This window comes from Rhyacophila brunnea, unplaced genomic scaffold (assembly GCF_057557595.1).
Source record: "Rhyacophila brunnea isolate RB1 unplaced genomic scaffold, BYU_Rbru_1.0 scaffold_21, whole genome shotgun sequence".
Taxonomy (NCBI): Eukaryota; Metazoa; Arthropoda; class Insecta; order Trichoptera; family Rhyacophilidae; genus Rhyacophila; species Rhyacophila brunnea.
The window spans coordinates 17,489,811-17,633,989 of NW_028232871.1; the positions used below are offsets into that span (position 1 = coordinate 17,489,811).

A 144,179-nucleotide genomic window follows, 5' to 3' on the forward strand; every position below is an offset into this window, starting at 1 on the left:
AAATTTTTATCCAGAAGGTTTTTTCATGTTCATCAATAAATATTATACTATGGATTCTATAAACTTTGCCCTATAAGCATGAACATTTATTAACCGCAAATTAATGTTAATTGAATATTATATTATAATATAATAAATTAGTTTTTAATCTGCCGATTTGGTTTAGCTGCTATGGCCTTAGTCCATTCGCGTTATGCCGTGTCACTTCCTCTTTAAGATACCAACCTCGCCACTTTTAATTTTGCTCGAAGACTACCCCACGCCGGGGGAGGGGGTTAGGTAATGGAATTACTACGCGACTATAAATTTTACGTCCCCCTGTCCTCGCTTCTTCACCAGCGGTAGTATTTTTACGCGGGACGTGTAATTTTTCGCGATAATTCTGGAACGGCGACTAAAAGACGCGGGTAAATCAATCGGTTTGAATTTCGAATAATTGTCGTAGTAATAAGAACGAAATGGGGATTCTTAAAAGATATGTTGCTAGTAATTTTTAAAAATATTCGATTTTTATTAGTATCATATTATTATTATATATATATATATATATATGAGATAATTAAAACTTATTGAAAATAGTCTGTTTTTTATCGGAATTATGTTTAATGGAATCTACATATAGTTTTGGTACCTACTAATTATTGATAATATTATTCTATACAGAATGAAATTAACAAAAAAAATATTTAACACATTGACAGTCTGGCAAATAATTACGTTTCGTAAACATACAAAATTATAAATTCTAGGTACCTATCGTTCAGGATATGTCAAGATTCTCTTGAGTACAAATTATCTAGACAAACACTAACCGAAAAAAACTTGATGAAACATTAATCTAAGTATTTTTTTTTAAATATAATAGGTAAGTACTTTAATACAAAAAAATATTCGAAAATCGCTGATTACCAAAATATTTAGGTGATAATAATTGAATTACTTAACATATTAAATTAAAAGAATTCTTGCAAAAAAATATAACTTAGAAGTTAGATTATTTTTGAATCTTTATTTTCTCTCTACAACTATCAAGAAAATCCAAGAAAGAAAACTGCAGTGGACACTTTTATAAAACTACCACCTATAAATCAATTGATTTAAGAATTTGGATTGACCACTATCAGTTTTTTATTTAATACCATAGACTACAAAAATATTAAATTACCTATAAAGATAGTAAATATATCTACGATACCTACCTACTTCTTTAAATTTAATGTTGCAATGAATATGCATAAAATCCCCCAATATTTAGTTATACCGCAATTAATTCAACTCGAATGAAATTACAATAAAAATAACAACTGGTGTTTATTTATTATTTACAACTTGTTCGAAAATGATTCCACAATAAGAAGAAAACAACAGTCCCCGCCATGTTGTAAAATGAAAAGCCTCTCAATGAATTCTAAATGTAAAAGAATTTCCCAACTCAGACGATGCCGCGAGAATAATTAATGTATAAAAAAACTTTTCAGTTAATAAAGACGGCGAGCATCTTTGAACGGAGCGCGGATTTTCTTTCCCGCGCTTTCTTTGCGCTCTGTGTTCTTATTTTAAAAATCTCGCGGTATTAATTATTTTATTATCGTTATTACGCGCCCAATTGTTGAATGTTTTCCCCCCCTACAGAATGCCGTGGCCAATAAATTGGTTAACTTTGCGACATTGTTTTTTAAGTCACTTTATTTGTCGGGTTTTTTATGGCTGTTGACTCTTATTATTGAATTTATTGATGTTTAATTAATATAGTTATGATCACATACATTTTTTGATAAATAGGTATACAAAATACCTATATCTTATATTAAAATTAGTAGGTGGTAAAACTATTAGGTACCAACATAATAACTTTATTGTAAAAATAAAAGTCAAGATTTATATATTTTTAACTTTATTGTTATAGTAATTAAGATATACCTGCCTACATAATGTTTAAATTAATATAATCGGAAAAAATGCATGTCAAACATTGTTATGAGACATCTGTCTTGGAATAGAATACTAAACACAACCCTGTCTATAAAATTAGCAACGTTATATATATATTTTTTACTTTTTTAATAAATTTTCTTAAACGTTTTCGTGTTAAAAGTTTTTGAAATTTATTTAAAGTGGTACTATATAATTATTTCATTTTTATATTTCTTTGTATGTAGGTATCCAAGAGAGAGTCAAGTGAGGCTAAATGAAATTTAAAGTTAAAGTGAAAACTGTGCGTCAAATAAATCAGTAAGAAGAAACCTTCTTTGGGATAATTGCAATAAAATTTATGTAGTGCAACACTCATTGTTGATTCAAATTCGAACGATATAAAATCATTCGAAATTTGAAACAATTTCAAATTTGCCACAACCATATCGCAGGCCGTCGCGCAATCCTCCCCCGATCTCCACAACACATGCCGTTTCGCGCGAGAACGAGACACCGCGTCCGGCTACATGTGTGCGCACGTACGTGTACCCCCGGACATCGAATACGCGAGGAAAACCGTCACTCACCCTCTCCCTCCGGCGTACCGGTCGAGAAAGAGACGCCGTTCATCCCCGGCCATACGTGTGCCACACACACACATACCATCACACATCGGAAAATCTTGAACATTACACACGGCGGGATGTCGCATACGACGTTTAAGCTTACGACTAATACAAGATGATCCTTTCACTCGCGCTGTCGCGGGTAAGTGCGTCTCGCTCTTACGTCGGAGATAGCCTCCGCGAGAGAAATAACCTTTGGCCACTCAACGGACCGCGCAGAGCCAGCGGCGGCGGAAACGCACGAGGCGGGCTCGGGACGTCGGCTAGAGGGAGACGACTACAGCGCCGGTTTGGCGGGCGAAAGAGATGCGCTGTGTGCGATCCGCGGGACGGCGAACGGACTTTTGCTCGGACAGACGGTGTAGGACAGCGGTCGTGTGTGGACGATACTACGCTGCTGCGAACCGGTGTACGACCCTTGCGAATTGAGACATCTCCGATAAAATACACCCCCGTGATAGTACGATCCGAGACTTGTAAATTCTGACCGATACACTCGCATCGTATCGCCGGTCATAACACCTTTATAAACATGCAAATTTATTCAAAGACATTAGTATAATAATAAATATTTTTTAATCGTTAAAAAAAAGTTTGTTTTTATCGAAAAAAATATTTTGACATTTGTGTAATTTTTCAAAGTGGACTTACGTGATTCTGAAAAACTTTTAAAACAATTATAAATAATCAGCTGCAAATTAATACGTGAAGTTAATAAATTATCAAAGCGAATATTACAGCTGTCAAAAGTGTCAACAAGTTACCACGGTTTTTTTTTTAAACAACTAATATTTTAAATAAAATTTAAATATAACCAATCAAATGACCGTTTTTTAAATTCTATAAAAAGGAAATAAATAATACGTCAAAGATAAAATTATAAAGATAACTCTGTTCCTTCCAGTGAGTACCTATCGTTGAACAGATAAGATAGTGAAATTGACATAGTGCCGTGTTTTGCAATATCTATAGGTATTCTGATGACCAACAAAACAAGATTAGTATAGTAAATTTTAAAAAAAAAAATGTTTTGAAAAGTTAACATAAAAATGACATGAACAAAAATTTCGACAACATGCGCCGGAAAAGTGTTAGAAAATTTTTCACGCAAAAATTTGACAAAAAATGTTTTGTCGAAAGATTTTAAAAAAGACGATGATCAAGCCGGGTAGCATCATGAGGGCGAAACGAAGAAGCCTGCTGTGCAATTTTGCTAGATAAATTATTATAATCTGTAAATTTTTGACAGTTGTCTCTCCCGTAAGAATGACAGTAAACAATATTATAATATGGTGAAGTGTATTTTAACGTGACTGCATTTGACGATAACGGGACAAAGTGTTTTGGTGGACTTTCGCAATTGTTGGGACTTTTGTGCAGATTGAAGTTTCCACGTGGTAGGCGGAGATTTGGAACGGTATTTCGCTATTTACACGGGAGCTGAGAGCACTCAACACCCGGTACAAAATGCGAATCAAAATGCCTGCAGTAAGAATAGCGCAAGGTAATACAAATAATAATTATATACATATTTACCCCATTATCCACAACATAGAAAATTTTTCATTTCATACTTGCCGTTGTTTACATTTTCATGATTTTTCTCGAATATACTAACATCACTAATATTAAACACCTAGGTTATACTATGTAATTATATATATATTTTAAACGGTTGTCATACAATAATGAATTATTATGACTAGGACAATTTCTACTACCAACATATTTTAATAAGCTTTTCGAATTCATTGAATGATCCGTTCAAAATTAAAAAATATCTAAAAAAATGGTTAAATATTTGAATGAAAAAACTAATCAATGTAAAATATTAAAAAAAGTAAGTTAAGTTTTCACTCATCTCAGTTTACCCCATATACGGGTGAATTAGTTTTATTATTAGTCCCACAAGGAACAGTTTTATTTTAATTTCAAGCGTGATTAATTGCAAAATATTGTTTTGTCAAATAGTTTTCAATACCTGTGACCTGTGAGGTAAACAACTAATTCGGCACCATTGTTAAATGTATTTATTTTTATAAATTTTCAATAAAATTAATCAAATATATACTAAACCTTTGTTGTAATTTACCCATATTTAAACTTGATATTGATTTGTTGACTATTAATTTCTTTGGCATATTTAAATACCTACTTACTTATACGTACTTACTACCATAAATTAATATTATTTATTGTGTATTTTATTACCTACCTATGTCATTATTACCTGTCAAAAGATTTTCAATAATTGCTTGGAAAATAAAATTAATAACACTTACAAAACTTTAATTAGTCCTAAAAAGTCAAAAAACATTACCTATATATTATTATCTTTGTGGATTGTTTTAAAATAAATTAATTAATCAAAACTACACGTAACATTATTTTGTTGCCATTAAATTTGGTGCAAGTTAACTTTTAAAGATTAGAAATTAAAACTTTTTGATAATGATTAGTGTTATTACTATTGTCGTCTTTTGAATATTTGTTTAAATTATTGTTTTATTTTTAGACTTTATGGGTACATCTGGATACCGCAAAAGAAAATTCTATTTTCTATCGATAATATCAAACAATTGTTATTTTAATTTTTGTATTTTTAATTATTAGTGATAAGATTAAAATAATCAATCTGATAAAGCCATATTAGTATAAACTGCTTTTTTGTAGTCATATTTACTAATCAAATTAATGAAAATCAAAAAAATGATTGATGATTGTAATAACTTAGGTAGATATCTACATATTATAACATAAACATATTTAAAAAAAAATCCATTTAAATACATTTGTGTAAACCTTGCATTAGATCGCCAACCCGTCGAAACTATTAAAAACATATCGGGTTAACTTACTTATACCTAATGGATTAAATTTCTAAAGTTATGGTGTATTATATTCTAATTACTGCACTAAGCTAAACCATCTCAGCCCTCCTTCAAGGTTTGACAGTCTGCTAATGAGTGGTGGTTTTATGTACGCAAATGTCTGAGGCGGTGACAGGTTTGGAGACCCCATACACACATTCATATATAACAAGATTGCAAAGAATACTCATTTTTGATGCCTTGATTTTTTTAATGATACTTAGTTAAAAAGCGATCGCCTCGTTTGCTTTAGGGAAGACCGCCACTGCTCTTGATGCAAATAAATCTTTTTAAAAATTACAATGTACCCATTTAATTAGATACATATTATGTAAAATATATGTATTTAATATTTCTACGTATTAGGGACCTAATAGCATCTCCAATTATAATATGATGAATTGTCATAAGTTGTCCATCCTTATATGATGCTGGGTTAAATTGAAGAACTTCTTCTTCTATCGGCCAATGCAACTTTGTCTATAAGAATTCAAAAAGTTTCCAGCGTCCTATAATAAACGAGAAGGTATCTTATTATTTAGGTTTGTCTTTAATCAATTAAATCGGAATAGAAATTACGCAGTAGGTATCTTCTGGAATATTTTAGGCACAACTTTGAAGGGCGCATAACGTTTGTTACATCGGCATAATAGATTTGAAGATGTGGCCAACAAATATATTATTATAGTAATTAGTAGGTATATAACACACTTATGCTATTTTGACTATTACGACTTTTAAAACTTGTATAATAATGATATTATCCAATAGATACGATAGTAGTATTTTGTGATGTCTTACCTATTATACAAAAACAATGTTTTTAAATATTTAAAAAAAACTTATGTTCCGACAAACAAGTTTAAATGCGATAACATGACGGTATTAATAAATATTTCACGCAAAACTTTGGATGTTTTTTGTCACATTACATCTATAAATTTTTCAATTAAGTAGTATTGAAAAATAAAATTAATTGTTTAGTTAATATTAAGACTCGTGTTTATAAATTGTAAATAGTGGTATTGATTTAAAAAAAAAAAAAAGTATTTTATAATATGTATAATAGTGATGAGCTTTGTTAATAGTAAAACAATTTATTTATCTTCCGGCTCTTGACGTTTGTTTAATTAAGAATGTATAAAAAGAATTATGTTGACTAATATATTCTGGAACCATCTACCTACACATACAAATTCCAAATAATTAAAATAATTATTACTTCAGGTACAGATAATTCAGATGTTAGATTACGATATTTTTTAAGAAATCTCGTGCACGTATTATTATTGCATTTTAAAGATTGTCTAAAACTTATATTCATACTTTGATAAGGTATGTAAATTATCAGAGTAAAAATTGTAGGTACCTACTGCAAAACGTATGTAGCCGTAAATCTTAATTAAATAAAATACATCATAATTTTTATTTTTAATAGATCTTCAACTTTTTTTTAAATTAAGAGAAGGACGGTGTAGTAATCATATTTACTAATTGTGTTGTTTTGCATTCTGCTTGCCACCCATCATTAAATTGCCACCCATCGAGTACCTAGGCGAGAATAATTTGCAAGTGTAATTAAATATTGATTCCAAAAAATGTGGAGCATGGGTCGGACCGATAGAACTGATGACTATTAATAAATCTTCAAAAAAGTCTGTTAAGCCACTTCTTCTACCTTCTTGGTGGCTGGGAATCGTGACCACGTTAAAATGCAGTCATCTTCTGAGCGACAACGACTCTTCACCCATCCCGGTTATCAACTTTTTTCGGGGTGGAGACGATAGAGTGTAGTTTGCCATGAGTAGGCTTCTTCCGCTGCTTCGCCTTTCCTAGAGGCAACCAAAACCACCAATCTTCGAATATGTTTTTAAAAAATGCGTCCCAGATATTTCCGAGACCCGTTATTTATTTAAAGTCTCTGCACGATTGACTGGTTCGTCTTATGTTCTGTCCAAAAAATATGAAGCATTCGAAGACAACATCACATTTCGAAGGCATCGATTGCCTTGCGCTTCAGGGTCCATGACTCGACACCGTACAAAAATCCACTAAACAACGTACCTCAGTAGAAATGGTGTTTTGTTTTTTAAAACAAACAATATTTACAAGCAGCTCTAAAAATTCAACAACGGGCTCGTGCGAGCCTGTTATATTGTAAGTAAGCTCATCATTACATAGGAACAAAATATGTTTACTAAAGCGACAAGTTCTTATAAATGGACATAATCTTTTAACCTCTTTCTGCACATCAAAAAACAGTTACAATATCATAAATCACGGCCGCATCTGACGTGCAAAAAATGTACCTATTCGTAAAAAAAATGCCACGGAGATGCATCAACTATGAATAGAATTAATACAGTCTCAGAATTGAAATTGTTTAATATAACCAACAGTAATAATAACATTTGTAGGTATCTCAGAGATAAAAGGTCAGATGATGTATTTTTAAAGGAAATTATAAAATTCAATTATCACATAATATGCCTGTCGTGGGTTATTTACATTATAGCCACTAAAATATACTAGTATTACTATATATTATTATATATACCAATCATCTATATCCACTGCTGGATGAAGGTATCTCCGTTGAAATACTTTTATTGGAACCTTGTAGTTTTTTTATTTATTTTGTTTCTTGTCCTTTTTTGTATAATTTAATAATCTTATGCTGTCACGTTAGTTAAGGCTTTCGAGATGTGGCTGTGTAGACGAAATTAAAAATTCCTTAGACTGACCGGGTGACAAATGTTAAAGTTCTCAATCGAATGGGAAAGGACCGAAAAGTTCTGTATAGTATCAAAACCAGAAAAGTACAGTACCTCGGTCACATTATGAGAGGACAAATATACAGCATTCCCCATTTTCGTATACAAGAAAAGATCAACGATAAGCATAGCAGAGGACGACGCCACTTTTCGGGACTTGATTCCGTGATTGATAGGAGTGCAGCTCCACTGAACTATTCCTGGTATCATATGATAATATGGCCGACCTCCGATAGAGTATGGCATGATTATATAAAGAACAATCGTATAACTGTTTATCCATAGCTATTGAACCGTATATAATTCATGAAAAATTTGCTGATAATTATTTGTAACGTTAATTGATATTGTCGTTCACAGCTTTTTTTGTTATAACAAATAATTACAAGATAAAAAGAACTTTTTATATACTTACCACGTTTTTAAATTTTCTGTTTAATCATATAAACTTGACAATTCTATCTATTAATAATTTAGGACACATAAGGCAATTGTCAACAAATCATTTTTTTGCTATTTTACAACAAACAAACAAATATCGAATACTGAAATGTCATTTTGATTTCCATAGTAACGCACGTATATATTAATAATTTAGTTGCTATGACCACCCACTTAGCAACCAATAATAATGGATTGGATTACGGATTTCTTCCAAAATAACTTTTCATACAAAACAGAATTAACTGAAAATTAATTCAATTCTACTAAAAGATGGCTAAAAGTATTGAAGGAATGCATTGGCATCGTGTTCTGATATATTCTAAAAGTTTCAAATGTCTAGCTAGTCGGGAAGTAAGTTAAAAATCGATTGCAAGATTTGTACTGGATAAAAAAACACCGGACAAACATGAATATGAGTTAAGAAAAACGTGGTAACGTGGCAAAAATGGACATACGATCTTTCACCTCCGTGGTGACAAATATCATATTAGATTTATTTGAAGAGAGTGGGCGTTTCGGGCTTTATAAATCGCTGAAATTTTGGTCACTCGATTCTCACGATTCGGGCAGGCCGGGCCCAAAATCCTATGACAAGAAGACGAGATAATATTAATGACCCAGTCGAAAAAAACCGTCACTTTTTACTCCATCTTTTGACGGTGTATTTGTCAAGTTTGTCGGACACTCTTCCACGCGATACAAATTACCTTGGTATATTATAGTATTATCACATTGTGTCCCGTACAATGAGGCTGATTTGCGAGTAGACGTAGACGGATCACGCTCAGCGGCGATTTTCTTTGACGCAAATGGCGCAATCGATTCGTTGGAAGATTTAAAAGGTGCCTTGAAAGGGCTCAAACCAAACAACCAATTTAAATATTTTTTCAAAAAAATAATCATACAGGCGTTTGTTCTCAACGTCTCAAGTTGCTACTGGTATTGTAGTGTTTAAAAAAATATTCAGCACTTACAATAAATATATATTCTATTAAATATACAATACTTTAAATAAAATACTTTGGCATACCTCAGATTATAAATATACATTAGAACATAGTTTCACTTCAAAAAAACTCACATATTCCATTGTCCGGGTAAGTGCTCTTTTTTTATCCATTTACTGGTCGTTTAAGATTAAGATATCGATCCGTCTATTTATACAGATTATTGCTAATAGCCTAAGTACGTCATTATTAGAATTTTGGATAACTCAACACGCAGCTATAAAAATATTAATAATACCTATCATTATGTTAATTTTATAACTATGTTTCAAACTTCAGATAGCGTAGTTATCGGTAATTCGTATTCATTATACGCGTACTTTATGAATTATCTGTTTACCATGCAAACTATTTCACTGATTCCACTGTGTTATTTTTTATATTTTTTATGTCTAGGTAAACGTCTTGAAGTTATAATTTGTAATGTAAATAAATAGGATTTCACTTTCACGATGATAAGGCGTCGCTTGACCTTTAATTGCATAATGCCGCCCAAAATATAAAACCATAAAGTTAGTGAGTACCCACCCATCTTCTATTTTTATAGATTACCTTGTGGGCAATCTGTCATTATTTCAACATATTACACTTTGAATAATATTTCGCAAGACCTGTTGAAATATTTTTTGGTCAATAGTTATTTTAAATAATATAATAATATACAGGTGACCTTCGCAAAAAAAGACAATTCATTTTTTTCCGACGGGGCTATATCAGTTTTTCCTTTATGGTCAGGCAACAAACAACAATAATTGGTTTATTTATCTCATATCAAATTTGAATTATTGCCAATGGGAAGTGAGTTTCTATTAAATGAAGAGCAATAAAATATTTTGACATTTTTGTTTCGAATTTATTTATGTTGTGAGCCTGCAATAAATCTATTATAATATATTATTATTTTTAAAGACAATAGATTTTCTTTCCAATGCCAAACTATATTCTTTTTGGCGATTTTTACAAAACTAGTAAAAATATTTGCACATATTATTATATTATTGCCTTCTTACTGATTTATTAATATTTTGGCAATGTTTATCACCATTATTTAGTATCATATATCAACAAACCATCACTTGTCAACTGTACATAAAGAAGTGTTTGAATTCAATCTGATAAAGATATAAAAAAAGCTAATTTATTTATACCTATTACAACACTAAAATAACAATGTCTTTTCAACAAATATAGTATCGTCCTAATAAATTCTTCTTTCTTCTGACCATGTCCGATCCTAATAAGATCATATTATGGAAAATGGATGTCAGCCACATGTTAAACCTTTCGGTCCATACTCTGACTCATAGTTAATTAAAATCATTACTAACAAGTAAAAATATTGTTGTTTATGTCTGTTATTTCAGAATATTTAACTTTTGCAACTTGAGCAGCAAATATAGTTTTAACTCAATAAATATTATATATACATTTATATTATATTGGTGTTTGGCTGTAAATTTTTTGAATAAAAAAATACTTTAAAATTATGAATTGTATGAATTAATAACTTACGAAACTTTATTTAAAATTTAAATCTCAAAAAAATATTCATAATGTAGGTACTAAGAAAAATCGGACTTCCAAAAATGCACATCTTATATAGTTTGTTTTTGTATACCTACTGTAAATTTTATATAATATGTTAATGTTCTTAGGTGCGTTTCAAGTGCGTAGGTACCTATTACTTAAAATGTTATCTCTAAAGCTTTCAAAGTTAGGATAAAACTATTTAAAAATAACGCACTTGCAACAATTCATCACGATTAGATAATGTGTGATCATAGCCGCGGTGAAGTGGCGTGGTGAGGTGCGGGTGGAGGAGCCGTCGCCAGCATCCAACAGTTTTCGAATAACGCACGCGTAACAGTTTATAACGAGTAGGTAATGTGGTCTGATATGATGTGGAGTAGATTCCAGCGCGTCTAGATCCAACCACTGTTTATGCCATTGAATTTTCAAAAAAACAAATGTAATTAGTCCATTTCGTTTTTCTGTATATCTGTATTTTATCGTAAATAAATTTTATATGTAGAGTGTTATAATTAATTATAAAAAAACTTGATCACTATCAATATTTTCATTAACCGTAATCTCAATTGACTGCTGGATGAAAGTTTACCATACACCATCCATTCTTCTCGATTCCCAGTTTATCGCTGCAACAATTTCAGATGAACCTATTCGTAGTCCCGTCCTCGTGGTTATATTGAAATAACCAATAATATTATAGTTTTATGGAGTCTTTTGGTGATTTTGTAAGCATTGTGTGAATTTACTAAATTTGATTTTTAATTAATTATATGAAAAAAATCCATTGAATTTTGACCATTTATCATAAGTAGTGGGTAAAATTATAACAATCAAATGAGATGAAAGAGAGTCAGTACTAAAACAATATATCGTTTGTTTTTACTGGTCATTCAATTAAAATAATAATAACACATTATTTATTATTAAGATAATGTTTTGACATCTCTGTTTTATTCAAATTAGGTAGGAACCTATTAATTATCTATATACCTAAGAAGTTCTAAAGAATTTTTAATATGAGAATTTACTTTCGTAATAATTAAAAATATCATTGCACTGCATTTATTTGTATATGTAAGAGGTAGTTTGACTTAATAACGTTTGAATATTGATTAGGGTTTTAAACATAACAACAAATAAATATGTGTATATATTAGCATTGCATATATTTAATATTGTGGACGTTAAATTTGTATTCATAAATTCAGAAGCTCATAAAAGCACGAAGTGGTCCAAAGGCGCTAACTAATTTTAAGGTTCCCATTCCACTACGATAAAAATTACTTAAAACTAATATTTTAAATCTAGTGTTAAATTATTAGTAATTTCTGTTAGTTTAGCACGGCTATCAATCAGAAAACCGTTTGTTCTTATATTATCAGTGATTGTTTCATTCCCGTGCTGTGTCTCAGTCGAGCAGTGTGAATCGCACTTTGTTTATAGCTTCATGTTTAATTATTATTGTCGATGCTTGTTGTTTCAAGATAGTCTGGTTGAAGCTGAAGATCAATTAGTGAGCCTCTTTATTAAATAGATAAAATGGTAATAATTATTCCTACTTGTCCCTTCAATGGTATATCAACAAAATTAGAAGAAACAACGTTTTTATTACCTAATAATGTTTCATATGATTAACGTAACGTTTTGTGTATTACAATTATTATGAAGTAACCCAACTTACTAGGTATATTAAATCTACATCATTCGTTAAAAAAAATATACTGCTAAAATAAAGATAAAAATTAGCAACACTTTGGTAGATATTAAAAGAAACTTCAGAGTCATAAAATCAGAACATTCTAATTTTCCACCTCTGTAGTAATAAACATAAAATTTCGCGCTGTTTTCCCGGCCGACGCGAGTGTCTGCACCGCTCCACTCTTTCGCGGTGTTGTAAAAAATTTCTACCCCAGTTTTGCATCGGGCGTCGCGACGCCCGGAAAGGTCGCGGCTTTTTCTTTCTTTTTAATTAATATTCTTATCGCGGCGTGTTTGTCTCCTCAGCCGGCTGCGAGGGAGGCTGCGGGGGGGTTTCCTCTCTGGCTAGACGAGAGTTTTTCGGGGAATCTCCTCTTTATTATTTTTATCATCATTATTATTATTACTTACGGCGGATTAAGAATTTATTAGGATTCATAAAATGAGGTTGTAAGATTTTCAATGAGGAAATACGCGAAGAGAAAAACATCGTGTTTTAAGTAAGTCAAATTCTCTGACGACTTACTTATCATCTATTTATTATAGTTGGACTATTATATTATAATATGTAGAATAACTGACCAGTAATGCTTCATATGTGAGCAAATTTGGTGAGGTGTGGGACTTGTAGTGAATTCGATATTACACGAAAGTGTAATATTATTGAATAACTTCAGAAACATATATAATATATTATATTAATTGGCTCTACAATCCAGTGTGGATCTTGACCGCCTCACGGAGAGATTTTGAAACATTGTTTTTTATGGAAATGGATTCAAACACACATGAAATTGGCCAGACTCGGGACTTAAACGCGAGACCCTCGACTAACCAAGAGGATACGTTACTACTCGCCCATCGTTGATGAAACATACATATTAGAAGGAAAAAAATGCTAAACTCAGTGGAACTCGTATGCATATTTTCGCCTCTAAACTATCGATTCGTCTATGATTTGTTCGAATTATTTGTTACAATTACGTTTTAACTAAAACTCTTCAAATTATAACAATCATCAGGCATCTACTTTTTCATAAATTAAGGTATTTACTTACCTAAGTGACATTACTAACTTAATCGTAACAAACGTCCGGCGCCAGCCAACTTTTATTATTGACGTTTTTGTACTTTATTAATAATGACATTTTTATTTAATACCTACTGAATATACAAAGGGTTTTTAAGAAAATTAGATTATTTATTATAGAAAAAAATATTATTATACAACCACTAAAAACTATTTTTTTTATTAATTAATATAATAACTTAGCTTCCTTACTACATGTTTAAGTAGTAAAACCAACTAATAATAGTTATATGCATTTGTTTTAAAAAATCATTAAGAAGTCGCTAGATTTAAAAATCAGCCAAGTCCATAATAGATGAAAAACATCTTTTTGTTTTCTCAAGTACACAGTCACAAAGGTGAAAGTTTATATTATTTCGAGTATAGAATATTTAAAATTAATTAGTACCACATTTCGATAATGCAGAAATGCTAGAAAGCAGAAGTTCTTCAGGAATTCACAGAAAAGTAAAAAATACCTAAAGGTGGACTTGGCTGATTTTGAAATCTAGCGATACATTAATAATGTATTTCAAGTTACAATAAAATCGGAATATACGAGTAGTATTATGAATAGATACATATATATGTATATATTATAATATCTCAAAATACTTCTTACAGTTGTAATATTATAATATACATATGTTATAATTATGTATGTGGTGTACAAATAAAATATGTATGCAGGTGGTAGATTACATCGTAAATAAAAATGTATTAAACATTGTATCGTTGGCAATGAGGAAATGAGGATTGAAGAGATCCAAGTGCATGGGTAGGTACTTAAGTTTAGTAAATTGATTTCAATATGCGATTATAAAATAAATATTATTTTGTAAATGAGTAAATTTTGTAAATTGTAAAATGATAATTCCTACGACAAGATTTTTTTCATTATATACCTTGTGTTTGATCAAAACATTCAAATTAGATACGATACTATGAAAATAATAATATTATATACACTAATTTTAGGAATTTAACAGATATAACTATTTATACAAAACGGGTAATAAGTAGGTACCTAGTAGATACATACCTACTTACATATTTTTTACTTATACCCAGTATGACAAAATAATATTATGTTCTTCTTTAAGCTGTAGACCCTCAACTATTACTTCTTTCATTTTTTTAATTAAAGATTTTCCGAAACTTTGTTATAAACATAAATGATGTGATAAAATTGCACATAATTTAAATTTAATTACCTTGATCATATTTAAAAAATATTTCGTTATTTTAAAATAATTCTTTATTTTACCGTATGTAGATACATATTCACAAAAGAACGCTTTAATTTATGTGGGTACTTTTCCTTATTCAAAACAGAAAAAAACTTGTCACTTTTTTCTCGCAAACTGAACAAAAGCTTTCGGAGTGTAGATATAAAAAGCTCGGACATTGCTAGAGTGCTTTTTTATAATAGTATAGGGAGGAAAGGTAGTTCCAGAGCTTGGTCAGTAGAGGGAGATAGCTAGTTAGTTAGTCATCCTTCCTCTTCTACCCTCTTTTAACCATTTATGTGCGATACCCAGCAATTAAACATATTCTATGTTTGCATTTTCAAGAGGAATTTTCGTCCGTCGTAATTGCTCAGTTCTAGCGAAGTTTGGGAATCTACGTTAGCTAAAGTAATATGTCCACCGTATGCACGATAATAAGTCAACAAAGAAAATATATATCTAATACCTAGCAATTTTATGGGAACAACCAATAAACACAAAATTAAGGGCTACCTTTTGGGCATGGCTGTAGGAAGTTATAATTCTCGAGTGTGAAGAAATATTGAATTAAATAATATATAATGTTTGTCTCGTAAACAGAACGCGTATTCAATATTGGTAATATTTCAGGACATTCTGGAAGTTTTTTATTTCTTGCATTTATACCAAAGCTGCCGTCAATGTTTTGATCTATGGTGACTGACGTCTGCATTTCTATCTTATTCATCTTTTATGTAGGCTATAAATTATGAAGCAATCTTTTTGGTGAGGCGATGAATTGGAAAGCGGCAACACTGGTAGCGATCGCCAGGAAGGTAAATATCAGAGGTCTTTTGTACATTAAATTCAAATTTGATACACAAGTTTGTATCGTACCTACCTTTAGTGTCTTCATATAAATCATGAAACAAAACAGCAATGAAATAAAACTTAATACCAATAATATATTATTTCAATGGTTTGAAATTTGTATGGACCAAATGCAAACATCTATTTTATTTTTACCAATTTGCACTTATTATAAATTTACCAAAATTCATAAATATGTAATAACTTTGAGCTTTCGTAGTTCGCGGATCATTATCACAGAGCGGGACCAGGTATCAGTTTTATTATTGTACATCCTGAAGCGGACCCCCAGGCTCGGATCTTTGGCGGCCCCCCTTACCTATCGCTAAAGATAAAGGCAGTGTGATGCTCCGCAGTAGCGTTTTCCAAATGGTGTACGCGGTAAAGTTAATGTGTATATTTTTAGTGATTTTATTTTTATTTTAATACATCCATTTGAATTATGGACTTGTCGAGTATCGATACACAAATAAAAATTGTATCTTACAAACACATCAATTTAAATAATAACAATACCGAAGGTAAATAGCGCCGCAGGCTCTTTTTTTACTATTAGAGAGAATTTGTGACGTGTATTTATATCATTTATCTGGTCAACTCGCCACGCCGGGCCCTTCTTGAGCCCGGGCCCGCAGGCTAGAGCCTGTCAGCCCCCCTTTTGTGGGGGCCATGGTACCCTGTAGTATGTAGGTAGATCATTTTAAACTTCTTAATATAGAGCATAATATAGCTAAAAAGCCTTATAATATTCTTATAGAAACAGATAGTAGGGACGTATAAAACGTGAAGTAAACCTTTATTAGTATAAAGGGGTTTCTTTTTTATTATTTTTAGTAAAGCATAAGATATTAACAATGAATTTTTGGGTCATCTAATGTGAAATTAAATTAAACGGGATACTAATTAATAACTACACAAACATTAATAGCAATCAGGGTCAGTTTCATTTGCACTCTAGGAAAGCTAATTCCGTCTAATTTACGTAAGAGTATAGAACTTTTTACGAAGTTGCACTCAACGCGTTATATGCAAACCACCCTCCTTAGGGGAGGCGTTGGACATCGTGGTCATATAAAATCTTATATCAGTGGCTTGCAAGCATAATATTCTATAAACCAAAAAAAAACATGTTGTCAACTGTAAAATATTTTGTACTAAGCTGCATTTTATAATGTTTTAATTAAAACTGGTAATTAACTATTGCTTATATTGTTTTACTATAGATGAATTCTAAAAACATCGGTGTGTATCAGTATTTATGGACAATCATTAAGCTGATGGATTATACAGGTAGGTATACGTACGTACAATTCAGTATTTGTTTTTACTGATAACGTGTTATTATCACTTTAATCTTTGAATTCCTCAAAATGATAAGAAATTACGTCAGCCTTTTCGATGGAATAACCTTAAATTCAAGGTAGACGTTTTTCAGTATAATTTTTTGCTGTCGTATGTTTTTTCAGAAATGAGAAGTCTAACAAATAAAATTAGTATATTGTTAATTACACGCAGTTGTTCTGAAAGCAGATATCTAGATAATCAGAGCAACGTCACTGTATTCGCATCGCCAAGCTTATTCATGTGTGCAGTGGTCCATTTGAATGAACCGCGGCCGCTTGGTCAATATTATCTACTCCCGTCTCATTTAAGTAGCCCATTCAACACGTACCAAAAGGGTTGTTTATTTGTTGACCTTACATGTATCTTGATATAGAGTATAGACATAGGGAGAAAGTATCATAAACTCACACTATTATCCAAGCTTCTTTCGAAACCTTAAATATTATTTTTTTGCTCACAGGAACTGTCTAGTAAAACAGAAAAAAAATAAATAATATATTAGTTAACAATTTCGTTTGTCTTAGCCACTCAAAACCGAGTATAATAATAAGTTCCAAAATGCAAATAAAATGATGATCTTCAAACACTTTATGGTGACATACGCTTTAAATAATAATAATATTAATAATAGATGTCACAAATTCATTGCTAGTGCATTTTATATTGACTCACTTTGCAGAAAAATAATTAAATTTCGCCTGCGACACTTAGGCCCGTTTCAGACGTGATACCGATGTCACGCTCGTATATAATAAGGAGGCCTTTGTATTCGAATAAAGGGGCCTTTGTATTATGTTTATGAACGCCCCGGAGATAATGAGTCAACGCGTGTCTGGTACACGTTTCCGTCGGCTGCTGCATTCTCAAGCCGCCGATACACTTGTTTTTATTACCGCAGCCAGTTTTATGTTATAATTTATAACGTTAAATTATGCGTTGACTCATTAGCTCTGGGACGTTTATAAAGATAATACCAAGGCTTGTTTATTCGAATACAAAGATCTCTTATATTATATCGAGCGCGACACCGGTGTCCCGTCTGAAACGGGCCTAATTGTACAATACTTAATTATGTGTCTATAAATATAAATATGTATGCAAGAAAAAAATTAAAGGAAATCCGATATGTTATGGAATAAATGCATTAATAAATTACCATTTTGTCTGATTTTAGAGGGCATGTCAAACATTCAAATTGCAATTTACTCCATATCATGAACAACTTTTGACAGTAATCCCACAATATTGTATTTTATTTTTAATTGTAATCATTATTAAATTAGGAAACTGAAATTTTATTTAATTAAAATTTAAAACGTAATACTATGAAAGTACATGACATAACAAAAGTTTGCAGACCACTGGCAAGATAATTTGGTTAACCACTATTGTAGAAAATTTGACTGTCCACTATTAGGTTATTCTAATAAATTATGAGCATATTTAGTTGGCCACCGCACCAGATTTTGTTGTAGGCCTTTAAATTTGTTGCTTGCTTGGTGCCAATGACGCAGAATAGCTTTTGGCAAAATTTCTTGGCTATTGATTTACGTTTTGCTGCAGTAATAATTATTAAACCTGTTAACTACTAATTTTCGATTTGTCAAATATACTTCTGAGACAATGACAATTTTTAGAGCCAACACAGTCACAAATTAAGGGTGAATAGTTAGGTATTTACATTTTGTTTATTTTTAGATTCTATTATAATAAAATATATATATATTTTTTTTAATAAACTATTTCTTGAACAGTGAACTGACTCATCATCATTATCAGGTGAACTCTGTCTACTTGTAAATGAAGGTCTCCTTAACTGTCTCAGTCGCGAAGGGTCGAGGTAGGCTGTTGAGATTTGACATAAATAGTGCACACTAAACTTTGTCAGTCATACGTATTTTGTTTTCATTGAAATAAGACTACAATTTACAGACGGTGTTGGTTTGTTTTTAAAATTCAATTAAACCTCCGTAATCCAAGTCATAGTAAATAATAGTCCAAAAATATTCTTTTATTTATTTCTGTATGGTTTAATGCACTAATTTTAGATATTTTATCTAAAGAAGAATATTTTTCATCGATTATGATTTGAGTTAGGCAGGAATTAATGAATTAAATAAAAACTATCCAATACCATCTGTAATATGTATTATTAATTAAAAAAAAAAAAAAAAAAACAAATAAGTATGACAGAAAAAGTGAGCACTATCTTTGTCGGATCGCCCATAGCATACCTAAACTATTATGGCTTGGTGTAGGCAGAATTTAATTGATTTTTAAAACACTAACCAACACCATCTGTAAATTATAATCTTAGTTCAATAAAAACAAAAAAGTTTGACTGACAAAATTTATTGTGCACTATTTATGTCGGATCTTAACAGCCTACCTCCACCCTTCGTCACTGAGTGCCTACTTATTAACACTGCAAATAAATCAATTCGACGATCAATTGAAGTTTAATACAGATGATAGTTACAGGTATTGAATATATATTTATGATAAATTAATAAGCAGTTATGCTGTTAAGAGGGAGTTTCAATTGGGAAAATTGTAAGGTATTGGATAACATTTTTTTTTGTTGTCGTCAATACCAAATACAGATTTCAACAAAAAGCTCGGGGCTATACAGCATGGAAGCTTTATAAAGCTGCTGATTTAATAAGTGAATACCAATTACACTGTAAAATTAATAGCATCATCACGGGAAGAAGCCTACTCGCATTATAATATTGTGCACGTGTAAATATAAGTTGTACCTTATGTTATAATTTCAATTTACAGTGCATTCGTCATGGGGGCATTCGACATGGTGTTGTCGGAGCAATTTGAATTAATCCTATCGGAATGTATAGTAAATTATTACCCTACAATGTTGGCGATACTGTTACACATGACAGTGATGTGACCGAGTTGTTTGGATAATTAATACTACTAGGATAATTAATAGAGAGGTGAAGAATTTTACTAAATAGTTAAGATTTTATACGAATTAAATATATACTTCAACATTATGGAATAAAATAATAATCAGGTAAATAAACATGTAATTACAGTACCTATTGTAAAATAAAAATATTTTTTTTAATTTCCATTCTTCTCCAACAAGTGGAGTTACACGGTATGGAAGCTTTTTAAGAGAATTAATTATTCACTTTATCGTTATCCATTCATTACGTTAATGCAGTGGTACCCAACCCTTTTATCGCCGCGGACCGGTCAACGTTTGATAATTTTACCGCGGCCCGCTGAAAGAGAGACGTTGATTGTTTATATTTTAGATTGTTTTGATTTAATAATTTTAATTTAATTGTATTTAAACATGCCTTCAAAATAAAATACTTACAGTTACACCAAAAATGAATATAAAGTGATTTAACATTTCAAGTTGCACAAACCCGAGAGAAATACACCACAGTAAATAAAATGGAAAAAATCTAAAATTCCTTGGGTGGCCCGGTACTATTTGATCCACGTACCGGTACCGGTCCGCGGACCGGGGGTTCTGGACCACTGGGGTGTATCGGATACCAATATTCCACCAATAGTTGTATTTAAAAAATAACAATAATAAAGTACTAAAAGAAAGGTGTAGGTACCATATTTAATATTTTCCAAATCGGGACAAAATACATTGTTTTATCTTGAGATTGAAGTACAAGATCTTTTCTTAAGTTTTTCTCTCAAAAATGTTGTTCGTTGAAATTTCAAGTCAATACGTTTTTTTTTGCAACCAAATATTACTCAGGGGTGTGGAAACGTTTGTATGAGTGGGTGATAAAACAAATAATTCATATCTTGACTTAAATTCGGTAGGTATTCAGATATATGACAATACTTCTCTAACCAGGATGAATGGTTAATTTAATAATATATATCACCGTGTAAATAATTAGTTTTAAGTTACAGTGTATGTACCCAATCTACTTATATTTAAGGGGGTGAGTCCAGTTAAAAATGGTAATAGACAATTCATTGGCACAATAATAAGATAATACTTCGTACACTTACAATTTAATACATCACCACTGTTACCAATTAATAGCAACTTTATATTAGACGTTAAAATTAATAATATGATTAGTATGATATTATCATTTATTAATTACATTCTAAAGTTTTCCGGATAAATTACACGATGAATTGACTTGCCTTGCTTTTAACTTAGGAGTTGAGTAACTGTAACCGAGTCGCTGGCACTAGTTATCTGCAACCACTTTGTCGGTGTAATAAGTAGTAACAGTGTCATAGTTAAATTGCACATGTGCTATCTAGTTGATTTGATTATGACGTGATATAATGTATGCTTCTAAGAATAAATTAAAACGGATTTATAGACGAAGGTATATACTTATGATTCCTCATTTACTTATTACTTACTATTTACCAATATGTCTATGGAAGAACGAACAGAATACAATAATTAATATTATTATACCTAGTGTTTAATAAGAATGTACAGATAAATTTATTTTAATGTAATTTGAATGTCATTAAATTTTTCACGGTTGAGTAATTACTATTATTTATCATTTCAAAAAAATCAGCGTTTATTTAGTGGTAATTTATAATATGAACATAATATGTATATATATATTATATGTCAAATTATATTAACATACAATATATACATATGCGAAATATTTAATGTAACACTTTTTCTCAGATAACACTGTATCAAGTAACTATAAACAGCAAAATTTAATTTTAGTTTGAGTTTATATAATAGTATAATAATTATTGGCATAAATATTTGAGATTAGGGGTGGAAAAATCAGTGGCGAGGGGTGGAGGTAGGCTCTAAATATTGGATAAAAATAGTGCAGAGTACACTTTTTCAGTCATGCTTATTTGTTTTCATTGACCTATGAATATAATTTATTTGTAGATGGTGCTGGTTAGTTTTAAAAATTAAATTAAACCCTGCCTAACTAAACCATACTTAATAGGTTAGATAGGCGATCCGACAAAAATAGTACAAACTTTTTCAGTCATACTTATTTGTTTTCGTTGAATTGCGAATACAATGTATTATTACATAATATGGTGTTGGTTATTTTTTTTCAATTCATTAAACACTGCCTAAGCAAGCCGTAGTCGATAAAAAATATTATTCTATCTATAAGCGAATATTTTTTTACTATCATCTACTATAACTTGAATTAGGCAGGATTTAATTGAATTTTAAAAACTAATAAAAAAAGTTCAATGAAAACAAATACCTTTCACTGATAAAGTGTAGTGTGCACTATTCATGTCGGATCCTACCTCCATCCTTTTCCACTGATATATATATATATATATACTTAACGTGAAAAAGGACAACTGATAAAATTTCAATGTTACAATTGAGTAAAGATGGAAAATGTACTGGAAAATCGTGAGATATTATAACAACAAATAATTAGGATTTTAAATTTGTGAATATTATTTATTTTTAAGAATTCTCAAATTATTACTGCAATGCAACTACTGCGATTGGGTCTACACTGGAAAAACCTCCCGATTCTTTAATATTATTGTTAATGAACATAATATGCTTGACAAGTATTACGTCCATTTTATGAATTAGTAAGTTTAATTTAATAACTATAACCGTGGATTAATTTAATATGCTCACACTCTAAAGACACACATAAAAACCGGTTGTAGGTAAGTAGGTGCATGCACATTACATTCACAAAGTAAAGATATATCATTACGTAAATAATCCATTTTATTTACAATCTTTGCAGACATACCTTGGTGCCTACATAAAATAGCCTTCATTATTCATAATTATCTTATCTGTGACTAATAAAAACTCCTTATCACGCCTGATTCACATCGAATGATAACAATATTTCACGTGAAAATTGCAAGCATCTGCCATTATCCAATATCCTTTATCTTTCAAACAACGGATTCTAATAATGTCATAGGTATTTTCAGCTTACCGGATGATCAAGTCAAATCTAATCATTGCCCATGAAACAAATTACATGACACAAACTGGTAAAACCAATGACATATTAAATGGACGACTCACTTCATACCCGGCGCGCACGAGAAATTGTGCATGAAAGTCATTCACAGATGTATAGGTAGATGTCACGTGACCATTGACGTATCCGTTTCCATTATGCGATACAAGCTTCGAGAATTTATAGTAATATAACCTTTATTGTAATGGCGTATTAGTGTCATGACTCATTGCGTTAGAAACAGATTCTCGGTTACTTACGACTTCTCGGAGATTAGACGCAAGTGAGCGCAGCGAATCACAGGCGACTGACTGTCCAATGGTTCCTGTCATTCAATTGCATAGAATAAACATTCATCAATATCTTTAAATGGCATTTTATAAATAATAAATAATACTAACACATGCAAAGTGATATCCCATCTTTCTTGGAGTGTTTAGTAGATTTTTTTACAATTTTTAACTAGGCACATTGGCATTTTGTAACACAATAATAACGGTGGAGTCGAAACCTGACAGTCAGAAATTTTGTATGGGCAGACCCAGCGGTGTCGCCAGACCGCTTGCAAGCAGAATGTTCATTTGAGCGTAGGATACCGATATTAAAATATGAATTTCGCCATCCGGCAGACCCGACACAAAGTGAGTGTCATTTTATTTTCTAGATGCTTCGTCCATATTAATGTCATTGGGTAAAACACACCATATGATAAATATTTTCTGTAAAATATAATTAGGTAGATATGTATATCTTGGTAATAAGGCGTCACACGTTTCTTTGTATTCTGGCCCCACCTCAAGGGATTGCAATACCAAATGAAAATATCAATATCGGTGTTTCGGTACTTTTAATCAAGACTTTTTTCATAGCTCGATTTGTATTCATATTTTATTCTAGAAAAAAAATGAGTTTACATTCTTTGATGGTTATCACATTTTCGACAACCGAATAACCCACAAATCATCACATTATATCAAACCACCTACCCCATGGCCCCCACATCCTAAAGCGGGCCCCTTACCTATCGTTAAAGTTAAAGGCAGTCTGATACTCTATAGTCGCGTTTTCCAAATGGTGTTCGATGTCAAATAAAATTCAGCGCAGATTTTTAAACACACAACAACTAAAAATTGGATCGCACAACCATATATTTTTAAATGGGAATAAACCCTGAGAAAACGGCGCCGCGGGCGACTTTTTTTACTACTTATTAGAGCAAATTTAAGATGTGGGTTTATCTCATTTATCTGGTCGATCGCCATGCCGAGCCCCCTCTCTGCCCGGGCCCTAGCCTAGAACCCTGTCAGCCCCCCCCCTTGTGGGGGCCATGACCTACCCTCTTGGGACGTGATGTCATGTATAAGATGACCTATCTTCATATTTATTATATTATTATTGATTTCAATTATTAAAAAAAATATTAAGTATATTCGTACATATTTTATCTTTTTATGTCACTACTACACGATACTACACTATTCAAACAAATACGATTTCTATACGTTCTTCGTAATAATTTTAATGACATGCCTATGTACTTATATTAATTTAATTTACCAACTCCTGAGTCAATATTTAACTAAATATTACATATCGTGAGAATTTACGTTTAAAAAAATCAATAAAACGAAAGGATATCCGGTTATTCAAACAGTATAGATTATTTAGAATTTGAGACATACCTATAGATAGGTGAAAACTTGAAATTCTACTCTTAGTAGACACCAGCCTAATGGAGTAGTTGTAGGTACCCATTTTTCTAACATATATTTTTTTTATTCTTCATTTGGATATGTAATAATATGTAGGTACCCAGTTAGTTAGGTAGGCAGTTAGTAGTTATCATTAATCCGATTAAAATTAACTTTTGACCTGACCTGTTGATCCGGTTATAAATAATATTTAAACCGTTGATCAAACTAGTTACATAAATACTCGTGTAAAAAAACAAGGTGTGTAAACTTAACTTAATTAAATACCTGTTTTATGTATATACCTATGTACATAGATTCTTATTTTATGGACGAAGCTAAAAATTATGAAATGAAATTATACACATCTAGGTAATAACTCTGTAGATATTGTTTTAATCATTTATTATTTATCATGTTAAACATAAGTACCTATTATTAAAATCAGTTTATACAATTACTCATTTAAACATTAAATAACACTGTTTTTTATGGAAATACAACTCTAAATAAATCTTGCAGAATTTTACGCGGTTTATAAATACACACAGTATATTCTAATTTCAATAATCTTAAAATAATTTGTCAATTATCATCGTTAGATACGGTCGATAGACTTCTGGATGAAGGTCCCTCTTAGTTTCTTCCACTCTTCTTAGTCGCAAGGTTTTTGCGAGTTTTGTCGATTGAGCTGATTTTAAGGCGGTCCTGTGGTCACTTAAAACCTTTGACCGATAGGTACTGGCGTTGAATATATTTAAGAAAAATAACTAATTAAAAGTAGCAACAAACATCATATTATTTTATTAATTAAATTTGCTTTTACGTAGTAAAGCTCCTTTATAATTGTTTTAAAAACGAAATTTCAGGACGTAGTTATTTTATTATCGTTCTGAAGATGGGTTTATAAGCCCAAACAGCGCTCAATATAAATTACTTAAAACTTTGGCTTTAAACACGTCATCAATCGGTACCACATCTAGCTTTACTTAATACCTACTTTGGTATACATACACTATACGAATGCCATTTTGGTAGTGTTGATCTGTGTGCCCTTGATAACTATCGTATAAATTGGGTACAGCAGTTGTTTGTTCTTCCAATGTTCAGAACTAGCCTACCATTGATAATGCCAATTCGGCAGGCAATAACTGTGTTCAATCAAAGCGCTTCGGATGTTGATATATTCCACCTACGTGGATCAGTTTAGGTGGACGTTGTTATATACATTCTTAAAATAGGATCTGCTTACCTCATTCGTCATAGTTATATCTATTTAATATTATTTTTTATTTACTCTTTGACTAATATCTCTTATATTGCTTTGTTTTTCATGCCATGTTGTGAACGTCCTGAATTATTTGTAATGTGTAAAGTTTTCTGTAAATGTAAATAGATAAATATCAATTTGAATTGAAGTTTTCTTTTTTTGTGTGACATTCAAGTATTCGCGTTATACATATTAAAGATAGGTATCAAAAAATACAAGAAGAAATCCAGGTAGGTATTAAGCTGGAATTAATTGGAGCCCGTGCCAGATTTTTTTTATTAAAATAACTGAATCACCTTTATGATATTAACCCTTTCTGCAATATAACCCGATCCATGAACCTTTAACCTGTTTTTTTTACAACATAATATGTTCAGAAGCTTTCCACGTGTCGACTCAGGTAACATTTTAACAAGCGATTAGGGTTGTGAACTGATTCAACTTCAGAATGATTTATGAGAATATTTAGGCACGAGTTCAACCACGATTAGAAAATACCTTTTTTATTACCCGACATTGGTATATCTAAGAACCTTAATTCAAGATACTTAAAGCTAATGGCCACCTCCTTAGATTAATTTTTACATAGTCAAATAGTACGTATCATGTCCATTATTAAACCGTACAGAATGTAGATCATTAAAAATGTTATCATTCTATGTGAAAAACGAACATTTTCTTCATATACTCGCCAATTAATCTTGAAAATTTTGATAAAAAAACACAACTTCGTACACTCTTGCATGTGTTTTAAGTATACTGAAAAAGTCGCATGCGGCGCAATTTGGTTTATATTCATTGGACATTTATTAATTTTCAATTGTTCCATATCAATAGATCAGTCACTGTTTTGTGCATGGCCTCCACATCCTGAAGGGGGCCCCTAGGCCAGGATCTTTGTCGGGCCCCCTACCTATACTCTAGGGTTAAAAACAGTGTGACGCTCTATAGAAACGTTTCCCAAATGGTGTTCCAGGTAAAATTAAGTGTATTCAGTGTATTTTTAATTTATTTTTCAATAAATCCACTTGAGTTATAAAGTTTTCAAATATCGACACACAATAATCAAAATTCGCATCACATATTTTAAAATGTTAATATTATTAAAGTAAAATAGACTTTTTACCATTAAAGCAAATTTGTGATGTGTGTCTATCTCACTTATAAGGTAGACGCGCCACGTGCCCCCATAGCCCGGGCCCCCAGGCTATAGCCCTGTCAGCCCCCCCTCCTTGTGGGGGCCATGATCTTGTAAGTGCCATGATTTTGTGTGTTGAAAACCCACTATTTTCGTTTACTACTGTAATCATTTGTTTTTAAATTCCAGGACTCCGCCAAAGTAAGTAACACTACTTATTCCAGTGTCGTTTTTTTTTAGTTTCAAAAGTCTACCTTTGTTAACACTCGAATACAAGAAATAATTAAAATCAATAATTGACCTATAATAATCAAATAGCACCTATGTTGTGTTTAGATTTAGTATAACAACGAATGTTTAAATATTTACATTTTGTACACTTGCGTCGGCAGCGTAGTGCGAATCATTTTGCGACAATTGGGCAGCATACAACATCTGCATCGGACATTACTCGCTCACATAAAATGACATTTTACAACTGTGTACATTTGATAAGGCATTAAAAACATAGATTTATTATTGTGTGCAATGCTTGTTATTCACAGACATCTTTGTTTGTCCAAGAACAGACCACGTCTATCTCTCTTGTGAGTAATAATAATGATAATTCACCTTAATTAAATGATGTGCATAGGTGCAAAATAATCATGACCGCATAAAAATCACTCAATGGAATTTAAACGATAACAAAAAAATATATAGAACACACTTACAGAGTCAGCCCATTCTTGGTGGCCAGTTATCTTACCCCAATAGTAATTCATTACTTTAAAAAATTTAAAAATAATACTTAGGATTTTTTTTAGTCTTATTCCACCCACTGCTGGACACTAGCAGCTCCATATTTACGTGGTTTATCTCAATCCTTCGACGTTTTATGGCACCTCTCCAAAATCCTATCGTAGGTATCGACTATCCAACAACATCGCCAGATAAAGAGACTTCTCATAATTGAAATAACACCAATGACTCTTAAAAGACCAAAAACGAAAATTTGAATTCTTGAAATAATCAGAAATCAGTAGTACTCAGTAATTATGTGGAGATTGACATTTATTAGGTTGTATTCTTATTTGCCCAGTGGTTTTTTATCCGGTACAAATCTTGCAATCGATTTTTAGTTAACTTCCCGACTAATTAGACATTTGAAACTTTTAGAATATACCAGAACACGATGCCAATGCAATTTTTAATACTTTTAGCCATCTTTAAGTAGAATTAAATTCATTTTCAGTTCATTCTGTTTCGTATGAAAAGTTATTTCGGAAGAAATCCGTAATCCAACCCACTATTATTAGTCGCTATGAAATTATTAATATATAGGTGCGTGCGTTACTATGGAAATCAATATGAGTGTCAAATTGACATTTCAGTATTATTTCTATCAAAAACATTTTGTTTTGATCGTTTAAGCTAGTCAAGTCAAGCTTATATGATTCAACAGAAAATTTAAAAACGTTGTGTATAAAAAGTTCTTTTTATCTTTTAATTATTTACAATATATTTAACTAGATGGGTATCTATTTTTTACTAATGGACGGTCACAGCTGTTTTTTTTTTAAATTGGACAAACATTATCTAATACGCAAAATATTTACTTATTACGCTCCTGCCATGTGAATAAAATTATTAATAATGTTGATTGAGCATTCACGTAGCATGTTTTTTGCCGGACACGTTGAGTGTGTGCGTTGTTGTTTTCATATTATATGAAGCGATATTTACATACGTCTATTATAGGTAGGTACTTATCTGACATTTTTAATATCATAATCCATTCCACGCAAGGTGATCTGTCAGACATTAATATAAATATTATTTTATTAGACTTACGTAGTTAATATAGTATATATACGCATTTCCTTCGTTACGATTTTATAACTGAAGACCGTGTTCCGGGTGATTTTACCCCACCCCTCTCGGTATTCAGCACGGACTGCGTGAGTGGAAAAGCTGTGGCTTCTTGATGTAGTGTGCCCATCTGGAGAAAGCCCTTCCTCGTACGTAATTTTTCCAGGTGCAGGGTTCAAACCATCGTTTTCTGATGCAGGTAATGCATTACTAATACTACCTACTGCAATAAAAATCTAACTATTTCTAACCATTATTCTCTTTAATGCTCTGATTATCAATCACCAGCATCCGTCATGAGATGGTACTCAAAGAAAAAATAACATTAAATAGTATTATCTACTTACTATGTCGACCCTTTGTTGGATAAAAGCTTCCCAATTTTTATTAAATCTTCTCAATTCTGTACTATTTACATTAGGGGCTAGGCATATCTATTCAGCTATTTTATTTCATATCTACTACGAATTTATGTATATTTCGTTTTACGCCTAGGTATTAATAATTATAATTTTGTCATACCAATATATATATATATTATAATTGTTTAGTTAACTATACACAGTATATATTATGAATATCGTAATGAATACAAAGAAATTGCTTTCCTGGAATCCCATCAACATTTAAATAATGTTTACCACTCTCCTTTTGTTGATAGATTGACACTTGATGAATAATTTAGTCAACATTTTTTTTTACATACCGGCCAATAAGTACTTTCGACTCTACACACCTACATGATAGCAAGTACCTACGGTAAATTATTTTGTATGTGTGCATGCGTGCAAAGATTTAAAACACGATCGGTGATTGGTCCAGATTGTTCGCTGGCGTGTATAGCTTTGAGCCAATGGCCATCATTAAACGAACGGTCACAGTAAAATAATAATAAGTAATTCACGTCCACCGGTGGCTCTCAAACATTTTGATACGTCATACTAAACTAGTACAAGCATCATTAATATCTTAGCCACTATCGATCCCTTGTTGGATGAAGGCTTTAGTTACTCCTCACGTCCCTTAGTATTTTATTTGCAACGTTTATCCACTAAACTTGATTACTTCAATCTGTAATACCTGTAATATTCTGTAATATCTTTAAATATTTCTTTTTATTGGGTCCGAGCTCGTGTTTGAGCGATATGGCTTGCCCATCTTCACTTAATTTCAAATATATTCTACACATTTGTTTGCTCTTTTAATAGTCTATTTCTTTACAATCCTTGGGCATTATGCCCCACATGCATCGTTCCATACCGCATTCTTAGTTTTACAATACAAGACTTATTTACTCTGAAAGCTGTATGCTTATTTACCTATCCCAATTTACTGTATTTTCCAATAATTTGATTCACTTGGCCACTCCACCTTATTGACACACGTTTCACTGTTTGCATTTTGTAGTTGACAAACAGTGTACTAAAATTCTTACGACCTACCACCTATCACATTTTCACAATCTCAAATCGTACTTCTAAAATAATGAATTGGTCCCTCAGTTTTAATCTCAGGTAGGTACGTAATGTTAGACATTGTCCAATAATTCGTAATTTTTCACTTAACTCATTCGCTGCTGACTATATAATGATTTTTTAATTACCACCTTTAAAATGCACGTTAATTACATCGATCGGCCGCCTGATCATTACGCGCCCGTTGCTTCTTCAGCGTCCAAAGTATTAAAATACATTACAAAAGAAGTGAAAAGAAAATAAGCTTATACTTTTTTTAATTTCGTATTTCTTTCAATATCATTTAGATTGACTGTTTGTTTTTCTGCGACAAATGAATACAAACCGAGTCAGACAAGACTTTGTAAACCTAAATATAATATGAAACTTAATCATCCCCAAAAAATCTCACACTACCTACTTGAAATTTAGATCGATTTGCTTCTTAATTTTAATGGAATAAAAAGCTAATTCTTGCCAAATTTAAGTTGACGATATCTACGCCTAAACTTTCAGTTAAAACTCGAATAGATTATCACACCTACTTACTTATATTATAATAAATTATTATAATCATTAATATATAATATATAAATATCGATAGTAATGTACTTTTGGGTTTTCCGTTGGATTTTACTTTTTATTCTGTTATGGGTTTCGATCTCGGAATACATTGAGAGTGTTTGGAAAACACAAATAGAGGTCTGACATTCGACCATCATTGTTTGCAAGTAACACATATTAGTTTTTTTTTTGTATTAGGTATTATGTCGACCTCCTTTGTTCACGTGATTTGTGCTTTAGTGACACACGCATACCGTCATAAACGTAACAAAGGTGTAATACCAATGCAATAATTTCAAGCACACCTATACAGAGACGTACTAAGTTGTGGTGAATTTTCATTTCTTTTCATTTTCAACGGTTGTTAACATTACATGAATACTATAAGGAATAAGTATTGTTTTTTTAAGTATATGTTTACTGTAGGTATGTATATCCTTACCTACTATTCACGGAATTAACATAATATGTGAGAAAATTTTCACATGTTTTTTTGGCATACTAGCAAATTTCTTCGTTTTTTTTTCTTTTGGCCATGTCTGAATTCTTAATAAAATTAGTAATATTGTAATGGGTTTGTATTATTAAATATTTATTTTTATGAGATGTTAGCCACTTGTTCAACCTATTAAGTCAATACTTTGACTTCTAACACAAGTTGAAAATGCCAGATCCAGGATTCGAACCTGTGACCCACGACATTATACTACTATTGTGCTTAAACTACATTTTCTATCAAACCTCTTTTTGTATACTCCCTGATATTATTTTGATTTTAATTATTCCATTAAAATACCAACCACCATATTCTTTCTGGCTCTTTATGTCATTCTCGCCCTCTTTTCTAATACAAGACTAAGGACTAAGGGCTACCTTACAGTCTTACACTAATCGCATTTCACCATTTTAGTTAGGAAATAAAGCCAAGAGATATACAAAACCCCTGAATGTTCTTAAATAATACAAATATTGAATGCGCATTTTCGTTGACGTGACAAAATTTAATGCGTTTTATAATACAGGCGTACCTAAGTATTGAATATAACATTCTTTAACAAATGTTTAAGTTTATCCCATCTTTATTGACACTTGATAAATGTATTTTCTTACAGCCTCACACAGAAGGTAGCCGACTTATTTGTATGTTCCTTGGTTGTAACTATCGAAGTCATAAAAGATCCCGTATGTGTGTGAGTGAATTTAAAACATTTACATATTTTTTCAAAAATAAGCTTCTACTTAATTACCGTTTGGTAAAATGCTATTGAAATTTTCTACTCGATTAGACAGCTCAAAAAGTGATCACGTAAGGTACTTATTTCTAATAAATATCCAATTGATTACTATGTTCTTAATTTTACTAACTCTTACGAGGTGGAAATATTTATTATAAAAGTGTTGAAGCAATTATTGTTTTAAATTGACTGTTGAAAGTTTAAATACTTAAAAAAAATCTTCTTACTGAACTTAATTTTTTGAATCGACAATATCATTTAAATTTTCCTGTGCGCCTCTGTGCATATTTGTAATAAACGTGCACTTATAAATTTTGAGAACATTGGCCCCTCCCACTTTTTCTTTCGAAAGAATGAACCCAGCCTCTGCATAATGAGATGAATAAGTACCAACCTATGTATAATAATAAAATAAGCATTTTGCAAGACATATTTATTCAACACTTGAATAAAAAAATATTATATTATGTCAATATCCATATAGACATTATAAATCAAGGTAAAATCATATGTAGGTATATAATAAATTATCAAGTAGAAAAATTTATTGTTTTTATTGAACTACGAATACAAATTGTAGATAGTGTTGGATATATTTTAAAATTCAATTAAACACTGCCTAATCCAAATCTTAATAGGTAAAAGATAACATGTTAAAATGTTGCTATTAAATCATACATAAATTTAGATATTTTATTGATAGAAGAATAATTTTGATGTATTGTGATCTGGTTTAGGCTTACATAATTGAGTTTTAAAAACTAATCAACCCAGTCTTCAATTTGTATGCTTAGTTCATAAATGAAAACAAACAAGTATGACTGACAAACTGTAGTATAGCCTATTGATGTCGGATATTTACAGCCTACCTCCACTCTTCGCCACTGTAGTCAAAGTAAATATAATTAAGTTGGTCTCTTATTTAATATTTTTGAATATATTATATATTATTCAATGAAAGCCGTTTATCAATAATTTTCACTCAACTAGTTAGTCTTTACAAAACATATAAATTTATTGAATAATAATAATAAGTTAAATATAAAATATTCGCCATGCAAAACTGTTTCGAATTAAAACGTAGTTACATTCGGCCGCATTACTCGCATGGGTGGTCACCCCATCTCAATTATATGCAGTGGTTATCTGCGTACCTCGATGCCAATTACTGCATTAGTGTGTCCAACTTTTAATTGCCTGACGGGACATTTGCAGAAAAGTTCACTCGCTGACAAGATACCAGGTTATACTTTATTTTTCTGTATAATTCATCACTTATATAGACATACATTTCAGAATGATATACTTAGGTATTATTTATATACGGACATATTAATAGTTGTTTGGTTTATCCGCCAGAGTAAAATATAGGTACCTATTCTACCAAATGTAGGGGCGCTAATACTACTTATATCCAATTAAAAAACGATTGTTATTTTAAACTGATAATTAATTTATAATTCAGTGGCTGTCTTAGGTAGGTATCTAAGTGGAAACCCAATGTAATGGAAATATTTTTTATGATTTATCCTCATCATTATTTCCTCATCTAGAGGAGGATCCACCGATCAGGTCCTCACTCCAATTCTGTTAAAGAACTTTGCAATTTTGTCAAGCTCATCTTACCCACCGCGAGGGCACCTTACGTCGACATTCTCAAAGATACTCGCAATTCTGTGTAATGGCAAATTTAGAACCCCCATTACGAATATTTCAACTGTAAAATAAATGTCCATTTAGTGTAAAAAATATTTAAATAGGTTGCAAGGATTATTTTTATTTTCTTTGATTTCTATTAGGTAAATGAATTTCCGGAAATCAATATTTCAATAATTTTTCCATACACGATTATTAAGAATTTGAATTTGAAGAAGACCCGTGGCTTTTCATAAATTAATGCAACTATCTGAGTCATCTTGCTATAATTTACCGTCTTAAAATCCTTTCCTCGCGGATGTAACACCTGTTGTACACTAATTAATTGGCCATTCGATATAATTAGCATGTTATTTAAATGCGGTAATTAAAAGCTCCGCGGTCTACAAGTTAAAGGCGGATGACACAAATGGACACTATATATACTTACCTACCAATATTATTTTGTATGACTGCTAAGCAATGCGTATTCGATAGCTACTTGTGGATGCGACAGCTCGCAATAACTCGTAAGTAATATCATAAGTAATACTTGCAGGGTAGGTGTGTATCACTAAATGTACAGTGTAGAGTATCTGAGTATGTATAATGTACCTGGAAAAGTGTGGTATTCGCGGTTCTAGCGACGAGAATCCATAAATAGTAGGTGGGATAAATAATGTGAAAATTGATATTTTTTTAAATTGGACCCCCCCCCCAACCATTTTTCTCTGTGCGTGCATTTCTCCATTTCACATTCTGTTACTCTACATATAACAATTCATTTTTTTAATTAAATTAAAATTGTGATTCGCTACTGAATATTGACTGGTAGTAGGTAGTAGATTGCCTCTATTTTAAAACACTTTCTCACTTTGTCCACGTACATTATTCATTTTTTTTTAATTTATTTTCATTATTAATGACTTCGAAAATGCCCCTTCTCAATATAAACATCTCTTAGTTTTATAAAACTTATATTTGGCGCGGATTCGTCCCTTCCTGCGGTTTTTGCCAGCACTCTCGGCGTTCGGATAATATCACTCCTGATATAAAAGTTTCACCGCAACTGAGGGACACAGAGGCCAAGGGTATAAAAGTTACTCGATATAGCTAGCTAGTAGCTACCCTGCGTAAAACAAAGGTTTTATACGAATCGTTCTAATTATTATTTATCGAAATAAGTTTGATAATATTTACAATAAAGCTTGATTTATTTTTAGCGTACATAATACGTAGGTACCTATTAGTGGGTTACTATTAATTTCATTTTAGGCGTAAAGAAGCATAGGAAATTCTTATTTTTTATGTTATTCAATTCTATTATTTTTTCATTTATTTAGGCAATTATCAATTTAATGCATTTTTATTACGGTGCATAAAAGGTACGTGCTTAATTTACTACTAGTAGGTACTACTGAAGTTGCTTCAATAGCATTTCGAAAATTACCCAATCTCCCACAATAACTTACGAAATTTGAATATTTTGCAGAAGAAAAGTAAATACCTGTATATTTTATATTTTGCATAAGTAGATATAAAAAAATGACACTCACCACTGTTTCTCAATAATCTTAAATATGCTTTGTATTATTAATACCAACATCGTTTGATTTACTAACTAAATGTAGGTATTCTTTCGACCATGTCCGATCCTAATAGGATCATATGGGCCTCCACAGAGTAGAGGTTTGTATTGACAGATTTTGTTTTTTTACGAGAAATGGATGTCAGCCACTTGCTCAACCTATTGGGTCCATACCCTGACACACACAAATTGAAAAACAATATGTGTACTTGCCAGACCAGGATTCGAACTTGGGAGCCACGGCGCTATAGTCCAACGCTTAAGCCGCGCGGCCACCGTGGGCGTGTAGGTATACTTATTACTAAAATACATAAATTTAAACGATGACATAAAATTAACATACGATCAAATCTGTATTATTGGATATATGTAAGTATACTTATTTATTTTTTAATTATATTTTTTATCAATGAATATATTATAATATATCTATATCTACGCGAAAATATATACAATATGTCCTGTTCTTCATTATTTCAACATTATTTCTTGAATATACCTAGGTACATAGATACCACCGACAAGTTAGAAAAATAGAACCGGATCGGTTTTGTGAACCCACATCCATCGTTGTTTAAGAAGTGAGCTTTTTTAGACTCCGAAATAGTGGCAGTAAAGCTCACCGCCCGAGTTGAGTTAGATGTGGGTTCAAGATATAACCACTAGGTTCTTAAAATTATTATAAATTAATATTTTTAGGGTTATTATAAATAATTTACTGTATTAAGTTGGCACCTACCAGCCGTCTGCAGAGCGATATATTAAAATAATCTATTCCTGTAAAATAGCATTGTGGCTTGCTGTCGGTAACCAAATGCTCCACCTTAGAGTGAATATGGGTATGGATCAGTAAGCCAAAAGAGCGTAACGGCCGTTTAGTCGGAAATGAGTTATTTATTGCGTTAGGTTAGGTTAGGTATGTAGTTAGGTTTTAAGAATGTTATTTAACAAAAAGTACCTACATCACCAAAAGTTGTTTTCAAAATTTTGAAAACAAAAATTTTGATACCATATTATGACAAAACCAATAAAATTATTTTTTACATTTCTTTGCTTTTCTGTAATGTTGCGAATTATCAATTATGCCATTTTTGCATTTCATTCTCTATTCGGTTTGTTCAGGAATCCTGTAGCTTGAGAACAAATCAAGTTCTTTGTGCGGAGGGCCCGTTTGTCTGGTCGCCGGGTGGTAGAGGGTCGAGAGGAATGAAAGAGGATAGAATGACACTCCTAATTTACATACATCCGTCAATCTTTGACCACTAAATCTACAAACGATCTTCTTTTACACAAAACAGCTATCGAAACATGAATAGAACTAGGAAACTTGAGTTATGTGCCGTACAAATATATATTAAATAGGTACCTATTCAAAATAACTCAATTAAAAAATATATAAATTTATATTTTAGTAGACGACATATTAATACAATTTTCGTAAAAAAAAAAAAAAATTATTGAGAATCAGCTTTTTGCCATTGGTTCATTCGTTAGGAAATATAACTTAAAAATAGCCTTTCGTGAATCAAAATTAAATAGGTAGGTAGGTACTGTAAATACATAATTTAAAAACACTGTAGAATAATATATGTTAGAATAACCTCGCATAAGTCGAAGACAAAATGACAATTTTACAGACACGGGATTCAAACCCGAGACCTACGACAGCATAAACAGACCCATTACCGCGCTTTCACTTTCAATATTATTTAAATGAAGATGATAACATCTTAATAGAATATGTCACAACCATCAAGATGTCTTTATAACATGATTTACCATCTACCATGCTGGTGAAAACATGCTAGTATAGCTGATTGTGGCTGTAACAGTTCCTCTTTAGTGAAAACTAATATAGTCTAACAACGCAACGCTTTGGTTTTATTTATTGTATATTTGCCATAAGTGAATTTTCATAGATATTACCTTAAAATGCTGAAAGGTTCAAGCCGGCTATTTAAAACAATTCAATTGGGAAAATATAAGGCTTAAACCGATCAGATTTTTACCAAGTACCTAGGTACACTCAATCTACAGCAGGGATGGCGAACCTTTTTACGTACGCGTGCCAAAATTTACCAAATAATATTTTTCAACTGTTTGACGTGCCAAGCAGTTTTTATGGCGAATTTTTTTTTTAGTTTTCTAAAAAAATTGTTTATAAGAGTTTTATTAAAAAGGTTTCAAAATTACAATTGAGTTATTAATATTTTATCTTTCACCGTATTTCTAGCCGATGGCATATCTTTTATTCTTTGAATATTTTTTTCTTTGTTTTCAAATTACTCAGAGATCGGTAGAAGCATTTAAACCACTCTTCTTTCATATTATATTCTCCATCACTGATCGGTTTTCCATTTTTAGAGATTATGTTTGAGGTAAAATAATAAGCAGTTATTATATTTGAATGACTGCCGATAATTAATTTCATAAGGTTTGTTGATTGAATATTTTTATTTGTAATTCCCCGATCCTAAGGACCGACCTATGCAATCGTATATTAACATTAAACGTAATGTATATTCTTTAAAATGATTTGCCTGCAATTTTTTATACAATGCGATTTGTCATTATTTTATGCATGAATTTCATCGTTTCCGTTTTCGAATCGATTGGTACCTAAATATAATACGAAAAACCGAAGAAAATACGCATGGCTATGTCGTCATTATTTTTTATATTATGTATTAAGTATAAATATATTTATTTGTAAAACTTTTTTATAAAAAAAAACATTTTTAAATATATATAAAATAGTAATATTTCTTTTCTCTTCAAAATGAAACATTTGCGTGCCATGCAAAATCATTTCGCGTGCCACTGGTAGCACCTGTGCCATTTGTTCGCCATCCCTGGTTTACATTAATAATAAATTTCAAAATAACGTATGTAAAAGATCGGCCCCCTTACTTTGTGTAGTATAACACTCTTACGATGAGATATCTTTACCGCTGTCTGAAGATATGCACCTATTCGATTATTCAATAATCTCTCCGTATATACCTGTGTATAGGTAGATAGTTACTATGGATACCGGAGGAGCCCAGGTATCCCACGTGTGGTCTTATCACCGCATCATTAGACCACATTACATACGACCAACGTTTTGCATTTAGTTTACCATCGTTTGTTTGCGGTCAGCAATTAAATTGACGAAAGGAAAACGAACGCGCACTGATGTATTGCAGGTTCGCGTCTTATTTACCTGCATAATAATATTATAAACGTACGTATGCAGTACGTATGTATTTTTATTCTTAGGTATATCCATACTACTCTGTGCTTAGCATATATTATATTAAAGTTATTGAACTAATACGTACATTTTTACCAATGGAAAATAGTGCCTGATGGAAATAAGAGCGTACTTCAGTGAAACGGCAAATAATTTTCAATAGTAGGTGCGACGAAATTTCTCACTAGTCGCCAATCAGAGACCGACAGTCAAGGTGTCTGCACGTCGATTTGTTTTGTCATGGCGTCGGATGAAAATATTCTTAAATCGTGTAAAGATGACTAAAAAGCTTTACGTATGTACTTGAAAAAGAAAACATGGCAATGAATATACTATTATTATTAGTAATATAACAATAAACATAACTTTAAATGGACGCATGTTGGATTTTTATTACAAATTATATTTCGTTCGGCACGCGTCATTTGCACAATCCGCGCATCGCCTAGCCACGATCTTTTTAGATCATGCCTCAGCTGAAGTATAGCCTTAAGTATTTATGGGTTACTGAAAGAAAGAGTCAGCCTTGTTTCATACATATTTAAACATATATTTACAACATCTACTTTTATTTTACCAACCATATGATAGATATTATTACGACCCACAGCTTCATAGATCTCCGGTATACCAACTCGGTGATAGTAAGTGAGCATGTGATATAAATATATCCAAACCAAACTAGATACAAATAGCAAAAAAATCAAACTGCTACCGGTTGATTATCATAATATCTTACCCTTATTTTTAAACAAACATATATATTTTTCTAGAATGTCATAAGCTTGTCAAAAATTGGCTAGTTTACTCATACAATTTTTAATTTTAAATCAGCTTTTTTTTTAGATTTTGTATGCGTGGTGTAGGCTGCAATAATCGTGAGTAAGTATTATTAATTTTTTCAGCCACTATTTACATTCTTAGTAACTAATTAATAAATTCATGTCAATTTAAGCTTGACCCCTAACATTAAATATTCAATTATCGTTTGCTATGGAATATGGAGTCTTCGAGAACCTTCCTTGGGGGTATATATTTTTTATCAGTATTTATAAATGTAATTTACCTAAATACATACTGTGAATGAAATAAGAATACAAAAATAAAAAAAAAAGAATGAATATGATGTTTATAATTTATATATGTAATAATGTAATAAAACCTATATAAATAGAGAAATTCGTAAAAGAGGTTAAATTGATTCACAGATGGCGTCGATAAAAGCATCAACCATTTAAGGAGCTGGAAATTTACATTGACGGCTACATTATAAATAAACCATTGGTGGCACGTAAACTAACGTTGTAAAATGAAATAAATAATAATTTTTAATTTTAAAATTATCAATTAATTTAGGTGTAGGTGTTAAAAACAAAACATATCAACCTAAACAGATTGGAGATATCTTAAATTTATTTTTAGAATTGGTGGTTAGTCATTCGATTAACCTATGGGATCCATATATTTATTTGTATCAAATATACGATATAATATTTGACTGGAAAAAAAATGGGTTTATTTAAGCATTCTTATATTTTTCCGCGGTAGATGGTATTTTATTGTAATATCATAGAATAATAATAAAATGCGCTTTCCTTATAAAAAAATCGTATTGTTCAAAATAAACATTCGGGTTAGGTAGTTCATGGGCACTTAGCTACATGATACACATAAGTATAGAAAATAGTTATATCTATAGTGAATAAACTAGCAACTATGCACACAACAAATGAATGTTGTAGCGTTTTTCTCTGCTGTGGACGCCGAATGAATAGCACTGTGAATTAACTGTATGCATTGCTGCCTTAATGCAAACTTTTGGTGGTTTGTTTTCTTTGAGTTATAAAATAGGATTTTAACGAATACAAAATAATTTATAATATATCTACACATAAACATAATACCTATGTTATATTAATTAAGTTATATTAATTATATTATATCTTTGGAATGAATCATAAATTATTTTATTAGTTTATTCTTGTAATGCTTGTTATGATAACAAGTGTTTCGAAACCTACCCTTCTAAACATTCCAATATAGTTAGGTAGGTATTGGTAATATGTTTTTTAAAAATAATAAAATACGTGTTGTATGATAAGTAATAATTATGTCGATTTTTTATGAAAGATATTTTTTAGCTTAGATATTTTAACGTTCTAACTCATTAGTCCCTATATGAAGTTAGTTTTTGAAACTTGTTTTTATTTTATTTTAATTTATTTTGTTATTGTTGTGAATAATAGGTACGGACTGCCACTGCTTATTCCCGCATACATAAATGTCCACCGTCGTCCGACGTTTGGACTTTTTGCATCTTTTTGCAGCTAATAATATAATGGTCAACTATAAACATCGGTTTTGTCAATACGGCCTGACAGAGTCGTCGCCGCGCCGGAGACGAGCTTGCGGGGCAGGCCTTCGCCGCGATGCGAAAGCTCCCCGGTTCGATTCCCATGAAATGCCCACACAATTAGACGCTTTCGAATATCTTACGTATACGAATGCGTAGTGCTTTTGTTTGAATGAATTCAAATCGATGTAGTATATTTTTTTTCTCGTCAAAAACTGCCATGTATATAATGGTACATAGATATTACTCTATTGATAAAAGTAAAATTGTTATCTTGTACCTATTTTAACCTAATATGACTTATTTCAAACTATATTAAGTATATACCTACAACTATACAAACAAATTATTCTAATATTATATACTACCCTATTGGTATCATAGAATTAATTTCCACACATTTATTTATAATTATTTATAAAAAATAAGTACTTACATATTTGTATGTACATACACAAATAAGGGTAAAATAGTAGAGCTTTTAAAAAGCTGTCCTAAATAAATTCTAATAGTTTTTAATTATTTGACTTAACTTTACGGCATTTCAATTATTTATGTAAAAAGACCGTTGCAGACTTAACCCTATCCTCACAATAATCCAAATAACTTATCTGAGTAAATATATGTATAGCCCGAAATAGCTGTCAACTGAATAACTCAAAATATTAACAGTATCAAAACTTTCTTTCAAAACTATTGTATTAGACTAGAGGCAGATATAGGTACCACGTAAACGAAAATAGCACATTTTAATGTTAAATAATAAAATTACTTGGTTAAAGTAATATGATTTAAATCAGAGATGAGCAACTCGCGGGATGATTTTCTGTGGCCCAGCAATGTTTTTGTTTGTATTAAAATGTCGTATAATGAATATTTTTTTTATTGTTTTGTAAAATATTTGAATTGGGTAGGTATATATTAAAAATAATATATTATAATATGTGTATAAATGCGCCCCCGAAAAAAATGTGTTTTATTCGATCTAGGTATTTTACATTATAATATAGATAATTAAGCTTCTTATCCTTAGTTCTACGCTGTTTTTATGTTGAATTTTACAAACATTTTATGAGTGACATGTATTTACAAAATTTGCAAACATAGATCGATAAACCGTCTCTCGTTTTGTATTATTTCACAAAAGACTCGGAACAATTGATCCGATTCAATGTTAAAAGATCACTATCGATTCAGCAACTCTTTCGATTCCATCTCCACCGCGTGAGCGTTCATTCATACATATTGTACAGTGAAAATCGCAGAGGTGATTGATAAGGGATACCTATATTTAGTTAGTGATATTAATTTCAAAAGTATACCAAACTCACTCAGGTTAAAAAAGTTAAATAAGAATAACATGAAACCATAAAATATGAGATTAATTCAATAATTTGTTACCAAAATAATATTAGTCGCAAATTTATTTGATTATTTTTATTCCATACCCAAATGTCTCCTCTACACAATAAAAAATTATTACGTATATTTATAACTTCGGTTACTGGAATCGTATATTAATTTACTGTTAATCATAGAATTGAAAACATCTTTTTATACGAAACCGGTGTCAATTAATAGATAAAAGTGATTTAAAAACATCGCTATTATAATGCGACACATTCTTCAAAATATTATATGATAATATGACTGATATTTTGCTAATTTTTAATGAATCTTTTTTCCATCTTTAGAAGGCACGTGGATGGATTTCTCACCCTGTAAGTAAACAAAACATTTTATACTTTTTCATATTATTTTACTTAAGTTTATTTCTTTTCAAATTATCGAACTAGCAAATACTTACTACGAAGTAAAATAATATTATAATTATAAATTTATAAATACTTACATTTGTTCTGACTTTCAGGTATACATATTTTTAAATAGTTAACATGCCCATTTTAGATATACAAGATGTATGTGTTGTTATCTCTCTTTCTGTATCTTTAAATAAATAATATATTTTTGAGAAAAACTTTACAATATCGTAAAAATCAGTAAATTTGATATTACAGTCTACCAATCTGTATTTTTCATCAAATATCAGCAATATATTATTTCATAACCATTATACAGGGCATTAGGCATACACAAAAATTGTATGGGGAGGATCCATTTTGATAAAAATGGTAACACTATTTTTTTTATAGATTTTTAACCCGGCGGGAGGGGGTGGGGTTAAGGAAATCTAGGAGGTACCACAAAGTTTCGCATTTACTACGTATAGTTTCTCGTCGCTTCAACCGCAGAATACCGCAATTTTTCAAATAAATACCCCATACCCAAACACTCCGAAATTTGATTCGAGCGATTAACACCTGGCCTGTTGGTATAACTATAAGGATGATCACCTATGAGTTATTGCAAGCTGTCGCTTCTCATCTACAAGTGATTATCGGATACGCGTGGCTTAAAAGTCATATTAATTATTAGAATAGGCGGCTCAACACCCAAGTCATCCTCAGTCATGAGGGCCTGATGAAGAATAAGAAGAATTGTTATTTCATTTACCTAATTAATTTGTATTTTGGGAGATCCAGACTTGAAAACCTTTCCCTTATGTGCCCGCCTGCCATTATATATTGTTCTAGAGAAAATAATATAGTAACGGATTTCCGATGCCTTCTCGAGAAGTTTGAGAGACTCTATATGTCCCGTGCCAAATAATATTAAATATGCACTCAGCATATTCAGTCTCTATCATACAGATGCACCTTATAACTGACTCCATGGCCCCACAAGGGGGGAGCTGACAGGGCTCTAGTCTGGGGACCCGGGCTTGACCAAATAAGTGAGATAAACACAGATCACAAATTTGCTCTAATAGTAAAAAAAGTCGCCTGCAGCTCAATTTTGATAAGATATTAATAATTAAAACTATTTGGTTATACGATGCAATTTTTTACTGTGTTGATACTCGACAACTCCATCATTCAAATGGATGTAGTCGTACATATTAAAAATATAAACAATCGCTAAAAATACACCATTTGGATAACGCTACTGCAGCGCATCACACTGACTTACCCTTAGCGATAAGTAGGGGGGGCCGCCAAATATCCTAGCCTGGGGGACCGCTTCAGAATGTGGGGGCCATGGCTGACTCAGTAGGTAGTGTTAAAATGATATAGTATTGAATTAATAATTATTATTTGCTACCCTTCACCTTTCGTTGACGGAACTAAATAAAATAATACGTACAAGCATCTATGTGAGACAAAGCTTGTGAGATGTTTGTATGAAAAGCTCACCGCGATCTCTGGACAAAATGTATGGACATGGGACAATACATACCTATTGACATTGTCTTTTGCATTTTGTTCGGTGCATCGTAAAATATTGAATGATAAACTTATCAGATAGGAATATGTTTGTGACATGTGGTTTTTGTAATGTACTCATATAACTATACGTATATATATCAGTATGCAAGTCTATATGTTTATCTAACATTCGGTTGAATCTTTTTTCATGAGAAATTAATCTTAATATATATTTCACAATCCATATTATACTCAACGGAAGTATATAGTTAGGTAGGTATACACTGTTTAAAATTCATTTAATATTTTAAAAAAACTAGGTACTTTCAATAAATAGATAGTAGGTGTATAATTAATTGCTCTTCAAAATGCCCCAATAGTAGCATTGTTGGTAGTCTGTTAGGCATAAAGCCCACCAAAGCGGAGCTCTGTGCGCTCTCTACGAAGTAGGCCCCTTCCCACCTGCGCATTACCCTTCACCAATGTAATAAGGGGCTCAAGAAGCACAAAATAATTATTATTATCAGCGTCTCTCATAACAAAGCAATAAAAATATTATTAAATTTCTCGGGGCTTGTAATTAATATTCACGATGACATCATTCTACCAGCGAAATATCGGACACGCAATAACTAAACAATGAGTTCACTGTTCAATGCCTTCTCGCCCGTCTATCGACGACGCTTCCAGAAGCGTGATTTTGCTTGCCGTGTTCAATGAATGGACTACGTTGTATTTTCGTTAATTCGTATCGCTGAGAAGCCAAAAAACGATGAATCATGGGGCGGGCGGGCACAATGCGTCGTCAAATCCAGTGTGCGCTGGCGTATTTGATTACGTTGTATTTTCGATGATTTACGCGCCACTTGTGAAATTTTGCGCGAGTGGCCCACTCGCTGCGTTAAGTGGGTTTTACGCCTTACGGAAGCCGAGGTGCAGGTTTGACCCCGCATCTGGTAAAAATCGCCTAATTTGTTCACAAATAACCAATAACTACTTAATATACTCACATAATAAAAAGTATGTTATTATAACCTTCACACTGCGAAGACATAATATATGCTCTGCTTAAAATACGTGGTAATTTACATTTTTAAATTCAAATGAACTTAACATAATTTGAAAACATCTGTGAGAAAATAATATATAAAAAATATTTTTTAAAAACACATGACACCCAGCGAGATTCTAAACCGCGCTCCTTGAGATGTATTTTCAATGAAGAATGTTACATTCTTAAATATTGTGAATTATTCGTTGAGTAAAAAAAATAGTTTATCAATATTAGTTTTTCTTGGCAATAAAGCAACCACCAAGTGATTATTTTTTGTAGGTATTAATTATTCTACATAATTGATTGTGATCAGGACCGGTTACATCCGATTAATAGAATATTCATAACTAACTTTATTTCTGTTGAGAATGTCCTATTAAAGCCGACCAAACCGGTCCTGGTCGTTATTAATTGATGTCAAATATACATTATATTATATTATGTTTTATTTTATTAAAATGAATACAACTTTCCAAAAATAATTAAGTTTGCATGTTCCTACTACTCATTCATAAATATGTATTTATGTGGTAAGAGAGAGAGTTGAAGAAAACAACACATTTACAGAAGCCGTGGATCAATAAATTAAAAATAATTATAATAATAGTCTAATATTAATCTTCAATGTCAATCTTAATTTATAAAGCAATTTTATTGCTAAGTAAATTGTGTGGATTATTATGAATCATATGACAATATTCGATGTAGGTATGATTTGATTTATGAAAAAAAAATTACAAAACGTGTGAAACTATTTCTCTACTTTGACCGAATAAAAATAAAATAAAATAATAATTGTTAACATGTAAAGGATTTTGTGCTTTTCAATATTTTTGACAGCGGTCATCACCGTGTGGCACCCGCAATTTTAACCGGGCTATCAACAAATGGCTCTCAAATTATTACTTAATCTTACACACGAGTTAAAATATTGCAATCGTGTCTAAAAACACATTTTATGTTTTAAGATATTTTCTATTACTTCAATGATTCCAGTAGAGGTGTCAGCCTTTACTCTTAAAGTAAGGTACCTAACTATAATGTTTCATTTTAAAAATAATGAATTCAGTTATATTGGGTTAGCATTAAGGCGAAGTCTTCACTGAGCCTTTTTTAAAGAGGCACCTAGCGGAAAAATACGAAGCTTGCAACTTGAGACATTTTTTTGATAATTTACAATTTCAACTATATTAATAAATAAATATGTATCTGGAAACATTAAAAATAAAAATATTATTTATTTTAAGTCAAAGATAAACTTACAATTGTAAAAAATGTAATAAAATGTGAATTTGTTGAATCGAACCGCACCCTATTATTACATATATTCTATGGTCATATTTATTATTAAAATTTAGTTTATTAAGTTTTCTAAGCATCACCTAAGTGATTTTTGACTAATTCATAGTTTTAATATTTTTTATATCTATTTTAAAAAACATCGATTTTTATAAAAAATATAAATGTGTATAACTTTCCTTTTTATTTATATCAAGAATAAAATATCTAGAAAATCTCTATATATAGAAAAAATTCTTATAAGAAATAATAAAGTGATAAATACTGTCACCATAATCAATTGTCAAAATATAGCTATATGTAAGTTGTTTGTTAATATTGCTTATTAAAAATACCTAAGTTAGCATATTTTAATGATCGTTTTTTAAACACTTGTATAATGTCTCTCTTACCGGAAAAGACTTTTTGCATAATATGGTTAGGTACACTGGCGGCTCCCTCTATAGGTCATTCGGTCATTGACCTGCCAAAATAAATACCTTACAATCGACATAATAATATTAATAATATGTGCAATGTCATATATAATAATATTAATAATAATCGGTGGATTTGAAATTATAGGGCGCGCGATATTGTGTCAACCCAGTCTATTGGGCTTTTTTTGTTTGGGCGATAATTCCCCGAACAAAAATATTGTGTTCGCCGGCAGTCTGAAAATTGACCCAAATTGAATATTTTTATAAAATTTTCTCTCTCGTTTCTCATACATAAGACAGAGATCGATATAACACAAAATACGAGATCGAAGCTTGTAACGGTGCGTGAATTACTGTAATATCGGCAATGCCCGAGTGTGAGACAAAAGATTTTTTCACCTAATTAAATGAAACAGAATGATAACACTGACTAGATAATTGATCTCAAGACGCAACTGTGTATGCGGTTCGGATTCGTTGACAGGTTTTGACGAATGCCTTTGGTTATTTTAATAATATATAAGGAGTTTTTGGTGATTTATAACATTTTTGTGAAGCAGTTAGTACGCACGCAGTAGCAATTGAAGTCTGTGATACAATTATAATGGAAATGGAAGCACGATTTGCATCCAACGATCATCTCATTATATCCGATTTGTTCAATAAAGAAAATTACACTGATTTTAAAAATAATTTTCCCACACGTCAAGTAAATTTGGTAAAACTGTTAGAAGAAATAAACATAATCAAGTTAAAAAATGAATTATTGGTGTTTTATCAACGAGATGATTTGCATGGCGCTATTAGTGCAGTTTCTCTTCTACATTTTTTACTCAGCAATAATTTCAACGAAACATTTTCCGAGTCGATCAAAGTTCTCCAATTTATTTGCGTCATACCAATGACAACAGTTGAAAGTGAAAGATGTTTTTCCACTCTCAAAAGAATAAAAACCTTTCTACGCAATAGGGCCAGGATAGACTGACCGCTCTTGCAATGCTCAGTATTGAAAAAAAATATGTGGGAAAAATAGACAATTTTTATAATCGTGTGATTGATGATTTTTCAAAAAGCAAAGAAAGAAAAGTGGACCTGATTTACAAAAAATTATAACGCGTTGTGTGCAATTTCGGTTAACGATGGGTTGGCGTTATGAAAAACGGACATTTTTCGAAGGGTTAGTAGGTACCGACCTATAACAATTTCTAGCACTTATTCTATAATGCATAAAAAATCAATTACTTAATCAATACAACGAAAAGGCAAATTAAAATAATATATTCAAAATTGACCTGCTAGGTTTTTCCGGATTAAGCCGCCAATGGTTAGGTATGTCTAAAATTTCGCAGTCATTTGTCTTACAATTATCTAAAATAAAGTTAAGGCTATTTATTTTAAGATGATAGAATATTACATTGAAATATGTTTATACTGTTATTAGTTTCAGTAGTTGAAAGTAATAAATCAACATGATAAAATATTATCGTATGTGTTATTCTCGCTACACATAAATCTAATAACAGGGGCGCCTATTTCTTCTCCATTTGAGAAGCGTATTGTCCAAATTACTGGATCGGAAAGGAAACAGATTATTATCCTTGTATCCTTTCGATACTGGTGAGGGTGAGACAGATTCTCTGCTGCCCAGTGGCGTGCGTTCAATTTGACCAATACAATAATTTTTCAACTTAATATAAATTGTAAAATATAAAAGGATATTACAATGCTCTCTCCTAAGCAGGGTTTATAGAATAAGTTGACACAGGACATATTAATTTCTCAAAATACTTATTTATATAACTTTAAAATAATTTAATGTAAGATCTCAATGCCCAGCGGGCAAGTTACATACATAATTTCAATTCAAATTCGTAATAAATACTCTTGCTTCTCGTAAATTCCACACCTTGTCTGAATTCAATAAGAGTAATGGATATTATGCTTACTGCAACAGATTTCGTCAATATAAACTGAAATTACTTGAGAGATAGTAACTGATTTTTAAATTTTATAATAAAAATTAAAGTTAGAAATTATTTTCTAGTACCTACAAGGACGACAAAGTCATTTTTTAGAATAATCCAGATGCCATCTGTGAATCAAATATACCAATTTTATTGCCTTCACAAAAATAACATAAAAATTCGTAACTCAGAAGCTAGTTACCCGCCAAACGAAATATCTCATATTTAGTCCCAAGATTGTTTCCTAGGATGTTTCTGATAGGTATTTTTGTAGTAGAAGTTATGTATTTTGAATCATTTTGTTAGCAATATTTTGCTGTCAAGTCAATGATGAACTAACGGAATCGGCTGTCGTTTGTTCATATTTTAAATATGTATCGACACATTCACTTGGACCTTCTGAAAAATATTTAAATGCAGCCCACAAATAAAATTAAATAAAACCACGGTGTGATGTTTAACCGACCATGTGGAAAGTCTACTTCAGTAAATATGAAAAAGATTTTAATTTCAAAATTATATTTTTAGTATTATTTTGGACGTCACTGAATCTTCAACACCTACAATCAAACTCGCCATAAAGCACTGCTATTGGGATGAAAGGTGTTTGTCCATTATTTTGTTTGTCATACGTTATCCTTTGTGTGTATCATGACAAAAACATTCATTTTTTTACGCATGAGAGAGAGTGAGTTCGTCTCAGGTGCAGAGATTTATTTCTTTTGTCGATCATTGTGCGAATTTTCGATATAAATCTTAAAGTTGATATTATCATACGAGCTTAGTGGACTTGTCAAACTAATTCAAAACTTTGACGTCATACATAAAAGGATAATATTTTGTTTTTCTTTTGGAAATTTTCTCAAAAATATTATTAGATATTGCCAATAGAAATATCGGCGCGTACATAATTATAGTGTGACTCGATATCAAATCTTCTACGTCACCACGGTCGTTTCTGGAACTACAATCCTCCCCCGCATTTATTTTCCCACTACTACATTCCTCGAACCAATACTTTAGTATGTCTTAGATATCGCATGGAGTTTTATTAACATTAAAATCCCTAAAACTTTATACAGATATAATTATATAGTTGGTGTTAATTGGTTTATTTTAATTTTCATCGTAGGGGAGGGGATCAAAACCGTAAGACCTCCACGTCATTAAACTCAGCACTCTTCGCAGCTAATTTTAACATTAGTCCAAATAGTTCTCTGTTCAGTGACACTTTTATATACCTACTACATGGCCCCCACAAGGGTGGGGCTGACAGGGCTCTAGCCTGGGGGCCCATGCTCATGGGGGGCCCGGCGTGGCGAGTCGACCAAATAAGTGAGATAAACACACATCACAAATTTGCTCTAATACAGATAAAAAAATCACCTGCGGCACTATTTTCTTGTATTAATGATTATATTTTAAAATATGTGATTGTGCGATGTAATTTTTAATTGCATCGTTACGTGATAACTTCATAATTTATGTATTTAAGTATTAAAAATACACTAAAAGGTACCCTTAATTTTACCGTGAACGCCATTTGGAAAATTCTACTGTGGAGCGTCACACTGCCTGTATTTTTAGCGATATGTAGGGGGCCCGACAAAAATCCTAGCCTAAGGGATGTGGGGGCCATGACCTACTATATAAGCTCCTTTTTCCAGAGAAAGTTTTCTTATACAATGCTTTGAGGAATCGTTCCTTGAAACCAAGTACCCGATTTATGGTAGTTAACTTTATTACCAAACTTGTGATAACAGTCTTTTAAACTACGCATTTTAGTAGTTAAGTAGGTATTTATTTTACTTACTAAAATAAACTGAGTCAATCTCCCACACACTGGCCATTGTCCATTTGCATAACCGTGACAGACGCATCATCCCTGGTCAAACTGAACAATAAATTCTTTACAACATACAATAATAACAACATTATTCAAATACCTCCTTAACCCTTCTGCTTTCTTGTTACCTGGTACGTATTATTACTTTGCTTTAGAATACATTTTCTAGAGCGTGAGAAAACGACACAGGTGTTCTGGCCAATGATTGATAATAGCAACTGTCAGTGCTATTTATTCACTTCTTTCAAAGGATTTGAGAAGTTCTCGAATACGATGTGTTTGTATTTTCCATTCATAAGGTTATCTCTTTACCCAGTATATGTACAGAGTATTCCACACGTCACAAATTAAAAAATATTATCTCTATACCTACCTATAATTTAGTTGGAAGATAGTACTGTTATGCATTCATGTTGATCAACCAACGTTTTTGACAACCTGCAATAAATAATTCTACCTTTACATGTATGAAATCAGTGCAATTATTATAAACCCTGTTTAAATGAAACAGTTGTTTATTAATTTAATCATTGCATCTGGACAAAAGCTGCATTACGATACCGAGAAATCGTAACTGGATTTATTAATTAATTTTTGATTTAATTTATTGTTATTGTATTTTAATTGCTTTGTATTAAAGATTTACTTGGAAAAATAAAATCAAAACTTAAATAATATATCTATGGAACATAGCAAATTAATGGGAAAATTGTTTAATAAATATCTACAGCTTTATTATAACATTTAATAAGTCAATTTCTTATGTATATAGGAAATGTTTTGTCAAAGGGATAAATAAGGCTTAAATAATAATAAAATAGTCTGTATTAATATTGGAATAAAATAAATTTAATAGTTACTCAATTGAACTCTAATAAAGGCACTTACGAATTATATTTCCCACAGTTACTATTTGAAATATCGTAACTGTGGTATCCGTACCCCATGCCTAAATCCTAAACGATATAGTAATCCCTAATACAATACTATTTAAATCTTTCACCTTCTACCATTGGAGTGTAAGACAAGTACAAAGTCGCGCCAGTTCCTTCGGTGCATCGACTATTCAATGTTATTTTTCGTGCAGTGCATATCTCGCTTTGTAACATCGCCGCAGAGTGAGTAGAGGCCGGTAACACTGAAGTTAATAGCTCTATCAAACCATAACCGGCCCTTATTGGGTGTATCACAATACCCTACGTTTGGTATGAAGCATCATATTTTTTATGACTGGGAAAGTTTCAGGAGCAGTTACCCAATACTAAGGTCGCCGTGCACTCACCTGTGCTTTGACTGAATTTACTTGACTTTAAGTTAAGAGTACCCATTGGAAAGATGAGCACGTAGAGACAATATTAAAAATTGGTTACAGTAAATATATCCTAAGGGCATGGAATATCATACACTCGTTTGGCATCCGAATCATATGTCCAGTACTGTAGTGGTGCGTCGATGATCCGTCACTCCTTGAAACAGTTTGCATCAATATTATGTTACACACAATTTAAAATCACGTGAATTCAGAAAATTGTATAGTTATTATTTTGTAACTTGTAAAATATTAAGATTTTTAAATATGTATATACATACCAAGTGAAAGTGAAGTGATAAAAATTAAAAGGTGCGATTAGTCAGTCTAATTCCTAGGTGATTATGAGAAAATTTATTGTATTTCTTACTAATAGTGAGTAAAATATTTTTTTTCGGTACATATTAACATTGAAATATTGAATAAAGTGCCTTTGGGTTAGTGTATGGGGAAATTTAAATACCCAGTGACCCGGCACTATTTTATTTTACACTACACTAATGCACGTGTTTCATTTACGTTACGCGCTTTTCGTGATCACAATATATTTCACATGAACTGACACGCGTGCATTATATATTATTTATACCAAAAAAATAATAATCATATTTATTTTAAAATTATAATTCATGTTATTTGATTATTGAGTAACTGCTCTGTTGCTTACTTAATGCCGTTAATAATTTAATAGTTAAAATATGCACGAATATGCTAATATATTGCTAAAATACTATCTGTTACGACGGAATTTATTGATGGATAAAAAAACATAGATACGTTACTTTAGTAAGCTTTGTTATTAAGTCGGAAGAAAGCAGAAGAAAATAGAAGTGCTGCTTTGACTGCCAATGTTCACGAATGTACGCGAGAAATGGCGGCATTCTGAGACCGCACAGATCATTAAAAACCAACCTCTGGTTTGACGGCAAACTGTTGACCTCTCCAGTTGTAAATTAATCGGCTGCATTGTGCCTACAATATTATAATATACCATCCATAACTATTTATGTCCATCAGGAATACACTTACTCTCGTCTCTTGTGCATAATTCCATGTGTTTCTTACCAACAATGTATTCATTCAATTAAATTTTCGAATAATTCTCGTCGAGGTATTATGTATTTGTGGCGTACCAGCGAATTATTTCTAATCCATGCTATAGTATGAATCTACAGTAGTAAGCTATTTTGCAAATTTAATGAATATAGATTGTGTAATATTTTTACTATTAAAAAGCTACACCAACAAGTTTTATAATCGTTGATATTTTTTTAAACCAACATATTTGTTCTTGCACAATTTACAAATGACTAGAAAATATATTGAAAAAAATACAACGCCAAGATTTGAACCTATATCCATCAGATTCAGCTAATCTTATTTACCAATTGAACCATTTGCATCCTACCTAACTATAACGAAATTAACTGATAGTCATGCGTTTTAAATTATGTATTTTCCTAAGCAAATACACGTAGCATATGCCCAAAAATGTCATCGAAGAATATACATGTTTTTCAGTAGTCCACAATGTTTCGACGCAGAATTTAGCCGCCACCTGAAAATGGCTGTCCTTAAATATTGAATGTGCGTTAAATTTATTTGGCAGACTTTATTTTATATTATTATGATACATATTATTCTTTAATACGTGTTTAAGTTGATTCCAGAGTAAGAGTCTATTACCGTGTTGCACTAAGAACAAACTAAATAAAATCTTAAGATAGCCCTTATAATCTTACATCCACACTGTGTTAAGTTATATTATTCAGCATTCGGTCAATTTAGTCCAACATTGTAGAATGTTACATTATCAATTAAATAAATAGTTTATTAAATTATTAGTAAATTCAACAAAAAAAAAAAAAAATATTTCGAGTGATCCGTGACGTCGGTTACTTATTTAGGCATTTAATTTATATCTACCTTAATTTATATACAAAAACCAAAAGCCAACATTAATAACGCAAATTGATGAACGTTTCATGTAAAAACTACTAGTTAAATTAGTAATAATTAAGTAGTATACCAGTAGCTTAGTTGGAGAAGCACACTGGCGCGAATCGAGCGGTTACAGTTTCAAGTCCCGTCGGGTGTCGTATATTTTTCCAGTGGGTATACGCATGAGATGTTTTCAAATTATGTAAGTCCAACTTTATTTTTTTCATAGGTGAATAATACACAAGATTTAAGAATGTAGCATTTTTGATTCAACATTTGAATGCACACTCATTTCAATCAATAACTCTGCTTATCCCTCGGATTGTGTTAGATGTCTGTTGTACTCCCATTCAGTCCACATTAGTATTTTTCAAATAATATGTATGTATACTTCTGAGTTTGTTTCAAATTATGGAAGTCTAACTATGATTAATTAGATATAAAATTCGACATAATCGGAATATCTGAAGTGAGACGTCAAGGAACAAAGATAGAGGAATATGACAATCATATTCTATGTCACATAGGACTTACACCTGGAAAGTATCGCGTCGGATTCTTAATGCACAAAAACACAAGAACATATAACAGATAGAGTAGCACTATAGAATTTAAAAATACAAGGAAACGAATTATCTCTCATACAAGTATACGCACCCATAGAAATAGCGAAAGAAGAAGAAATTGATACTTTTTATACAAATTTAAACAAAGCTATTAACCAAGCACATAAAACTTTTATAATGATGGGCGACCTAAATGCAAAAATAGGCCAACCCAGACAAGACGAATACTTAGCTACGAAATCAAACGGGTATGGAGAAAGAAACCAGAGAGGCCAGAGATTAACACTTTGGAGGAGGCCTTCACCCGAAGAGGGGTTCTTACAAACCAAACAAACTAATTACATACCATTGTTCAATTTATAAACATTATCTAATAGTATTAATAATTAATATTATATAAACTAGAAAATAAGTATATAATACAACCATAGATAGTAGATATATTCATAGGTTATATATATATTCATTTAACTGTCATTTACTTTTGATTGTAAGAAATAAAAAGGCTTTTTATTTTATATATATTATTTATTATAACTATAATTATTATTTTTCACTTTAAGAGTGTAGCTTAGAATATGTACATATTCCTTTTCTTCACGAAAACTTTACGAATAAAATAAACGGCGATTTATAATGTTGAAATAATTATTTAGACAAGACAGCAATAATTATAAATATAACCAAAAACTACTCTACTCGTTTACAAAGCTTGATGAAATTTAGAGCGAGTGGTCACCTAACTGGCTCTGTGAATTTTCCCACATTCTCCCATTGTGAGCGGCAAATTGTAATTTTTTTATTACTATTACAAAGTAGATTGTGTCCGCGGTATTTTCATACATTTTAATCATTTCGGTCTTTGCTGCTCGGCTAAACATATACCATTATTGCCATGCTCATGAGAAGCATGAACCACTAACGGTTCCGGATTGACCTTTGCTTTTTGTGTCTTGAGAACATAGATTAACTCGGAAATAATTTTGAAATTATCAAAATTTAGTAAAACGAAAATGCGCCGAAACAATTATTAAACAATAGTGCAATCAAACATTTCAAAGCGATCTACGCATTTGATTATCTCTACAGTCTAAGATACCTACGCAGATTCTATATTCTATGATTTAGTATTATAAAAGGCTATTTCTAAAATAAAGTTGTACTAAAAAAAAAACACTTTAATTTTAAACGTGCAAAAATATGTTACATGTAAATTGTATCTACGTAAAATATTTCACCGTGGCACAGTTCCCTGTAAGCTTCCTTATTGGAAAGAGATTACCGTATGCCATACGGTCTCCAATTTTATTAAATTCAATATGAACATTAATTCAATTTTTTATAGCATATTTTGGCAAAATTCATGAATTCAACAGTGAAAACCTAACCTAACCTAACAAATAATCCAGTATATTGGCTATTTTAATAATTTGCTGCTGGCTTCCTGTAAAGTGTAAACCGACAAGAACCGTGTTTTATTTAGACATGCATTTTATGTCAATATTATACGACCCAAAGAGGTTGAACGGTCTTTAATATACGGCTATATATTTCCGATACAATATTTCACGGTGAAGTGTGATACGGCAAACTGCCTACGTAAAAATTTCCGGACACGGCAAATTGTCAATTTTCCTAGGTCAATAACATTCAGAATCACCGTTCAACGAAATGTGTCCTTTTTAACTTTTGAAAACATTAAATAAAATTATAATACCTAATTACAAGATAAAAAGAACTTTTTATATACAACGTTTTTAAATTTTCTGTTGAATCATATAAACTTGACTTGACGAGCTTAAACGATCAAAAAAATTTGTACCTGATCATATAATATGAAATGTCATTTTGACCAACCAGATAAATAACCACCGGACAAATAAGAATACGACCTAATAAAAATGTTGTAAAAAAAGACGTAGCTCGCATTACGCCAATATGGCGCAGTCCGCTACGTGACATTCAATATTTGGTAATATTATTAATTACGAACCGTTTTACGGCCTGACCGTCATCGGATTATAAACCAACACTGGCTTCATAATCGGCGTCTTTTCATAATCATAAATGGCGTCTTAATCTATGGCGGCTGACTTTTGCATTTCTACTTTGTTGATTTGTTTTGTGCGTTGTCCCTTTCCTTCTCTTCTTCGTATAACTGCCAGTTTAATAACCACGAATTTATCTTTAAAAAAATCTGGTAAAAATATTAATATTCCTCAGTGTTTTGTCATCATTATCTATCTATAAAATACTTCACATGTTATATCTACCATGTAAATACATAATTCACATACATTTATCTTATATAATTTAATACATATTGTAAGTTAGTGAGCATCTATGAATGTCTATTCACTATGTATACACATCCTAATTAATTAATAAATAAATCACATTAATTTTGCTTTACCACGTAATTCCGTATAACTTAATTATCACATGATAATATATCAAATGGGACACTGATCAGTATACTAATACAGTTAATAACATAAGTACTATATTATTAATTTAAATAATCAAAATATTTTTTTATTTCAAAGATCGTTGTAAGGACACAATATAAAAATATTTTTTGAATAAAGGTTAGGTACCTACGCAAACTATACTATCATTGCTTAGAATTTTTACAATTATATTTGAGTCACCAGTAATTCAAAATAATTCTTTTAAATCCATCCCGCACCCCCTGCTTGGTGCTAACACACTGCTTAGTATTAAAATGTATTATGCACCTACTTTAGTGTTGCTAGCCACAGAACAATCAAAATAAAATAATACCAATACCTTATATTGATCGCATATTAGCAGGCAATGGAGTATTAGGGAAATCGAAACATTTAGCGCAATGCATAATACAATATTCTTTTCAAAAATAAACCCCTCTTCAGTCAAGCATTTGCACCAACCCCACCCTATTTTTTTAATATTTCCGAAAAGCTTTATCCCCGTTACAGATGTCATTTTTTTCCCATCAAACATAACGGAAATTATTGCATTCATTAAATTTGCGTACTTACCTATCTACAATTTTACTTGTATAAATTCTCATGTATTCACTCTGTAACAGTCCCTGCAATCTTTATACTTCCCTAATACATTTTATCAAGTAAAGTAATGCATATATCAAAAAATATAGCAAAATGTAATAAAAATATTATTTAGTTTACTGAGACGTCGTACCTATCCATAGTAATTGGATGTGTATGAATTTCTTTGTAACAGAACACAGAAAAAATCAAAAGTCCTAATATTCAGTAAAGTAATTGCATGTATCTATATAAAAATATCAGAAAGATCCGAACCGCCCCCAAGTACAGACAATATAAACTATGTGGAATAAGTACTAAGTATATATTGTGTTTTATTTTATTTACCTGCGAGTCGAGGAATAATTAAATAAATGTAATAGTAATTACGTTGTCTCTAATATATATATATATTAATTATATAACTAACTAACTAATAAACAATGACCTTTTCCTTTGAAGCAAATGATGCAATCGATTCGTCAAAAGATTTAAAATGCGACCTAAAAACAATACACACCTTTATTAAAATATACCAAAATCTTTAAAAAATAGTATTTCTAACAAATTACCCTTTAAAATATTCCCCAAAACCATAATAAATGATGTATTACCGCTATTATTTTAAATAATATTTATTTTAAGTTACGTGGTGTGATTCTAGAAAAAGTGTACCTACCTATATTGAACGTTTTGCTAGAAAATGGGTTTTATTTATTTTTATCTTGGGGTATCAAAATCAGTCAGTGTCCCGGGCCTTCACGTCATTCAACCCGCCACTGTTAACTAACTAACTTTGTAACTTTTATATTTTGAACTAATTTTGGCTTCGACGTTAGGGTGTATGATGTATAAGTCAATGTATGATATATCGGTAGATTTCATATTGGTAACTTTAATACGCCGAATTTGAATTGTATAACACACTACTGCATATTTCACTAAACCCGAAGATACAATGATTTAAAAATATTCTTCTTAAATTTCTCCAAAATGTGATGTGTCATTCATTGTAAACTTTTTCTATCACATTACACGGCTCAATATGGAGATCGTTTAACTGTGCATTTCGTATTAGGCATATCAAAAATTGCACCGGTGTTGCAGGCAAAAATGAATCTTATAATATGGTAATCAAATCACAATTCATGTCAAATAATATCTCGATAAACTGTGCATTGATAAAAATTTATCCATACAATTTTATGCGCAAAATGATGTTTAGCTACTTTGCATAAACAACCGTTACGCTATTATGGCAACCGGTGATTGTGAGATGTGCATTTTTGACTCAATAATGTCACAAAAGGTGTCAACGACTTTTTCTTATTAGATACATAATATTATTGTATTTTATTAATTTAAAAATAAATTATCATTTTTGCTACTTATAAGAACATATGGGCCTCCACAGCGCCTGAAGTTATATCAAAGGCTATACCTCAGTTGAGGCATGGTCTAAAAAGATCGTGGCTAGGCGATGCGCGGATTGCGGGTCGCGGATGCAAAAGACGCATGCCGAACGAAATATAATTTGTCATATAAATCCAACATGCGTCCATTTAATGTTCTGTTTATTGTAACAATAATAATATATTCATTGACATGTTTTCTTTTTAAAGTAAATGTGTAACGTTTTTAGTCATTTTTACACGATTTAAGAATTAATACCCCCGTCGCCATTACGAAACAAATTGACGTGTTCGCAGCTCGACGTTCGGTCTCCGAGTGCCAGCGAGTCCAAAATTTCGTCGCGTTTATAGTTTAAAATTATTTGCCGTTTCACTGAAGTATCGCCTTAATATATTTTTACGTGTTATTGTAACCAATATAACCAGTGGCAATTCCAAGGCATTGACTAATTATGAGACCCCCCACGATAAAAAATAAAAACCATCATTTCCAACCATAACAAAATAACAGTAGGTAGGTATACCCTATCAAATTATTATTGAACTCATTTTATTATTATGATACAAATACGTACTTATCCGTTTGAGTGATTATGTTTTTATTTGATATTAGTTGTACGGATTTTGTTAGGCTTGGAGAAAAATTCTATTTGTACTCAATTTGTGAAAAATACATCCTTTTTTTAATAAATTATATTACTAATTTCAACTATTTTGAGGCCCCTCTAAATCTTCTAATGACTCGAATGTTTTATCTGCGTCAAAAATATACCAGCTTTGAATAACACAACAACATAACAATATTATCGTCATGGAGCTGATAAAAAACTCTGATATGATATTTTTTTAATTCTACCTAAAGAAAATACAATATTAAGTAGTACAAAAATTAAAGCAGACTTTCAATGTGTTTTGTAAGTCTTTGAATAACTTAATTTATATAAATAAAATGCAGAGAGTGGTTCGTTATCATCGAGTGATTGTAATAGCTCGTTTCCATAATGATGACTATCTACATTTGAGATAGGTATTGCGAGTTTATTAAAAAGTGAAAAAGAAAGTCTAATAGATTTTAATAGAAGTCCAATAGTGTTTAATAGATTTTTTTCTTGTCATATTTTTATTTGTGAATAACGATCTCCATTTCCTGAATATATTATATGTATTTCAATATTACGAGTACATATTATCGGATGTACCTACTACCCATGTATCTAAAATATATTCAAGAACAGCTGTTTCTTGTATTGACTTATTCGTTCAATTTTTCATGACATACGATGCATAAATTAAAAATTATAAAAAATCATGACAATAAAAAAACATTATTTTAAACTGACAAGTTCCTGGCGTAAAATATTATTATCATTGATTTCTGTATAGATCCCCTATCATCTATCTATAAAATAAACTGCGCATTTTTTACCGTTCACTCTGGGAAGCGCATTTTTTTTAAATTTTGGGGTCTTATATCTAACCTCGAATAATAATAAAAATGCTACGCGGACGCGCTTCGCATGTGACAGGGGTGCCTATTCCCGTATGACGACCCCTAGAAAAATTCGCGGGTCGGGACAATCCGAACGCGTGAGTCGGGGTGAGCAAAATAGAAGATAGGATACCTGTGTCCTTTTTTTATAATTCCATACGGGAAGTGTACCTTTTCATCTCGCTGTTTGGGTCCGTGGACACATACTTCGGTTTCAGGACCTCAGTCGTCCTTTGGCCTTCACACAGATCATATCGGACCAGTATTTTCAATTTATAAACTGACCAAATTTAAATAATAATATCATACTACAATTTTACCATAACCTTATGGTTACATTTAAGTACACTAGTTAAATTTTACTCTAAGTTTATCAAATTAAAATAATAGTACTTTCATAAAAAAATAATTATAATTTTTATAAGAATATGTTATAATAAAACTGTGAATATTGTGATTTTTCTGCGGTATATAAAAATCTTGAGAAACAATTGTATATTTCATTGAAATAAAATAATCCTGTTTTATTATTATGCAATAATGAATAACGGAACATTTACATAAAGACAGTTCTTCTTTTTTTAATTATTAATATTGAATAATGCGCATACTTTCCAATGAATAGTGAAAGTTCAAATTTTTTGACATTAGATATTTTGAGGTGGATTTTGCAAAATAATGTGACAATAGGCGATAACAAAATGGTGAAAATGTTGCACGATTCTGGAATCTACATGCGTAGAAGGGGTGAGTAACTAAAACATTTTTTGAATTGTTGATTAGACTATGTATAACTATTTTATGATGTATATTTCGAGTAGCAAGTACTAATAACTAAGTGTGCAATCTATCTTACTTAATCAGATTAGGCGTTTTATGACTCCCTAAAGAATAAATATTATCAAATCTATTATCTAAATCTAAAAATACAGTGCTTCATGATTCCGGACCGCCCCCAAGATTATTTTATTTTGTAACTTTGAAAACAGACTTTTTTTTTAGTAACTAGTCTATTTTTTTTAACACATGATTAATTTAATAGATAAAGATCCAATTATTTATAGATTAGTATTTATAATGAGTCAATTTTTAATAGTTTACTAAGTGTGCTATCTATTGCATTGTATGTAATCAGATGTGTTAAGTAATTAGTAGTTGTATGTATATCACTTTCTATTATTCCTAAAAAAATTAATTGGATACAATCATTGATATACTATAGTATATCAATGGATACAATGTGGTGTTTTGTGAGCCTATAATATCACCCTTTTGTTTAGTTTCTTTCTGTAACTTTGAACGTACACCACTTTTTCGACAGCCATACATTTTTTTAAATAGATAAATGATTTAATGGTTACCTAATTATTACATATTAATATATTTTTTTAGGTTACATTAACAAAGAGGCCATTATAAAGTTGTGGTAGAAAAAGACGCTTTGCAAAAATCCCATTTGATCCGGAAAAGGAAGTGGCTTGTTCTAATTACTAACAACCATCTCTCATAAAAAATATACCTGCTCAGTTTATAAACGAAAACGTAAATTAACTTTTTTTTATATCGGCCAATAATATGCTTTACACTTTCCAAGATTCATTTATATATCACTTAGGTATTATCCATTTACGAAATATCATAACAATACACACGTACTCAAAAAAAATGCATATCCATTCGTAGGATATCAATCACTACAATAGAAAAGAATCGAAGCCAAATAAGTGGACAGAGTGGTATACCAAATAACCAAACGATTCTATACAATGTATGGCTAATTAGATTTACATTATTTTGGCCAAACGCTATAGATACGGTGGCCGGCAATTGACTGCAATATCCATAACTCGACTCGATCCTGCCTTTTACGATTGGTGTATTAATACGAGATTGTATCGATCCTTCGGCAGTGGCGGTCGTCATAAATATATAATATTATAACAGCATATGGGTCATATAATATTTTTTAAATAAAGTAAATGGTTCCAAGATATTATCTTAAAAAAATTAACTATATGGGTACTATAAATAGAGGGAATAGTACTTACAAACTTTTGTTATTACAAAATACAACGGTTGATAGTGATTCTAGAACATTCTTAGTATGGTTAATTTGTTATCTACAGAAAACGGTATATGCACCAATTATTGCAGCTTGCCATTAACGTTATAATTGAGTTACTTTATATCGTACAATTTAAGTGATGGTTCATTTAAATATCTAAATAAAAATTGGCAAGGATTTTGTTAAAACAATTTATTTAAACTATACTTTTTTGTTTTATAAATAACACATGTCTGCATTGCAATTTCTAGTTTCTAATTTTATTAAATGAATTGATTAAAGAGCACAATTCATTCCATCAATTTATTTATTTTGTTAATTGAGTCAGAATTTACTTTGATAATATAAATTATATTAAATTCTACAGTGTTTTCAAGTCGATAGCTATTTCGGTTATAACATTATCGTGAAGACTGTCATTTAGTTTGTTTTACAATAATTACAATTTAACCACAACACGAATATTGTGTATCCTTAACAATGTATTGTCTTCGAAATGTTTAACTATAAAAACTTAAATATAATTAATTATAGCAACATCTGATTTAACTTCCAATTTACGTCTGAGCTAATAAATACTCAATGATTGCGAGTTCTTAGCCACCTTTTATTTTAAAAAAATAATTAATCTATTCAAACACTATCCGTATGTGTGTGCTAATTGAGCAGTTTTTTGTCTCTCCTCTAAAATTTAAATATGGTCACATCGCTGGTTTTAATTTTATTGTTTTACGACTGTATAATATTTTTTTCATTTTTAAATAAGTGAATACTGATATTTCACCCAATATTATCCAACAAAAACCCCCTAATATAAGTTGTAATTGACCGCTACTGCTGCGTAGTTCTGGTACAATTGTACGAAAAAATTATCATATAAATGAGTGTTTATTTCACAGAGAGAGATTTTCGATATTGATATACCACCAATTCGTCAATGCAACGACTGATTGATGTTAGAATCGTTATTATATTTTTGTCTATGTGCTATCCACTTCCTTTTGTATAAGCTTTATTGACAATATCATTTTCAAAAATAATTACATTTAGGCAATCTCGTGTCCGGTAAATTGTACGTATGCATTTCGGCCGAGAAAATTTATCCAAATAACAGATGACAGAATAACACTGTGACCGTTTATAAAATTAATATTGACACTATATAAATATGTATGTCCGATATTTTTAAATGTTTTTAAAATGCGTAAAAATGTAATTACCACTCGTTGAAATTCTTTATGAAGAAGGTGTTATCAGGGCTTAATGATATTTTACCCTCTTTTATTTCAAATATTCACGGCCATAATGTGTACGTACTTTAACATGTAATCAAGTAATTATCCAGGGAACACAGAATTAATGGGAACTGAACGAGTGTGGAAGAATATGGAATACGTGTCGTGTAGAATACGTCGTTCTAAGCTTGTCCTTCATTCTTACAACTGCTCTCGATTTATGCACTGACGCTCGTTCAATATTGGTGCATTTGAAGGTTGCAACACACACTATTGCACGTCAATAATGTGTGTTTCATTTTCGTAGGACACTCACACATTCAAACCCCCGAAATTCAAAATATAGTGTATAGAGGTATAGCTTATCTGAATTCTATTTATTAATCTGTTCTGTGATAAGCGCATTTTATCCAATGTAAATAACTGGAAGATTTTAGATATAATTGTAGTTTGATATGTACCTTGCATTTTAAGTATTAATAATTATGGTTCCACGTAATGACATAGTACCCAAGAAACATTGTTAGTTGTGAGTGTTCCTTTCCTTTCAAGTTATTAAAAAAATATCTAAAATACTAATATGGAAATAACATAATATTTTTTCCATGTTTGGGAAATGTAGGTATGTACTGAAATTTGGTCGCGAACCTCCAACGAGACAATGACTTAAATAAAGCCATTTTCATTTTATATTTAAAATTTTGCAAACAATTTGTTTTTAAAATAAAATTTTAGGGCGAAAGAAGTCACGAAATGAAATCAAATTGTGTCCCAGATTTAAAATAAAAACTCCGCAGACTTGGCGCGCCATCCAGCGGCCGAAAAACGAAACTGTGCAGAGAAATTTATCTCCTAGCAGTAACAGACGAGAGCCAATACTATTTTTCCGGAAGCCGTAGAGCCGGTCGTAAAGTCCATAACCGCTGCCACGTGAATGGTCGCCGGAAAAACGCCAAAGGATTTCCGGCCCTGCCGTTCCGAAAGTCCCTGGGCAGTTTGCCTAGACGCGTGGACCGAAGTCGGGCAGGGACTTTTGTAACTTTTATGGCCTTTCCGCAGACGGGTGGCTAATAGTTTGTGGTCATTATTTTGATATATCGCGTATGAGAATGTGGTCATGCAGTTTGGGGTCATTGGCAAATAATCCCATTGTTTAAATGTATGCGTAATAAAATTCTACATACACAATTACACAGTCAGTTTAATTTACACATATTTATCAATTAAATAAGCAGATTTAAAATTAAAAAGTAGGCATATAATCTAATGAAAGTCGCTGATTTTAGATAGTTTTTATCAACCACAATTAATATTTCAATGTATATATAACTATCAAATATTACCTACCGCGTGACAGTACCACCTATCAACATTCTTATACATCTTCATCACATCTATGATATGTTTACTTGTATGTTCTGTTTTACTGTCTTTATTCTGTTGTTTCAAACTCAATTATTTATCTGTGAGCTGGTGCATCAGCCTGGCAAAGTCTTTGTAGGGTATCCTGACTTCATCGGGCACGTCATCGCTGAACTCGACCATTTGTCAAGTGGTGACGCTCAGCTGATGGTTCTTCTTAATCAATAATGTTTCTATTCTTTTATTGATTACGTATGTTGCCTAAGGTTACAGTAGGTTACAGAATCCTATCCATATTATAATTAGCCATAATTTTTTTTGGATAATACCTACACTATTTTTTTGATATGCTATTATTGCACTGTATGTATCTGTCAAACTATTACGTCAAAGGTTCATTTATTTTCTGTCACGACCTGATTTAAATAAACGATTCCTCCGATTTTCCAAATTTAAAATTTTCTTTTATACGTCTTTTACTTTTCTTGTCTTTTCTTACACATTTTCTAATGTTTTCTCTCATGCGTTACAGATAATTCAAGATATAATTATTGCTTTAATACCCTACTTATTAATATATTTATCCGTACCCGTAACCTTTATTTATTTTATAAAAGTTAAGCTGATAATAAAGTCAGTACAGGACAGCTTAATAATATGATAGAATTGCAAAAGCCAGTCACCATAGACTTTAAAGCCCGATTTAGTTCACGACTTAATGATGGTCACCGCATAAAACGCAAAAATTTACAAAGCCCTCTTAAATATGAACAATATACAATGACAAACTTTAATGCATAGTATGATAGTAGAGACATGACCATTGAAAATGACATTATATTATTTAACACATGTTTAAGTTTATCCCATATTTCCCCACACTCGAGAATTGTATTTTTATTAGTCCAAACTCTTTTTAAATAACAAATAATAAATCCTTTATTTTACCTATCTACTTTCCCAATGACTGCATACTTCAAGTAAATCAACCCTTATATCAAGGAATCACTTGAACATAAGACAATACTTCTTCAGTGGACATTCCAGCCGAGAATTCTCCGGTTTTATAGACCCTCACAGTGACAAATACGCCTGGAGGTCATGACATTAACTACCCCTCGAGAGAGGACGATCTGGTCGTTAGGGGATGAGAAAAACCTCTCCGGCTTCAACCCTTATCGAATTTATTGCGGATATTTAATGCTCTGCTTCGCAATCTAGACTAATTTCTGATTTATATTATTTGATTGCAATATTTTCTGTACGTTATATTCTCATTTACATAATAATAGTATACAGACTCTACAAATACACTTCAAAATTTGTTTTGTATTTCTAAAGTTTAGATAATATTATGTATCTATATGTTTACTTTTAAAGTAGAACATAATAAAAAATATAAACAATTAAATAAACCAACGTTAAAGGAAGAATCGGAAAGATGGTTTTTTTTAACATATTAAGTTCAATATTTACACATTGACTAATTTATTAGTGCGATTTTTTTGTAATGAATGAACAAGGAAAACTCTTCATTTATGACGTTGAAGTATTATTTTATAACTAAACTGTATTTTAATTTTGATTAATCTGATATTATCACCTGCGATGGACGAGTGATAACGTATCCGATTACAAAGTAGTGGGTCCCCTAAGGTCTGGAAAATTCACATAAGTATTGTTTTTTAATGTGTATAGCAAGTGGTTAAATTCATTTCTCGTTAAAGTTCTGCTGAGAAATCTCTTCGTCAAGCAGACAAGGTCGACCTCGTATTGTTGATAAAACCGATGAAAAATAATTGTACTCTTATCAATCGATTTAATGAGCAAAAGTTACTTTTAGTTGGTTTTCAATAATAAAACTCTTAAAAATCTTAAACTTTGTGTAAGTATATTAAATATTAAACAAAAAATAGTAGTAGGATGGAATAAAATAATATATTTGAGTAACACATGGCGTCATCTGTAAATGATATTAGTAATAAATATCATTGCTTCACATTTGCAAAGTTTAATAACGCTTCCGATGGTGTAAATACTAGATTTAATTTGCATGTCATAGACCAATAGTTCTAATAAAAAGAGCACTCATCCGGACAGTGAAATATGTAACGTTTGAGCACTGGCGCACCCAGGGGGGGGGGGGCAAGGGGCCTTGGCCCCCCCAAAAACATTGAAATTGAATGCCAATAGATTAGACAAATAAAAACACGGCAAAAAAATGATTTGTAATAATTCTCCAGCACCCTTTTTAGAAAAATTTCTTAGATTTTAATTTCTAACACAAAAATTTCGAAACACTAATGTCAGGTTTTTTTAGAAACCCAATACCTAAGGGAACTGTCAAAAAATTCTCGGTGTCCACCCGAATTCCGGAGTGGTGTAGGTCATGGCTGGGGAGGTTTGTCGGGTTGACCAGATAAGTGATATATAGATAAACACACATCATAAATTAGCTTTACGTCGCCTGCGGCGCTATTACACTTCATGGCCATGAACATTTTCAATTACTTATATAATTTTGCAATATATTTTTTGAATATTATGTGTCGATACTCGACAGCTCCATTATTAAAGTAGATGTATTAAAAATAGCCAATAATTCACTGTATAAGTACCCTTAATTTGAACTAAAATACAATTTGAAAAACGTTAATGTAGTGTTTCACACTGCATTTAATCTTAGCGGTAGGTAGGGGGGCCGCCAAATATCCCAGCCTGAGGGCCCGTATCAGGATGTGGGGACCATGGTATAGGTACTCCGAGTGCAATAGACAAAGACCGATAAACGAGAAATTAAGCTGTGAAGAAGATAAAGAGTCTATGGGACTAATTTACATTCTCCTCCTTGGCCCCCCCCCAATATTAAATCCTGGGTGCGCCACTGCGTTTGAGTCCCACTTAGTTTACCTCGTATACAGATTTTTTCTAATATAAATGTTTTCTGATGTGTTTTAAACTTGCGTGTTAGTATTTTTTTATAATAACTTTCATCTCAATTTAAAAATAAATGGATTCGTTTTGATTTTCGCAAATATTAAATGAAACTTCAAACGCTTTATTGTGAAATGGAGAGATATTTTCGTATCCGCATTTTCAAAAGGAGAAAAAAATAAAAACACAAATAATAGCGGAGATAAACAACAGAACAAATAGCTAGACCAAGTATTATAACACACACACTCGCCATAAAGCAGTGATGGTAAATTTAGCTGCCAATAACTGTTCAATTGCATGCCTTTATATTTGGAACGTGGTGGAGTAGGTACTAATTTGACCATTTTGACCTTTTTTTTAAGTACATATTTGTGTTCATCTGCATACATAATTCACAAAAAATAACTTTCACGCGCTTTTGAATAACAATTTATTAGATATTATATTATACACAAGTAATACAATAATATTATTGACTATATTCAGGCCGTAGCACTGAATTGCGAATTGCTATGGCAATGCTAGTTTTTGATTACCTTCGAATGAAATGTGGTAACCTGTTCGTATAAATAAAGATTTTCGATTGCACGTTTCGTTCAAATTATAACCATTTATTCAATCAATCATCTTTTTCTTCAAACAGTTTACCATAATTCATTCAAAATATGAGCAATAACTAGCACTACCATCGAAGTTTACAGTTTTGTGCCACAGTCTGATTATCAGACCTCGGATATAATCGTAGTTTCGGCACTGTGTTATACCGGATATTTAATTACTGGTAAGGCACATTGGCAGGAATCCCATGGATTCAGGAATCGTGTCCAACTCTGTTCAAATATTTTTTTCTAATATACAATATACATACATTTTTTAGAAGTTAACTTTAAAAACTATATTATTTGAAGAAGGTTAAATAAATTACGCCGTTTTCATTTATTATACGTGATTTGAATTTATTTAATTAATAGGTAATGTAAAAGGTAAGAAAAATACATATAAATTAAATGTATGAATTACCAATTATTTTTAACTATCCTCAAATTTTATCCTTACTTTACTTATCTGCACGAATTATGTGTGTATATTATTATATTGTAACATGCCGCTTGGGAAGTGGACAACTGCTGGATAAATGCCTTCATACAGTGGTACAGGAATGCTCTAAAATCCGCTGGATAAACGAAATCATAATATTCGATAGACGTACGTGACAGTGTAGAACTAAGAATATTGTAGATACAAAAATAATTACATGATAAAAAGAACTTTTTATATACCTACAACGTTTTTAAAATCTGTTGAACCATATAAACTTGACTTGACTAGCTTAAACGATCAAAAAATTTGTACTTGACATGTTATATTGATTTCCATAGTAACGCACGTATATATTTATAATTTAGTTGCTAGGACCCCAGACCCCTAGCAACCATAAATGGTGTCGAAATAACTTTTCATACAAAACAGAATTAACTGAAAATGAATTCAGTTCTACTTAAAGATGGCTAAAAGTATTAAAAAATGCATTGGCATCGTGTTCTGATATATTCTAAAAGTTTCAAATGTCTAGCTAGTCGGGAAGTTAGTTAAAAATCGATTGCAAGATTTGTACCGGATAAACAAATACCGGAAAAATAAGAATACGACCTAATAAAAACGTTGTAATAATAATATTAATAATTCGTGCATATAAATGAAAAAGGTGGGAAAGTCGAAAAATGGAAGAAAAAAAACATGTCTACATGCCGCTGAATAAATTAGTAAATTTCATGCAATGTAGGCACCTAAATATTATATGATTTCACAAACAAAGTTTCATAATACTCGTTATTGAACAAGCTTAAACGATTTTTATTTTCTTCTATTTGTACAAAACTTAAGTATTGTGGTGACTATAGAAGTAAATTAATAGTTAGATATAGCTATCTCAATCTCGCATGCCCCAAGTTTTTCACAACCTCCGAACAGTTCTCACACTTCGTAGGAGGACATGAACCGTTTCGAGTTAGTTACACATAAGGCGAAACGGTCCACACTACCCCACCCAGAGGGCATTTGGGACTATGGCGTTACCGTGGCGGACCGGCAAACGGATATCCCGAATAACGGATACGAATATAAGTGAACGTAAAAATACGAAACGGCTGGGAGTGAAATATTTCACGAGTGTGCTAGAAATATCGCTGCATTAATTTCGCGACATCTATCTATTCTTTGGTCAAAGATTCTTAGCAAATATTTATTGATTTGAATAATATACTCACAAATAATATATTAAATACATTAAAGACGTAATATATAACAGCTTTCATTTATAAGTTCTCTCATATAACTAAAAAGACTACGATGCAATGGGTGACAAATTTGGCATTAGGTACTCGTGTTCATATATTTCTGACTTTTTCCGGATTTCCGGATAATAAATAATAAAATTTTATAAATTCAATTTATTACAAAAAACAAAACAGTGGTGAGTTAGGCAGATGGAGGCTTGACGCATTGATTGATTTTGAGTTCACATTCTTTAATCAAAATCAATTATTTTTGACGTTGACGGTGATGACTGATGTCATATAAAACATTAGCTGTTAGGTATATTATAGACACCAGGCACGGCTTATGTTAGTTGGAAAGATTTCATTATGCTTTTATAAATATCGTATACTCAATACTGGATTTATAAGACTTTGTGCCGCAATCGATTCACCAGTAGATATAAAGGGGGCCTCGTAATAGTTCAAGCATTACAATAAATTATACGAAAAATTAAAAAAAAAACATACAAATAAGTATATTTCAATTATTTAGGTTTCAAATATTACCCAAAGTATAACAAAATCCCTTCAACTAACATACAATAGATATAATGTAAGTAAATTTTCAAACAAATACGTACTTGTACACAACAAAATATACCACTAATATTATTATGTGTCAGTCATCTTCAATAATAGGTAGTACTTATTTACAATAAATATTACTTACATTTAAATTTAATTTGTTACTTATTTTTACTAAGTGCGTTTGTAGCTGGAATTCATGGTTTCTATTTTATTTTTATCGTGGGGGGGGGTCAAAAAATTATCAGTGACAGATTTTGGTATATGGATACCCTGTCACTAACAAATTCTAGTATAATATGTATAGTAGATAACAATACGTGTGTTAATTTATTACTTACCAATAAGCTGTTTTCTAAACATAATGACGGTTTAAGAGAAAACAAAAGAGAATATATTTAAAAATTTATAAGTCATGCATCACAAAATATTGTTTCATAATAATTGCGCCACTATCTACCTAAATTAGGCAGTATGAATATATATTGCTCTCTCGAATCTAACATTCAATTTTGCCCAGCCTGTACCCTATAACTGTTTCACCCTCTAAATCCACCCTGGGAATCACCACCCCTTCCAGAAGTAGGGTTTGTTTACGCCACCGATGTTTTTCATATGTTTATAGGTGTGGAAAAATATCTGAGCGGAGTTTATTCAGAACATAACACAACTTGGATTGGTACCTACATGGGTTTTCTTTCTTTTCGTTTTCTTATTTCGACCTAGAGAAAAGTCAATGGAAAATAATATATAACTATTTATTATGTCATTATAATATGTTTAGAAACATCTTTTTATATCAATACTCACAAAAACGTCTGATACTTCAAGTTTCACACTAACAAAAAGCTTTGCAAGATTTCATAAAATAGCATTCTTTATTAAGTATACATGAGATTATAATGCCATCTAGGAATAAAGAATAGAACTTATTGATAATAACATAATAATTACAAAAAACTTAAATGGTCGCCAATATTAATAAAGTTTGAAATAACACCTCCGTTCACAGTTGTATATAAGTGCATCGGTAGATTAAAAGCTAAACTACAGCGCCGAGACCACGATGGTTTATGTATTTAGTCCCAGACAGTGATTTCTGAGATGTTATTGAAGATTGTAATATAATCTTAGTTAGGTCATGACGTAATGTAGCGTTCGCGAAGAAAAATACATAGTATCCTCGAAGCTTACGTAAGAAGGGTAGTTTTAGGTATGTAGAGAGGGATCGAATCGTTTACTCAACTGGAAAATAATTTGTTTTGTATTTTAAATGAAATACTTGTCGTTAAATTAAAACAATTGTACATACTTAATTGAATGATGGCTGCAAAGTGATAGATAGTATCATAGATATCATAAATTATTTAAATTATGAAAGTTATCTATTCCCATGCTTTTCAACTGACTTTAAAAAAATATTGTAAAAAAGTCGGAGAAAATAATATTATGTCAGCGGTTACTGGTTACTTTAGTACAATAGAGAAACCGCTGGATAGCGTTACGTCATTTAACTTTTAACAGCTGATAGTTTCTTAAGCGATTTTTATTTCTAATCCAAAGATTTGGTGGTTTAATATGAAGGAGAGAGTTTTACGTCATAGTGCACGAAGAGTCATAAGTCCCCAAACGTAGTGCATATAAGTTTCCGACAATTCCAATAATTAGTTAGTTTTAACTTGATAAACAAGAGTGACCGTTCATGATAGTATGGTTTATATAAGCGTTTACCGTTCGTAGTAAGTGATAATAGTGTTTTAGTAGTAAATTTTTACTTAATATGTTTTTACCGAAGTAGATAATAATAAGATTCTCCATTTTATAATATTAGAATAGACACGGTTTCTTAAGAATATTTTTATAAAAATTACGAAAACAAAAAATACTTGGGAAAATTGTGTGTTAACCTTGTCTCACTTTGAAAGCATAAATACATCCAACATAAAAAAGCATTGTAGGTAGGTTGGTAGGAGACTATATCTTGGAGTGACTTCCAGTATTCCCCGTGACATCAGATGTCTCTGAACATCTGAGGTTAACAGCTCGCCCGAGGAACAAATTGCCTAACACAATTACTGACCGTCGGCGTCGCCGCTAATGCAATAAACAACGCCGCTTTTTCGGCGTCGCGGCGCTGCAGGGGTGGATTGGCGAAATGAGGTCACCCCTGTGAAAATCGGCATAAATGATAGTTATTATTTTGAGTAAAGTTATTCTTTTTTTGTAACACGTCTATTTTATATGAGTAGCAAATCATCATAAGAAGAGGAACGGATGGTTCATAGTTACAAGCCTAACCGAAAACGATGGGACACGATTGATTTAAATTTAAATAGTAATATTATATCAAATTTATTAAATTATACATAAATAAATAACCGACGGTGGCATCTATGAATAAAATATATCACTACATTGTAAGTAAGCGCCAGGGAAAACAAAATTAATGGGAACTAAAATACCTAACGGGTGTGGAGTAACAGGCAACCGATCTCAAGTGTGGAATAATATTATATTAATGAATAATATGTCATTCCAAACTTGTCCTTCGTTCTAACAATTGCTCTTGGCTTATGCACTGATGCTCATTCAATATTGGTGTATTTGAAGGTTGCAACACACACTATTGCACGTCTATAATGTGTGCTTCATTTTCGTAGGGCACTCACACATTCAAAACCCTGTATAAACTATCTGAATTATATTCATAATCTGTTCTATGGTAAGCGCACTTCATCCAATGAAGATAACTGCAAGATTTTAGATATAATTTCATGTACTTACACAAAACTGAATGCATAATATAGTTTGATATGCACCACGCATTTTAAGTTTTTATTATGGTACCACGCATTGATGTAGTACCCAAGATACATTTTTAGTTGTGAGTGTTCCTATTCTTTCAAGTTATTTAAAAAAAACTTCAAAATGCCAATATGAAAATAACATTATATTGGTTCCCGGAATTGTGATAACTTTGATACGAATAATTAATTGCAATATCTTTTTTTATGACACCTATTGCAGTAGCCTACAAATTGAAAAACTTAATTAAGTTTTTTGCTTTACGCTGCAATTTTTCTTTCGTAATACCCCGGTGCCAATTCGCCCCTGCGGCGCTTCTATCCAATAAAACGGACCCGGCAAATAAAATAAATCCAGGCGAGAGGACAAATAGGACAGAGTAAACCTGCTATTCGATTGGAGGCCGTTACCGTCAGAGTTATAGGGCTCAATAACTTCGAGAGAAATAATTAGTTGCAGACTTACGTAACAGACCATATTTTATAATGTTCAGTGTTTATAGTTTATACTTACACGTAATACGAGATCGTTTTGTCATTTCTTTAATACAATGTCACCGATACAGTGTCTGTTTTATCTACTTTAAAAAATAACCAATATCAACGCTTGTCTAGATATTATATTTAACATGCATCGGTGATGGTTTTAGGTACGCGGAGACCATGGCCACTGATAGGTTTGGAGGCCCTTTTGGTAAAATATTTCATATGCAATATTATTGAATGTAACAATTATTAACATTTTTTCTTTTATAATCAACTATTTCTTTTATTCAACGAATAATTCACAAGATTTAAGAATGCATCATTCTAATTATTAAACATACATAATTCTGAAAACACTCTTGAGAAAATATAGTCAATAGAAAAAATATTTTTCTAAAAAAGTAAGACACTCGGCAGGATCGAACCTACGTTTCATGGGTTTCGCGCCCTGTGCATTACCATTTCTCAAAACATTATTATTGAGAAGTTTATTATGCCGCCCTTAATGATAGTTTAAAGGATTTAATTACACGTTGGGCAATATTTTTAAATCTATTTCTCAGAAACATGAATGTTTTTAAGATTCCGGTATCTCTAATTTAATAATAGTGTGACTAGTTTGGAAAAAAATTCATACCCTTTTTTAAATCCTTTGACCAATCGATTGCGTCATATACGTTAAATAAAACTGCCACTGTTAGTACATATTATGATAATATGAAAAACATGAGCGATAATCTACATTCATGCAATATTAAATTTTATTAGCTATTTTTCTGCCATTTTTATTTGTTACCCACTTGCAAATATTTCTACTGCCGAGACAATAAAAAGACATAATATTATAATAGTATTATTTCCCTTTGTTATTTTGTGTCCAATTGTGTGTTTTCTTACCCTAATGACGTCACATACCTAATGATGTTTGACGTAAACGTGGACGCGTAATCTTGTTAGCTTATTACGTCATAGACAAGCTCCCCGAGGAGATGATACGAAAAAACTAACATGCGACTTATTGTCTATGCACACTGTAATATTATAAATATTATAGGTAGGTAAATTTGGTATTTATTATTATAAGTAATACTTTTTTATTCGTCTTCAAATTAGATATTATTTTTGCCTTATTTTTTATGGGTTTTCAGATATTAAAAACAGATTATTTATAATAAAAGTTCATTATTTTATAACCATTAGGTTATAATAATAATCTGAGACCTAGCACTAGAAGTGTCTATGTCAAATTTTGGCCATTTTGAGTTAAGTATGAGAAAGTACTTTAAAATGTTCCTTCCAATGCTAGAAATGCCTATGTCAGTCGATGTAAAATGATTGAAATAAGAGCACATTTAAAGTGTATGTAAAAATAATGTGTCGGTATATTATTTTAGTTAGACCAATATATGCCATGTTGACATTGAATACGTGTATTAATTAAGGCGCTAAGTACCAAAATAATAAAAACTGACATTTTTATAGAAAAATGTTCTCCACACCAACGCCAATAACTTCAACTATAGTCTAAGTGCCTCAAGCAAGTAAAAAAAATACAGCAAAATAATTAAACCTGTCGACGTTGTAAGTCCGTTGGCGTGTTTTATTTATAATGGTGTAAGTAGCACTGCAGTGGTCAACGGCATTCAATATAAAATAGCTGACGATGGTGTGTTGATACTTGCGAGTTCTTAATACCTAAAATTAAAGAAGCTGCCGTGATTGCTTCACATTGTAAAACTACATTTTTCAAAAGGTCTGCTTCATGAAATTTTACTGCAATGACTCGGTATTTTGTAACTACAGGCAATACTACTTTTTGGTACTTAGAGCCTTATTTAATACACGTATTCATAACGATGTAAATTGTGAGATTTCCTCATTTTCCAGTATTTTCAAAACAAAAACTGACTGATTATCCTCCTTATTAATTTATATTTTTTATAACCTGGTTTTTGTGATGTATATTGTAAAAGTTAATAATGAGAAATAAACATTCGCATGTACTGAACAATTATTGATATATTTCACATATTATGCACTTAATAATGTTATAAAGTAAGAATTATAAATTAATACAGATTTAATAGACAATAGTGACTCTGGTTTGTTCAGCTTTTATTTGAAAATTAAAATTCTATTGTTATTTGTTATATAGCCTCATAATCAGTTAATGCGTTTACCCTCTACATCACTAAATACGCCGCTACACTGTATAAATAGGGTCTATCATTATTTATAATTTGCGATTAAGTATGTGCACAATATCGTAGACATATTGTCAAAAAAATACATAAAATCATTTACATAACGTTTCTTACTGTACAAAGTCCAGTATCGCTAAATAATCTATATAAAAAACTATGAAATTACCTAACATTTATTTACCTAATAAAAGTATGATTTTGAAAAAAGAATCACACCTGTATACGCCCACTATATTGCCATTGGTCTTCCGATCTGTTTTTCCGTGTCCTCAGTTTGTTTTTCCTACACGGCCATCTTGAATTTTCTATCAGTGGACCTTTTCATAAAAACTGAAAACAATAACACCGACCGTGGATGCAGCATGCAACCAACCCCCGCACGTAAAAAAACATGGTGGAAGCCGCAACCCTTTAGAAAACTTTCACCTAGGTACTCATTTCCATTAGTCGAACACTATAAGATTTAAAAATAGGTTTAAATTATACTGCTGATACCGACCTATCATAGTTACATACATATTAAGAGTATAAACAAATAGCAACTGTTTCTGTTTTTAAGATATAATTTAACAAACTTGGGGACCTGAAGGATCTAAATTCTACCAGTACGACGAAGAGCTTATTTATTTGCTCTTAATCTCATGTCAATGTTTAGTAGAAAATTCAAAAAAATATTTAAATTCAAAGTATTTTATTATTACAACGTTTTTCTTAGCTCGTATCTTAATTTTCCGGTAAAAATCTTGCAATCAATTTTTAACTAATTTCCTTACTAGCTAGACATTTGAAACTTTTAGAATATATCAGAACACGATGCCAATGCATTTATTTAATATTTTTTGATTTCATCTTCAGTTAATTCAGTTTTGTATGAAAAGTTATTTCGGAAAAAATCCGTACAAAGTAAAACTATTATTGGTTGATAAGTGGGCCCTAGCAACTAAATTATTAATATTAATATATACGTGCGTTACTATGGAAATCAATATGACATTTCAGTATTATTTCTATCAAGTACAAATTTTTTTGATCGTTTAAGCTAGTCAAGTCTAGTTTATATGATTCAACAGAAAATTTAAAAACGTTTTATATAAAAAGTTCTTTTTATCTTGTAATTATTTTACTTATATTTAGCATGATAGAATACTTATAGTGTTGATTTGTTTATATTTCATAGTAAGATATTAATGAATAACCTGTTCGTTTTTTTAATAAAACAAGTGAAAGTAAATGTATGAACATAAAATTTTCCTACTAAGTATAGATTTCGGAAAAAAACAAAATTCGAATTTCTTATTATTTGGGGTTTGCATAAAATTATTTTCTATATGCGAGGGATAAATTACGATTATTCCATATTTCTAACTTTAAAAGAGTGACAATAAATGTTTTTAATGCTTTAAACAACTCAAATTTTACCTGCTTACCTTTAGTTTTTCAAAGAGAGAAAAAAAATGAGTTTGTTTCATTAATCGTAGTAATTATAAATTCTTGATAGGAGATATTGTATTCAATAAAATAAATTACAATATGTAGTAACACATAGTTTAATAACAATCAGGACCGGTTTCGTTCACTTCAGTTGATAATGTCCCACGTACAACATATTGTTTTTGACGTTTTTGTTCTATTTCATACAATGTCTTTCCACCAAGAAAAAAAAAACACTCACAATAACCGAGCGGTTAGCGCATTTGTGTCCCTTGTTATAATCCGTAGTCTGGCAAAAATTAAATGCTGTTTTTCTATGTGTGTTTGGACCCAGAGTATGGACATAATAAGAACTCGTAAAAAACAAAAATCTGTAAATACAACCTTCGCTTTTTGGAGATCGATATTATAATCTTTTCAGGATCGAATATGGTGAAATAATATGATTTTGTTCTCTTTATCGCGTTGTAGAGTATTAAAAAAATATTTCACACTATTAATAAGATACTTAATCAATTTCACCAAATTGGACACATCTGACATACATAATATTACTCATATTATTTCCCACCCTTACAAGTAACGCGCCACTTTCTCTGTATGATTTCATCCCCTTCCCACACACTTTCTCGCAAGTGATTTATTTCGCTTGACCACCTGACAAATAAGGGCAGAGGTTTACACCCCTTAACTGACCAGTGGGCAGTTTCACGCATGCGTCATATACCTTTCATCATCCCCTATCACTTTTGTATGGTCAGCGAGGGTAGATTTCACCCTTTCACCGCGGCGGGGGTGGGTTTCGATGCGCATCTGCTGGAAAAAGGTTCTGATTGTTATTGAAAGGATTTCAAAAACACCCGTCGGCCAATGGGTTTATTTGCTTTGTAATGTATTTTTGTTTTTGTATCGTTCAGGTAGATTTTTGGAAATATGTTTTTCGACAACTTTCAAGTATTCAGGTAAATTAACGGTTATTTTTTTCTATTCTTTTCCGTGTTTTATTAAAATTTATAAAGCTTTACCAATTCTATCAAGTAAACAGAGATTTTATGTTTTAATATTATCTTATAGTCGTCAGTTATTAAAGCACCAATTCTGTTTTTTCCAGAGGCCTATTTCAAGGATTCTTATCATTTTCGACTTTTACTACATTTTTAATATACCAATTTATTTTAACTATCAATCAGCATGGTTTTCCGTGAAGCATCAGAATATAATATATTTTATTTTATTTTTAAGTTGTATTTTTCTCGCCGTTGAAGTTAGAATGTACTTAATTAATTTAAAAGAAGAACATGTAAGAAATGTGTAAAAATATCGTGATATCACTATTGCTGTTGTATGTGTAAGTGGTGATTTATCACATAGATATATTTTGCAGGAAGGCCTCCAAATCCATCAACGTTTCAAGCCACCGAGTACCTAAAAGCGTCATTACTATCCATCTTTTTATAAAGATTATTTTTTTTACAATGACTTATCTTATATTTATAATATTATGTTAAACTTGATAAAAAAACGTTTTAATTTAACTAACTACAGTATCTATTTTATCATCAACATTAATATTTTTCACGTATAAAAAATTTTTATTTATCATATAATTAATTTAATAGTAAAATAGATTTAATATTATAAAATTATTCATTCCACAGACACCTACTTTACTGATTGCAAAATATGTCCCCACAGTTTCATTCACCGATCCACCCTCCGCATATCGAATTCCAAATAATAGTTGCAGCGTGATCATCCCCTAACCCGCCCCCTACGCGCCTCTGCCCCTGATCCGGGCCTGTTTTAGTCCACTCTATACGAGGGACGTTGCATACTGTCCTCATGGATTGATTAAATATTTCGAATATTAGATTGCTCTCCACTAAAGGTACCCTAAAGGTAGTTTGATTACTAGTTAGGTAGGTACCTACATATATACTTATAATTTGGGCTAAAGTATCTATAAGTATCTAATATAATATATATATTGAAATATTATATTATACCTTACTTAATTAATCATTAACATAAGCTATTACTGAACTTATTTGACCAATATAATTTTGTAGAAGGAGGAAACCGATTTTGTTATTGTACCTATAAATATTAAATGTGGGTCCAGAGAAGTGTAAGACACCAGGAAGGGGCATCATCCAATGGTGGTTTGACCCTGGCTGATAATATTGGTAATGATTCTGAAGTTCTAGCCATTCTTCTATAATTTATTAATTTGATTTTACATTTTTTCATTATTTAGTAGGGTTACAACAAAAAGTGTGTAGGTATCAAAAAATTGTTATCGTCATTTTGTTTTGATAATATATTTTATAAAATCATTCTTAGACATAATGTGATTAACAATGGTTTTTTAATTCAGTATGAAATACCCCAAAATACATTAAGAAACGTCTTATTATTTATTAAGAAACAGTCTCGTAGTTATCAACTTTTGGCAGACAAAATTCTATACGTTGTTGAAGTTGCTGGTAAATTTATAATATCTTGATATGAAAAACTGATTTATTTATTATTAGAGTTTGAGAGACTATAGTTTCTCTCAACTGTGATGTAAATTATATAAAACTAATTATATTTTGGTATGTATGTAAGTATTATTTAATAGTTTAAATTGACCAAATGAAAAACCCAAAAATTTAGTAATTAAAAAACGAAGCATCCCCGCGATTACAACGCAAATTGTCACTTTCATTTTACACTTTGCATAGTACCTATTGGAACCTATAGTATGCTTAATATCAATTAGATTTTTTTTTGACCATGTCAGATCCTAAATAGATCATATGGGCCATAATGTTAGCCACTTGCTCAACCTATTTGGTTCATACTTTTACTCCAAATACTTTGACCAATTAAATAGATACATAAATTCAAAATTGTCATGGAGGTATAAAATTTATTAAAACATATAAAAATATGTCAACAATACTCAATTGATATTTTAGTAACAATTCAAATAAATTCATCCAAAATAGAGGTCGTAGGGCGTATAAACAGCCGCTTATAATAATTAATATAACTGAATATCAACAATACACATTATCATAACTTGACCAAATACCACAGATATGCAAGTAAAAAAATAAAACTGTGCGAATAAAATATGGTTGGAGTTAGCTAATTAATTAAAAACTCAGGTATTTTAAAGCATACTTGCGCCGCAAAATTGCAGTTTCCAGGTCGGCTTTTCACAAAGCGCTGAAAGGTACAATAGTACGTACCCTTGAGCTAATAAATATGTTTGGTGGAGTTACCGCTCACAAAGGGTTCCTGCTACTCTCGGACGTTTTGTCAAACAATAAATGCGTGGAGCGGGATGCTGTATAAAACTGCATATGACGTCTCTTTTGTTTAATGATGTTTGGCGTTATTTTACTATATCAAAACGCATTTGCTTATTAATTGCGTGGGTACTCAGTAACCTAATAAATTATTGTTCATAATTTAATAGTAACAATATTACACGAACACAGAGGTAAGTAGGTACTTGTTTTTAAAACTACAAAATATTCATTATGAGTGAATCAAAAAGTTAAGAATAACTTTCTAATACCACACAATCTTTATTTTTAATTCGAGAACCACTTGGTTAAATTGAACTTTTGCTTTGTTTGTAAAATAAAATTTTTCAATATATTTTTTTTATAATAATAAAACATATGGTTTTCAACTAAAATCAATGCATTTCAAATTATATAACTAAGTAAGCATTACATACTAATTTTAATGGTTTTAACAATAAATTTATTTTTGTTAATCATAACAATTTTTTTCACATTAAACATTTCCGATTAATTTATTAAAATATTAGGCTACACAGAGATTTTCATGAATGGATAATTACCTACTATAATTAGGTAGGTACACAATAATAATCATAATAATAATTAAATTGTAGATAATATATATATATATATAAATATTATTATAATATATAAACCAATATTTATAAAATTATCAATATCATAGGTTTTTCCTAGCGGCCTAGCATATAAAATATTTCCATCAGTCCAATGGATACTTCAAGAGTAGATACCTAGCCAAGAATAGCAACTGTTATACCTTTTTAGATTTCTATGTTTATTCGCTGTTCCAGACTCAGTTAAACGGCACTCATCTGTTTTATTAGTCAAGCTATGACCAATCTCAGCCACTGTCGTCAAAGCGGTCTAAATTTTTCGAAGCCCAGGATATATATAATATATTGATATCTGTCTCGGGTTATAAACTCATCGTCAGAACGATCATAAGATAATAAACTCTTTTTCTATTAAACAAATAATTCACAAGATTTAAGAATGTAACATTATTTAATTCCAATTTCAAATTAAACAAAATTTTATTTTACATAATATTATGAACGTGAAAAATTACAAATTCAAAGCATCCAAAACATGACATAATAACACAAAATGTGTGACAATGTTAAATACTGGTAATATTTGAGGACACAAAGCGGGCTTTGTATTTTTGCGTTTTTTTGACTGACTCTCATTAAGTCATAAACTGAATCCTGCTTCCAAGTTTTATTAAGCTGTTCTGTGGCACTTCCTGAAGAAACTGATCGGTTTCATATTATGATTCATGAAAAAACCACAACTGAGCTTAATAAATGTAAGTTATTAAATTACAATATACAAGTTGAGATAAACGATAAATAATCGCCAACAATCGGAACTTCCGAGACTGTTAGATACCTATCCAGTACTCACATATTATTATGTAACCTACGCATTAAATTCAAAATTAAATAGTTTCTTTTCATCTTGTGTTTAAATCTAGTGGAGACTTAAGAAATGCATTTTATCTTAAAAATAAGCCTCGCATCTGTTCGACATTCGGTCACCCCTTCAGTCACACCACACTGACCTCTTTAAGCGCTGATCCCGATTTAGATATTGTAATATTGATAAGCTGATAAGCACATAAATCTATGACTCATACACGTCATACTGTTTGAACTATTATTGCGTATGAAGGTAAATAATATTTATCAATGAAACAGGGTTGGCAAAAAAGAGAAAAACATTAGCAAATATTTTTCAATATAACTACATACATTACAATCCATATATTTTAATTTATTAAAAGCATAAATTACATAAAAATTTTAGGTACAGAATAATAATAACAAAACAGTAATCTATATTATATAATATAAACTAATATTTATAAAACTATTGATATCCTACGTTTCCCCTAGTATACCTTTATTGTATAGCTTTACCGTTTTAGATTTCTATAATTGAGGCGTCTAATTCCAAAAAGCGATAAGTCCACATTTGGTCAAAATCGAGAAAAAAATACGCACGTATTCTTTGTATAATTTTACACAATATGTGTTGATCTATAAATTCCAAAACGCGACATAACCCGACGAAAAAATGTCTCGATTTATTACAAAAAGCGCCAAGTCCGTGTTTCAAAATATTTAAAGCTTAATTGATTTCGCGCGTGTTTAAGTCAACCAATAAGGGAACGTTCAATATTGAAAAGGGCGTCTCCCATGCCGTAGCACCTGGTAAACTCATGACAGTGCCACTGAAATATGTGCCTTATGCGGAATAAATTAAAAAGTGAGGTACAAGTAGCGCTACGCCCAATTTAATTTTGCCTATATTTATTACATTTAAGAGTTTATCGGCTGAAAAAAATTGCCATTTGGTTCTAATTTCGACATAGAATACAACGGAAAATATAATCTCACGTTAAAACAAATAATTGAAGCTTGAAACATAAAAACGTTGTTTTCCGAAAATATTGAATTGTGGACTTGTCGCTTTTTGTAATTAGACGCCTCAATTATTCTTTATCTCAGGTACTAACTTGAACGGCACTCATCTATTTTATCAGACAAGCGACAACCAATCTTATCCACCGTCTTAAAAGCAGCAAAAGGCAGACGATATAATTTGGTGACACATAGTCGTATTTTTTGGCTTTGTTAGACTCAGCTAAAAGAGTTGTTTAACCTGATGATTCAACTAATTTATACAGGCGAGGTGGAGATGTCGTGAGTGTATTTTCTAAAGTAGCATCCCAAACCATAGATCTCCCTTCCTTCCATAGAATCATCGTGATATCATCAGGCTGCTTGCCATCTTATCGGCAAACACCAGGAAGCTCCTGCCTTGACGAAACAAATCTTAATTAATTATTACATACACATCAGCTACAATATAATAATATTATTTGATAACATACTTTCTTCTTTTTATTTTGACTTCTTTTGAGAGAATGAATGAGAGCAAATAATATTTGTTACTTAAGTTGTCGTAGCAGCCCTGCCAAATTGAAGTGTTTGACTCAGCCATGCATATTGTTATGAAAGCCTTTGTGCCAAATCGGGGTGTGTGCCGATTTATTTACTCTTCGTGCCTTACTGAATTTCTTAAAAGTTCTATATATCGTCACGGCGAGATGATCTCGAGATAAAACACTAAGGACTTTCGGTCAATGAAAAGTTGAGTATCGGCGATTGGCATCTGTGAAAAAAGCTCTGATCGGCCGACAAAAGCTCGTGCCGTTTCGTCAAGTATTGGCATGGTGCATGACTCATGCCAAGAACTTATGATTTTGCTTAAATAAGCAGTATAAAATAATGATAATATATATAATAATAGATATCTATTAAAATGTATTTTTTTATAATAATAACAAATTGAAGACCAGTATAGACCAAGTCATGAAATGCTTTAGTGGTGGCCAATAAAAGAAGGATAGATAATATAACTTTCGAAGTTTAATAAAAATGTGATTATGTTAACCTGGAGAGCTAATATAATGGCTAAGATATATATATATGTAGTATATTACCATTTAAAGTCTACTGATAAGTAATTATAGTAATAATTTTAAGAACACTTATAATAATTAAGATTATCAAGTGAATAACATGCAATGTTCGTAAAATCCATCAGATGAAATTGTCACATCATCATACTCGGTTAGGAGACATCGGAATATTTCATAGAAACAGAAACCATAAGTGCAGTACATGGTACAAAACTACATACCGTCTATGGATGGTCTCTAAAAAACAGTCTCATAAAACTACTACGTCGATATTTTGATTAAAACACTCGTAATTCTATAAACGTCAATAATTATATCGTCATTTCACCTTATCCGATAATTGCAGTCTATTATATCGGATTATTTAATATGTGTTTACCAAAGGTTAAACATCATACGCGGACAGGATGTATCTAAAATACTTTTCATTCAAAAATTATAAGCATCATGTCAAATTTAATGTACAATAAAGAGATTTTGTCAGAAAGACCGCGCACCGGCAGTCTTAGGAAAATAAATAATAAAAATAAGCCCGGTTTACAGATTAGATCTCCGTCCGCCAATTGCCTGAATTGGCCGTTTGTTGGAAATGCATTTGCATAATATTGTCAATGCACTCGAGAGGGGCACTGCTATTGCACTTATAGAGGGAAAAGAATGCAAACTTTTTCATAGAACTCGCCGACAAAAATTACTACGCGACAAAGCCACAGTAATTATATTGGACTATTAAAAATACAAACTTAATAAAAAATATACATTCAAACAATATATAAATTAATATTTGATCATAGTAATTTATTAATATACCTATCGTGTACAACAATGCTGAAAAAATGGTTTTTTTATGCAGAAAAATCTTATATAATATATAAACAATAACGTCTCTTTAGGATAGGCAGGCCATGCGTTGCATAGAGGCGGCACTTAATAAACAGTGACGAATAAAGGAACGAATACAAAAATTACAACTTTCAAGAGAAGTGGTGGTTTTTCTTGAAGCATACGATATTGTTGTCACTTCATTAGAAAATCTTGGTTTAAATATTCATAACTTTTGTAAAGGCGCCTGTCTTGTGTGTTTGGCAATTGAAAGATTTTCGGTATATATGTCTGCTTCAAAAATAAATAATAAAATTGGTAAGTGAGTATATACTACACAGGCAGACAATTTAGAACTAAAAATAAAGGAGACGGCATTCTGCTCAAGGGTAGCATTTTCCTGTATATAAATGAAGCTGAAACTAAGGCTAATTAATGGGTAATTTTTTCATTGAGAATCCATTCCTAATAAGGTTCATTCTTTTGTTCTAACTTTTATCAGGTAACATCTCACTGACATAAAAACGCGTTTCTACCAGCGCAAAAAATATTTAATATATATTATAATAAATATAAAAATATTACGAGATAATGAATAATAAACCACAATTTCAAATGGTTATATTTACATAAATTATCGGAAGAAAATTACCACCAAATATGTTATGTAAGTAATATAATTTTTCCTATACATACATACATCTAGGTATCTAAAGAATATAGCGAATAGTCGTAAAAGATTGCATCAAGCTATTGGTCTACAAGTTATGTTTCCGATTATTCTCTGTGATTGGTTTTGGATTGGCTATTTGATATTTTCTATCGGTATATAAATATGTGTTTGATATTATTCTTTCTCGGGCTAGTAAATAATAAGTATATATATATTTCGATTCGAATCGTATAAATAATTTTACACCGACTGTGTATTTTTTATATTTAAAAATATGTATTGATAATAGGTAAACTTTTCGATTTATATTCATATAAACTACATTTCTCAATTTAATAAGTGGACAAAATTAGATACTTGAACGTTATTTCGGTGTCAGATATTTTAATGGATAACAACTGGTTATAATATTTTCCAGCTAAGCGTTTGATGATAATAATATTTGTAGATGCTTGACTAATTAGCAGGCGATTGATTTTCTTAATATTAAAATATTTATTTATTTTGAGATATTCTAATAAAACTACAGTCACAAATACAAAACCACAATGCCAATAGAGTATTAGTAATATTCTTTAACTTTTCCATTTGGCTTATATAAAGTATGGAAATAATGATAGTATTTCATTGTAGTGCAGTTTATTTTATCTACATTAAAGTTTTAAACTGCTTTAATTAAAAAATATAAATTTTACTGTTTATAAAATTGCTAACTGCCACATTTGAATAACATATTAATAAAAATAGCGAAGACTACTTACTTAGCAATTATTTAAAACCTATCTAAATAAAAATAAATTTTATATTACATCATTTCAGTAACAGAACAACAGAGGCATCGATACGTGATATTATTATAATCTAATAGTTATCGCAATATATATACCTAGAGGTGCCCTGAGTCATATGCATGCGTTCAAAAGCTGTAATAATCCGTTCGTAAATCTACTTTGTTTTTCTACAGAATATCATTACATCTACCGTAAATTAATTATCGTGATAAATCATCAAATTGTACTAGAGTTTCAAAGCTTTTCATTCTTAACCTTCAATCAAATAAATATAATTACAAGATAAAAAGAACTTTTTATATACAACGTTTTAAATTTTCTGTTGAATTATTATGCTCAATATGCTGAAACTTGTACTTGACATGAAGTAATTAAAAAACAAACAAACAAATATAGAATGCTGAAATGTCATTTTGACATTTCATTTTTATTTCCATAGTAACGCACGTATATATAAATAATTTAGTTGCTAGGACGACCACCCCCTTAACAACCAATAATAGTCTTTTACTTTTTACGGATTTTTCTGAAATAACTTTCCATACAAAACAGAATTAACTGAAAATGAATTCAATTCTGTTTAAAGATGGCTAAAAGTATTAAAAGAATGCATTGGCATCGTGTTCTGATATATTCTAAAAGTTTCAAATGTCTAGCTAGTCGGGAAGTTAGTTAAAAATCGATTGCAAGATTTGTACTGGACACGGAGCTGGAACACTGGAACGTTGTAAAAAATAAGGTTATTTCAAAAATAAAATTTAAATATTATAATTATCAATATATTATTATCTTCTTAAGTCCTGTAAGTATGACCGATAAGTATCCAAAATGTACTGTACGCCACTGATTAATAATGACCATTAAATGGTTTCTATAAAAACAAATACGATATATTTTGTTACCTACGTCTGACTTTATATGTATATAAACAAATATACGAGTAGAATAATTCGAAATTCAAATAATTGACTTACACCGAAAAATGTATACGCGTAGTTCATAAATTATTTGACTCGGCCAGTAGCTTTATAATAAAGAATAAAGCGAGTGTCGATGGCAATGTTTGAAGTTAGGTGTATGTACTCTTTTTGAAACATTTTCTTTAGCGCGCGTCTAGAATTCACACCTCCGACTTCCGGAAAATCCATTCTGTTATCCATCGATCGGTTGCCAATGGTTTTTCCGCCCCCAGCAATTTACCTTATATTACTTTTTTATTACAACCCTTATTTGGCATCTCTCTCTCGCGCGCATCTATCATACGAGAGCCTTGAAATCGGACGCAGTGGAAAGAGAAAAATAATATGATATCAGCCTCGATCCATGATTGTCTATCTCCGAATAGCTTTTGATATAGAAACCAGGATAATAAGTAATCTATATTGTAATGCCGCTGCTTTCGCCGGATCGGCTTACCAATGTTTTCGATCCGAGATGTTGTGTTGATTTTAATATTAAAATTTAGTACATTATTGAACGGAGTGTGCGAATAAATATAAATAATATCCACTGAGAAGAAAACAGCATGTCACGAATTGACAATTGTTTTACGAGTGTCATGTTTCGTATTTGCATTAATAAAACGGATTTAGATTAAAAATAATAAGTGATCATTTCCAGGTCATTATTATAGGACTGCGTTATTTAATTAACATATAGAGTAATACATATTATAAAACAATATTTTGCGAGCTGTCAGCAGAAAATAGATAAACGTAAATTTAAAAAAATAAACACAAATAATGGTGGATGTTATTTTTAAGAGGTTTTAAATAAACATATACTGTGACGGTTTTACGGACTTGGAGGACCGAGGCACTGACTGATTTGGAAGCCCCCCCCCCAATAATAATAAAAAAGTGAAAACCATAAATTCCAACTATCAACGTACATAGTAAAAATACCAATGCATATCTTTTCGAGAATAACACCTGTAACTAAAAATAGTTATTATGATCATTTTTATTGTTATTAATAATTATCATGATGTTGCAGGGAGTTTATTATACTTTTGATAATATTTTATACCTATTCAATTTGTGAGGATCCTTTTAAGATTTTTGTATAATTTAAAAGTTGATAGGACTAATTTGAACTGTTTCGAGGCCCCCTTTAAATCCCTATGATGAATTGATTGCCTCATTTGGGTGAACGAAAATCACAACGTATAGGTATAATATTATATACTATATAGTATCAATAAATCTGTACACAGTAGGAAGTTTTAAAAGAATGCATATTTTGTAAAATGTACTTACTCACCACAAATACATTGTAAAATATTCACTAAGTTTAATATACTTAAACATATTGTAATTCCTTTCGTATGACACAGTAAGTGAGTGGATATTTCGTTGGCTATTATAATTTGCACAGAAAAGAAAATAATATTTCTGAGTTCCCTGATAATTTGGTTCTCCGAATCCTTTTGCGACTCTGCAAACAGACGGTTCCACGTCCATTGTGCACCCGACGGCCACCACCTCACGCTGTGGCATTACCTCAACACCTGGACAAGTGTTATTGTAATGATAAATAATATAATTAAAGCGGGGGCATTGTGTGTCGTATCTTATACTCGCTTGACACCATTGTAACGTATTGGTCAGAGAATGTCATACTTTTCTTGCTTGCAAACCACGTCAATGTTTGACAAACCCTGACTAAAAATAATATAAGTTCAACCAAGTATCTATTACGTATAAATAAACTGAGGATACTAATTTCTAATAGTAAGTATTAGTTCGATTTAAAAAATGCATCAATTAAGCATTGTATAAAAACTGTTATAAACCTCACAAATAAAAGTTTCCCGTGTAATTTTAATTCCGCTGTGTGTGCACTGACAAACCAGCAACTATGGCCATTGGGAAATTTCTTACTGTTTCATCGTAAATAGCAACGCGTAGTCTTGTAATATTGTTATTAAAAAAAAACTATTAAATTTAACGATTACCTAATCATTTTGTTATCATTATGTGTACTATTTTCTTCTTCTTTTCACGGCGTTTCGAGTTCGTCACAGAATCCATTATCATAAAATAATGTTATTATTTTTTGTGCCTAGGAAATATGTGTAACCTTTTACTTACTCAACTTTTTAACTGTATTATTTTATTTGTAATACAAAACCTAATCCTTCCCACATTTAAACTAAGTTTCAATTAAATTACCTATTTCTATTTTTAATAAATTATTTCTTTTATTCAACGAATAATTCTAAATATTTTGAGAATATAACATTCCATATATTGAACATACATAGCATTTCATGTAGAACCTACTAGTTTAAATTGTCGCAATTAGATAGGAAGCTCGTAGCATAATTGGTTAATACACAGTGGCGCGATACCAGTGATTATACGGGTTCAAATCCCGTCGAGCATCGTATTTTTTTTTCAAATATGATTTTTTCTAGTGTGTATATATCTGAGGTGTTTTCAAGTTACGTATTTGCATTTTGTTTATTAATTGGAAATACATAAGTATTATTTTCATTGTAACTTATCTTTGATTTAATCTTATCGAGTATAATAGGTATTCAAGTGGCTTACATGAAATCATATAAAACGACAAAATTCACCTACAATACCGTATCCCAGTACAATATTCATGCATATTAATGTTGTTTATTCCACTTTTCAATGACCGACCGTCTGGTATCAGTTTGCACAGTGTAAACGTACAGACAGGGCGAGATCATAATGCGGCCGATTTTTTTTTCTTTGTTTGCTGCCAGAGTAAATAATGAGGTGGTATTAGTACTTACCTACCACTACAAAGGTGAGAAAAGTGTGGTAAACGAATCATTAAATCAAATAACCTACAGTAATACACCTTCGATAGATAGAGTCCACCCAATGTATTGTGAGCTCTGCATATTTAGAACACTTTAATAATTACTGATTTTATTATTATTTTACTAACATTCTTATAGTACAAGATTATTATAATATCTAGTAAATTTCATGACAACGTTTTACTATTATCAAATATTCATTTCATATTCTTACTTTTTCTCCAGTTATTTATCACGTATATTCAGCACTCAAAATGGACAATTTTACGTACTGAAGGACTTGCTAACTTTCCCCAAAGATTAACATATTTATATGATAATTTGATGTATTGTCTATTCGGTTTTTCTTTATTTTATATGACAGTTAAGTGAAATAACAGTCTTTTGATATGAAAGATTAGTAAGTATATAATGTTGTCGGTATCGCAGACGTAAATCGAGGTTTACCTACATAATATCATAAACATTTTTTTATGTTTTATATAAGATCTAACATATGTATTTATGCTAAATAATTATATTAATTTCTAATAATTCACGAGACGGAGCGATAATTTAGGGGATGGACAAGCGGTAGGGTTGTCTGTTTATTAACTCGTGTTATTTTCCAATGTCTGATTGTACCTTATATGTTAAACAACTCGCTAACATTAATTACTCGCAAACCTCTTCGTTAGCCAAATTGAAATATATTTTAGAAAAATGTGACAATACAGATTTTCTTATCCGTTGCAGACTAACTTAACCAGTTCAGTGGTGTTAACTACCAACTTACAGTGGGAAAAAACCTTCATTCAAAGACATTTAATAAAACTTTATCTCCTTCTGTTTAAAATGATCTGGTAAGCAGACAAAATCGGTAGTAATCTGTAAGTATTTATTTAATGATGTGGGATAAGTTTTTCATGGATAAAACACAGCAAAAAATATTATACTTACCTACATAAATCATTATAATATAATTGAAAAAAGGCCGATTTTAACGCGTTTTAAGTTTCGTCAAAAAATAATAAAATCATTTAAATTCATGCACGAAATTAATCTTATTCCGGAAGGCATAGGTCGTTGCTCAACTGTATTATATCTATAATGACTGTGGTTTTTACAGGTATGACCATACGAGCACCATATGCAAATTTACAGCACACCCACAACACATCACCTTTTATATTAATAAAGTATTATATCTGTATGAAAAGAATAGCAATTTTATTGTTATGAAATAATAACGGTTTTGAACCTGGAAATGAAATACCAAAGATTAATGCAGAGAATAATAATCACTATACAGTATACAACGATGTTATTGAAGGTTTTTTAACACATTAAATTTCATTAATATATTGTTATACAAATAATTATGTATATACAAATAACAGATGTATTTTTTTTCTTCATATCCAATAAATGAGGTGTTGGCTTCTTTAGAAAGTTAAAGTATCCTGAAAACATAACTATTGCTGTATTTTTGATCCTTGTGACATAATTAAATTAAATTTAACGTGATTTTTGAAAAGAGATACATTGATATTTCAATAGGTACCACTTACGTTCGTTGGAAGTTTTTTGGAAGGATATTTATATTTTTATTTATTTTTATCGTGGGGATCTTCAAATTAGTTAGTGCCACAGTTACCCACGATCCAAAACCTGCCACTGGAGGAATACAATGATCATAACTGTAAATCTGAGTCAAAAGTTATTGTTTTAATGTAAATATGCATACACATTGAATTAACAGATGTATAAAAAATATTTTAACTTTTTTTTAAATACTAAATAAATACCAGTTATTACAACAAACTTGCTACCTATTCTATTAGGCAAATGTCGTTTAGTTATATTTTATGTACCTTTATATAATTAGATAAATTTTGTAAATTATTTAATTTGTGTCTTCTCTCTTTCTTCCAGCGGACGCTGACAGTGCCGAAGGAGATTCCGCCCAGGACATCCTCACGTGTGGAGGCTGTCAGAAGTCCTTCGCGCTAGCTGACATCGTTCGATTTATTCAGCACAAAGTGCTGGCTTGCAACAAAGAAAATTTCTCACAATGTTTTCCTCAAGGTAAGACTTTCTTCGTCTGATACTAAAAATATATTATGTTGACGTATACCTTTCAGATAATAATCGTCAATCAATTATCTATCTACCTATATTAACTATTATTAATTTGTTTCTTTTTTCTTGGTTAAATTGTAGCATAATAATTATTACTCAGTGTATCTAACACTAAATTGTTTACACTATTTCCAAAATGTAGTTAGTCAAATTACAATTAATTTAAAATGTACGTATATATTACTTAAATCAATCATAAACTATAATTCTAACATTTTTTGTCATCAATTCATGCGGTGTGGTAGTGCTCGATTTCCAGTCCCTAAAATCATATGGGTTCAATCTCCACATCTGGCTGAAGCCACATTTTATTTTAAATTCAGGTTGATCCACAACAATGACTCAATGAGTTAGGTTAGGTTAGGAATGACTAGACACTATTATCCATTAAACTAACTCCATGCTGTAGATGTACATATAAATTAAAATTAAAAAATACTTTTTAAAAAAGATACTTATATCGTAGTCTCGTAATATTATCAACTATCTATTATGATTATTTTCCGTGAGTATTGTGACATATTATTAAATATAGTTTTCATGTACATATCAACACTATCCCAATATTTTACATGATTAATCAAAGCAATACAATAAAATACATAAAAACCTATTTGAAAAAATTACTCCATAATTTTGCTACCTTCCTCAGTGGGTCATATCAGATAATAATAATAAAAAAATTGTTATATAGGACCCCCGACGGACAGAGATTCAGACGAAGGCGGTCGCCCACTAGGAGTCGCAAACGCTCGTCGTCCTTCAATCTCGGCGCCCATGGGCGCCAGAAAAGGTCGCGTGCATACTCCTCCGCCCTCTAGCCCAAACTTATCCGCTACTCATCACCTGCTTGAAGATGGAGCCGCGTCCAGTACGCCGAAACGGCTACATGATGGTAAGACTAAAAATATTTCCTAATAAATTCTATTAGTTAACATTTTATAACTTTACTGATTGTACAAAATTTTAGTATTTGTATACATAACTTCGATTCGTAAGCTAAACGCTTACTCTAAAATCTGCAATGATAAGAGCAGCAAAAACTGTAGTTACCAATTGTTACCATATTATTAGTATATCAGTACACGATTGCAAAATGTATAATGTAGTAACTTAATGTACAACCACTGTTAACAGCCAGAAAATGTAACTCGTATAAGACAATCGTAAAACGTACCATAGTCTCACGTAGTAATGCCACCAAAGTCATCCAAAAATATGCTTTTAAATTAGAATGCAGGAATAATTAATAATTCATTTATATAAATAAATTATGTGTTATATTACAAGAGGCGGAAATGATACAATATCCATAAATGGCTTCTTCAAATTCCATTATATGAATATTATTTTTGAAACTGTCCAGGCATTTAGAGAGACACTTGTTCAAATAATATCGCAAAAATTTACTTTGTTTTCGCAGTATCATTTGTTGACCAGAATGACTAATTTACATATTTTTGTTGACTCTAGTTTTTTCTTTGTATACTTTATGGTAGACAGTTATTTGCTACTGCTATTTGATAAATATGTTAATATTGAGTGACGAGTCGAAACCTCTGAATGAACTTTACTTAGTTAAATAGTTCACCCGGTCACGCTCCAGCCTCAGACCATAGCACAAACTCAAGGTCACACTATTCCCTTTACTCCAGCACCACTTCTTCTTAACATCTTACAAAGGGCGTCGACTATGACGACCGAATCCGTGAATTTGTTACCACATAGATGCATGTATTAATATTGAGAAACATTCACGTGAAACACCGTTTTATGATCATATTTATCACTAATGACCAACGCGTCTCCCTATGAATAGGTGGAAACATCGATTCTCAATACTCAAAATTATATATGATAAAATTTAGTGATACCTCAGAGTAATAGCAATACCTATTATGATACTGGTGCATTATATGGTAGGAAACTGGACAGTCTTGAATCGATAGGTAAGAAATTGATAACTGGCACTTTATTTTAAAACAAACATATTTATTTCGGTACAATTAATTACACACTCGAGCAAGCACATTATTTATATGGTGACTATATAATTTACACGGTTATCGTACTATTGGTTTTTACAACGTTTTTATTACCTCGTATTCTTATTTGTCCAGTGGTTGTTTATCCAGTACAAATCTTGCAATCGATTTCCAACTAACTTTCCGACTAGCTAGATATTTGAAACTTTTAGAATATCATCAGAACACGATGTCAATGCATTATTTTAATACTTTTAGCCATCTTTAAGTAGAATTGAATTCATTTTCAGTTAATTCTGTTTTGTATGAAAAGTTATTTCGGAAGAAATCCGTAAAAAGTAAAACACTATTATTGGTTGCTAATTGGGTGGTCCTAGCAACTAAATTATTAATATATACGTGCATTACTATGGAAATCAACATACCATTTGAGTATTCTATATATGTTTGTTTTTTTTATTCACTTCATATCAAGTACAAGTTTGAACATATTGAGCAATAATTCAATAGAAAATTTAAAAACGTTGTATATAAAAATTTCTGTTTATCTTGTTATTATTTACTTTATAAAATAGATTCGAGATTACACATTCTCATATGGAAATTATATTTTAATCAATGTAATGATTGTTCGTGTTCGCAAAGATGAAGGACAGATGTCCTCTTTTCTGTGTATCTGAAATCAAAGACATTTATGTTATTTCTTTTCACTGAATGGCTAAAAACTTGCCAATTTTAAATAAATTCACACCGGCTCTGCTTTGATTAACCGATCAAAATTTATAAACGAAGGTAACACAATGTATGTTGAATATTTGCTTCATATTGTAAAATATCCTTTTGACAGATGGCGATTCCAACACCCCAAAAAGACGCGCATCCAGTTCACCGATCGCGTCGAGTTCATTAGAAGAAGATATCAAACCTAAGATCAAGCAGGAGCACCCTATGGATACCAGCTCCTCGCCTGAGGACGGTCAAAAGAAATCAAGAACCGAAATGGCTGATGCTGAATCGAATACCATGCATAGTGGTGAGTACCTAAATCAAACATTTGAAACTACTTTGTTGATCATAACTTGTTCGCCAACACTTCATCAAACAGTATTTTCGCAATCAGCATTTTAATCGATTGAATAATTCCAACTCATAAGAGTATGTGGGGATAAAATATACATTTTCAGAATGTAACTAAGATCCAAATTGGCTTGTAGTCCTAATGCAATGTTAATTTATCAATAAAATTTCCAAAATATACACTTACTGCAAATATATAAATAATACTCATGAATACATACTTTATTAATACGATATTTTAAAAATATCGCAGTAAAAGTAAAAGCTACCCCTTTTTCTATGTATAAAGTCGTTACAAAACATGACATTTTTTCGCAGCCATATGTAGGCAGGCATGATATAATACGTATTATTTGTAGTGACAAGTGACGTCTAATTTTGAACCCTTTTCCCGGAATATTTTCTGTACATTATCTTATTGTCGTGTCACTCACAGCCCATGTTTGTCACTTTGCTATTGAAAGCGGGCAGGCCGAGCGTCGAACGATTCTCGACTCCACAGTATTTCGGCGTCGAATTTTCGACGCCCGTATCGTGTCGCTGGCTCTTTTGTTTTTGCTCTCTCTAGATAACGTCGCTTATTTTTTTCTTCTAACATAGATGGCTAAAAGAATTATTATTTGCCTTGATAAATTTAGCCATATAAATCCTAAGGAATAATTAATACTGATATCAAACTATATTTCTTTAAATATTCTTTTCATAAAATATAATATATAGGTATTACCTGTTCTTATTAAAAATGCACCATAATTATTATTATCTATATCTTGATTTAAAGATATTATAATTCATTATTGTTATTCTCGTGTCTTTAAAAAATCGTTGAATTTTAGTTAAAAGGTCAAAATGGAGTTTTATGCTATTTTCAAAGCATGATCCTGGACATTCCTTAAACGATGTAGATCAATAATAATTATAAAGCAAACATTATTCGTAGAATGTTTATCACATTTTAATTGTCAAAAACATAGCTTATAATCAGTATCTTTAGAATTATCTTCAAATGTGTAAATCTTGCCCATTTTTTGAATAATAAAATGCCTAATTCTTGTCAAATTTGGGATCGCAAAGATTATAAAATATTATTTTTTATCGTAAATATGTTACTATATAATGTTAACATTAATTTTACTAATGGTTTTGTTAATGCGTTTAAAAATTAATAAATCTAAAAAATATTAACACCACTGCACACGGATGTACCGAAATATGACTATATTCTAAAACATTAGAGCGAAAGGTTTAAAAGAATACTATTTTATGTAATAAAAATACTTTATGGAGTCATCAAATATTTGAAATAAATATATAGGATAATAAGGCTTCAAAATTATATAAATAGATTATCTACAACGTTTAAGGAATGTCCAGGATCATGCTTTGAAAATAGCATAAAATCTCTATTTTGACCTACGCGGCGCACATCCCACCTTAATGAGATTTTATTCCACTATGTTAGTTCTTGAAAGTGTTTTGTTTTTAATTTCAGTAAGTTCTTACTAAGTATATAAGTATGAAGCTGGCGATAAATGGATCTACGAATTGACATGTAGTTAATTTAATCATTAGATTTAATAAGATTTTTTATCTTCACTTTCATATATAAATCTATATCTATTTAAATCAAAACAACGTATTTAAACATAGTCGTTGAATTTGACGTAAAAAGTATGGAAAAAATGCACATCACCTTCTTACTGCCATCACAAACATTACAATAATAATTTCACCAATAGTAATGTATAAGAACAAATTTTATTTTATAATTTATAATAGATGAATTTAGAAAGAGGCAGATAAAATAATCTTGGAATTCGAATAAAACTTAATCCATTGAATGCTGCCCAAAATACATATTAACATACATCATCAACAGGAGTGCGACAACCTAACCTAATAACACTCTCCACCTTTTCAAATCCATAGTGGCCACTTTCCAGTGTGTATACTCCAGGTAACTCAGAAATAATGGAAACTCAAATACCTAACGGGTAAGGCGATAGCAGGTAACCGACTCGAGTAAGGAAGAATCCGGGTTAAACTTACACACGTGTCAAGAATACGTTGTTCGTCGAATACTGAAAACTGGTCTCAGTTTATGCATTTACGCTCTTTTAATGTTGGTGTATAACACACAATATTGCAATGCGTGCTTCATTTTCGTAGGACACTCACACATTCAAAAATCCTGCATCAACATGCGGCGTATTGAATATAGCCTATCGGTATTCTATTTATTATCTGTTCTGTGGTATACTCCAAGTATAAGGCAGTGTTAATAAACAATACACTGCTCTATTTTTCGATCGTCCATTTTAACGCCAAAAGCACATAGCTACAAATTACTCTGTTACTTATGTAAAAAGTTACAAGATAAAAAGAACTTTTCATATACCACGTTTTTAAATTTTCTGTTGAATCATATAAACTTGACAATTATATGTATTAATAAAACTTATTGTACTTATAGAATATAGAATACAGAAATGTCATTTTGACATATTATATTGATTTCCATAGTAACGCACGTATATATTAATAATTTAGTTGCTAGGACCCACAGCAACCAATAATATAGTGAGTAGTAAATATTACTTTTAACAATTTTTTTCCGAAACACAAAACAGAATTAACTGAAAATGAATTCAATTCTGCTTAAAGCATTGCTTTGGCCATCCAAAAGCATTAAAAAAATGCATTGTGTTCGTGTTCTGATAATATATTCTACAAGTTTCAAATGTCTAGCTTGTCGGTAAGTTATTTAAAAATCTTGGACAAACAAGAAAACATTTGTACTGCACAAGAAAAAATCTGTACCGGACGAACAAGAATACAAGCTAATAGAAACATGGTAATTATAAAAAATACTGGCTGTATCAACTTTACGCACTTATCAATTCAAACATGTTATATATACAATTATTTCACGGGCGATACGACTCTCTGTGAATCAAATTTTCACACTACAATACACAATAATTAATCAATTTATTAATAGGTTATTATTTCTACCTGAAATATTATGCTACTGCCAACTAAATACAGTGCAAAATACAATAATCACAACACACAGATAGCTCTCCACCTTTCATTGTAGGGTCATCACACGTTTGACATTTTTGACATGCTAACAATACGGCGACATGGTCTAACTTTGCGCCGCAGCACGCTCCAGATTTGCATAAGTCTCCATACAAATGGATGACCCCACCTTTATCTCGCGGGATCGCACAAAACGCGAACCCTTCTTTTTGTCTTTTTTTTGTTCGTACAACGTCAGCCCAACAATGCGACCCGAATGAAACTGCATTTTGAATAATTGTATTATATAATGTTGTTATGATCATCTAATCTAATACGTCTGGATATTTTTTTACCTACACTTTGAGTGTCTTTTAAAATGTGACACGTGGCAACTGTTTTCCTTGGGGGATTATTTAAAGGCATAAAAAAAAGTTTGAAGATTATCAATTTAAATATAATATATAATAAATTAAGTATTTTTATTGTATTGCATCTATACCTACGTACTTATAATAATTTTGAAGAATCTGACCCTGATTTCCAAATATTTGCTTTGTAATTAGTGTTTCGCCGATTTCCATTCCAACTAGACTCAAATTATAGTTTTGGGTTTAAATTGTTGTTTTTTAAAGTTGCCTATAAAAAAAATTACTAAAGCAATATTCATAAAACTTTCACAGCTGGTAAACTATATTGATAGTATAAATTTAATTGATCACCATTTCGATATCTCACAAGCTATGTCTACATTTGATCATTTCATTTTATATTTCACTTCAACTTTAGAGCTTGTGCAGGTGACGCATGTCTCGCCGCGATACGTGGCGAGCGCATATGGACGGCTCAATGAGGTCACATGTACCGCGACTGCGCGCGAGAAGTGATACGTGATGATTACATGTATACGGCTCAATGAGGTCAGATGTACCTATAATGCGCGCGAGTTTTTACGCGAGAGTCAAATCGCACCATCTAGGCAAGGCCTTGTAATATGTAAAGCGTATTGCACACCGCGTCAGCTATCTGCACGTAAATAGTTTCCGATTTCTCACGGGAAGCAGTGTTGTCATATTTTTATAATGCTGATTTTATTGTTTACCAATCGAGGACCCGCGTGCCTTCTGAAAGTCGATAATAAAGTTAGGGTATTTTTGCAAGCTAAACCTGAATAATCTGTATACTTTATAGGAAAATGTATATGCCAAGTTGACATAAAACATGTAAATATCATAAGTAAAAGCAATTTATAATATTTGATAGTAGGATAATAATCAACTTATTTCCACGGTTTTTACTAAACTATTGTTATTTTTATCGTATGTGAATATGGAATATTTTAGGGATGCACCGCATCCACATCATCTATAAACCGCACGCCACTGGTAGATGGTAAGAGACGTATTTTCCTGTTTTACCAAGTTGCAAGATTTACATTTAATTTGATAAACTCATCAATAAATTTACTTTAAAAAAATTAAATACCTAGCAATATGCAATTCATAAAGCGTATGAAAGATATTTAATATTTCAAAAAATTTGGTACTTTTTAAACACGCTGTATAAAAGCATGTTTCATTGTCCGTCAATCCTTTCACAGCTTCATGTTAAAAATGAATGGAAACCGTCATAACGGAGTTTTAAATAAAAACCTCCATCCGAGCTCGTATCGCGTGCCATTCCAACTGCCTGCCCATATGGCCAATCTTTTGACCGTCGCGATTGGAGTGGGCGGGATAAACTAGAACTAATTACACCTCTCGCTGACCGTGAATGAGAATGACACTGAATTAGTAGGGGTGGATAAGAGGGTGCATTATTGTACATACATATTTTTTGTGTCGTTTGTGCAATTTTATGAATTGCTTACGGTTACGTTCTAATTAAAACGATATAAAAGTTGTGTTGAACCGATTCCTTTTGTGTGAGGTCACCACTCTAAAAATCCTGTTTTTGTGTCGAACGAATCGATTGTTTGCCATATTATAATTGGACAAAAATGATTAGTATTTGATATTACTAAAAAGTTGGAGTGAGCATATTGTTGTTTGCGATGTTATGTGATTGATTGTCTATTTCAGGGAGGTTTAAATATATATCTCTATCATTATCTATATATTTATATCTCTATCATAATATATCACTATCGCTAATGGTATCGCTCATATTTGCGAAGAGTAGCATAGGTATATAACGATACATAACCTAATTATTAATTTAAAAATACTTTAAGGGGAGGGGGTCTCCAAGCCTGTCAGTGCCATGTACCTTAAGCTGCCACGTTTGCCGACCAATTAACGCATGCGAAAAGTCAAAATCTTTCTTAAATAAATATCAAATCTATAAACGCATCAAACCTATGCGAAATTAAAAAAATATTACCTAGCTCCAAAAATGAACTGCATGAAAATGAAGTTGGGATAATATCTTCCGGATTTCTATTGTTTTATATTAACTAAAGAGTTAGAAAGACGTTCATTGTGTGTTCATTGAGAAAAATCGCACTTAAGCGTTCATTATAGGGAAACCATATGAAGTTCCATTTCTCAGAAGAAGGGTTTCCACCAAACTAAACTGTCACAATCCAAAATAAATCACCTGTTAAGTTTTTTCACCTTGCAAGAAAATTTTTTGCAATACACTCTGCAAGATTGGCGATATATATGATTATTTGGCAAAAATATTACATAATATTATATTATGTTGAAATTTACAATTTTTAAAACATATTTTATATGTTTGGTAGCATATTTTAGATTATTAAAAAAACAACAGTGATTATTCATATCGATTCAAAAACACAAAAAAATACCTCTATCAAATTTCCAACGTCTTTCCCCGTTACCTGCCGGGGGCTAAATCTCCCCCGTCTCCCTTCTCCTTGGAGAGTCCATCACTTTTTAGCACCGCCAGTTTTATTGTGACCCCTCCCAGAGGTAAAAAAGACTCTGTGAGGTTTTTTACTCCTCACTGAGGTACGTAGTAGCTACACCTTTAACAACTTATTTAATATAAAAGTTCGGCCACGTGTGCACCAGGTAGCAACGCAGCCCTCTAGCGGGAAAATAAACGTACCTATTGTTTTCCTGCCGTTCCTTTTTTGAAATAATACTATCAAGGTTTGTTCGATTGTATTAACTTTGTTTTTAAAAGAAATTTTGGTACTGTTCTGTTATGAGGAATACAGCGGAAAACACATTTTTAAAATACCCGATATACTGGATTATTACAAATATGTATTATATATTAAAGATATTAACAAATAATCCAGTATATCGGGTATTTTCAAAATATGTTTTCCGCTATATTCCTAATAACCAAACAGTACCGAAATTTTATAATATATTATCTCAGTGTACCTATTAATATAGGAATATTATTTCAAACCAGACTACCTATTTTAATTTAGTGAAAGATTTTTTTTATATCTGAAGTTTTCAATACTATATATTATTTTCAATATCAAATATAACCACGTCAATAGTAAAATTGTGTTAAGAGCATACATAAGTGAAACGGCAAATAATTTTCAACACTATGTGGAACGAAATTTCGGCCGCGTTGAGGCGCGTTGCCATTCGGAGAGATTTAGTCGACCTGTTCGCACGTCAATTTCTTTTGTAATGGAGTCGGATAAATATATTCTTAAATCGCGTAAATATGACTTAAAAACGTTCCGCATGTACTTGAAAAAGAAAACATGTCAATGAATATACTATTATTATTTCGAATATAATAATAAACATAACATAAAAAGGACGCATGTTGAATTTTTATGACAAATTATATTTCGTTTGGCTCGCGTCATTTGCACCCGCGACCCGCAATCCGCGCATCGCCTAGTCACGATCATTTTAGACCATGCCTCAACTGAGGTATAGCCTTAAAGAGAACATAAATAAATTAGTAATATGATTTATATTGATTAATTATATTTATGATCACCTTTCATTTGGCGGAATTCAAATTACCCAGAAATTAGTGAAAAGTCGTATGAATCATAAAGAAATCGATAGCTCAAAGAATAAGAGTACTCCTTCAGTCAGTGAAAGATCTTAGCTCTAGTACATCTTAATTGTGTAGATATATTGTTCTTTAGACTTTTCAAAATTACGTATTTTTAATAATAATTAATCTAACATTTTACATTGCATATTTTGTATAATGCACTATTATAAACGAATGTGATCATCACAGTAGATCAATCATTATTTAATTTTTGTTTTTTTTTTAACTACCGTTATGAATGGGTGGTATGAACATTGTAAGAGAACCTTATACTTACATTATAATATTAATAATCTTAACAAACTATTTTCGAGTATGAATCATCTCGATTACAAAAAATAATAACAACTAAGCAAGAAAAAAATTATAATGGTTCACGTGCCATGAATGATAAATTAAATTACCAACAGATGTCTCCCAATGTTGTCAAACAAAAGAAAGAACTGAATATTTAATCAGCATTAACCAGCTCTATGCATTGTGATTCAGGTAGCTAATCTGAAAAAATACCCCCATTGAGATGAGCAGACGTCTAAAATTAAATTGTCATGATGTACAGAATTTTCATAATAATATTATGTCATATTATTTAGAAGAAAATTAGTCATATATTCCATAGTGTGATAATATAGAAATGAAATAAATAAACTGCAAAATATATTCAAATAAAGAACATCGTTTCCGGATTGGAGCAGTAGAGATAGCATATCTGTGATTTCCGGGCTCAAATCCATAAACTGTATAAAAATTAGAAATTTCCAATCCAAATTATATTGTGAATGTATGACAACTTTTAGTCACAAAAAGGGCAAGTTCAAATAAACACACGTGACTCGTGTGGTTCGTTTTGCAGTGTTATGGGTAATTAACAAACGCTACAGTTATAGTTTCCACTGTAACTGTAGCGATTTATATGTTTTACAAATTATTGGTAACTTTATAAAATTTCTGTAAGATATCACCTATTCAAAAAAGACCGCTATAAACGGTTTAGTGATCTGTTTTAACGTTAAGCTATAATCATCTATACCCACGGTGGCCGCGCGGCTTAAGCATTTGACTATCACGCCGTCAGGTTAGAATCCTGGGTCTGGCAAGTACACATATTGTTTTTCAATTTGTGTGTGAGTCAGGATATTGACCTAATAGGTTGAGCAAGTGGCTGACATCCATTTCTCGTAAAAAAACAAAATCTGTTAATACAAACCTCTACCCTGTGGAGGCCCATATGATCCTATTAGGATCGGATATGGTCGGAAATAATCATTGCAAGAATTCATAATATTTTTATTTGGGTATAAAAAAAATCTAGGAGTGCTAAAAATGATTGTTTGCGATAAATGGATGTACTGCTAAATTACGTATCACTTAAGTTAATTATCTGTCTTAATCTAAGTAACTTTTTTCAACTTCACTTTTGTATATTTAAATTCCGTCAATGTTTTTTTTTATCTGGGTTACTTTGCGAAAAGTTTTGTAATGTTATGTAATGGATTTTAGCTGCTTTCTTAGCGTATTAGAACCATGCTCTGGATCAAGACACATATTTAAACAACATCTGCCTTTTCCAGTTGACACGTTACCTCTCGACCATAGCGGGTCTTATTAATGACACACGTATTTACGTCTTATTATAAATAATATACGTTGAACAGATTTAGACAAAGGTATACTTTTGTTTCTTATACTTATCGTAAGTCAAACATATTATTCATAACAGGATGGATTTATTTAGAAAAGGGGTGAGTTTTTCTCTATTATTAAAGCGATATCTCTCGTTTCAATTTTTACCACGTGGCTAGCACGGGTCAAAGATTTAATCTTCTGTTATGATAATAAAACAACCGCGATATTATAAAAAGACATGAATATGCCCCAGGTAATTATTGTGATTATCATATTATAAGAAGGATGACAAAGGGGATTTTAGTATAGCGGGACGGTTTTTTCTGATTTATTGTGAACCCCTTTTAAAACACGAGAACTAAAGAACCTTGTCAAGATTTATAAAATATATTCTTAAAAATATATTATTAATAAAGGTATCATTGATCCGTTGTGAAGGGTGGAAGTAGGCTGTTAAGATCCAACATAAACAGTGCACACTAAACTTTGTTTGTCATACGTAATTTTAAAAAAAAACTCACAAACATCAGCAATTTGTACCTTTTATCACTTCAATGAAAACAAATATGACTGACAAAGTTTAATTATTATACTATTTATTTCAGATCTTAACAGCCTACCTCCACCCCTCGCCACCGTTATTGATGAATTTTCGTATTATATTGTGTATTCAGTATTACATATATTATTTATATTGTAAACACATAACTTGAAACAGCCTCAAAAACATACAGATTAAAAAAGTCCTTGAAATGGAACCACTGGGATTCTTACGAATTAAGGAATGTGGAGCCCCAAGGCACTGACTGATTTTAGTGATAAAAAATAAAATAAAAACCATAAATTCCAACCACAAACGTACCTAGTAACAATATCAATGTACCTATATCTTTCTTAGAATCACGTCCTGTAATTAAAAACAATTAATATCGATGATGACATATTATTAGTGGTTTATTTTTTTCTGTTTAGCGACAAGTACGTAACTTTTTTTAAATGACTAAAAACTTGATTAATTAAATTAATTTAATAAAATTTTAACTCCTGAGCACTATCTATTACGCTATAATTATTATATGCAGTTGATAACTTAATTAGCGTGCAGATTCTCCCCAGCAAACATCGTTAAAACTAGTTAGTGTGCTATGCATTAAAGGAATTGATATTGACCAAAACGCTTAAATAATGTCCGAAATTAAAGACTTACCCAAGATAATACATTTTTAGAATAATATGGTCTCAAACATATAGATATTTTTATACATACAGATAAAGAACAGTGATAGCTATTGTTAGACAATGACGCCATTAATAAGATTTAGATTGCCCTCTCGTTTCATTTTCAGTCTCAAATTGTATGCAAAATTGTTAGATGCATACATTCTTTTCTTCATTACTCTCACTGATAAATGCAACAAAAACCTTGAAAAAATGACTACATAATATCATCTACTTAGGATTAAAGCATTTCTACGAGATGGAATGAATTATTACGCATTTTTTTGCATTATATAATAAAGCTTTAACCACTTTTTCCTTGTAAAAAAATGACAGATGTTATCGTTATACTGTGATTGTGCGGGATGGTTGGACTGCGCACAACTTGAAAATTACATCAACCCTTACGGGATTACCAGTGCGTATGCAAATTATAAAGCGTTTCTATACTGTGTCGAGAACCACTTCAATTTAAACTGTTTCGCAAAAACATAATCGATTTTTTAACACTATAAACTTATTCTGTGCCCCAAGTAGGCACCTACTGTGATGGATATTTTTTGACTAAATGATTTTGATTTTTTTTAGAAATTTTAAACTAAGCATTTCTATTCACCTCAACTTCTGTAATAGTCACTATATTATGCTTTGATAAGTATAAAAGTAAAGGTCGACAATTAATAATTTTAGAGTTAAGTATTTGGGAGTTAAACATGAAACTATGTATACGTATGTCATTATATTGCTCTGTCTTTTTTTCATTATAGGAATCATCTAAATTATATTAGAATAATATTGTAAACTTCATTGTTTTAAAATTGAGAGTAAATTCAAATGTTGGTCCAAGAGGTATTCTATAGTTACAGCACTTCTAATTTTATAATAAACACAGTTATGTTCGGTTAATTTTAAATATTATTTTTGTATGAAAGCTCATTTTGAATGAAAGTCTGGGATAGTGTAGTAAAGTAATGAAGCGATAATTAATTACTTATCTATTTATATACAGTGCATCATCATCTCATTTTACATTCAACTATGTAAACTAGTAATTTATAATAACACCAATCACATTCTAATCATTGTTATCGTCATTTTAGAAAATAATGTAATAATAAATCGTCCTCTTTCATTCGTTTAGGATTAAATATTATTATTGTGTATTTATTACACTACCCATTTCCATATATCGTATCAAATATTTTAAATGTAATATTTTATAAAACTCGTGATTTATAATATTGTTTAAATGACAATAAAATTTACAATATCTAGCCCGCATGACCTTTTGAAAGGTTCTATCTAATAAGGGTTAAGTTTATTGAATTTGTTCACAAAAAAAAATATACCACATTAATAATAGACACAAAAGCGGACATTACATCGTATTTAATGATATTGCGTTATTCATAACATAACACATATATCATATTTTTAATTGTTCAAAAATTATAATGTATTAATAATTGTTATAACCATTACAGCAGTAGCAAAATATTCATATAAATATATAGATATTTTTGTCATTTATTATATGACAGTAACGAATTGTACCTACCTGTTAAAGGGATAGTTAGTTAATCGAAAAAAGTGCAATGATAGTTATAAGACAGGATTTGTAGTTTTTGTTATATTCAATATTTTACTGATACAATTTATCGAGTACGAATTATCAATATCGTTATGTGTTTTTTGAGATCGAGCATGCTCTTTTAAGCCAAATTTCCATAAACGGAAATTTTTAGATACTTAAAAATATTTTTTTGACAAGCCGGATGTTCCAATTTCGAATTTGACAGATTTTCAAAACATATTAATATACGTAGTGTTACTGCCATTAGTTTCTAATCGAATTATGCATTGACGACGGTTTTTTTTTAATAATAAAGAACAATTTAAAAGATATCACCCAATAGCAAATTCCCACACCACACTATATTATATCCTCTCATAAGGAGCAGTATCGGGCACTTAGTATTCATTGAATTTATTTATTAGTTTTATGGATAGATACTTATACTAGCATTAGGAATATCTTTGAATAATTAAGGCATGCGGCGCATCTAACGCATTTATGCACCGCACGCCATTAATATATTGTATACAAATCTTTACTCTATCAACTCGGTGATACTGAGTGCTTTAAAACGCATGTGAGATACATATATTCACACCAAATACTAGAAGCATAAAACCGCCGTCTCATCGTGCTGCTTAAGCTGCTACACTAATATTTTTAAACTGCTACAAATTATTCTAAATAATTTGGAATAACCTCACATAAAAATATGAGGGAAATGTGGTTTCAAATATTTGTTGAGCCCACATCCTTCGCAATCCATGCGGTGAGATTTACCTATGCGATTCCTAAGCTTGCTGACAAAAGCTTGCCTAAAGCTTCTTTTGTAACTTTAAATCATGGTATACTTACTAAATTTTGTTTAAATAACGTCACGAATCTTTATCATTTCAGATAGCTTAATCGGCTAAGTTTAATTTCAAATTGGACTATGATGAGCCCAGTTTCAAGTCTCATTAGGATTTTTTTGAATAACTATATCTATAAAGTTATGTCATAAAAATTCAACATGCATCTTTTTAATGTTATGTTTATTATAATATTCGTAATAATTATAGTATATTCATTGTCATGTTTTCTTTTTCAATTACATGCGGAACGTTTTTTAGTCATCTTTACACGATTTAAGAATATATTTCTCCGATGCCATCACAAAACAAATTGACGTGCTCACACCTCGCTGTCAGTTTTCGATTGGCGACGACTGCGAAATATCGTTCCACATGCTGTTGAAAACTATTTACCGTTTCACTTATGTACGCTCTTAACTTAATATTAAAAATAACTATGATTTCTTGTCGTTCTGCAAAACGTTGCATCCAGATTATGTCCGCCTACAGTATGTAATTTGTTTTTTTTTATAAACTTAAAAAAACTCCATTATAGTCAGATTAAAAATAGTCTAATCCTCTCATACAGTATCTCAACAATGCGCTCTCGAATACTCATCCGTGTGGGATAATGTCGACAATTGTCCGATAATTGTCACAAGTCTAGCGTTAACCCTTAGAGGGCAGCTGTGGGGTGCACCGGACCCTGTCCATTGTCCGCGCAACCCCTTCGCTCGGGTCAAATGGGGTGGCTATTTTTTATGCCATCCTCGTAATCTGCGAAGACTCCGCTTTTAAAAAGTTCGCTTTGTGATAACGTAAAAGCTTTTGGCCGTTGGATGCGTGATTTTTAGTATGCTTTGGGGTAGATTTGATACAGCTACCTATTACATTTTTATAGTAAATGTCAATCTTAAACTAAAATTAAAACGTTTAATTGACATAAACTAAACTTTTTAATTCCTGTATTCTTAACTGCATTGTTCTTTTTTCTATGAATGGTAGAAATTATTTGAAAACACATATCGATAACTCAGTGGTTCGATCAGCTATCAATAAATGAAAGATGAATGATTCTTCTAATAGGTCTTTCTCTGACACTTTTACACGTTATGTTTTATTAATGACGGATATTTTATTTGTAAATGTTATATGTTAATATTCAACATTGAATAAATACTAATTAAAACTAAAAAATAACAAAATAACAAAATAATTAGATACTTGTATCTACATATTTTCAATTTTAAAATTTGAGTCTGTGACTCTGTACTGTAGATATATTGACGTATTGTCGGTGTATTTCGGAACGTATAAGCTAGTGGCGGTGAATAATAGAATATAGCACCTGCCTTCTCGAAATTGAGTAATTTTTAGAAGACTGTGCATACAAAAATAAAGATATATATTCAAAATATGATAAATAATAACGCCTTTTCGGTGGTCACATCTGATTCTAGCTTGTTTTCGGAGAATGCACTCTATATTTGCGATGCCTTCTTCAGTCTAATGTAGACATCCTAAAATTCTTGACAATTTCCCTGGTCACCCAACCAAATGAACATGCTCTTCTTTCTTTTCCTCAGATGCTTTTTATACTTCTGCATGACTTATAAAAGATTAGAATATTCAACTGTAAAAACAACCGTATAAAAGACACGCGGTTTGAATATTTCACGCCTTGCAATAAAAATAGCTACAAAAAATAAATGTCCCAGTGTGTTTCCCATGTCCATCGGTTACATCTTTTTTATATTTTTCTCCTCCGGGGCGATAATGGATTTTAACAACACATGTTGACAAGTGTCGCAATATTAGTTTAAAGTGATTTTCTTCGGCCGTAGAGGGTGGTCGGCCGCTACGGCCTACGACAGGGGGCGCAAGACGTCCCGGAGTAAATCGCCGCGAGGGATGAAATCTATATTCAATGCCACTGCCGCTCTTTCCTGTCAATAGACTTAATTTAAAAATGTATTTTTTTAATCGAAAAAACACCTAAGAATGAACACTGGTTAACTAACTTCTCTGTTCATATTATTTTATATGTCAAATGATCCAATAATTTTACAGTCACAATCTTAAAACATTTACTGTTCACTATGTTATTATGACGAGTGATCGTGCGTTCCTAATACATTCATATAAATTATTATTATTTGATTAAAAAAAAACAGTGTATTAGTTGACATAGGGATTTAAAGCCGATATCCTGCGTTCTGGAGGAAAACATTCTATCATACTCTCTACAGACAGTGTATAGTATTTATTGTTACAAATAGAATATTAATATTTCAGTAAGATGTGAATTTTTTAAATTGGCTGCTTTTCAATAAGAAGTAACACTTTTATACACATTATTCGTTAATACGGTACTTCAGTGAAACGGCAAATAATTTTCGACTATAGGTGCGACGAAATTTTAGACTCGCTGGCAATTGAAGAGCGAACGTCAAGCTGCGAACACGTCAATTTATTCCGTGATGGCGACGGGGGTATTAATTCTTAAATCGTGTAAAGATGACTAAAAAACGTTACCCATTTACTTGAAAAAGAAATCATGTCAATTAATATATTATTATTGTTACTAATAGAACAATAAACAGAACATTAAATGGACGCATATTGGATTTATTTTACAAATTATATTTCGTTCGTCACGCGTCATTTGCACAATCCGCGCATCGCCTAGCCACGATCTTTTTAGACCGTGTCTCAACTGAGGTATAGCTTTAAGATACGTTAAGACTGCAATAGAAATTAAACCAATATTATTATTAATTTTACTAAGCTAGTTGTACTTTATTTACATAATTTGGGTTAACAGATTGACTTTTGCACGTATGTGTTTCATGGTTTGTAGTCAGGCTTAGAACCATCCTTGGAAAATTACACTTAAAAATGTCAGAGTAAATTATGTGTTTGTGTAAGGTTTTGAAACTTTCTAATGAAGCGAGTGCCTTCTGCACTTCGAAGAAACTGTCAATAATATGTTTAAAAATAAATTATATTATTATATCAATGATGTACTGATGGCAACCTTTAATATGTGTGGGGCATTTTCTTTAAACTGTGGGGTGTGACCGTAAAAATCGTAAAAACGTCACATGAGGGAAGCAAGGGAGCCAATATTTGCCACGGATATTTACATAATTAGGTGGAGTCACTTTTTAACATAAAAATACTAAAATAAAACCAATGTGCCTTGAATTATTGGAAAAATAAAACGACACGATGGGGTGAATAAATTTTAAATATTTAAAAAAAGGAATCTAGCAGTTTTATATATTATGCAAACATAAATATTTGGTTTGCTTACAAACTCTCCATTGTTCACAGTAATTACCTATATCCTATGCCATTTTTGGTATATCAGTAATACCTTGCTATCCAGTGATTATTCTCCATAAAATAGATGAGATGGTCGCTTATTCAGAAAATACCAAGATCTTACAGATACGCATTTTCACAAAGATCAGTGTAAAAAGCCATCCAAAGCATATAAAACCCTAGTGATATAACTATTATTGTATTTCAAAATTACTGCTTAATAAATCTGTTAGAGGCCCGGGCATTCACGTACATAATACTGACACTGTAGGTACTCAATACTCATTATATTATGTCTTCTTAAATCCGTTTTCTAATTCTGTCAAAATGAATATCATCTCTATAAATTTAAATCAAAAGTAGGTACTTACTAACTTATTTTTTTTGTATCACGTATTTTCATTTTTTAAATATTTAATTATTTTTATTATATAGAAAAAATATACACCAGATATAAGTAATGTTTCTTTTAATTTACTATTAAAATTTAATATATTAAGTAGATATGCATTTCATTCGTAATATATATTTTTTGTAATTTAAACGAAGATAATTACATTTCTAAATAATAAATTGAATTCATAGATGGCGTCCTCATTTTTTTTATTCCAATTACAATATTTTTTTAATTATTTATTTTTTATTGACCATTTCGCTGTTTAATTAATACTCTAAACGTCTTATACTAAATTTTAAGTTTAATAATATAAAAAAATACAATCCAATCGATTCGAATTAAAAATAATATAATATTTTAAAAGATATTTTTGTAAAACATATAGATGAAATGCCTACTCTGATTTCAATCCTCAATTTTAATATGATGGCGATTTCAACTTTAGAATGCTTTGCTATTCTACAAACGTACGAAAGCCACCCTATACGATGCTACGAAAGGCTTCGGGGGGTAGTGGGAAAGTGGAAACTATACTTTGCTAGGGGAGACAACTTTATACTTTGCCAATTCTGTGTATCATATTTATTAAATTAGTCTGTGGACAGCGAGTTTCTACTATTGTTCAACTGTATAACAAAAGATGTTAGTGGATAGCTTACTTTATCTACGAATAAATACAATTAAAGTAGGTAATTGACTGTGTTTTTTAGATAATTATTTTTATCAGCGCTTAAATATTTAAATTAAATTAATTAATTAAATTAAATTAATTTAATTAATTAATTAAATTAATTAAAAAATTAATTTAAAAAAAAATTTTTTTTTTCAAATTTTTGTCTGTTTCAGTTTGTTCCGTTATAACTCAAAAACTACTTAACCAATATTGATGAAATTTTCACAGCTAATAGAATACACTATTTCTAATTCATTTAGTATAGTTTAATTTCGATAGTTTAAAAATATTCGAAGTAAAATAATAAAATAACGCTCTTGCAATAATTTATTACGAGTAAGCAATGAGGTAGTAGTAGCGATGGAACGGTGAGGTGATGTGCGCATTTATAGGAACAGCATTGATGGAATTAATATAGTGAAATAATCGAGCGCTTAGTTGAGTGCGATACCTACTAACGTACGTGTCTAAACGCATTGACCAAATATTCAAAGAAATAGGTAGGCATTAAAAAAATAAGACGAAAAAGAAAGAAAAAATGGTTGATTTAAAAAAATGGTAAATTTTATATTTTCATTGTAATTTTTAATTGATCAAAAAATTATTTGTAAAATAATAAGAGATGGAGAAATTAATTAATATGTAGGTATATCTGTCTACGTTTTATTTCTATATTTAACGCGGGCATAGCGCGAGTGATCGTTAGTAGGTACCTAATATAATTGCCTACTATTATGTTGGTACATATTATTTATTTCATTTATGATTCGACGGTATGCGATGTAACAAACTTTAATAAAAAAAAACTTTAAATGGGAATAGGCTGGACACATAAATTTCAGAAGCGTTTATTGTTGAACAAATCTAGTCATCCAGTAGTAACCAGAGGTAGAAAATATTAGACAGAATCGACGATCAATGTATCAACGTATTTAATGTCCACAGTAACCACATAAATATATATAAAATTGGTTAAATTACCTTTATTGTAATAATTGTCAATTTGAAAATTTTAATTATTAATTAATATATATCATTATTGTCCTATTCTGCAAATTCATCTACAGCTATATCGCCTAATGTTTAGGTACTGCAAAAATACACTATTATGGTAATATGTTAATTAATAAAGTCTGCATATATTTTAATAAGCAAGATCTTTTAAGAGTTTTGTCCTTGACCTATTCTACAGAACGTGTCCACGTTAGTGTTATGATTTTGTTTGAGCGGATATATTCTGAATATTATATTATTCAACTACCTGTGATAGAATTGAAGTTTAAATTGTATATATATAGGTATATAATGGTACTAATACACTGTTGTACTTATATTAAAATATGTCATTAAGTAAAATGACAATACCTTCAAAACAACTAATAAAACAATTCCAAGCTCGCCTCGAGATAAGCAATCCTCCCTGGATGCTGTTCAGCGAGGCGTACCGAGTCCCCCCTTTTTGTCACCTGCCGTTATTATAATTCTTTTGTTCGCACCTAAATCCGTCCCTGTCCAGCGGCGGATGTCTCCAGCTCTTCCTGTTTGAAGATCTGTAGCCGGAGCTGTGCCTCCCATCGAGTTGCCAACTGTTTCTGTCGTCAAGGTTTTTTTTTGCCCGGCAGGATATGACACAGTTCAGCATCGCGAAGTCACTGCGAAAAATTCATTTCTCAGTTATTATTTTGGTCGCTTTTTCGCTTTGCGTCATAAAAACCACTTGCAGATTTATATTAACAATAATAGAATACGTTATTATGCAGTTAGCATCTGAACAAAATATTAACATTCTTCCTTACATTATTGTAAAATATGTTTTGGCTACTAATTATATTATATTGATATTTTAAAAATCATACATACTCAAACATTAATATAATATATATTTTAATAAGAATATTTTAGCGTTGTTTCAAGTTATGTATATAATATAATCAAAATAAATACGCAGGGGCAGCTCTACCTTAAGGGTTCATAGGGACCATCCCCACATCGTTATCATGTGGAGAATGCGTAAAAAACATCCGATATTTTTATCATTGTCATAATATACCTACTTATTTAAATGAATTATTTAACTTATTTCATCTATCTAAACCTGTCGCAATTTTAGAGAGATATTTATTATTATTATACAAATAAATAAAGCAATAATTGTATATTATGTAATAACGTCATAATGATTACGCGGTATTAAAATAACTTATTAAAAATTAAATACGCCCTATTTCGCGGTGACACCTATGTACAAAAGAAAGCTATGGCGTCTATGTTTTGCTGATCGGGGTCATTCAGTCCCATCCCGTTGCTGCGGTACTATCGCTTTCTACAAAGTATGTGAAAGCATTAGCGTTGTTATACGAATACTAGAGACCGAATAGAATGACCCCATAGGTGAGTAAAAACGCCCGTTGTATGTTGTTGTTCAAAACTGATGATGGTAAATCTATTTCCTCATTAATAAAATCATATTATTTTAAGTAACTTCGTACATAATGTGCCTATAATAATATGAGAGTGTAGGTAGGTACATACCTGTACCAGTTGTACCTATATTTGATAATTAATGACTAAACCCCACCACCTAGAAAGTCGTCGAGCCGCCACTGTATATACGTATTACATAATTAAATAGTACCTTATCAATTCTAATACTATTATATAGTTATAATATCGCTAATTTACACAGAGCACTAATTTTGTTGAATTTAATAATATAATCAATATTAAACGATTGTAAAATGAACTATGTTATTTTATCGTACGTAAATTCTAGTTTTATACGTCGTGAAGAATACTACATTTTTAAATCTTGTCTACGTGTGTTCAATCTTAAATTAAAACACGAATTAGGTGCCTGATTATAATTTTATAAAATAGCAAACATTACATGAAACTATTATACATAGGTATCTATTAAATATCCTTCAACTTTTTTAACAAGATACGTTAATTGAATAGAGTAATGACATTGGAATTTAATTAAGAATATTTTTTTCGCGTTGTATGAGCAATTCTAACCGGTTACATGTAAATTTTACATAAAATATTGGCACAGTTCGCCGTGAGCTTTCGTATCTGAAAGAGATGAACGTATACTATACGGTCTCCAATTTTATTAGATTCAATATGAACATTAATTCAATTTTCATAGCTGATTTTGGCAAAATTCATGAATTCAAGAATGAAAATCTAACCTAATAATTCAGTATATCGGCTATTTTCAAAATTTGTTTGCTGCTGGATTCTTGTTAACTGTAAACCAAATAGATCCGTGTTTTATTTAGACACGAATTTTATGTCAGTACTATACGACCCAAAGAGGTTCGACGGTCTTTAATAGACGATCATATATTTCAGATACAACATTTCACGGTGAAGTGTGATACGGCGAACTGCATATACGTATATCTAAACAATCTGAATTTCATTCTTTCATTTTTTCTCAATGAGATGTACCTAAACACAACACATTACCAATTTAGTAAGAATTTAACAGACTAACCTTTTTATATTTTAATAAAACATAGACACCGTTTTGTACTTCCCAATGCTCTTAAGTAGAATCTTACTTCTCTTGCAAAAAAGTAGAAATGGTCATTGATCTAGTGACAATTAGTTCCGGCGGACTTGGTTCGAAGCTGCGCTGCGTCCCGAACAATGGACGGCAATCAGCGCCAAGCCAGTTCCTCCTCACGGTTGTTAAAGATCAACTATCTATCTAGCAGAGCCTTATACGAACATACAACCTTAAAAGCTCGTGACGCGCGATGATTTACTCACCCCGCGTAGCGATTTATCGTAACTGTGCTTTGACCGAGATACAATTGGATAAATTCGATGCGATAAATATACGACTTTGTTGTTGGTAATTAGGAATCGTAAATTTAACTATCATTGGCTGTTTCTTATTTTGTTTTACAAAACAATTACTGTGATATTTAATGTTGGCGATTGTATTATGTATAATATGTTGAGTTACTATTATATTACCTAAATACCGATTGCCTACGAATTTTTCAGTGTAAAATACGGAAAGAAAAAGGTAGACAGATTTAGAAACACCTATTCGAAAAAACCTTGAAATAAATATGGGTGCCAAGCGGGACTCAAACACGCATCCATTGTATTCCAGCCACCTCTCGTACCATACTTAATTAGGACAACATTAACTAAACACTACGGAATGATAATATTTAATAAAGTATTTGTTAATTTTGATACACAATGAAGAAAGAGACTAATTCGTTATTTTGATTGTTCGACTTATATGCGCGCTCTTCTCGACCAGCGCCTTTTGTCATATTGGTACAAATTATTGACACAGAATTAAAATTGTTATATTTCCTGAGGTGGACGCTTCTTGACCGGCGCTTCATCTCATATTGTTGCAAGTGGGTTATTTTTGAGCTTTTTTTTCAGAGATGAAAATTTACTAAACCAATATTTTTTTTGAAAGGTATTGGGATTGAGACCCATGATTGGAGCACTAGAAGAAGATAAAAAAAATGTAATCTAGTTAATTTGGTAGAAACAATATGGTATATATAGTTCTGACAATAGCTGTGCAAGTTTCATCAATAATGATTCAGTATATTTTAAGTTGTAACCGAACAAACAGATAAACAGACATACATTTGGACAGGCAATAATTTATAGATTTCGATATTGTAAATATTTCATTAAATAGTAGAAAAATTAGAATTTTAAAATTCTATTTAAAGATAAACAATAATATTAATTTATTCACAAAAAAAAATCCTACAAAAAAACAAATCCACAGACGTTCGAGAAGAGTATCATAGTTTTTTACGCTCACAAAAATCGTTATCATCCCATAGCATATACGTACCTAGTGACTTTTCACATATCCTTATATTTTCTTTTATCCTCTCAAGTGTTTTCCGGCGTCCATTCTGACTTCCGGTGCTCGGCCGTCGCGGCGACCGCCGACCGCCCGCCGCTTTACTATTAGCCTTATAGCTCAGCGCACTGTGAATGTTAAATAGCCTCCCCCGCCCTCTCAAAGGCTTTAGGGGTGGATGAATAATGGCGTCTTCGTGTGGGCAGCGGTGGACATCAGCGAACACTCTATGCGGACATGTCCAATTGTGTGGTTTTAGATGAGTTTTTATCCCGCAGGAAAACCAGAGCTGCCAAATTCTTGTCGATCGATATTTGTTAAAACGTTAAATTTTAATACAATACTTAACAGTTAGGCATGACGTATTAGGAATACAACTTTGAGTATTTTAACTGCACAATAATACAAATAGTTTATTTACTATTTACACTAATTTTATATTAATAAACAATAACAATTGGTTGTTCGGAGAACAAAGCGAATTTATACCTGGTATAAATTACAAGATATTAAAATTAGATTTAATTATGAACGGTATTTGCGTTCAAATATATCAACATTTATTTTGAAAACACATAGTTTAATTAATTATTACATTCGCTGCAATTTATTTCACAGTGCAGATTCGCTTGTAGCAAGATTCACATTTATGTTCTGACAAAACGTTACAATTTTATTATAATTGAATTACCTAACCGAAATTAATTTTCATGAACATTTACGTAAAATTGTAAATAATATGAGAGCGTAGTTAGGTTAGGTTAGCCTATATCAATACTAATTTTATTTTATTGTTTATTTAGGACTTATAATAGGAAGATTAATAACTTTTGTATAATTAACATTTAAGTTACAAAATATTCTGGAAAGATAAATAAATCGTTAGAAAAGATTCCTTCATAGAAATCCAAATAATTTGGCTTGTACTGATTTTGTTTTTTTCCTTGTTGTTTCAGAACCCAGTAACTACGTGTGCTCAACATGTAAAACCCGTGTCCACTCAGCTTGGCGCCTCCTACAACACGTTCAACACTCTCATGGAGTGAAGATTTACGTGGAATCTCCTGGAACCAGCGGCAACCATAAAGGAAACCACAGCTCGAGCAGCTCCTGCTCGACCAGTTCCTGTTCTTCTGGAAGCGCCCCTCTCCCTCAATCTCTTCGCCATCACCCGCTGCTTCCACCCCCGCCACCAGATCTACACAGTCCATTCGGAGTAGGTGGACTACTCAGAATGCCTCTTGGAGCCAATCTACCACCACTTAACCACCCTCAAGGTCCACCGAATTCTTTATTCGCAAGACCTTCTCATCACGATCATCGCTATCGAATGGAACAGTTGGTTTCTGAACAGTTCCGGCACCACGGGATGAATATCGCAGCTGCAGCGGCGGCAGTGGCTGCTGGATCGTTAGCACCTCATGGCCCTTTTCCACCACCTTCGGACAGACCACCCGCACCCACGGTCCCTCCGAGAGATCGGTCTCTTCCTCCGCCCACTCAGCCTCTATCACTAGAACCACAGCTGGATTTTTACTCGCAGCGCTTGCGGCAACTGGCAGGTACAACCAGCCCGGGGGCGGCCACAGGCAATTCAAGCTCACCTAGCCCCCGGAAGCATTCTCCACCGTTCGCTTCCCCGTCACCGTCGCACCTGACGCCTACACCGCTGACGAACAATAACAACAATAGCAATCACAGCAGACCTCAGAGCCTTACTCCACCTGAAAAGCGATCTGAACTCTCGGCAGCCCCTTCCAATGCTCCGGCTATTACAACCACCCCGCGATCAGCTTCCACGCCACCTTCTAAGCAGGCACTCAGCTTAACGGGTGCTTCAGTAGACGCAGTTCACACTTGTGAATACTGTGGCAAGAAGTTCAGATTCCAAAGCAATCTGATTGTTCATCGAAGAGCGCATACAGGGGAAAAACCCTATAAATGCACAGTGTGTGATCATGCTTGCGCTCAAAGCTCAAAGCTGAAACGCCACATGAAAATACACAGGACCCCTGAAGATCGCACAAGCAATGCCGGTTCAGTCGAGACTCTCGATGGAGAGGATTCAAATGAAGAATTAGAAGAAGAAGAGCTAGATGAAGAAGAGGACGAAGATGATTACCAAGAAGATGAAGCCGAGGATTTGAGCGTACCTTCTACTGGTATTCCTCCTAAACTTCCAAAGGTTTCAAATCATCTCGTGCAGCCACCCGTATCAGCGGCTGCAGCTTCTCTAGTTGGTGAATTAATGGATAAATTTGGTCTATCCAATATTGCTCAATACAGCGAAGCATACAAGCAAGCGCTGCAAGAATCTGGTAATGCTCTAAAATGGCAACTGGCAAATAAGGATCGTGATAACAACAATGGACTGGGTGCTGTGCTTCCGCCTGGATCACAGGAGAAAATGAATGGTCTCCCTCCATCTACAGCTCTCAGACTAAAAGAAGAGTTTGCAAAAAACATGCTTGGGCAGCCGGTCCCGGGCGGGCCGCCGCACCCGCTCTTCAACCCCTTCGAGAATCCGTTCGAGGCCAGCAAGAGGATGAAGCTGGAGATGGAGAGGGGCGAGGGCTGGTGGCTGCCTAATCTGCACGGTCAGCGGCCAAGCGACAACATCTTCGACAGTCTCAAACCGAGCCCCAACAGCCTGCTCCAGAACCCGCTGCTCAAGTCTAAAGACAACAGGCGAAATGACACTTGTGAGTTTTGCGGAAAAGTGTTCAAAAACTGCTCAAATTTAACAGTTCATAGGAGATCGCACACTGGTGAAAAACCGTACAAGTGTGAGTTATGTTCGTATGCGTGTGCTCAGAGCTCCAAGTTGACCAGGCACATGAAGACTCACGGAAGATTGGGGAAGGATGTATACAGGTGCCGGTTCTGCGAGATGCCTTTCTCCGTACCTTCGACGTTAGAGAAGCACATGCGAAAGTGCGTGGTGAATCAGAGCAAAGGGGGAACTCCTCTGGGCATCATTTCCGATGACTCCAACGCCTGCAAGGAGGAGGCTACGTGACTCTTTCCGTGGGGCGGGTTCCGCCTACCGCCGCCCGCTCCGCCCAGTCAGATATTTTAAGTGAAATAAAAACACGTCAATCGTATAACCGTTATAACGATCAACCAAATACGGGCCAGTTTAATTAATCTAAGCATATAAAAAATGTTGTAACCAATGTTCCATCCAAACTACGCGAATCACGATATTGACTTCCCCACGCATTTCTCCTTAGTCAGTAAAATAATAATTTTTTTTCTCCATATCCTACTCTGAGGCGGATAATATGGTTTCTATTCACCAGAAACAGATATCGAAATAATATAATTTCCTCGAATATATTTCTACTTATATGTTATTTAACCTTCACCTTCGGCACTATACCCAATTTAAGTCTTAGCTGCCTCTAAGATAAGTTTTTTTCTACTCCCATATGCTGCAATCTTACTCCACTATCAGGAAATCTACGTCTATTTACACTACCTAATCAACGTACCTACTATAGTTTCCCCGATTCTCCTTTTTCCCTCTGGTTTTTTTTGGGTTAATTTCTTGGGTATTTTCTATATTACAAACACAGTCTACTCACGTTTGCCTGTAAGACAACAAAGTAATTGTTATAAAATGGGTCGTTCTTAATAGTAGCTTTCCTCGTCTCATGCCACTTTCACTGCATACGGCTTCGAAGACTTATTTTCAAAGCTATTCAACTTAATCACATATTTTTCCAAGCATTCCTATCCATAAGCCAAAATTGGGCCAAATGAAGATTCTGTAGAGCTTTATTGCGTTTTCTTTAAGATAACTTTTGATCTGAATTGTCTTTGTAAATCGTAATAGAATTTACGTGCCAGTGTCATTCTTCTACAAACTTATTCACTTACTAACTATACATTTTATTTTCAAAAGAACATGCAATTGAAGAGTTCAATGCGAAGCTTGAATCAATGGTTATAACTACTGATTTTGGAAGGAACATTGGCTACACCTATGTGAAAATATGCACCATCATCTTGATATCTAGTCTAAGGCGCGCAGATACTTTGAGTCGAAAATTATTTGGATTCCTAATAAAATTGTTGTGATTTGTACAATTTTCAAAGTGGGCATTATTTACCATAAATAATAATAATGTTATTATAATAATTTATTATTACAATATAATGTTTTTTGCATTACATTACAAAGTCTTTAACAGAGGCCAAACGTACTTAAATTTCGCAAGCAATTCTGTACCTCAGAGGTAAAAAGTCGATGTCCAATTTTTTTATCTGTCAAAAATGTGTTATGTATCTATTTTAAGAATAAATCTTTCAATACTTTATTACTTACGCATAAGTCTAGACAATTTATCTAAAATAACATCTACTAAATTTTCAACAGAATGTTCATTCTTCTTTTGACCATGTCCGATCCTAATAAGATCATGTGCGTTACCACAGCATGGAAGTTTTTGGTTTTACAAGAAATAGATGTTGGCCACTTGCTCAACCTATGAAATCTAAAAAACTATGTGTGTATTTGCCAGACCCAGGATTCGTACGTGGAACCCACGCGTTAGCTGTTCGGCCATCATGGGTTTTTAATCTGTCGAAATCATCTTTTTCTCTTATTGGGGTAAATTAATATTTTTTATCATTCACTCATATCACTCTTCCGATGTAGAGCATAACATGCATCTCTACGGTTTGAATTTGATTGATTCTTAGTCATTATCATAAAATGAGCATGTCTGTTGAAAAATCATGTCATTTATAAAAAAAATGTAACTAAATTAAGGACACGATTATTTTCAGCTATGTCATTCATTTTCAGTTTTACCTATCGAGCACATTTTTTTTAAATTCACCTAACTACCGCCCTTTTACCTCTGAGGTACAACATAATAATTACATAACATATTTTCGAGTTGAGACTTCAATCTCTCCTTTTATAATTTATTTTAAATAATAATTCCGCTTAAAATTTCAGCTTAAAAAATGTTTAAGTGTTTTTTTTTTTGTATTTCAACCAATTGTGTTTCTTAAAAAAAAAATATGTTAATTTCTATGAACGCAATGGGAGAAGAAGCAACTTATGCCAAAGTTAAATATTCTTGAGTTGAATGTACCACAATTGCATTTTGATATTTTGTACAGATTAATAATATTGAAAACGTTGTGTACGTATTTCCTATTAGTATAAATATTCGAATAAAATTAATTTGTAAATATTCTCATATTGATTAATATTATTATTATTAATGTACGCAATTTTGTTTAATATAATATATTAATAATATTATTATCGTTTTAAGATAGACATAAAATACTTAATATAGGATAAAAAAATACCTAATGTGAATCCATTCAAATATTTCGTCGTTCATTTTTTTTATTTGTTTATAATAAATATTAGATAAAATTCAAAACATGTAAATTATTATTATTAATTTAATCTTACTTATGCCACAAATCATTAAATTTAAAGATTTATATTATTATATACATATAAACAGCCACATTGTTTATTTTGTAAGGCCGGCTTCATACTATGCGTCGATTCGTGCGAATAAACGCAGTGTAACGCAACAATACGCAGACGATACTCACGCAATGTTCATCTAATTCCCTTTATCTTCTAATATTCATACGAATCGTTGTATTATTTTTAGCCGGCCTAAGACTGATTCCGAATCCCAGAGAAATAAGTTTTTTATTTTGCAAATGAAAACAATGCAGCTTGTGAAATCCCAGATAATCCATAAATGGTGATTTAAATGTTATATTACATGGTATAACTATGATCCGTATACGTACTTATTTTATAACTATTTTGTTTCACATTGTCTTCTATAAATCTATGTTTATAACACTTTAATAAAAACCTAACTATTTGGTATTGTTTTCCAGCCGACGTATCAATATTAGATTCAACAACAACCGACCTTTTGCAGCTAACTTTTAGATTAAAGATTTGTTTAAATTATTATACAGATATAGCTATTGAATGATATTAAAATTTATTACCTACCGTAAAAAAGTTTGTACTGATAGAAGAAATTACCTTAATTTTATGATATCTTGACTGTTCAACAATACCATGGTTTTTAATAGATTGTTATTTTATTAATTTATTCATAAATCTAATATCAATATCCCAGTGAAAGATTTTTTACTACTTATCATTTGTTTAATGTAATAAGTTTTTTTTCATCAATTTTTTTAAAATTAAATCCTTCAACATTTTTTGAATTAATCCAAATGTGAGTATTATGATTTGTCAACTAAATATACATATAAATACATCTTATACAAATTATTTCTCACCCATTTATTTATAAATAGTTTTTACAAAAAACAAAAATAATCCATACATATTTACCACTTATTTTATTATTCCCCGAATGTTTCGTTGAATCATGTAAGATTTAAATCCTGTTTTATTTGTTTTCAATAAAAAATAAATTCTTAATTTGTTAAAATTTATATTTTTGTTTTATTTTTTATTTATTCCTCATGCTGACAATCCATTTTCATTCAAATACATTAATAGGACACACTATTTACACACTTTTAACTTACTATACTTACATAATTATCTACTTAACATTTTATAGGGTCAATGAGTAAATAACAAAGAACAAACACTTAATTAAAAAAAAACTGTAACAATATTCCTGATTATTACTTATAAAATTTCTAACCTAAACCTCCCCAATACATGAATATGTTTACTACCGTCAATAGCCACCGATAGCCGCCTTCTGTATAGAATAGACCCACAAAAGATTACAATAAAATTTGACCACCATTCGTAATTATTACATGTGGGTAGGTACATCATATGCGTCATAATAAATTAAATGATAGACATACCACTTTTTTATAATTACCGAGATCTTCAATAAATCAATGATCTTGGCTGCTTTACAAGAAGGTTTTGTAACAGATTTTTGTAGCGGTTATTATCCATTTACTCCACCTATTATGACCATGAAACTTTGTATTCAAATACAATATGTGATTTTGCCAGACGCGGGATTCGTACACACGACAAACGGGCTTCAGTAGTAAACATTTTGCCACTAGTCTAATACAGGGGCGTATTATTGCTTTCGTGATCATAAAAATTTGTTATAACGATTTATTTCAAGTTAAACACACATACAAACTTCTTAATAACGTCGTTGTGCTGTTAAAACCTCCGATGTGATCATTTTACCAAAACATTTTTTCTGTCCTTTTAAAATGTTTATATTAAACTGTACAGCAGTGGTTTCCAAACGTTATGTTACAACGCCTCCCTTTTAAAAAAAATCTAATTTTGCCGCTTCCCCCCTCCCTTTATTTCATTAAATAATACAGACACCTTTTTAAATATCATCATATATCAAAAATTATCATTTAAGTATATCAATCATCATATAGGTATGACATCAAATTGCAACGCATAACCACATATTAAAAATACTTAATAGCTTTGAAATAAAGCAGCGCCACAGGCGACTTTTTTTTACTATCTGTGTATAAGTGCATTAGCAAACTAACCAAGAACTCAGTAAATAGATTTTTGTTTGCTTCAATGTATCTGGCGCACAAATCATTTAAAAGTGGTAACATGGCGAACTTTTTTTTTTTTTGTAATTTTGATTTCTAAAGCTTCATTATGAATGCCTTTACTTCGTCTTTTTAAATCAGTGAATGCATCAGTGGTCCTTGCATTGATTTATTCAATCATTTTTTTAAAAGTTCAACCAAATAGACAAGTTTAACAACAAAATTATCGTTCCTAAACAAATTTTCCTCAAATTTCAACATTATGATTTGACCCTTTTATTTAATTTTTTCACGATATAGCCAGCGCGCTTCATAATATACTAGATAAGTGAGGTATTATGAAATTAGACTCCATATTTGCAAACAAACTTTTATAGGACTGTTTTATGTATTTTAAATCTAGCGGCCGTTTTATAAAATAAGCATTTGCTAAATGCAAACCTGTGGCTACATTAATTGTATGAAACTTTTCGCGCCTCCCTTCGCAACATTCCGCGCCTCCCAGTTTGGAAATCGCTGCTGTACGGTGTACACCAATCTCTCGATGTTCTTTATACCACTAAAAATAATTATATAATTAAATTAATCTTATTTTGATAGGACCGTAATTCACAAAATATGCTCAATGATCTTCTTCAAATTCTTACTCCATGTTATTTACAAAAATATAGCTATTCCAAAATGTATAAAAAATATACATTCATATTTGTGTTCCTGAAGAAGTTTTTTCCCTCTTGTACCTATAATTTAAATATTTTCACATCTGAGGTTTTAATTTTAATAGCTCATCGATTAATATATTATAATTATATTCACGTATATCTTACCTTTCCCTTTCATGAAACATTATAATTTTTAGTTGTAGGTATTCTCTGGCTCTAGTAATGCTTCGAACTCGTTTAAAAAATAAAATCCAACTTGATCAGCTGATAATTCGAAAGAACTATCCTTTATTATGTTTTTTGGTTTTATTTTCGTTGTTATTACGTGGTAATATATTTGTTATTAATAGAATTAGGTGCATACTAAAACTAGAATAACAGGGTTACCAAAATTATTAAAAAAAAATACATATTTTCATGTGTAGTGTTCGAAAATAAATAATACCTTTCAATGTAATACATAATATAAAACTAAAAATATTATCGACAAACAGGATTTTAAAAAAATACAAATAACGTAAAAATAGTGGTCAGTTTTTGGAAATTTCTCTGTATCGCTAAGGCAGGGTAAAAAAAAACCACTACAAAGAAAATCTATTTCAGTATTAATTATATTTCGAGAAATATCAGGGTTACGGAATATATTGTATCTGTAAATAATGCTACAAATTAAAACCTTTAATATTTATGAATAAATAAAATTAATTTCGTAATCATTTATTATTTTTAAAAAGATGTTTTGAAAAACAAAACATTATATTATTGATAGATGCCTAATAATACGGACACCCAGTATTCATATAAATGTCTCCATCATTTTGAACATTTACTTTTAAATATATTGTACTTAATCAATTTTTAACTGTGATAGGTTTAATTACCTACATATTTTTTTCTTTTCATAATTAATATTATATGGCCAATCCATAGAATATTCATAAAACATACAATATAAAACAGAGTTTTTTTAAAATTCTGTAGCAGGTAATATCAATTAGTAAAAAAAATAGAAATAAATAATATGAACAAATTGATAAATATCTGTAATAACTCGTTTCGAACTAAAAATAACACATATTTCTAAGATGCTCTACATAATTTATGAATAAATATTTTTAAAATATTGAAAAATGTCGATTTTGAATGAGTTCCTTTTAATGATTAATTAAATAAATGTTGCATAATTTTAAGGTATAATAATATTGTAGGTTTACTACAAAAAATAAATTAAATTACCTACGTTTCACTGGCAATAAAACATATTATTTGAACGACTCCTGAATCTAAGTTTACTTTAAATACTTTTTAAAATTTCAACACAGTATTTATATTTTAATGTAATATAAGCATTTAGATACCTATCTAATGACATATTTGACGTGTTTTTCTTCGTTTTATAATCTTTTTTTTGTAAAAAAGAATACACTTTATGTAACGATAGTTAATCTTTATTAGAAAGGAAATAAGACATGAGTGAAAAATAACTACTTTTAAAAGAGCCACTTTTGGCTTATTTATGTTCAAAATTTGGAAAAAGTTTGTTACATTATATCTATGTGAATTTCTGTATTTTTGTATGATATTCACTACCTACATAATTGGACGTCGTTAATTCGACTCGCCCACCGCCATCTTTAGATTAATAAAGCCTGACCATAACTTTTTGCACAAGCAACGAATGGTACACTTTTCAGCTGTCAAAATCAGATCCCTGATTCCTTGACATATTGATTCGCCCTTTCTCGTTTCAAATTGAATTATAAAAAATTCTCAAATCAAATATATTAACTATCAGTGTTATTTATAAATAATATACATTCCTATTATTCATCAGCTGTCAAAGTCAGACTAGTCCTTCACACAAAAACCGGTGGTAATATCGATTTCCAAAAAATATGTAACATTGATCTATGCATTACATTTTTAGAAGGTGTGTTAATGCTAGTGTATTATTTATCATGTAACTTTGTAACTTATCTATTAAAATCAAACCATTCCCTGTGTGAACACGACAGACGCGTCAGAGTGAGCACTCTATAGAACAATGATAGTTTATACATATAGACAACAACGGGAACGGCGGAAAAAGTAGGACCAGTCGCTGTGAAAGTATCGGCTTTCTACTTTAGTCAGCAATGACTCGCTCCTTTTGTAATTTATGAAAATAACATAACATTCAATTTAGCTACTAGCATATTAAACTCATTAAAAAAAATATAGGTACCTACTCTCTATTCCTTTCGAACAAAGTTTGTACTTGAACATTTTGTAAGATCTTTTCTACCTACAAATAAAAATATGTAATATTCTGCTATTGGTTTCTACCAAAATAAATAATTAAAAGCCAGTGGCGAAGGGTAAAAGTAGGCTGTTAATACCCGATATAAATAGTGCACACTAAACTTTCTCAATCATAGTATCTATTTGTTTTCATAGACTATAAATTATTGCAGATGGCGGTGGTTAGTTTTTAAAAAAATTAAACCCTGTCTAAACCAAACCATAATTTGTTTTGGTATGCTAAGGGCAATCCGACAAAAATAGTGCAAAGTTGTTCAGTCACACTTGTTTGTTTTCGTTGAATTAATAATATGTACATATTATTACAGAAACTGTTGGTTTTTTTTAAATTTATTAAGCCCTCACTAACCAAACCTTAATAGATTAAAAAAACATTAGTATATGTATAAAATATCTAAAATAATATATGATTTTATGGCATTATCTATTATGACTTGGTTTACGCAGGGTTTAATTTTTTATGTTTTAAAAACCACCTGCAATTTATAGTGAAACAAAGTTGAATCTGCACTATATTTATGTCGGATCTTAACAGCGTACCTCTATTCTTCGCCACTGATAAATAGGTTATTTCATGATTAAATTTCAAAAACTACGTGCAATAATAATTAGTATCCATAATGTCATATTTTATTTTGAATAGTTATTGTTTCGTTTCGCCTATTGCATATTATTTTTTTTCAACTCTTTATTTTCAAAATGAGTGACTTTGTATTGTATATGTATTTTATTATGTAATGGTAATTAATAAAATCAATATCAATTCTAATTGGAGAAGCTGTATAAATCTTTTGTTTTAATTTTAATAAAACCATAATAAATAGTTCGTACATGTAAAAATTAAATGTGTTTGTAGATGTTAACACTAATGAACGAGTTAAAAAAATATATTATAATAATAATTATTATTATTAATGTAATTATTAACTATTGTTGTATCAACTTATTTACTATAAAATGACTAGTGATTGATTATTATGAAAATTAATTGATGTAATATGTTATCTGACAAAATTCATTTCGAAATATACAGATGTCATTATGGTAAAAATAAATTAAATTACTTACAAAAATGCATTTCTCTTTACATTTATACCTTTTCATAACGTAGGGTTGCTGCGAAAAGTTGGTAAGTCGATAATTTAGTTATTCAGACTTAACAACGGATTATATCGCACACTGAGATCTATAGGGTTATAACTGCAAAAAAAATTACTTATGCAGTTCGATAGAGAAAAACATCAATTTTTTTAATGCCATATGGCATTAACTGCTACTTGGACGCAGTGGCCTCTTACACATTGTGTCCCTGGTTATTTTATATTTAAAATTTTAATTAAGAGCTATATAGAGGCATTATGTTACATGAGGCCCTTTTGCCTAAAAAAATATTTCATCTTTTCAGCAGTATACTGCAATTAATTAAATTGTAGTTGATTATTCAACATTCAAACTCAAATTACTCAAGATCATGTTATTTGCAGCTATGACTCTATAGACCTCAGTGTGCTATATGTCTATATATAAATATGTAAGTATTCTAGAAAACAAATTCAAAGTCAACCGATATATTATAATAGAACATGCACATAAAGCACAAATAAATTAGCATTATGCCTGATTGTGATCTGAAGACATGTCAAACTTTCAAAATGGAATTACTCCGTAACATGATTTCTAGACTTACCAAATTTTGGCAGTAACCTCACGAAATAAATAACATAGGTACCGTTCATTTTAAAAAACATTTATACGATTGAACGAGTGTCGAGTATACAACATACGTCGTATTATTTTTAATCTATTATTTTAAGCAATGATGTTATTATCGGTTGCATGTAAATTGTATGTATTACATTTCGCAATATCACAGTTCACCGTGAGCTGTCTTATCAGAAAGATATGGCCGCATAGCATTGATATCAGTGACATCCCATGGGGATTGGCAGGTCATGCGTTGCTTAGGGGTGGTACATTATAAACGTCAGAAAATGAAGAATATATACTTCTAGAGCAGTGGCGGTTTTCTACGAAGCAGACGATGCGCTCGATTCGTAATAAAATACTGGTAAAATAATAAATACTGGTAACACATCCTATAATTCAAATGTTTGTATTGTAATACTCAATGGCGATGTATCATATAGGAAAAGTTTTCATAAGGAAGCCTCCAAGCCTGTAAGTGCCCCAGATCTCCACATACCTTAAAACGTCGCTGTTTGATACCATTTAAGTATAGTGAAAATTTTTTAATGCTTAGTAGATGATGACTAATAAAATAACTCGGTAGGTGTGTACCTACCCAAAAAAGTTGCATACAATCTGAGACTAAATAATTACAAGATAAAAAGAACTTTTTATATCCTACAACGTTTTTAAACTTTCTGTTGAATCATAGACAAGCTTAAACGATCATAGAATACTGAAATGTCATATTGACATTTCATTTTGCTTTCCATAGTAACGCACGTTTGTATTAATAATTTAGTTGCTAGGACCATCCGCTTAGCAACCAATAATGGTGTCGAAATAACTTTTCACACAAAACGGAATTAACTGAAAATGAATTCAATTCTACTTAAAGATGGCTAAAAGTATTTAAAAAAAAATGCATTGGCATCGTGTTCTGATAATATATTCCAAAAGTTTCAAATGTCTAGCTAGTCGGGAAGTTAGTTAAAAATCGATTGCAAGATTTGTACCGGACAAAGAACCACCGGACAAATAAGAATACGAGCTAAGAAAAACGTTGTAAAATGAAAGGGGATGGCATTTTAAGTCTGCTTAAGGGTGGCACTATGCTTAGGGATGTCACTGATGGGATGGGATTTAAAAATTATGTATCTTGGATCACTGCATAGAGTAGTGTTCGGATTTTATTAGATTCTATAGGAACATTACTATCATATTGATTGGTATCAAAAAATATCTGTTAATAATGCTGTCATTATTATAAAATAATATTTGATACGTATGACATAATACCAGAATTTTATGTAATATTTATTATATACCATTTGATTTATATATATTTCTAATTTGCTTACCTACCTATTTTTTTTTGTCTTTCTTAATACTATACTGCCATGTATTTCCGATACAATAGCTCACGGTGATCTATGATACGACCAACTGCATACGTACAAATTTCCAAACACGGTTATTATATAGTGATAGTGTCATCAGATGTCTAAGTGACGCAATCGTTTCGTCAGAATAATATAAAGGGGGTCTCAAAACAGTTCAAACCAGTCATAAAATTATACTTTAATTTTTAAAAGATCCGTAGGTATTTCTCACAGCTTGTGTGCAACGTATTACCCAAAGCATACCAATATCTCTGCAACCAACATGACCATTCAAACTGATACATTCTTGGACACAAAAAACAACTACTTATGTGACATCATTATCATCTTCAATAATAATTATACAGAAAAGAGATTTATCTCCTGTATTGTTATGTATTGTTATTTTTATTAGAAATGTTGAAACTTATGATTTTTATGGCGGAGGGGGGCCAAAATCAGTCAGTGCCTCGGGCGCACAAGTACCTAAACCAACCACTGAGTGTATCTACTGCAGCCTGGTCCCACAGAATGAAACACTGCACTAACATCTGAGAATATTTAAGTCGGTAAGTTAAGGTAAAAATAGTAGGTATTATAGGGCATCTTTCGAAAATAATGTAAGTATCTAATATTTTGATTTCTACAACGTATACCTACTCTAAAATATTTATAACCAAGGTACTTTAAAAACCTTTTAATAAATCTACCATACCTATTATTATTAATATTCGCTTTTTAATATTTTTTTAAAAACTCCAAAAGCAATCACAGTAACCGTATTTTATTAACAACTGCATATTTTTCACTGCAAATGAAACGAATATTATTTATTATAATAAAACATAAGTTCGTACAACTTTCAAGTTAGAATCTATTCAAAGGAGATTCCAATTCGAATGACCCCCGCGTTTCAAATGATATTCTCATTCACGAAATATAGTTGTACTACTCTCCGATAGATGTCACTAACTATTTATTGTTATTATTTTAATGGCACTATTATGTGGTTTGTATCTCAGATAACCTAGCAATTAGAAACTGAAAATATCACAGTATTATATTATTATATAAATAAAAATCAAAATATTATTACATATGGTAAGATAAAATAATTGTTTATTTTAATGTTGAGGTACAAATATCAGTCAGAGTATTTATACGTAAGTTTATATTATCAAGTCTGTCTATAGTTTATACGTAATAAAATTTCCCGATAACATCAGGTCAATTCACAAAGTGCAGAAAAGTATTAGGTACTTTTTGTCGCTCACTAGTTTTTTGAAAGTATCACAATGTGTAGAAATTTGACCAGTAATAAAGAATGTACCTTATTATTTTATTATTGATATAATATTATTCATATAAATCAAACTAGAGAAATGAATATTACTTCAAAATAAATAAATTACATTAAGGGGGAGAGGCATAGAAATTCATTATCAAATTAAAGCTTTAAACATATTTTAATCGATAGATACCTATCTAAATACAATGGGAAAAATAAAATATATTTTTTTATTTCAAAGAGAAAGCGACAAATTTGAAAAAACGGCTAAAAATAAGGGCTTTACTAAAATAAATATTTATTGTTCCAAGTAATTTCTTGAAACAAAATTATCGATTTAATGTTGTTTAATAAGTTTTCTTGGAACTAGTGAATCTCTTTTGTCAATTAATTATAGTTTTAATGTTTTTTTTTCAATCTAAAATCAATCGATTTTTACGAAAAATAAAAATGTTCAATTTTCAATAATTGCATCAAGCGAAAACGTGGGCCTGTTCAATATATTTTTCTTACTTTTTAGATATATTTAACGTAATATTTTAATTTATATTTATTATGTTATTTACTAATTTCAAATTAAATACAGTCGTCAAGGACGTGCTGCCTCTAGCGGCAACAACGTGCGATACCGAAATAACTGTCATCTGTATTAGATTCTAGTTCGCATGAATAATAGGTACGAGTACCTACCTCGTATGTAGATACGTGCCGTTAGTAGGCATGCACATGGTAATATATTTTATTACGAATGGTCTGAAACCATTTGAGAAATTTATGTTAGCATTTACATTAAGCCGTCTTCTCATTTGTTTACTTGTATATTGATAAAATAAAGCAAACATTCATCAGTCAATTTTAATACACTGCTAGCAATGTTACCACCTCTAATTTTTCTATTGTGTGTGTGCGTATCATCAACGCATTTGAGCAGTGGCGTAAATAGTGTTGGTGTCACCCGTCAGCCGGTGTGGTAAATTTACACCCCCCCCCCCCCCCCCACAAACAAACACATAAAATTTTTCATTAAAACTTATATTGTTAAGGTAGGTACCTATTTATTAATTTCAGCGATTTTATATAATAATAAACTAACAACGATAATTTTTGAAGTACCTACTTAATTTAAAAAAATAGGAAATAAAGAGAAAAAAAGTAAAACGCCCGATCTGGTCACACAAAAGCCAATTTGTTGCATTTAGAAAATTTGCGGCGTCATAAACTGTCAACGTGAAGATGTTTTTACTTCGTTAGATAATTCATAATTATCAGCTTTGTATGAGCTACCAAAATTTTTAATTTTGCTTATGTGTTCCTTTCTTTCATGGCCACTCTTGACTAGTCATATAAATTCGGTTAAAGCACACTTGAATGCATGGCAACCTCAGTTTGGGTAACTGCTCCTGAGACATTCTCAGTTATAATGTTCGACCTTACGTAGTAGGTAGGTACAAGTTAGTTTTCCTGAATCATCTTATATGAAAAGACATACATATCATGAAAAACTTTGATATATATGCATTGAATTCTATTAACATTTCTTCAAGTGAACGTGAACGCGAATTTTCGCAAATGAATCTAATTATTACACCAATAAGCAGTGGCGCACCCAGGATTTAATATTGGGGGGGGGGGCAAGGAGGAGAATGTAAATTAGTCCCATAGGCTCTTTTTCTTCTTCACAGCCTAATTTATCGTTTATCGGTCTTTTGCACTCGGTGTACCTACACCATGGTCCCCACATCCTGAAACGGGCCCCCAGGCTAGGATATTTGGCGGGCCCCCTACCTACCGCTAAGATTAAAGGCAGTGTGAAACACTACATTAACATTTTTCAAATTGTGTTTTAGTTCAAATTAAGGGTACATATACAGTGAATTATTGGCGATTTTTAATACATCTACTTTAATAACGGAGCTGTCGAGTATCGGCACGTAATAATCAAAAAATATATTGCACAATTATATAAGTAATTGAAAATGTTCATGGCCATGAAGTGTAATAGCGACTTTTTTTACTATTAAAGCTACTTTATGATGTGTGTTTATCTCACTTATCTGGTCAACCCGACACGCCGGGCCCCCCACAACCCGGGCCCCCAGACTAGAGCCCTGTCAGCCCTCCCCAGCCATGACCAACACCACTCCTGAATTCAGTTGGACACCGAGAATTTTTTGACAGTTCATTAGGGATTGGGTTTCTAAAATTTTGTTTGTTTTTTTTTCGAAATTTTTGTGTTAGAAATTAAAATCTAAGAAATTTTTCTAAAAAGGGTGCTGGAGAATTATTACAAATCATATTTTTGCAGTGTTTTTATTTTTATAAGCCCAAAGGTATAGTTTATTGGGTTTCAATTTCAATGTTTAAAATCATTGTGATAATTTTTATGTTTGGGAGGTGCCAGGGCCCCTCGATCCAGGGCATATCGACTTGGACACTAAAGACGTACCTAGTGCGTAACGATTAGGTGGCCAATCGATATAATTAGCGTACTATTTAAATGTGGTAATTAAAAAGCAATTATCTAGTCAGCAGTCAATGTGTTAAGTAATTAACATATCTACTTAATATATATTCATCGAAAATAAAATTGACACAATGTTTGTAAGTAGCTACATAAAAAAAAATATTACTAATAAAATATCTGCAAACTAAATAATGTCAAAATTAATTAGTAAAATTAATTTGGGATATACCTATTCAGATTTAAATAATTAGATCAGTCCTTATTTGGTTTTACTTAACCAGTTTTCAATATTTGTATAAGTAATCAGAAGTATTTACCTACCAAAAATAATCTCGACTGGCATATTTATACCTAGTCACAAATTAAAACTGGCGCAACATTGCTTGTTTGGAATGGTCCGGACCACAGAAAAGAAAAAAAAATATTTCTTTGTTCCCTGTCCGCGCCAATTCAGCCAGCATTGATATATTACTAGGTAGGTACCTGCTCGACTGACAGATGCTTTCCAAATAAACCCTGCAGTGTGCCTAGTACATATTATTATTATTACGTTTTGTGAATGCCAAACAAAATAAAAAGTCCTTATGGGTCAATTCTATTCAGATGTTTGGTATATTTTCTTATGATGAGAATAAAATATTATTGTCAATGTTTTGGGTAGGTATATTTAATTATTTTCAAATCACCAAACCGGCTGTCATCTTCGGATTGTTCTAATAATGTATTGATAATATTTATATTTTTACTTAGGTAACCTAATCATTATTTTCTAAAAATGTGTTGTAAAATGGCCTAGGACGCCATTTTTATGGAGATCATGTGTATGGTCTAATGATTCCATACCTAATTAATTACCTATCTTCATTACTATGAGAATGTCAATAATTCACAGATTGTTATCACATATAAATATCATTACACAATATTATTATATGTATATATTTTTTTAATATTACTATAAAATCCAAATTCTAATACAATCCAATCCATTCCAATTAAACTCACATATTAAGTAATTATTATAAGGTCGATGGTCCACGTATATTTTTATAATAATCTGACGAAATATAAAAAAAGTCCGATTGAAATAAAATGCAAAAAATATATATACCATTGTTTAAATAATAATTGTAATTATATCATCTGTTTTTAGATTTTTTATTAATATATAATTACAGTGACATCTAGATAAGATGCCTCGAAGATTCATTCAAATTGGATTGTAATTGGAATTAGAATCTGATATAATTTTGACCTATATGCTTTGTAATTCGGGGAATAGATGGCTCTATGAAATCGAAACTTTTGATGACATCCCCCTTAAGCATTGTACTTATTTACTTACAAGTACTTACGTGTGTACCTACTGTTAATATTTTTCGTTTACCTGGAATAATAAACTATTAGATATAGGTACTAAGTGTCTGTTTGTGGTTTAGAAATATTTACCTTCTGTTAAGCGTTTCGACTATTTCACGATAGTTCTAAAGTACATAATCTTTTTCTTTAATTAAAATTTTACATTAAAAAATAGCTTCTGAACCAATAGTGATGAACCTTGCATGGTCCTTATATCTTATAAACACACATCGTTACTGCCAGTAAAGGTTTAGTAGATTTTCATCTCCATGTCCTAAAAGGTTCCAAGGCTAAGAAAAAACTGCTCGAAAATACCGCGATTACAATAATAATTCATCACGACTAGGTAAAATGATCAGATAGCAGCGGTGGAGTGGTGGGGTGAAGTGCTATTTCATTGATTTAAAATAATCAAATCGAATCAGTACGTATATACCTTCATCTGACTACTTTTTATTAACGTATTTAACGCGGACCAAGTCGCGGGGATAACAGGACAAAAATGAAAATCAAGAATGATGAAAAGGCACTTAAGTTTGACGCCATTAATGAGGAAGACAATTTCGAATGATGAGTAAATACACGTTTTGGTTCCTAAGCGGAGCATTTGATGGGTTCTTACACGATATGTTATATTAACAGATTTTTGTATAATAATGATGTAATGCTTGTAAGTATTGAGTTTTTGGCCTGGATGAGACGTATCATTATGAAAGACCATATTATTTTTCGAGCCGCGGGATTCGAACCCGCATCCACGTGAAAAGGCTATCCATAGTCTACTCGTATCAATAAGTTTGCAGCCGCCTTATGCTATATTTACCTAAGTTGATCTGTCCTTGGACATTTTAGTCGTGGAATACTACGTGGCTAAGGTGTTGTAGTCTCCTGGTTTCGATACTAAATAGAACTTCTCGGTAATTTTACATTCGTTTGATCACATTTATCACGTTATTATTTCAAGGAATTTTGAGGATATTTTATACAGCCAGATTTTGAAAGCCTCAAATATCCGCGATATCTCCTGATTCATCGTCAAAAGAAAAGGATTGTGAGAACATAACAGCAAGCCATATGCAGTCTCAAGTCTATGTAGTTTTCATTCAACCCTCCGTAACAGTGGTAAATTTAGGTACATAGAGGCCCAAGGCACTGATTGATTTAGAGGCCCCACGATAAAAAATAAAAATTATAAAAAAAACTACTAAGTTACCAAATTAAAACATCAATGTAGGGATCTTTTTTTTTACACAGAATCAAACCCTTTTACTAAAAGCAATTAGACATTACTATAGAAGACAATGATTGAATGATGACACATAATAATTTTATTATCAGTGGCTTATTATAAGGTTTTTATTAGCTCTTCTTGTTTGTCCGGTGGTTGTTTGTCCAGTACAAATCTTGCAATCGATTTTTAACTAACTTCCCGACTAGCTAGACATTTGAAACTTGTAGAATATATCAGAACACGATGCCAATGCATTCTTTTAATACTTTTAGTCATTTTTAAGAAGAATTGAATTCATTTTCAGTTAATTCTGTTTTGTATGGAAAGTTATTTCAGAAAAATCCGTAAAAAGTAAAACACTATTATTGGTTGCTAAGGGGGTGTGGTCCTAGCAAATAAATTAATAATATATAGTGCGTTACTATAGAAATCAATATGAAATATCAAAATGACATTTCAGTATTCTATATTTGTTCTTTTGTTTGTTTTTTATTTACTTCATATCAAGTACCTACAAGTTTGAGCATATTGAGGATAATAATTGAACAGAAAATTTAAAAACGTTGTATATAAAAAGTTATTTTTATCTTGTAATTATTTATTATTAGTGGCTTATTTTTGTATAAGTACAAGTACGTAGTTATGTGTTTGTTTTATTTTATTATGCTTTGGTTAATATTTTAAACTCATTTTTAATGAAATAAACATCGTAAAGATTTTGGAATAATTTTAAAATTCTTGTTTGATTACTTATGAGTGGTTTTCGAGGTCCTTTTTTAAATTTTATGAAGAATCGATTACATCATCTGGGTTAAAGAAAATCACCGCTGCTGCTTATATATTATAATGGTAAATATGTAATTTTTTAAATGCGAAGAAAATTTCTCATTGTCTTTCCTGTAAAAACTTGTGAATATACTTTTTCAATGTTTTTTTACAGCGCGTCAAGTTTGTGACTTTGCCGATTTCCGGTGTCCCCAAACGGGCTTATCGCCTTTCACGCCATGTTCGTTAATCGTTAACTAACTAACGACGTTTCGTTAGGAAATAGATACCCACCCATATACCCACTACATAACGAACGAATCAGAACCCATTCGGGTAAAGCGCATTCACACATAATGGTGAGATAACTACTATTATATTTACTAATAGTTGGTTAAGTCAGGGCCGCCATTTGCGAATTAATTTATATATATACGATCGAAATTGCGTAAAAAAACATCCATTAAAATGACTCCCCTTCAGGGTTTATGCCAGAATTATTCTATAACTTGGAGTTAACTAGCTTAACTTTACTACGTATTAATGACTATTTATCGTCACTTGTCACTCACCCTTACTAAACAAGCTTTAACACACTGGCATGTTGTTTAAATTAGTACCTATTATTAATAATTATTGTATGATATTCAATTTTTTTAAATAAATACCTCTGCACCAAAGTGTTTATTAGATTTTAACTATACTTACGTATGAATACTAGTAAAGATTTAACCATCGTTGTCTGAAGTAAATAACTGAGATTTTGCAGGAATGTAGCCCTCAAATACTTAATTTACAACAACAAAATGTCAGTAATCCGAAAGAGGCGGATATTTTTATGGGGCGGTCCAGTTCCATATTCTGATGCTTAAGAATCTAGCCTATAATTAAATATTATAGACTAACATTTTAACCGAATGCTAAAGAATCAAGAAATCATAACAAATAATATAATTAATTAGGTACGTAATTCACATAATAAGGATTTTTTTAATAGCAAAAACATTTTCCATAAAATGATGTTGACAAAATTTAATATAATTATTTTAGTTTATTACAACAATGCATATTTCTTTTAACTTATTGTTTTAACTTTAACAGTTTAGTTTAAATTCATAGCTTTCATACAACTTTCATAATTACGTAATTATTGATTTAATTTAATAAAACGCAAAAAATAGTTCTTTTTCCACTTTTAATAAATAAATCTGGACTGGTGTCGTCCGCTTCAGAGGTACATTTTCAACTCAATAATTCTTTATAAAACAGAAATTTATTAGAAACAAATTCAAAAGGCGGCACAAATATTCTACAAATACATTGAATTAACCATCCAATAATACTTTGCCAATGACAATTAAATTAAAATTAATTAAATTGGATATTAATATTCCATACTACATCATTAAGGACACTAAACAAAATATTCTAAATTATCAACATAAAACAAAATATGAAGCAATAAGCGCTTACAATTGTTTCAGTATACTTTATGATTAATCAATATTTAATAACACAACACATTTGATTAATAATGCATTTATAAATTTGTTTGCGTATTATTAAATGAAATCAATAATACAATGCACTTCCAGCATACATTGACAGTTAACACAATAAAAGAAAATAATTAGGTAAATCAATTAAATCATATCCGAGGTAGGAACTAAAATTTGATTTAAAAATTGTGTATTTGTTGGCTCATTTTATTTTACAAAATAAGTACCTAAGTACCTACCTAAGTATAAATAATTACAAGATAAAGAGAATTTTTTATATACTTACCAAGTCTTTAAATTTTCTGTTGAATCATATAAACTTGACAATTCTATGTATTAATAAAAACTTTTTATTGTACTTGATAGAAATACTGAATAAATATAGAATACTGAAATGTCATTTCATTACTATTTCCATAGTAACGCACGTATATATTAATAATTTAGTTGCTACGACCCCCTTAGCAACCAACAGAATTAACTGAAAATAAATTCAATTCTGCTTAAAAATGGCTAAAAGTATTAAAAGAATGCATTGTCGTCGCGTTCTGATATATTATGAAAGTTTCAAATGTCTAGCTAGTCGGGAAGTTAGTTAAAAATCTTCAATCGTCCAATACAAATTTTGGACAAAGAAGAAAAAATTAGTACTGGACAAACAAGAATACGAGCTAATAAAAACGTGGTAAAATATATTGATCCGGATGGCACGATATCTATTTTAGGGTAGGTTTTATCCAACATTTTGATGGTTATATAATATCCTCTTGCCTGACAGTATCCTAAAATAATAATTGATAAGTACACCAAATTAAAAATAATAATTAAAAAATTAGACAGACATTGTAAGAAAAATAATACCCAATACCTACTAGTTAAATGGGGCTAATTTATGTAAAGATTTATCTTATTTATTACGTCAATAATACAACATTATTAATTGTCATAGTAAAGCAGTCTATGAGCACATTATAAACACTGTAGAAATCAAGAAGTAACGGCTTAAACACGACGAGTGGTTAACTGATCAACGGCCGTTACTAACGACGATTGTCAAAAGGGTGAAACACCCCCCACCCTCTATATCCGTATGATGGAAAATGGAGGCTCTCACGGAGCCCCTTCCCCCCTCTTCAGTGGTGATAGTCACCGAAACTATTCTCAAATGGGAGATTGCGGTATGAATAGAAGTGAGGACGATTTCTAATTATTACCGTCATTTGGTGATATACCTACCTAAGTGCTTAAGTACTTACCTATAAGTCGGATGCATTCAATACTTGCACATAAAGAACGTCGCACACTCGGCAAGCAATTCTATGATGCAATGATTTCTTTGAGGAATAATATTGTCAGCGTTTCACTTAAGGAAAATAACGGTAAAATTGTTGTTTACATAAAACAATATTTATTCAAACGAGAATACAATTATTTTGTGAATTTTGAAACATTGAAAAATAATTTTAGACACGTGTTTTAGTGTTCTCATTGTGCCTGCTCTCTTACTAGTTTATCAAAAGAAATTACATACATAGTAGTTAGCCAGGGATAGTCAACCTGGTCCCTACCGCCCACTAGTGGGCGTTCCAGCTTTCATGGTGGGGGGGTATGGGTTTTAAAAACATTTTCATAAAATTCCCCGTGACAATTTACATGTCAGAAAATAACTATTTGTATCGCCCTCGCATAAGTTTAGTTCATAAAGTTCATTAAAAATGCCTATCTTAGCTATATCCAAACATGTGGAAAATGATATACAGTTTATTGATACCTTTTTTTGCCTCATATCTTGTGGAATCTTTAGTTGATATGATTTAACTTGCTATAACTATGCTTTAATTTTTTTCAAAGTATAACTTCCTTACTTTATAAATCACCATTACTGTGGAGCCGGTGGGTGGTTAGAAAATTTTACTACTAACAGAGATACAAAAGTGGGCGATACCGGACACGTTTGACCAAAATTTACGATTTGTTATAGGTATGTAATCATAAAGATAAATATTATAATTATAGCCAGTGATTGCCAACACTGTTTTAGCTGACAATAAACATAATGATGGCAAATTATCATAGATATAATTCATATTAAAATGTATAAAAAATACTGTAATTTTCTGAAAAAATCTTATAAGATTCGTGTAAGATTTATATTAATATATGTAGCCATTATGAATTTTATATTACATTATTTGCACCTTACCATAAATTCAAAGTATTTGGAATTCGATCGCTGCGCAAATTAGCAGCTCACAAACTTAAATGTTCGAAAACCTTTTATTTACACTACCTTCTGTACGTTTTTTTTATAGATTATTCTAATTGGCACTAGTTAACATATTATTACTATGTATTCAATTTATTTCAATTATTCAATTCAATTTTAATTCAATTTATTTATTTTCTAACATATTGTGGACATTACAAATTATAAGTTTAAGGCGTTCACAACATGACATTTAGAAACAAATAAATATAAAACAGTATTACATAAAAAAGAGATAGATCAGTATAGAAATAGATGGTATGTTATTAAACAGTAGAAATGTGTAAATACAAAAAATATAAATTAGATAGGTACAAGGAAGTACACCGGATGAGTTAAGCAGACCCTATTTTAAGAATTTATAAAACAACGTTCACCTATACTCATCCTCACGTAGGTGGAATATATCAACACCCGAAGCAATTTCTTTGAACATAGTTATCGCCCTCCCAATTGGCATTACCAGTGGCAGGTTGGTTCTGCACCTTGGGAGAATAAACAACTGATGGTCTCTATTTCTAGGATAGTTATCAGGGACACATAGGTCAACACTGCCCAGAATGGCAGAGTTCTCATTTATACCTCGAAACTATACTACGAAAAAAATACATAGCTAAATAAAAACGTACATAATATGTATTAATAAATAATGGTGGGCTGCGAATGCGATTATAAACATTGAAATAATTAGTAGTTGAATGTCGTAAAAGTATCAATATCTCCACTTAAATACGAATAAATAATAATATATAATATGTACATTTTAAATGAAATGAAATAAAAATAAACTCAGTCTAATAAGAATAATAAATGTTTAGAAATATTATGTTGACAATTGGTTATATACATTTTTAAGTTTACTTTTATCCGCATAATAAACATCAATTTTTTCATAATAAATCTCAGTCAAACAATTAAAAAACGATTAATAAACAAATATATATTTTTAAATGTGCTATACCTACATATTAATTATATTTCTCAAATCATCTCAATGTCAGTACTTTGAGTTTTGGCAATATTAGAGCTAAGGTCCAAGACATAAGGCTAACTGTGGTGGTTATGGTTTGATTCCAATTGAATATTTTTTTAATCAAGCAAAACGTGCGGTGCTACCACACTCTGCATCTCTTTGTATCCGTTTGACTTGGCTCATAACTATTTACTTAATAATGCAAGAAATCCAGTTTGGATCAGGTAGATACCATCTATTTTATGTACACATAACGAAATGATAAATATGAAAATATTTCTTACATATTCCAACTTTAATAGCAACCAAGCCTTGATACTTAGGTTCCTATATCTTTTCATGGATACATATGCTTAAGTAGGTACTAGATATACCTACCTATACTTAGATTGGTTTCGATAATGGTAAAGTAGTAACGTTACAAATAAATACAACATATTGTTAATAGTCTTGACGAAAAGTGTAACACCACACTAATGACTATTATTGTATGTACATATCCATCTCTATAGTCTATTTAAACGTTGTACGTATAAGTATTTGGTGTATTTTTTATTCTACAAATGTATTTTATCTAAGAGAAGATTTACTGACGAATCAAGGTATGCATCTGACTAATTAATATGCTCTGATTAGTTGTAGGTAATTAGAATTCAGCTAAATGGAAAAGTAAACTACGTCTTACCTTATCATTGCGAAAGGTACATTAGAACTGGAAGTAGATAATATAATTAACTGCTTATATATTCCTTAAATTATATACCTATTTACCATTTGGTGTAGGTATTAACTAAGGGGTGTACCTACATATTTTCAAACGTCTACGATGGCCGAGCGGTTACCGCGTC

At 31.2% G+C, this 144,179-nt stretch overlaps 1 protein-coding gene across 2 annotated transcripts; it reads left to right on the forward strand.

Annotated features, from left to right (window-relative positions):
* Positions 1-2,894: 2,894 nt before the first annotated feature.
* Cph (BCL11 transcription factor chronophage) lies at positions 2,895-121,086 on the forward strand. 2 transcript variants are annotated; one of them, XM_085948976.1, is made up of 6 exons: positions 2,895-4,044; positions 43,026-43,052; positions 93,108-93,260; positions 94,009-94,209; positions 96,147-96,332; positions 118,876-121,086. In XM_085948976.1, the coding sequence occupies exons 1-6, from the start codon at positions 4,008-4,010 to the stop codon at positions 120,936-120,938; spliced, it is 2,667 nt and encodes an 888-aa protein (XP_085805102.1). In that variant the 5' UTR covers positions 2,895-4,007; the 3' UTR covers positions 120,939-121,086. The 2 variants fall into 2 exon arrangements, with proteins under 2 accessions (XP_085805102.1, XP_085805103.1); XM_085948977.1 differs by lacking the exon at positions 43,026-43,052.
* Positions 121,087-144,179: the final 23,093 nt, after the last annotated feature.

What these genes read in the sequence shown, in the direction of transcription:
- Cph (XM_085948976.1), top strand. Translation starts at nt 4,008, where the DNA reads ATGCGAATCAAAATGCCTGCAGTAAGAATAGCGCAAG. An exon ending in TGCAGTAAGAATAGCGCAAG is followed by an intron (nt 4,045 to 43,025) that starts GTAATACAAATA and finishes TTCCATCTTTAG; the next exon opens with AAGGCACGTGGATGGATTTC. An exon ending in GCCGAAACGGCTACATGATG is followed by an intron (nt 94,210 to 96,146) that starts GTAAGACTAAAA and finishes TCCTTTTGACAG; the next exon opens with ATGGCGATTCCAACACCCCA.